The sequence below is a fragment of the Ammospiza nelsoni genome, chromosome 14 (genome assembly GCF_027579445.1).
Source record: "Ammospiza nelsoni isolate bAmmNel1 chromosome 14, bAmmNel1.pri, whole genome shotgun sequence".
NCBI classification, from domain to species: Eukaryota; Metazoa; Chordata; class Aves; order Passeriformes; family Passerellidae; genus Ammospiza; species Ammospiza nelsoni.
This window is the reverse complement of record NC_080646.1, coordinates 19283423-19427601: the sequence shown is the minus strand read 5'-3', so window position 1 is coordinate 19427601 and position 144179 is coordinate 19283423. Positions and strand designations below refer to the sequence as shown.

Here is a 144179-nt window from a genome sequence, read left to right as displayed (position 1 = left end):
GATATGATATGATATCTGGCCTGTCAAAAATATATCTTAATTAGTTAAGACAACAGGCATTTTCCAGAGCTGGCCTGTCGGATAACATATCCTGGCATAAGAGAATCTTAAGGGTGATTTCACTTACAGAGCTTTAGTGAGACTGTATTTCACCTTCTACATGCAAGCCTTTTCCTTACCTTCTTGAGGGCTGATACAGCTTATCTTCAGGTCACTGAATATCATGAGACATCATTCTTAGAGCTTTAGTAATTTTTATTGTTTAAATATTTAAACAACAAAACCTCCAGGGATGCAGAATTGCAGTGGAATACCTAGCAGAAATTTAAGGTGGAATATATGACAGAAATGGTTTAATTGTTCTTTGGTGTCCCCTCTTCCCTGCCTTCCTAGAACAGCATTATTTACTGAGATAAATCCCAATACATTTAAACATCCTATTATGATAAAACAGAGGCATCACAGCACAAAAATTTATGCTTTCTAGCACCACCAGAGCAAAAAACCAATGAAGGCAACCTTACAAACCCAGCCAAGCAAAACTGCTCAAATGGAGCAGGCACCATGAACCCTGCAGTACCTTTATTGTGCCACCACAGCCTCAGCACAGGTCACACAGAGGATGCTGATGTGCTCTCCTGTTGAAATTTCCCTTTTTGAAATTACCCTGAATGTCTGGTTTGTTGGCTTTACAATAATTGCTTTGGGGACAGTCAGAATTTATTGATTTAGTGTTCACTGTCTTATATTTATTTAGTAATGAAGGGCATATTAAAATCTGGTTTAAGGTAGCAAGACTTTTACTCACAGAGCTGCAATGCCAACAGCATTAAACACCAGGACCTGGTACCCACCAACACAGCAGAGAAATGCAATCCTCTGAAATCCAGCACAGTGCAAATCTTAATTTGTTTTGCTGGTGGGATGGAGGGTGCATGGGTGTTTCTGCTAGCTAGGGGAAAGGAACCACACAACTGGACAGCAGCCACTCCACTGCTGGGGGCAAACTAGCCCAGACAAGCTACAGCTCCAGAATGACCAGCTTTAGTATCAGGCTGCACTGTATGCTAATCACACCTATTTTGTGCACTCAGCTCATGCACACTGCAGGTGTTGTGGTGCTAATAACCCATTTGCTGCTCCTATTCCCTCTGTGCAGTAAATTGCTGACCATTACTCATTCTGTAGGTCTGTTAAAAGCAGGAGAAAAGACACACATGTGAAATGTTCAAAACCAAAGCACACAATGCTATGCAAGGCTGCTGCTTATGGACACTTGGCAGGAGTGGCTGAGTTGGTCTGGGGTTCCAGTTGTGTGTGACACAAGCCTACCTGCAGGCTGTGCTCTGGACGTCTGAGCAGCAGCAGCAGCTCTCAGAATGTCTGACTTTTGCCACGAATGAGTAGGGATTGGGTAATCAGGAAAATGGACATGAGGAATCATTTCAGCCTAAGGTGCAGAAGCTGGGAGACAATTTAATGGCAGTTCTAGCAGACTGCACGAGCTCCTTAGCCTCCACAAAGCTCACATAGCCAAGGGAAGAACAGAAACATTGCAGGTATCACAAGTTTGTGACACTAGCCTAGCTGAATCTCCTCTCTCTTACATGCACACATGGAGACAACTTCAAGGTGTGTCACATCTGAGGGGACTCAGCTTGGTGTCAGGACAGGGACTACATAGGCAGGAGCTAAAGCAACACTCCAGCAGTGCAGCCACAGATGCTCTGGAACCATCTGCAGCCTGGGATGAGCCAGCCCTACCCCTGCCAAGTCACCAGGGTGGGGGGAGCCTGTCTCTCCTGTTCCTCCCACATCCATTCAGTTTGATCTATAAGGGACTGAAGATTTGCTCCTTAGGAAGTATAAAATAAGTTTTCCCCATAACCTCTCCCATTCCTAAATGTCTTACTTTTATTTTACCAATCTTGCTTGGTAAACCTGTAAGTCTGAGGGATTTATTCTCTGCAGGTGCCAGAGCCATGAGGAAAGCAGGAATGTGCCCTGTCACCCCTTGTCCTGAAGGCCCTGCATTGCTGAGTGACAGATTCCTTCTGCATTGCTGTGGGGCACCTCACAGACAGCACCAAGTGTAATCCTACAACTGGATGGGTAATGATGTAACTATTGCAGTCATTTTTCTTTTCCTTAAGTTGTTGTTTTTTATTCTCCTTCCCTGGGAAACAGAGAGAGGTTGTTAAAAAATCTTGAGCACAGTCCCACAGTAACTGCAATGGTAACAGAGCACAGAATTCAGGCATTCACATCAGAAAATACCACAGCATACTCTGGAGGGGGTAACAGTCTATTTTTTCCTCAAGAAAATAGTTTCTATAATAAATATATCTGGACAGTTTACAAAGTCCTCAGAGGCTAACCAGTTAGCTGTAACAAGTTCTACACCTGACACATTTTTCTTCAGGGTAACTTGCTTCATTCAGAGTTTTAATGTTTAAATAAACTGCTGCCCAAATCAATAACCTACAAAATCATTCACTCTGGGAAAGTCCTTCAATCCTTCCCCCTGTTTTAAGTCAATTTATATGCTATGCCACAGCCACCTCCAGCTGCATTTCATTACCTTCCCACTCCATCTTGGAGCAGCCTCTCTGGAGTTTTGGCTACCATGTGCTCAGTGAGGAGGTCCACAATGGTTTATCTTGTGCCAGCTTGTCTCAGACAGCTGAGAAGTCCTTCTGTCTTGTCTCAGGGCTTTAGATCACTGCTGTATTCCAGCAGAGGCAGTGAAATCTGAGGCCAAACAGCTGGAATGTATCCACCAGTCTTTCCTAGTGACAGTAACTGAAGAGGTGTCATTGCTGCTGGCTTTGATAATCTTAGATAAAGCAGGTGTGGGAAGGAACAAACCTAGCCTGTACTGATCCAATCCTATCCTATTTCCTTCCCAGCACCAACTTTGTAGACAGCTGCTCTCCTACTGTGACATTTTTTAAAATATACTTAAAATGTCTATCAACAAAATAGTTCCAAATACTTCAGTGAACACAGAACTGTTAGCACTTTCAAAAACCCCGTAACTTCAGTGATATGCAGTTCTAAGCCAGAAAAATATTTAAGTAAATGTTTTAAATGAAGCTGGTGGGTATTACTGGGCTAATAGAGATGGGACCACTCATACACTTGAATCCTCTTCCATAAATGCAAAGGCTCCTTCTGTGGTCAAGGGGGCTCCCTAGAGCAGCAGCAGGTGTATATCACATCCAATTTCCTCATCCCTCCCAGCCCCACAAAAGCCAGATATCCCATCAGAAGCTTGGCCTCAGAGGACACAGAGGCTCCAGAATGTGCTTCCCCCCAGAGCACAGAAAGCTGGCAGTGGCTGTCCAGGTGAACAGCCTGGATGGGATCAGTTCCAAGCTTTGCCTTTTGCCTGCTCAGCCCCAGGCATGGAGCCTGTTTTCCAGCTGTCTGGAAGCAGCACAGGCACCAAAGGGAGAGGCAGGAGCCACAAGTGCCTGCCCTTAACGCTCTGCACAGCCTCGGGCTCCTGCTCATTTACCTGGGATTCTCAGCTGTCAATGTGAGCACTCACACAGCAGCTCTGCACCTCTTGGAGAAGACTGAACACCCTTCACAGCACAGGTTTCTGGTGGAATCTACAGAAGGAACAAGGCCTTACCACAAAACAGGAGCTAGAGAGAAGAGATCCTATTATTTTAACAGTGCTTGTTAGTGAATCATTGCAGCCATGCTACCCCTCCATCTTCTTCAAATGCAGGAAAACCTCCCTTTAAAGCCTTAACTGAAAAAGTAGGAGGAAAAATAAATTACTTGGGGAAAGTTTTTCCATGTATGCCTCCCCTTCTCTGTAGAAATAGTGTTGCATTTCTCTGTAGATGAACAGGAATCATTAAAAGGAAGGGGAACAGATTTCCCTCAGGCTCACTTCTAAATACACTGCTGGCCTGCCTTAAGTAATGGCCCTCATTTACCCAAGTGCTGAGGGCTGTTCCCCCTGATTTCAGCTGACTCCATTGAACTGCTGCATGCACTGCAAGGCCCTTACTCATCACTTACAACTTTGAGGTTCCTGCTTCTGAAAACCTGCAAAAATCCTCAAAGTTACTGGGCGATACCTTACACATGAATTTTTCAAATCTCTCTGGAAACAGAGCAATGATGGAAATACTCAGAGCCACAACATCAAATGTGCTCCTGTGAGCCCCAGATGAGCTGGGGATGGCCATCCCTGCTGCCTCTTCCATCTCCAGCAGCCTTGGAGCTGCAAACACACAGAGCTGCTCCTGCCTGTCCTGATCTCTGAGGTTGATGGGTAGGGCTGGGTTTCTTCTCTCTCTCCTTTTTCCCACCAACCCAAGATGGAGAGCAGCATGCTTCCATTCACAGAAAATTGTTGTGCGTAACTACATAAAATCAAAAAGCAAAGTTTTGGAAAAAGTACAAATTACCTGAAAAAAATGAAGCAAATAAAAAGAGAAAAACTCCCCAGGCCAAGGAAATATCCAGAAACTACTCATTTGCTGCTGGTCACTGTTCTGAGACTACAAACTCAAGAGATACAAGAAAAATGAAAAGAACAAGAGATCTTTAGGTTAGAATATTTTTTCCCCAATAAAAGCCTTCAACCCCTTTTTATTTCATTTCTACTTTGGGAGAACAAATTATCCAGACTTGATTCTGCCTGTCAATCACTGTGGGCAGGAGCCTTCCCTGGCAGCCCAGTCATTAGGAGTAGTTCATACATTCCCTCTCCTCTGCCATCTTAGAGCAGAAAAGCTCCCAGATAATGAGGTCCATACCAGGGCATGATGAGGTCACCTCAAAGTAAAATACCATAGAAGAATACTGGCCAGGAATATATCAGAAATTTTTGCTTTGCCCATGGCTGCAAAGATGGATTTTTACTGACAAAGAAGCAAATTAAAAAGCCTTTTAAAAGCCAACCTTTAAAAGCCAATTGAAAAATATTAGAACTTTCTCCATTTGGGAGGAAAAAAATCCAATAGAGCCAAACAAGGACTTTCTTATAGATTTGCCCAGATTACCAGGAAAGCTGTGGAAGAATGATTAAAGAAAACACCACAAAGACCCAGGAAGATTCTGTATCCAAAATACTGTCATCCCAGAATAAACCTGTCAGTTTGTTACATATCCAGGTGGTGTTTTCCTGTAGCTTTTAAGATATTTGACATGCAGCTCTCCCCTTGAGATGTGACACTGTGAAGATGGTGCCTTCTTACTCAACAGATCATCTCTGCATGGATTTTCAGTCTCACCTCTGCTTCCATGAGGATTTCATCTGCCTTTCAGCATTACTGTGCTGCAGATCCCCTCTGTGGGACTCTGAGGGAGCTCTCTACAGCCTCAGGTTCACTGTCACAGAGAACAACCCTGGGCTGGAGCATCTCAGAGCTGCTCAGGACCAGGTCCCTCCTCACTCAGATGCTCACAGTGGCCACAGAGCTCAAGAGCGAAGTGGCACTGCCAGGTTCAGCTGAGCAGCCCCAAGGGCTTCAAAGTGGCACCACTTCCACCTGGGCAGCCTCTGGGGAAGCCAGAGGCAGGCACAGCTGGAAATGAGAGCAGCGTTTGCACTGCTAAACTGAAAACATTTCATGTGTGAACCAAGAAACAGCTCCCTTCAGAAAGACAATTCTTCTGCAAATCCAGGATCTTATAGAAAGATTTTTTAACCAAGTTTAAGGACTCAAGTGGCAAAATACATACAAAAACTTATACAGGCAAGAATGTAGGCCTCACTGATGTTACTTTTGCAAAACTACTGTGCAGTGGGACAGTCCAAAACAGCATCACCACAGTATTTTCAGAGAGGAAGGGAAAAAACAAACAGATCTAACATTTTTGTATGGAGCTGCAGGGTTTGCTGTACCGGAGCATACAAATCACCCAGTCTCATTCCCTATTTCTGGAAGCTGCTTAGCTGGCATGGTTTGAACAGAGCCAGAAAACAAAGCAGTCCCTGGTGCTCATGGAGCCATTTGTGCCAGACCTGAGCCCTGGAGAAGAGCTGCTCTCTGACCCTTCAGGTGATCTGACAGAACCTCACGGCCTCACCTTCTGCACTCCAACTCACCATCATTTCATCTGAAACCAGGCCCAGAAAAACTCAGGAGAGACTCTTGCACTACTATTGTTGAAGGAGAGAACATGTTTTGAATCAAACAGATATTTGCACTTTTTTCTTTAAAAATATAGGATAAGGTAAGAGATCAAAACATCAACAGAACCAAGAGTTCTGCTTTTTGTCCTCTTGCTCAGCATACTTTGTAACAGCACTTTCACTTGAATTTAAAGTCTGCTCACATAATCTAACACTCACTGAAAAGCAGAGGAAGGCAGAAAGACAAGGACAGAGTGAGAGTCCATCTGAAGCCAGAGCAGTGTGAGCACACACACATGCAGCAGTCTGGATTTTCTGTCATACTTCCTACTGATCTGAACTCATCACCACCAGGCACGGATAATCAGAAAAATGTCTCTGTGCTTCCTAGTGTAGAGGGACAGTAAAAATTATTTTCTCAGGAATATAATGACCAAAAAAAAGAGAAAGGAATACAAAAATAAACTACACTGTATATTTGTTTGACATGTGCCACTTAAGATTATTGGGAGTTTTTTTAGGTTCAAGTTTGAGGAAGAGCATTTTAGGACCAATATTTCAAGAGCCACCAAGTTACTACACAGTGCTGGATTGGATTTTGGAAGTGAATGCAAAACAAAAGAACACTGAATTCAGAATAGATAGAGCACATCCCTGTTTCCTGTGTTTTGTTGTTTACTGAGAAGTGAGCAGGAAGAGAATGGCATCCTTTTACATAATTTGCAAGCCCTTTACATTTCAGCTTTTAGAAGTCCCCAGGGAGCAGACAAGCATCAGTATCCCTGCAGCCTGAGCATGCAGATCTGTACATAAGGAGCAATCTTTTCAGGTTCAGCAGGTTGTGAAGATGAAGCTCCCTTAGAATGCCTCAAATACAAGACACAAATCAGTACCTGAGCTGCAGACTCCTTGAGTGGTTCATTTCTGCCTTGATTCAGAGGATTATTAATGTGATTTGATCCTGATGCAGTTTCCAGGATGAGCAATCCAAGTCTGGCATGCCCATATGTGTGCCTGTTCATCTGTGCAAGCCACAGCCCTGACAGGAGAGCTGATGTAGGCCCAGCTAAAGAAAATGCTGAAGAAACCCAAAGAGCCCTCAAAGGCTGCACACCTGAGTTCATTTTTCATGATTTGGGGACCACATTATTCCAGCAGCTGGCAACAGAACAACTGAATATTCACAGCTGTGTAAGATCCAGATAGGAAAAACAAAAAAATCTTTTTAATATGGAAAAGTAATTTTAGAGGAGCATGTATGATTTTTCCAGTACAATGCACAAACACCATGGTGGTTTTTGACAGGGGCACTACCCAGACAGAATGAGAAGATAAAGAGACACCCAGAGAGCACAAATGTCTCTGGGGTCTGGATTTTCACATATGAGGTCACTGGGGAAACAATAGAACAGGACCCAGATCCTTGGGAATCTTCTTCAAGGGCTTTTTCCTTAGTGTTTCTAACAGGCATAATGATGGGATTCCATGCAAGAATATTTCATGGCTGGAAAGCAGCTCCCAGCAGCCTTTCCATTTCATATTGTAATGTGTCATCTGTTGAGAACAAAGAGAACCATCATGATATTAAAGCAATTTCTCTTTGACCTGTAGTGATCTCTAATTCACTGGACTCTGCAATTTGCTTTGTATTGGAGGTTAAGTACAGCTGCTGTAGCTGAGGACTGGAGGATGGCATTATGTTACTCTATTGTTTATGATTCTCTCTGCAGTGCATATATCTAATTTTTACTAGAATGTAAAGAGAATGGAAGTTCAGAATGCATATTCATACTAGGATGTTCTCATGCTCTGAAGATGGCTTTAATATAAAGCCAAAATTAATATTAGCTATTAGTAATATTAGTCTCACAATTTATTCTTGAGGAACAACATTTTCCTTTGAATAGCATAATCCTGCTAGCCAAAGATGGGTTTTTACTCCTGTTGAAACCACATTTCTACTGTGAACAATATGAATTGCACAAAAGCTTTTTGTAACACCCAAATTGTATTCAAAACATAAAACAAAGGCAACTCTGACTCTGCCACTGCATTGATGCAGTAGATACAATGGAGATGTGCATAAAACTCCATTAGAAATGTCCTCAATGGATTTCCCAAACTAATTGGTTTGTCATCTAATTGCTCTTTACAAAGTAGAGCTGACAGCACCAACAGGGGCCTCATCCTTTCATTCACTTTTTGGAAAACATGAGGAGCTCAGGTCTGGGTGTAGCAGGTTAGACAATGCAGATTGATGAGGCAGAAAAGCCTGAGAAGACAGCCTTCTTCCTGAGACAGACATGTGGAGATGTCTGTCATGGGAAAAGGCTTTCTCAGGGGATGCACAGCTCCTTGCTGCCCCACAGAAACAGCTCTGGTGGAACTAAAGTGTCTCCAATGGGAGCAGTGGGAGAGCAGATTCAACTGCAGGTGCAACTCAAAATCTCAGGATAGCCAAGAGAAAAGAGCTCCCAGAGCAACACCTGAGATCAGAACTGCTGCTCCACCACACTTTGTTGCAGGTTCAGGATATCCCCTTCAAAAGAATTCACAGCCAGACACAGATGTCAGGAGCTAAAGAGGGTCCTGGATAACACACAAGTTTTCCTGATTGTTGAATATTCCCAACTGCCCAGCAGAAACACAGCCTGTGCCATGGAGCAGCACCCTTTAGAGCACAGAAATGTGGACAGAGTCATGGAGTTCATGGCCAAACTGAAATTTAGGAATGCAGGTTTGGCAGCAGTCCTAAATCCCAAAGGCATTACTCCAGTGAGCAGTGAGTTACCCATCAGTTACTCTGCACTTTCTCAGAGTAACATTTTAAGAAGACCTGAAGATGGCTCGACCTAAGGTTGTCAGATAAGACATATTAGCAAGCAACATCTAACAACCAGGAGTGCCAGAATATCCTGAACAGAGGGATGTTGAGCCTCAGTTGTGAAGAACAGGTGAAGTGCAGCACAGCTGGGGCTCCCAGGGATGTGAATATGCAGCAAACTCCCTCTTGCAGATGTCAGCCTCGTCTGCCAACGCCACAACTGAAGGACAATTGCCTACAAAGCTCCTGGAAGGGACTTACATTATTTTAATGGCCTTTCTGCTTGCTTGTCAAACACTTTTCTTATCTCAGTTAAATGTCATTAAAAACTCATTTGTTTAGTGTTCAATTAAAAACAGAGGGGAATCAGACTAATCAGTTTGAGTTTGAATTGCATCCTTTTCTGGTTTATTTACAGAAATTAAGCCTAGACTACATCTTACAGATCTGCTTTATCCCTCTCAAAGATTTGTTTCTCTTACCCTGTGTCTAAGTGCATCTCTCTTTGTGGTAGCAAAAGCCAGCTCAGACAGCCTGGACAGAATTCTGTTGTTATCAGATTTCCAGCAGTGCAGGAGATTGCTTAACATCAACATCCTCCAAATCTCAACATTCACTTATACTTAAAACAATAGACAAGACATGCTTTTATTGATAGGCAGTTTAGCAATGCTTTTCAGAGTTCCTTTAACATCAGATTTCACCAAGAGTTCAGAATTTTTCCTACATAAAGTGGCTGCCTCACCTAAGTTTTCATGGCCTGTTTATAGGCCTGAGAAAAAGGTCTTTAAAATCAAAATGCTGATGCAACATTAACTACAGCAGGCCTCTCAAGATGATGAATTTGATAACACCTGAAATGACTGGTTTTAAGGTGTTGTTATAATGAGAAAGGAGGGTGTTTAGAGCTGCAGGTGGCATTGTTTCCAATCTAAGAACCCAACTGGGTGCAGAAAACGATGCAGCTCTTATTTTCAAATAACAAGTAAGACCATGATGTGTGCCGCTCTGAAAGGCTGTGGGCAGAGAAGCAGGAGGAAAGGGCAGTGCTGTAACAGGGATGCAGGGCTGAACATCTGATTGCAAACCCCAAATCCACACTGTGTGCCACCACCCTCACAGACAGGGCACGTGGCATGGCAGCACATCTGCCCTGGGATTTTGCTAAATATTAGAAATGTGCCACTCAAATGTTTGATCCTTGAGGTTTTCCCAGGGATCCATTTGTGTGCACCCCCATAGCAGGGGAAGAAGGGGTCTCCACAGTCCCTCCCACATTTCCCTGTAGAAATGGGCACCCCAAAGTACAACAGGAGCAGGGATACCCAGCCAGCAAAATGGACACACAAACTTCCCAAAGCTTTTTCTTTTACACACAAAGGATTAATTTCTTGAATGGAAAGCACCAACCTAATGTAAGAAAAGAAAAGGGATAAATGATTTATACACTCAGACATTTCCTTGCTTGGAGGGGATCAGGGCAGGGCTCCTTCTCTAAGAAGGATGAGGGATACAGGACACAATCTGTGTGTGTGTGTCAGGAACCCTTTTGGGGACTGCAGCAGTTTGTCAAGGTCTAGATAAGGATTCATGGATGACAGGAGATGACCAGCTGGAAAACTACTGTATGGTTAAACCTGGATGAATTTGTTAGCTAAGAAACCCCTTATTTCCCAAAAAACCCCTCATTCCATCTGTTCAAATCTTTGTTTCACATTTGTACCACCACCTCACAGTGCCAGTTTAGTGGGGCTGCTTAGGGCCTTATCAAGCTCATCATTTATCAGCATTGCCTCTCAAATCAATCAATGTAACTAAAAACAAACACAGAAACAAACCTTACCACACATTTTCCATTAATTTTTGAGGCAATCACCACTGTGGCAATGGCAATGGCTCTTGTCGTTTTTGTTCTGAAAAGCTGAATGGTTGGAGCTGAGCAGATTTTAGACACTGCATGGTAAGAAGAGAAATCTGCACTCTTTCCTCTCACTGATGGGAATTCAGCTACAGCAATCACTCAAACACAACAATGTCTGCTCAAGAGCAGTTTGACCACTGCATGAATCTTAAAATATCAAACAATATTGAAATGTTAAAAAAGTGAAATGGCATAATACTGAAAAAAATTGTTACTTTAAAGGTTATGTTGGTTTTCTTAAAATTTTCAACTGCTACATGAGGAGGAAACAAAAATCTGAAATCACTGCTTTTTATAATAATTTTTGTTCTATGTGTTGTTTGCAAATAGTTCTTTTCTAGAATTACAAACACAATATCCTACATCTGATCTTGCAAACAGGAATGTGATCTATTTAATTTAGACATTTCAACTTAGAGTTTAGCTGTCAACACCAGAAATACAGGAAAACATTCACACAATTTTGGTTTGGCTTTTTTTTAAGCTTGCATTAAATTTACATATGTGCATAATATTATAAAAAATTACTATGGAAGTAAAATAATAACACACATAATAAATATATCTGGGTTGAAGAACAAGTACCTGGGCCTCTCTAATTCTAGTATTCATTAATATTTAAATGAATAAATGGTTTAAGAGCTTAATATTCTAATATTCTCTTATTCCTGCTTTCCACATGCAGTGGAGTACAAAATGCTACCAGGCATTTCTGATTTATCCACTTGTGAAGCACGGGAAACTGCCACGCAGCAATTAATGTGAAAATAGAATCCCAGAGTGTCACATTCTGCTGCCCAGAGCTCCACAGGCATCACTCTGAGGAGTTCAGCTGGACCCAGGCACTGCCCTGTGCTGCAAACAGCAACACCACACTGCAATTCCCACTTGTTGCTGCAACACAGGAGCCAAAGTTTTGAGGGTTTTTTTTTTTCCTGTTCTAATTAACATTGCAAATCAGTGCAAAAAGAATTTGCCAGATCTCATCTGTCAAAACACTTATGGGTACCGTGTGAAGTGTGTGTTTCTACACTTCATATCAGATGCAAAAGTGTGCTGGAGGAGACCTGAAGAGCAGTTAGCTTGAGAATTCTGACACAAAAGATGAGCTCACCATTCTGTTCTTTATGAAATTGGTGAAGAGCAGCATTTCCACAAAAGCCAAGATATCCTCCTTTCCCAAGAAGCCCAAATCCTTGGACTCTTTGGATCCCACAGCATCTATCCAGATACAGGGGGAAATTGGAAAAGATGAAACCAGAGATTATTTTTATTGTTCTCCCTTTTCTCTCTCTTATCTACCAAAGGACAAATTCTGCCTTGTGAGTCTCAGGGGCAGCACAGCATTATCAATGCAGGGAAAGGAGGGTACAAAGTCAACATGAATCAAATACAACCGGTGAGCAATGAGCAGTGCTGCTGAAAGAAATCCTAACAGGCTGAATAAACACTGAACCACAGATCACTTCATTAATACTTTGCCTTGTTGCTTTTCTAACCTTTTTTTTCTTTTGATTTATATTATGTGATAGAAGCCTTTGTTGACCACCACTTCTCTCCAGCACGCTTTTAAAATGTGTTTTGTATTAATCATAATTGGGAAAACAAGGCTTTTCTCCAAGCTTTTGGGGATTTATGAAGGTTGATTTTATAGTTTTTCCTTGGAAGGGCAGGAGTGATGAACCTGTAACAGAGATTTCTTTTCTAGCTCCATTGGAGGCTGAGGATGGCAACTAACATTTTGTACAATGTTCCGTTTCCCTGCCAGTCATTCTGCAGCCTCTTCCTTTCTCCACTGCTCCTGAGCAGTAAAAAAACCCCTGAGATGAAATTGTGCAGTGAAAGATTGTTCTACAAATCCTGCAGGAAGAATGGAGCCCACTCTGGGAGCTGAGCCCACGGGGGAGGCGCTGCCATCCATTCCCCATCCCTGTGTCAGGGGGGCTGCTTTTTATTAAGGTTTTATGAAGTGAGCTTTGGCAATGTCCTTGGGATCACTGCCTTCCTGCCAGGCTGCAGAAGCAGAGCCACAAACCATAAGAGAAGCTGGGACTCTGGTACTTGCAATGCAACATTTACTTATTTGGGTGCTACATATTTCAGGGGGGAGAGGTGGGCATTGGTTAAAATGTGCTTGTAAACACGATGCTGAGAGCTGGACCTCTAGGTACAATGCATGGCCAGATAAATCTTACTCAGTATGAAAACATTTGTATTGGATACTGGCTATATATAAACCTTAAATACTCCAGCACTTTAAGAAAAATCTATATTTTATGGATTAAAATATGCATAAGTTTAAATTTATCTGTGCATTTCTTCTTTGGAAACTGTTCCTTGAGAATAACATTAATATTTATTGCATTTTCCATGTCTGAGCAATTATATGGGCATAAATTCTTCAAGAGCTGATTCTGCAGGACCTGAGTGGTTACATGGAATTCTATTTATGTCAGTGGGATTGCAGGTAGGGACCTATGCAAGATCTGTGCTTGGCCTTTCAGACAGCCCATTCCTCTAAGTTCTTCTATGGGCTTTGTTTCTGTGGGCTCTGCCATGCTTTGATACCTCTGAGAATTTATTCTCATTTTCTACAAGAAAATACAGATCTTTAAACAAAAATTGAATGAGCACATTGAATTATCAGGTTAGCTGGCATCCCTGATTTCTTCACTGAGTCCAAGGAAGGAAGCTTTCCATCAAGAGCACCCTGTCATTGCTAAACACCTGATTGTTTTCTGGAACTACAATTCAAATTCCTACTTGCAGCAAATCTATAGAGTGAAAGCCATTGAAATGCAATTAAAAATAAGATAAAAGCAAAAAAATCATGAATCCATGCTATCTGCACCCCTGAGAGAAACAGCAAATCAAATTACACTGAATGGAAAAGTAAATGATGAATCTACTAAGTGAGAATGATTCTTCACAAGAGGAACAAATTAACTTCACAGTTCCATTTCAATATGTACTGCCTGCACAACTGAAGCCCCTCTCTCCTTCTGCCTTCGGGAGAGTGTACCTTCAGCTGGCAGAGACAGAATGCTGGCCACTCACAAAGGTGACTTTTTTGGACAAACGAGGAAACTTTAATGAATTCCCCACTCTGCAGACGGCTGTAGTATATGTTAGAGCACCTGCTGCAACTCACTTCATATCACATTGCAGTTATGAAAAATAGTTTGCTATTTTGGAACCCTCTGGCAGCCAAAGTGAATCACTGAGGGCCCAAAGCTCATTTATCTTTTGTCAGAACTGAAGCCAAATGAACGCCATCTTGCCCAGCAGCTGAAGAATGGGGGAAAAACACTCTGCAAGTAAAAATAACCACAAGAGCTTGCAAGAGTTGCAAAGACAAGGAACTTCTGGCAGGTAATAAAAAGCTTTTCACAACTCACTCAAGCTTTTCAGACCAAAGTATTTCATTCAACGTCCTGGGGAAAGCAACTGAGATGGGGAAAGGAGGAGAGGGAGGAGAGGGAGGAGAGAATGACCAGTTTAGGGGTTTAGATCCAGGTGTCACACAGAAGTGAGGCAAGAATGGCCCTGACAGACCCTTCCAAAGCAGCAAAGGCAAACCTGAATGATGCTGCTTGGCAGAGCCTGTGGAAGCTGTAGGGCAGGTGGAAGTTGGGTGCTGTGTATTGTGAACATAGGGGCTAGCTGCTCTTTCAAAGAGTGCAAGGTGACAAACTCACCACATACACCCCAGTTGTTCATATGGGATCCTTCTCCATATATTTCCATTTTGGATATTTCAGTGAATAACTGAATTATTTTATTTCTTTTATTTACTGAATGGAGGCAATGTCACCTGCATTTGCCCCAGCAGATCTCTGTGGTCATTACTGACATAAAGCAAAGCCAGCTCCTCTACACTCCTGAAGTCCCGTAAAATATTGGTAGTTTTTCCTTAACAAAGCAAAGTAATAACATAGGGGAGGTAGGATCTTCTACTACATCAACTAGAAAGGTTTGGAACCTAAAAGGTTTTGCCACAAAAGCCCCTTTGCTCTTCCTGCTACGCTTGGTGGTCTAATGACAGATAGAGCTTCTGTAAATGCTGCATTTTTAGAGTGTGCAATAACCATAATATCTGAATGTGAGGAGTAGCTCAGTAGGGGTACACACTATCTTTCCTTTCTTCTTTCCCTTATGCCTGGTAAAGCACATGTTTATGAGCATGTTTGGGTTGTACATTCAAGCTTTGAAAGGAAATACTTTGTTCTGTGGCCATGAAGGATATACAGGAGTCCTTGCAGCCCTGTAAGAGGAATTTCAAGGCAGCCTATTTCAGGGGAAAAGATAAAGCCAGCCATTAGCCCCGTTTCTTGTATGTGACTGTTACACAGGGTTCATGTGTCATATTCCTCTCATGCTTCTTAAGTATCTTTTTCAGCTATTAAAGACACTATTCAGTGTTATTGGATACATAATAATAAATGAAATACACAAACTATGTAATGATCTACAGAATGAAGTTACACCTTCAAGTTCAGTAAAATCTGAACACAGTTGCTCTTTTCCCCATCATCCTTGGAGTTTATAATACAAAGAGATTAAAATAAAGCATTGCTTTGTTTTCTGCAGAATTAAATGTACCTCTGTGTAACAGGATCTCCATGACTAGATGCCCTGATACCAATGTTTACTTCATATACAAAACTAAAACATGGAACAATACAGGGAATCAAACAGAGACACGTCAATGCTTTTAGGGAGAAAAACTTTGAATCAAGATGTCAAATTATTTCATTTATTTGGTTTGCAAATCCTTTAAAACTTGTGATTTCTCTAGCTTACAAACAACCATTGACTTCCAGCCAATGAGGCTTCTCTTGATTTCCCTGGGACTCAGATCAGGGCTTTTAATTACCTTTGATTCTTTGACATTTGAAAATATGATCTTGAACTTCTTGTACTGAACTTCAACTGGAAAGCTAAGGAGTTTTAAATAATTCTCACCAATCCAATTGCTTTACTTGCATCAGTTTAAATACACCACAGACTGTTCACAAACTGAAAGAGTCTCAGAAGAACAAGAGGAAAGCAGGAAATGAGCAATGCAGCAGCATCATTTACAAACAGAACAATAACACAGCCTCCTCTTAATGACCTGAGAAAATCAACAAGAGATTCTTACACAACAGTGTCAGTGTTTATGACACTTTGAATCACTTCTTTTAAAATCTATTCTATAAAAAATCATATAAAGAATAGAAAAACTGCCATTATAGACCCCAAATCTTCTTTGAGCTGCATGTCAGCAATGACATTTGAACAGTGAAATCTTATTTCCTGGATTTAACTTCAAATTACAGGAAAAAATCACACCCATATCCAGCTAAGCAGCACTAACTTGAGAACTCAGTTCCTAAGGTAGTTTCCAACAGGTTCAAATATTCTGCTCCAACCTAGATTCCCTGTGCTCCCTCAAAGGTGAATGGAGTTACAAAATACTCAGATTACATGAAATTATTCAGGTTAATCATGACAGGAAGAGTATGAAGCTCTTAAGAGGGAGCCTGGTGAGCAAGCAACATTGTCAAATGTAAGATCCAAATGCAATTAAATGCCAAATACTCTACACTGGAAGGAATAATCTGAATCACAGCAGCATCTTACAGGCTCTGCATTACATCCTGACAGACATGTACATCTTTGTAGATAACTGAATGAAGAAACAATCCCAAACAAAAGATAATAAAAACCCTAAGATGCAAAATACATTATACAGAAAATAAATTAGGAAAGTAATTTTGATTCCATATATGCAATTCAGAAATCTAATCTCCTTTATTGGATTGAGGTTTTATGACTTTGAAAAGAAGTAGGAAAACATGATGGAGTGCTTTATGAGTGGCAAATACTAAGAATGATCAGAAGCATTGAAAAAAATCCTCACCATATATGAAGCTGAAGGAGTCAGGGGTTTAATCCTCAGACAACCTAAATGCAGGGAGATGTGACTATTGTGACCACAATAAACAGAATCTGGTGAGAAGACTTCTAGTTAGAAATACATTTCTCCAAAACAGTTGGAGGAAAATAATTTTCTTTGTGATTTACCTTTAGGTTGTAGAGCTTATTTCTCGTGATGGCCAAAAACTTCACAAAAATTCCAACAAGCTAAGATACAATGCTGGGGGAAAAGCCCTGAAGTGAGGTTTATTCAGAAGGTTTATTCAGCTGGCCTAAGACAGCCTTCAGCCAGGGGTGAGCAGGGAGCAGCTGCACCCATGGACAGTCACACACAGAGCTAAAGCAGCCACAGCATCACTGCTACAGAGTTTTCACTCATTCAACATCAGGGATTTCACAGACTACAATTCTCCATTTCTGTCTCTACCATGAGTTTCTTTCATCACTTTCCTATTCCTGCACTTCAAGCTTTTCTTCTAGCAAAACAAAACCAATACTCTAAAGAGGAAAGCTGTGAGAACAATGCCTGCCACTTTGCCTCATGCCATGCTTTGGGAAAGTTTTCAATGGAGAGCACGCAGGAACAAGTGCACCATGCAGGAAATGAAGAACTTTTAATGGTATCAAAGTGTCGGGAGGCATCTCAGAGTCTGAGGCTCCATTCAGTTGCAGTTCTCCATGCCAAGAACAGATCAATCAGATCAATCAAGGTACTCATGAGGTGAGCTGAATACTGAGAGTAACATTCTTTAAAATGCTCAGCGTGGACTGAGTCTATGCTTTTCTGTTTCAACACTTTTTGCTGCTTCACCCATGGAAATCAGGGGGTGAAGCAGCAAACCTTCCCCACAGGGGCTACAACTGGGGAGGAGAGGGTGTGCAAGAGAGACACATCCCAGTCTTCTGTTTCACAGGACAAGAGCTTTCTTTGCAGAACATCTTGATATTGGCTCTGTTCTACCCAGTGACCTTACTTAAACAGAGATCTGTCTCTGTGGGAATAGATAACATCCAAACTGACAAACAAACCCTATATTATATATAAATAATACTATACTCCCACACTAATTAAAGCTTTTTAGCTGAAATTATTATTTCTTCTTTAGCAGAGTGATTCAGGTGCTGCAGCTTGTTTTCATTTTGCTTTTTTACATGCCCTCCTATTCTGAAGCCATTCCACCACTCACCATTAAAAAAAAAGAATGGGATATGTCACTTGAAATTTTCTCTTGAAAATATTTATTCATGGAAGAAAGCAGTGCTCCTCCCCCTTCTTTAGAGCTTATAAAATTAATCTAGGAAAATCAAGCACATCAAAGCAGATCTCCCTATAAAAATATTGCAAAAAAATATTACATGGTCCCCCGGCTCTGGAAAAGCCCCAGGCAGCTACAGCAGAAAGGAGACCACACCAGTACTTGCCCTGGGAGCAAAGCCCCTGACCTTGGAACCCAGCTCATGGAAGCACCATAGCCACAGTGCATGGAATTTTGTGAACTGTGAGGAAAACTCTACCCTGTTACTCCAATACTGAAATATATCAGGGCCAGGGTGGCCTCCAGGGCAGTGGCAAAGCCTGAGAGGCACCAGACTTCAGGAGCTGCTCATTAAAGGGATGTTCTGATCAGGAGAACAATCTAAAGCTGTGTCCACTCTCCTTCCCACAAAACACAGGACATCTGGACTTTCAGAAAATTCCAGATCAGTTCTAGTTTCCTCATCAGGAAATCCAAATGCAACGGATTGCTCAAAAGCCAGAGAGCTTTCCTAGGAACAGATTGAGTTCAGTCATGCTGTTCAGAGTGGGTTTCTAGGCCCACAGGGCATTTTCAGGTGAAAGAGAAAGGTATCCTTCCATCCCCCAGTCTCCAGCAGCCTGAAGAATGCCAGTGGCATGGGAGAGACTGATCAGACACAGGGATTGAGGCACTGGGAGGATTATTCCCCTCTGCAGACACACCAAGGGATGCTTTCAAATCTGAAATTATTGTGCCTAAATCCATTTCCTACACAGCTCTAAACTGCCTCCCATGGCAAGTTTCCTTCTGCCAGCACAAAGGTGATGCTGTGTCATACCCCTGCCATAGCACACAAAATAACACTTCAGGGAAAACGCCCTCAGACAAGGACAGGCTGCTTTTGCCCTCTACCATAAGACTGGGCCTGTTTTTCAGTGGGATGCTCAAAACATTACAGACACAACAGATAAATTTTTTACCTAACATGATGTGAAATAAAAACAACAAAACAACCCAAAGAACCCCAGATCTTTAAAGGTAGGAGAAATGAGGTATGTTTGCCCTAGAGCACACAGGCAGCAAGGGAGACAGGAGAGAAAGGCTCTGCATCTCCACTTCTGACAGAAAGCACCACCTCCTTTTTCTTATAAATCCTTATCATAAAAATTTGCTGCTACCTGTATGGGTAGAGAGCCTGTTGTATGTTGTTTAAATGATCTGGCTCACACTTGTGCAGAAAAGTCTTCTCAAATAGCTTTAACTACTAAACATCTGCTGGAGGTGTTTCTTATGCCAAAAAAATGTCACATCAAGAAGGTCACTCACATTGTGCTAACACCTCAATAAGTTATTCTTTCTTTGTTTGGCTTGATGCTCTAATATTTGAAGACATTTGAAGCTTTCTACACTACTAGCAAGCAGCTTGTTCAGAATTATGGAGTGAAGGTTACATTGAAAGTGTCCTTTTCCTTTCAGATGAAGTTTGTGTGCAGTACTCCAAAGCAATCTAAGAAGCTCTGTCCTCATTAATCTAAGTTTTGAGTCTGAAAGTTCAGTATCAAAAGGCTTTGCTCCCCTGCCTGTGCTGCATAATTTCTCTCTCTCTGCTCTCCTCCTCCTCCATTTTACCTTTGTAGCTATAATAGAGAGCTTCTTAATGTTTCTGTGTTGGGCAACAACCTCAACTGTGCGCAATGAGGTACAAAAGAGAGAGCTGTCTCTTCTTACAATTGCAGCTCTTTTGTAAATTCTTCTTGTAATGGTCTGTCCTTCACCACTTTACATTACTCACCAATAGAAGAAAAACAAAGATCACAAAGCACAGGACTGTGAAACTTGCACACTTTCTATATGAAAATGGAATCCCTGCTTACAGGAATTACTCACTATTTAGATAATGCAAATGAGCTGTCACACACTGAAAGGAATTTGGCTCTCCATGTTGTAAACGTGGCTGTGTTTACAGACAGACTTTAAACTCAGCTCTGGGGACTGCACTGGGTTCTTGACAAGGTATTTTAAGAAGGGTATGAGTCAGTACACCAGAGAAATAAGAATCAGAGAGCAAGACAGATCTCTTTCTAGTAAGGCTATGGACAGCAACACTGCACATTCATCCAGCTTTGTGGATAAAAGGAGCAGAATTTAGCTAATCCTCACACACAGAAGCAGTGCTATTACAATTGCTCAGTCAGCCATTCTGGGGTGAATCTGGATCATTTGGGTTTTAAGACTATTATGATGGCTTTAAATTTCACTGAGCAGACTATTACATGTATAATTCAGAAAGACAGTGAATACTTAAATGTGGATTCCAAGTTCACTGTACAGAAGAAAACAGTGGACAGTTCACACATCTGTGGATATCATCTCTTACCAAGTATCAGGACAAAAGCAAGTATTTCCAGTAAAATATATACAGCATGTCCATACACTTTGGGAGGAATTATATCAGCACACTTCTGGGAAGAATAAATAGTCTTCATACAAGTTTGTCCCCTTCCACTCCCCTATCCTACACTGAGAAAAAAAAATAATTATCTGGCCTTTAATATACATGAAATTTAATTTCTGTATTTTACTGCACTACCGTAATATACTCATTATATTATATACTCATTATATATTATATACTCATCAGAATAGTGTTTGTTCACTATTTCTTAATCCCTTCAAATTTAACCTCCATATCTTGATTATTTCCTAATCAGTGGGCTATTGACTGCACTTTGTACTTCACTGCTTCAGAAATACAAAATTCTCATTCGCTTTTTTTTTAGAGCACAACACCAGAAAAGCAAAAGGCAAATAACTGAAGAGAAAGAAAACTTCCTAAGACACACCTATATCTCAGAGTTTTTAACCAAATACTGCACATGTAAGCAGTATTCAGGTGAAAACAGCACAGTATATTTGAAAAGAATAAAGCACAGAATAGAAAGGATAGCCTTATATTTATTTGGATTCAAAGCACTGCTTCTTGCCATCACCACAAAACTGCCTCTGTCCAGCTTACAAGTCATTTTAACAATTGGACAGCTACATTTGTGTCTTCCTGAACACTCCCTTTTGGATGTTGGTCTGCCTTCCTCACATTTGGCCTTGAAACCAGCTGGACCCTGGTAGGAAATGCCAGAGGGGTTCCTTCAGCTGATAACTGATCTCAGGCATCTGCACCCAGTGCAAAGGCCCATGTCACAGTCCTGCTTTCAGTGGAGACCAAAAGCAGTCCCCAGGGCACAGCAGAAATGCAGAACAGGCAGAACTGCTGCTCTTTGGAGCACTGACTGCAGCTGAGCCCCCAGGGATTTGCAGCTCAGCAGTTTCCTGAGCTGGAGCAGTTTCTGTGTGTTTAACATCCTTCAAGGATTTCTCTGCCACAAACTTGTGCAGGCTCCTCTAAAACAGCTCTGCTGGACTTACAGAGAAGTGCTTCACAAATAAATACAAAGCAATTTTCCAGCCAAGAATCTATGGAAAGAGGGGAGGAATGGCCTAAAGAGTACATGAGGAACCTGTAGCCTCTTGCAGATGAAATTTGTATCTGCTCATTTCGAGTTCATGTCATGCATCAGAAGTGAAGGCACAATTTTTTGCTGCTGAAACATCTGAGTGATCCACACTGACACTGGAGCAGGGAAGGTGTGAGAGATCACCACTGTATCTGGTATGGAAGAGTGTCCTGGATTGCCAAGCAAATTGTGTTCTATTTGCCATCTGTAGGGCAGCTGGCTGCTGTTCAGGGGGCAGCTTTCCTTATCTCTTCCACACCCAACCCTCTCTCAGGGGAGATACCTGCTGATAACAGCTATTGAATGTCACTGCATGGCTGATAAGAACGGCAGCATCCCACTGGGAGATGTGAGCCCAGAGGGAGAAGCCAGACATTCCTACCTGGATATAATCTGAGGTTCTGGAACACCAGCCAAGCATTCCTACCTGGATATAATCTGGAGATTCTGGAACACCAGCCAAGCATTCCTACCTGGATATAATCTGGAGATTCTGGAACACCAGCCAAGCATTCCTACCTGGATATAATCTGGAGATTCTGGAACACCAGCCGAGCATTCCTACCTGGATATAATCTGGAGATTCTGGAACACCAGCACGGCTTCTCCGCTGGATTCCCCACAGGAACAGCAGCTGCCTCTTTCCCTGGATCTTCAGAGGAAGAGACTGCACCTTTCTACAGGATCCCTGCTCCAGCAGAGCCACCCCAGACACTGCAGGAGGGCTGCAGCCACAATTCCAATGGGACTGCTGCCAGCACCCTGACCCAGAGGGTGTTAGGTTGGGTTCTGACTCTGTCAGTGTTGTTTTGGTATACTGCATTGTTTATTTTATCCTTTTATTTTCTTCCCTAATAAAGAACTGTTATTCCTGCTCCCATATTTTTGCCTGAGAGCCCCCCTTAATTTCAAATTTATAACAATTCAGAGGGAGGGGGTTTACATTTTTCCATTTCAGGGAGGCTCCTGCCTTCCTTAGCAGACACCTGGCTTTCCAAACCAAGACAAAGAGGTACAAGGGAAGAGGGAAACCTGCCATCTCCTGTGGCCTGGGAAAACAAATCCCAGGTACGTTTTGAATTTTCAGACTAGCAAAGCATTCTGACATACAGACTCACACTCTGGCAGAGGGTCAGCACCTGGGAAAAAGCCATTCAAGCAAGGGTGGGCAAACCAGTCAGTGACCATCCAGGCTCTGCAGCTGGGGCATTCTGGATGCTTGCAAAACATCTGTTTGAACCTTTAACAAGGCTGCTTTCTGCACACACTTCAGGTTATTTAATTAACCTGCACATGCCCAAATCATCAGCAGACAAGAAATTCCCTCTCCAGACCATGGGCTCAGCCAGTTGAGCTCCACCAGTGATAGCACCCTGATGTCCAGGGAAGGGGAAGCAGCTTGAAGCTCCATAAGACATTCCACAAAGAGGACGTCAATTACCCATATCCACTCTTAAATGTCCAAAGCATTAGTCCTGATCTACTGCTTTTAGGAGATACAGTTGAAGTTTAACTGATACAATTCAAAGGATTTGGTTTTTAAATCTTTCTACAAAGTCTGACCTCTTTTAATGACTCTCAATAATATTGCTTCATTTCCTGTATGTTAACACCTTTTTATTTCAAAATTGAAATAAACCACTTCTTTTAAACCACTTCTCAAAAGATTAATCATTGTTGACAGTAAATGCCAGGGCATTTTTCCCAGTCTTTTTGGTCAGACACCAAAAAAAAATTGAAAATTATTAAGATGTGTGTAGGGATCACACAGGATATAGGTTCTACATGAGACCACAAAGACTGTAATACTTTATGGTAGCAGCAACATGGGGCCACACACTGTTCTAGAAGACAGGTATCAATGTGATGTCTAAATTAATCTGCCCTTTATGCCAAACTCCTTTTGACATTGAAGAGCTCTGCATACACAAAAAGAGTAGACAGAATATAATGCAAAAATAAAGTGGCAGCATCAACTGAAGTTCCTTGTTCTCCTGAGTTTGTCAAGGCTTTGTTACTTGGCAGCTTTTCATACAATATTTATTATGGCTGCAATTTTTCCCCATTAACATGTTTTAATCTGGGAAAAATGTCACATTTTTCTATTTTAAATCTACGAAGTCTGACATTTTTTGTGAGCTCATCTTTAGTACATCGCTTTTTGTTCTAACCTCGGAGGATTGGAGAAAAGATGCTTCTCCTATCTCCTCACTTCTTTTCCCTTTGAAGTTGATACTTTCCCTGGTTTTGGGTTTGTGTGGTATACAGACTCTCACAATAGAGTGGAAGGCACAGACAGTGCTCAGGCCTTAAGCTATTATCGCTCAAACTACAAGTGGCTGCAAAAGCTCTTTGCTAATATCAAAGACAGACCAAGTCATATATCAAAGAAATGGGTCAGGGCTGACTCTTCGGGCAGCCCAGATTCTCTCTGGTGGATCAGCATTTCAAAGTAGCAGGTGCACATGTGCACAGTGTACAACAAACTGGATAATCTACTGCTTGACAGCTCAAAAACATTAGCATTCACTCAGATGGTACTTTATCACTTACTCCACCACAGATGATCAACATTGCAAGCAGCATGGGAAAAAAATCTAAACATGTCATAAGAATTCTTTTAGGATTCACCAAAAGGCACTTTCTCTGAGCCAGTATTTTTCTTTTTTTTTTTTTATAGTAGACTCCTACAAGCTGAAATTTGTATCTGCTCATCTAGAGTTCATGCCATGCATCAGAAGTGAAAGCATAATTTTTATCCTTCTACATGAACTGAATTGTTGTTATCCAGTTTTCCAGATGTGAGAATCTGTCATCTCTGTCAATGTCTGTGTATCTAAATTTGTATTTCAGCAGTCTGGCTTACAGGTCTGGAACCATGCTGTGCAACTAAAAGGAAAAGGTGTTTCTTTCCCTTCTACAAGGAATGTTGTTAGGGAACAAATTCTGTCTTTTTTTTTTTTTTTAATTATAGGTGTAATGCACCTAATGTATTTCATAGCCTTGAATTCCTACCTAATCTATTTTCTTAAAGTTCAGAAATACCAGTTTACCATTTAAATCTCTGTGGAGATCATTCATGAGATCATTTTTTCTCTGTGTAGGCAGACTTCCTCTACCCAAATCATGAAGTGTCTTTTAAAGGTAACATTTACATTCACAAATATTCCATACAAGAATCTTGTTCTGAATAAACAGATAATATTGCAAAATAAATATGGAAGTTCTGATTTCACAATCTTTAGAGTGAAAGATCTTTAACCTACATTTAATGTCTTGAGGAATTGATAAAACAGCACTATTTTACCATTAGTAGATTGGATTCAACAGGATATTTGCTGTTTTCAGCATCTTTTCCTCTTCAAACACTGTTTAATCACAGTGCAAACTCATTCACTGAGCTGCTTACACACAGTATTTAAAAAGTAAATTCAACTTAATATGCATTTTTGATTTTGCTGTAGCTCTCCCAAGGCTAACCCAGAGAGGTGAACGAACCAAAGTGAAGCTTTGCTGCCTGTGGACAGCACAGACACCCCTTGTGGGCACCCACAGACACAGGCACAAGAGCAGAGTGAGTGCCTCACAGGAGAATGCCTGAGGACTTCCAAATCCATAACCCAGCTCGAGATCCTGACTCTGTTACCAGCCAAGTCCCTTCCAGGAGCACATCTCTCCTTGTGCCTGTGGCCTCTTCCAAAGCATTGTCAGCAGCTGCATGCAAAACAGCTGAGAGACATCATTAAAAATACATGGGAATCTCTCTGCTGATGGCATGCTGAGAAACAGCCAACAATTGTGGTAGTGCAAGCTCTGCCTCACATTCAGCTGTCACCCACACTAAACAGGGGCTGGGACATGAGGAGCACTCTCACCATCTCCACCTCCCCCATATTTTCTACCCTGATGAAGTTCAGTGTCAGCCTCCAGCTGGCAGAATAGTCTATATTCACCACTGAGTGTTTCTGTCACAGCACCACAAGACAAACAAGAAGAGGTTCAGGGACAGGTTAATTCCAGTTCCTGGGAAGAGATTATATTTCAAAACCAAATGCTGGTTTTGAGCATTATCTTGAAGGATGAGGATAGGGGGGAATTATCACTACTAAGAGGGTTATACCTGGAGAAATTATGAGCTACCTTTGAATCTCTGCTAAAGAAATTTTAAATGAAGAAATGGTGAATTCATAATTACGTGAAATCTCAGTTATCCACATTCTGGCACATCTAAAGGCCTGTTGTCTTTCAGAAAAATGTGCACATGGTGCTATCTAGAATTGTAGGAGATGATATTTGGACACATAACTGAGGCCTCTCCAGCCATCCAGTTGTCACAGCACATGCCACAGTTGAGATGGCCTCCATACACAGAGCATCCCCACACAATTCCACAGATCTTCACCCCAAACACAGTAACACCAAGTCACTACAGGTGGCTTCAGGAGTCTGCCCACACAGAGTAACACCTCACCCCTGCAGAAGGCTGCCAGCATCTGCTCCTCTTGCTCTCCAGCCCAGCCTTTTACACCCCTGATGTTGATGCACTGCCCTGTGTGCCCTCTGCTCCCTTTGGTGGCTGCTCAGCGCCCCTGGGCACTCCCTGGCTCATTGCTGCCAGTGCTGCTCACAGCTGTGCCCATCCCCAAGTACCACAAACTCTGTGCCTACATCCAGTGGCTGCCATTTTACAAACATCGACATGATGAAGAAAATAAGGTGTGAAGGTATAGAACAGAGCAGCATGGAGTCTAACATTCAATCCTACCCTGCACAAGGAATTTGTTTGTCTCCTGCACCAGCCCACCAGAGTGCAAATCAGAGCTATTGGACAAGCACTGGAGTCAGCAGTTGTGGAAACTGCAGTGCCACTTGACACACAATTTTCATCTAATACATTATAAATGTTATAAATATTTTACTTTATAGGCAACACAAGGTAGCAAATATTTTACCAACTGACTGCTACAGGATTTTGCTTCAATTTATGAGGAAAAAAAATGTTGATTTTTTTAAGGAATGCCACAGTTTTGTTAACCTTTTGTAACAGTTATCCTGGCTCTTATTCCAGCAGCCCCTTCTGCCAAAGTAGGGTATTGCACAGCTTTTTGCAAATCTTAGGTCAAGCATGTACAGGAGTCATACAGACCCTTGTGCAAGTAAAGAAGGATCAGGATTTTGTTGATCAGAAAGGAACTGGAGGAATCTTTCCTCTTTCAGACCATATTCCTTTGACCTTAGCTACTCCCCTCAGCAATGTTTTAGCCCCAGAAATATCTGCGTCAACTTCAGCTGCCTTTCCTCCAGTGCCAGGCTCTCCTTAATTCTATTTCTGATTTTTTTCCCACTTTCTACATCATCAGCTCCATTTAAAGAGCACCATTGGAAGTCATTTCCCCAGTTAGGCAGTTACTGCTCCTATGGAAAGGAGAAGTTAAGGCTTCTTTACACCAGTACTGGTGGGCTCCACGCTGGTGCCAAAGCATCCCAACAGCTCTCCTGGGGACTCACAACCTGTCACTTAGATAAAATCTAATCCAAATTTTACTTCACAGTTGCACCAATACAGACAGGAAAGCCCTTACCTCAAGGGCCCACACATTTCTTTTTACAACTGCCCAATTCTTAGGAGTAGGTTTGTGCCATCCAGTGGGCAGAGAACCTGCCTGGGGTTTAAAGCAAACTTCCCAAAGTCCCACTGTGTGCTGAGAGGGTTCAATCTGTGCCTCCCCTCCCCACAGCCTCTATTATTCCATTATATAAAGGATTCAGATAGAATAGGCCTGCCTTCAAGGCCACCTGTACACAGAATATCTTACCTGGATGCTCTGGAACTGGAAACAGAGATTAACTTAATGTAACAAATGCAGATCAAGTTCTTGATAATTCACAAACAACAAGTTCCAAAAACTTCAGAACCTCGTGAAAGAATGAAGAGCTAATGCCTATGATTACTTTTTGGGAAATTGTTAATCCAATTGCACTTGGATTAACTTCTGATTCCTTCATGCCACATATATATACATATATGTGTGTGTGTGTGTGTATATGCACACATATTCTGTTGTTTTTAGGGCATGATTTGTGAACATCTCCAAGTGCCAGTACTCAAGAATGGCTCTTAAGAGGACCATCTCCCAAAGATCCCCCCAGTGTGTGGATCCTGCACAGGACCTGGCATCAGTGACTCTTGGAGAGCCTGTGAGGAGCACAGACAGGGGCAGGCACAGACCTGCCCAAGGCACGGGGAAAAGCCAACTGTGAGCAAAGAGCCTTTACTGCTCTGCAAACATCAAGTTCTCTTTATCTGTGAGACCTGCTCAGTGTCAGTAACTTGCTGAATCTTTCTCTGGCAAGAGGAGGCAGAAGATGAGGCCACGAGCTGACTTTGTGCATCACTGACTCCATCACGTGCCTGGAAACCACAGTGTGAGCTTTGGGTTGGAACTGTGCAAAAATAAGGACTTATGGCTAAAAGATAAGGCCTCATATACTCCAGCAGAGTGTCTCTGCTCTTCACCATCCAGGCTTTGAAGAAATCCCAACCCTCCTGGAATGCACTCAAGAGCAGACACAGCCACACCATCAGATGCTTCACACGCACAATTTTAAATAAATGCACAAACAGATGAAATCTGACTGTAACAAGCTACATATATTCAGATACCACATAAATATCAGCTGTTATTTTCTTATAAATGCAATTGCCAACATGTAATAAATAAAAGAACAAACCAACACTCTACCCTGCCAGGCAGGAGGGAGCCAAGACAAGAACTCATCACTACAATTTTATCCTGCTGCCACTGATGAGCTTCACTCCAACTTTGCCAGGCATAAGCTTCAGGTTTAAAGTAACAGTGACTGTGAGCTAGAATTAAAAACAAAGCCAAGAACCTTTCATTCCTGCAAAGTAACTGCACTGAGTTTGAAGTGCTCAAATGGGCAGAGTTTAGGGGTTTTAAAATAGATTTCCCATTTTCTATCTAAAAATGAAAGAAGTTTGTTTGGGTTTGTTTTTTTTTTAACTTTATCTACATCAGTTTTCAGCTTTTCTGCTCTCATGGTTACATATACATAGCAAAATATTTCTCCTGTGTGTGAGAATATTTGTGTTCCTTGACAAGAAAAACCATACAATCATTCATACCATCATTTCTTACAGTCAAGTACCAAGCTGAAAACCCAGATCCTGCCTCCAAAACATACCTGCAACTGGAAATAACCCCAAAAAGCAGTCCCAGATGTCATAACTTGGCTGCTGCTTGGAGGATTGTTAGAAGATGGAGCTGAGCTATTCTGTGATTCTCCCTTCTGCAAAACAGAGAAGGGCTTGATCACAGGGAAGTCTGTAAAAACCACTTGTTGAGCTGTTGATTTTGGTATTTTTTTTAAAAACAGAGTTCTTAAGCTAAGTGGTTGATCACTCAAAGGAAGTGTGCAGTTGTTTTGATTGATAATTGAATTTTAAATATTTATGATGGGTGAAGTGTGTATCTGGAAATGTGTGGAGGTACTGCTGTATGCTTCTCACCAGGACTCTACTGAAAATGAGATAACATCACTGGGTTTAATTTCAGGATAAGATATTATAAGAAATTTTACAGACAGAAACACTGTATGCATGTGAAATTTAAGCAGCTAAAAGCTAATTCAAGACTATTTTCAGAATATTTTGAAATTAGCTTTTTTTTTCTTAAAAACAATTTTCTGATGACTTGCTATTTGGTGTACTCTTGAATCACAACTTTTCAAATGCTTTGAGCATTCAGGAGGAATTTGCATCACCTGTGTTCCACCTGAAGTGTTCAAAGGAAGGAAAACCAAACCAAAAAGCTGGGTGGTGTTAGTGGTACCTGAAGAGAGATGATGGCCACATTGCCTCAGATTAAATTGCTAAATCTGGTTATTGCCCACCCAGACTGATCCCACATGTCTGGACCTTGCTAGAGGGCAGAGCTTGGCATTCTGGTGTTTTGGGTCCTCCTTCCTCAGCAAGGAGATTGGGGAGAGGAAGATGCCACAGAGACCAACTCCACTTTGTTCTTCTCTATTTCCTCCAAGGCAGGAGGGTGGCAGAGGTAAAAATATTCTTCTTTTGAGCTGCCATCATGAAGAACGTCCACTCAAACTCTTTTATCTTCCATCCAGCATTTTGGAGACTTTTATAGTGCCCCAGTGTGGGGTTTTTTTAGAATAGTTGGCAGATTTAGAGATCCCAGGGCGGATCCAGCACCTGGTAGATCCGGGCATGTCCAGGGGTCACAGCTTCCCTGGGGACTGTCCTGGGAAATGAGATCAGCCCTGACACCCCCTGCACTCCAGAGCTCAGCTCCTGCCTCCTGCTGGCATAGAGGCACACAGCAAATCACACCAGAGAAATTATAAAAACAAAACCCAAACCCAAAAATATACCATTGGAGCCACAGCTCTTAGGAGTCTGATTGCATTGATGAATAGTTGAAAGTAAAAAAATTAGCAATAACTATCATATATATATATTTACATTTATATATTTATATTTATATTATATAAATATACAATATACATTGTATAATATACATTACATAATATACATTATATAATATACAGTATATAATATATAATATATTTTATATATATATATATACAAACCAGATATAAATATATATATATATATATAATATATAAAAATGTATGAGATAAAATTCACAAAGAATATTACCTACCTGCACCTCATATTGTTATTGTGCTTCTTAGGGAAAAATTCACCCAATGCTTAAGGACTTTATAGAAAATCCTGTATATTATCTACACACATTTATGTTTAGTATAATGTGAGGATTTAAAAAAAAATATATAGGAGCCCAGGATTTTCCACAATCATTTGTGTTTTGTTAAATACTTATGAAGTAATCAGGAGAACTAGTCTGTAGTTTTCTGCAGCAATGTTTTCACATAAAATGAGCACATTTTGGTTCAGTCTCTCAAGACATATCTCTGGCTGTATTGGTGGGCAAGTATATTACAGATTACAGTATCATGTATTATTGATCCATTGCAAAAATTCTGTGAGTGGAATTTAAATTCTCAGATTTTTTTTATATCTTTTTTTATTTGAGACATCTTCACCAAGGCCAAAATTGTTTACCATAAGCTTCAGCCTAAGGCAAAATTGTAGACCTGAGCTAGGATCCATTAAAATACATGTTGGAGAGGCAGGTCTGGACACCCCAAGGAACAATAAGCCACTGCAGCCAGAGTATTTCTCTGTGCCCAGCGACAACTACAAAAATGCTTCAGCTTTTCCTGATGCTTGCTTATTGAAAAGTCTCAATTATTATGTCCCATACTTGGCAATATTCAGAAATTATTTTCTGCTGCCATAAGAAATATTTAGGATGAAAATATTCCGCCATTGGCACCTTTCTGTGTGGTATTAATACTAGGAATGTATTTATATTTAGGTTTCACCCACGAGAAAAAGATTCTTGTATAATTCAGTACTACACTTAGAGACGAAAAAACCTCTAGGCCACAATATGTAGTTAATATTCAGAATTAAGTCAGTTTATTATGCATCAACTGGTAGGTCAAACTCAGCTTTGTGTGCTGTAATTTATAATACAGCTTTATGCCCAAAGCAATATGGAAGCCCTGAAGCAACACAGTGAATTATTACAACTGAATCTGAACAGTGCCTCCAAAAATGTATAGGAGTTCTTCTATTTCTCTGCATGCAGGCTATAGACATGATGTCAGACAGCTCTGTGCTGCAAGGACATCTAAATAAAATAGCAGCTTCATGCCCAGAGTCAGCATTTGGCAGCCTTGGTAAGGGTAGTCCAGCTGCTTCAGCTGATTTAACTAATTCAATAAGAGTGATAGGAGGAGCTTGTAAACTGAGGACCTTTTGAACTCTCCAGGAACTAACAGATTGTTTCTCTCCTAATAGCAAATAAAATGGCACTTACCAGTTCTACCCAAGCTCAGGCTTTGTATTTGTATTTTGCGACCCAAAGACACAAACCAATATATTCATGGGAACCCTCAGGAGCTCAGCACCTTTCCTCCCTTCTCCTTGCACACTGGCTGCTGCCTGCTCCTGTGGTGAGCTGTGAATAGTCACACTGCCCTGTACACAGCAAAGAACACTGCAAATGCACACCAGGGATCAGCCAAATCAGTTACAGCCCCCTCAAGTGCTGGAGACATGAGCTGCTCACATTATCCCTCACATTTATCCACACAGCAGTCTGGAGACAGGATAACTGCAAAACACACAGTGCCTTTGCCAGCCCTGAAAACCAGGCATGGTTCTGTTTCTATAATTCTAAAACACAGCTGAGTTTAACACCTGGATCATCAGGCCAAAGGGGCACTGGAAGCGTCACTCTGAAGGGCATTTCCAGCCATGATGTTTTTCCTTGCCCACTCTCCTCCCATCACTTTGTTGAACAGGATAATCCCCCTCCCCTCAAATTCAGACACCCACGGCCGGTTGTGTTTGCAGGGACTCAATCCAGATGCTGCAGCATGTTTAGAGGACATTTGGGACACCCATGTGGCGCTGTGTCCTGTCACTGGGGCCTAGGAGAGCAGAGCTGTGCCCCTTCCTCCTGGCCAGGTGTCACTGCTGCTGGAAGAGCTGTGGGAAGTGGCTGCTCTGAGCAAGAGAAAAGAAATCCCAGGCAAATCAATTCCCCTCATAGCCAGGTGACAGGACTTCTGGGACACCTGGAGAAAGCCCCAAGAGCAGGTGCTGGCTCTGGGCACTGCCAAAGTCCTGAACTCTCAGCCACCACAGTGACCTGAGTGTCACCTTCAGAGTCAGCTTCAGTTCTACTCAGAACAGGTGCACTAACGCTGAGTTTGCCAGCTCAGGCTTGGTAGTCACTTGTGTACACTCCCTTTAATCCTCTAGTAATCTGTCACCCTGTGAGGAAATAAATTTTAAAAATAACCAAACTCTGTAATCAAACCCCATCAACACTGGCTAATTAATGCTGAGCATTTTGATGTTGCTTCTCAGCACTGTGCAGCATTTCTCTCTGAACTCACAAAGAGCCTTATTTATACATTCCTTGGAGCAGTTCTTCCCTGCTGTACCCTGTGAGTGCATTAGAATGGATTTATACATCCTCCTGACTTACACCTCTTGGAGAGAGCAGAACTGGTCCCAGGAGCTTTACGCCTCACCTAAATTAGTTCCCAATGTGAAAGAATCTGCAAATAAACTAATTAGAGATTAATTGGCTAATACATATAGATAAGTTAATTAGAGATTAATTAGTGTTTATATAGTATGGTCCTTAGAAGATGTAAATTGCCCTTAAAGTACTAAGTACCACATGTCAGTTTTTATGGCTGGCTGACAGCTCTTAGTTGCTGTTGTATCTACCAGCTCACACATCTCCACACAACTCTTTCTGTATAGTTTGTCATTATGAATTTCATCTTCTCACCTTGAAAAAGAAGTAACTGAAGAAAATTAACCAAATCAAATGATGTTGCACTATTGAAATACACACATGTCCAAAGAAGAAAAAGAAATGTCCCCTTCTGCTGTGCAGGAGGAGCAAACCAAACCTGGCAGGCCATGCTGAGCTCTAAGTTGTGTGGCTTCACAAACCCCTGGAGCAAACCAGGTCTCTCCAGAGTTTGGATCCAAATGCTTCTTCATGAACTCTTCTCCTTTAACCCATCAACCTTCCTGAGATATGGGCAGGAGCAGAATGTGCCAGTCCAATCTAAGAACATGAACTGCCTCCCTATTCTGCCTGCCTATAGTTTTCCACCTGGTTTCAACTGCTACAAATTTTATTTTCCTGGATCAATCTAACTCCATCCAAGAGCTGCTGTAATTTCTCAAACACTGTATTCTATGGAATAGAATGGACATGGACTTTGGAAAACTTACGTTGTTATATATTTCTATTTATTAAATGTATTGTGACTTTTATGAAGGTTTTCTATCTCAAGCATTTATGTTCCTAGATAATGTTGCCAGTTCTAGGATGAATTTTGAGGAATGGGGGGGATATAACTGAGCTTGAGTCAGCCTCTGAGAGAGCAAAGGTTGAACTGCAAGCTTTCCATGCTGTGGTTTCCAGGCCCTGTATGCTCCTCTGACCCTAAGCCTAGGACTGGTTTTATACATATCAGCATGGGCTGAACACAAAGCTAGTGAACATCAGCCAGTTAATGCATAATGGACATTTAGGATAACTGCTTCATTTTACAGATCACACAGGCAGAGCTTCAGTGACAGAACAAAGCTACAGGTTTCAGGTCAGTGAAACTGAGCAGACTCCAGACACCCAAACCTACAGAAATACAATTTCTATTGATCAAGCTGATACTTGTAGACCAAAAAGGACAGAACCATAACTAACCTGTTGAGAAAAAGGAAAAAAAAAAAAAACTTTTTGTAAATCTGTGTCCTAAGAAGAAAAGCTTTACAATCTTGGCTCTAATAGGTATTAATGGAGTCAGTAATGCAAAGTTAAGAACCCTTCAAAGTGAGTTTTGAGCAGAACAATTATTGCAGGACTAAACATCAGCCAGGAAAGGCTTTCCTTGCACCAGAATCCACCTAGCACCAGCTAAATGAGATGTATATGAAATCCCCTGTTGTTTTCAGCTACATGCACATATCCCACACACTAGCAAAGTAATCAGAAAAAAACTTTCATATAACTCACCTAAATTGAGCTGCTCAGTCAGGCTCCTGAACCTTCTTCTGGCTATAAACAGAGAGTTCCTGCCACAGCATGCTGCTTGTAAGCACCTCTGGGAATGATGAATTGGACCAATAATTCCTTTCAGGTGCTTTCAATTTAACAGATTTAAATAGAGTTTTATTCTGCTGGCACAGAATGGGACTTGTTATGATACTACCCACAAGACAATCTGAATAACTATAACTACCACAAGGATGCTTTTTTTTCCCTTCAGTTTTGACTGCACAAGCTAAACACCACCATTAGCAGGCAAAAACACTAACTGTGAAAAATTTGGTCAATGCAACACACAAAGTTCTGAAATTATCTTTTCCTTTGGTCTTCATAAGAAGAGTTCTACCTTATGCTACCATTCAGGGACAGATGACAGACATTTGAAAACAAAATCTCCATAATAAAAGCATTTAAAGGCTTAGGTTTGCTACAAAAATCCATATTCATCTAACAAGGCAGCACAATAAAACTAGTCAGCTAAAGAAGTTTGTTGCATACTCAAACATACAGTAAGAAAAACAGGAGAATCAAGACTTGTCCTGAACTATTCTGGATACCAAGGATTAACAACCCACACCTGGTCTAAATAATAAAAGATTTCAAACCAGAAAGGAACCACAAATGAACTCCAGGACAGGAATACCACCTCTAACACCCCTTACATACATTGAGTTACATCCATTTACCAGATGATTACAGCTAAGCCTCAGTTGTTCTCTACTGATATACAGAATGTATCAGAGTTTTCAACTAGTTTGAATTCACCTCCAACTATTTTTTAAACTTACAAGCATCTGATCTGCTTAATCATGAAGCAGCTATGGTAGGAAATTGGATGTGGAGTTGAAAATTCATTCCACTTACAAATTTCTTGCAATGCAATTTGCCAGCTTTAAACCTTCTCTGCTGTAGCGCTTCTACCACATTTAACAAGGAGTTGACAGAAATTTCAGAGCATCTGCATTTGTTCAACCACCTACAAAGGCCCAACTCTTCTTGTTGTTCAGCCATAAGTCTTTTTTTTTTCTTTTTCCACCCCCTGTGCCACTGTCCCTCCACTCTGCTGACAAAGGACATTGGCAACAAGGGGCTCCCTGACTATGGAACAGCTTCAAACAGGTAACAACAAATCCCACACGGCACAGTCTGTGACTGGGGTGAGTCTCCAGCCCCAAAACCAAGGCAGTTGTGAGGTCAGGAACATTTGGGTTTGCCTGTGAGCATGAAAGAGAAGCTGTTTATGAACCAGGATCCCTGTAAGGGTGATGCAAGCTGTGCTGGATGGGGTGGCAGGTGCAGAATTTACCAAGCAGGGACTGCTGGGTTCACCACTGCTGAGTACAATCAGAGCAGCCTTAACTCAGGCAGAGAGGGGCAGAATTTCAGAAACACAGCACCAGACTGGGCATTGAGATTGAACCACTCTGCAAAGAGCAGCAATAACTTAAAGGCAGCAGCTGAATACAAAGTTTTCAGAGTGCACACTTTAAAAATCCTGATTTCCTCCTAGCCTGCCTTTCCACCCTTCCCCCTTTCTCCTTCCACACAGAAAGTCCTGCAGATACATAAAATAAAGAGCCTGTGCTATTTCTAGTCAAGGTTAGCAAAATCCTTTTTTTTTTTTTTGTATTTTTGTCTTTAAAGAATAACTTTTAAAAAATCATTATTACCCTTACATGGATGGTGTTTTTTCAACACAAAGCCATGCTTGTAAATCACCATCCTGTTTACAGGTGCAACTCTGGCAGCTGAAACAAAAAAAACAAAAACCCAAAACCAAATAAAAAATTTTCTTATGGATTGTATTTCCCTGGCAAGGCTGTGGTTGGTACGTGTCCTTTACTGTTACCTTGGCACATGGGAAAATTATTCCTGGATCATTTCTGATTTTTCCTTTAAGTTCATTTAATTGTGAAGGTCTTCAAATCATGTTCCCCATCTGGACTGTTCCAGGCTTTTCCAGGACATTTGTAAATGCTTTCATTTCCCTTCAGTGAGTACAGCCATCTTTTTCAAGTGTAGCCTTTTCCCTGCAAGCAGGCACCACTTGCTGAGCTTTCATACCCAGAGCCTGCAACATGCAGTAGAAAATGTGCAAAGCTAGTGCAGGATGAGTAAAAGCTCTTAAGTGTATGTTGCTCATTAATTAGTCAACACAGTCTCCAGCTGCCTCTCTCATTCAAGGCTGTTTTTCTTTGCTTTTCCTTTTTTCCCACCCCCACTCCCACTCCTGGGAAAAGCAGTTCCATATATGCAGCTTGCTTTAAAGGGATTTCTGCTGTGTCTCTGATACCACCTATATCTGGTGCTCCATATAAAACCAGAGAGCACATGCTGACTCCTTTTCCTTGGAATCATTTGTAATGTTTTTACTCCCTTTTTTCTCTCTCTTTTTTTTTTTTTTTTTTTTTTTTTTTGACTGCTGAATTTACTGGTATTGCACAGGGCTGTACTTTATTATGGACAAAACATGCCTGTGAGTGGGAAACAGAATCAAGGCACTCTATAAGATAAAATCACGTTATCCACTCAGAAACATGGAGAATCAGTATTGTTATTTGTTTTACAAGGGAGTCCAAAGGCATCAATGCTAACAACCAGCTTTAGCAGCTCTGGACACTAAGCAAAAAATATTAATAGCTTTTGACTCCCAAAACTCACTGTACGTGCTAGTGAATAAATAAAGTGCATAAATGTGGAAAGTGATTTTTTCCAGGGCCAGGAAAATAATTGCACTGCAACCCAGCAAAGGAACTTGCATCCCCTGGAATTCACTCTAGGGCTGTAACCTATCATCAGGGAACTGTAACAATTGCTAACATTTCTCCAGAGCAAGCAAGAACTAAAATATTGCCATTTCTCTGAGCATAAAGGCTCATGTATTGGCATCATACATCTAGATGTATAAACATACACTGCACAGTGAAATTTCTCCTCATCTTAAATAAAATCTGAGGTTATTTTAAAGGTAGCTGAAGGCTGAAACATTTATTGGTTATTCCATTTATCTTCTTTCTCAGTTTAAAGAACACATCAGATAGAAAATAATTTGAAAGTTCACGTTGAATATTTTGCTGGGATGTCAAACATTAACACATGAGGGAAGTTTAATTGCTCTGCTTTTCAACCTAGTTCTGAAAAAGGACCAGCCAGCCTCTAAGTGTCCCATTCAGAAATGCTTTTGGATTGTTTATGTCTTCTTTCACCAAATTTCTATGAAGGACAATCTTGAGCCATCTGGTGCCTATTTAATTTTTAACCACCTCTCACTTGGAATATTTCTTTCTTTATACTTATTTTGTCTTAACAAATTGGCCATAAGCTAAACTGCACCATCTGTGACTTCCAGTAAATACAACTGTTGCTAATGAAATTACCCAGCTTCATCATTTTGATTTAAATGCATTGCCTGCTTTTTCTATGACCTTTCATTGCTTGCCATCAAATCACAGCTTTCACACATTTAGATACACACTCATGTAGGTCAGGCTTCAGGAATAAATCTTATCTGTGAATCTCAAGAAGCCTGGCCAAGCTTGCTCAGCAGGCTGGCATGAGCTACCACAGCCAGGGCCGTGCTAAGAAATCATTATGGCATTTGTGACCATGCAGCTCAGGGGCTGGGCTCAGTGTGTTCCATGCTGCAGGGCAGATCCCCTGCCATGTGACCAATTGGTCACTGCTTCTTGTTCTCCTGCCTCCCATTTGTTTGACTGACTGAATTAATGATTCTGGATGCACTAGCCCAGTCTCTTGGCCAGCCTGTCTCTTATTCAATCACAGGACAAAACTGACCAGATTGAACTGGAGGAAAGACTGGGACCATTACCTTAAAGAAAAAGAGAAGCAAACTAAGGGAATCAGTGGAAGAGTAAGGGTGGAGGAGGGGTATATCATCATACAAATTATTTATATAGCATTTTATGTATAAAAGCAACCTGGTGTGATTAATTTGAACCAGCAGATTCCATTCCCTTACTCTCACGTTGAACTGGATGGTGGAAGGCTTTTGAAAACTGCACCACAAATTACATCAGAAGGAAAAGATACAGGTGAAATTTGTTTGGTCAGAGAGTGATTTACTCAAGCAGGTATTCATTGAGTAATACAGAGATGATTCAATAGCCCTTTGCATGGATCCTACGATAGTTTTTATTCATGTGTTTGATACCAACAAAGCCTCAGTCCTTCAGAGAGATGGAGTCCCAGTGATCTGGAGAAAGGAGCAGAATCTATTTCAGAGGTCCCCAGGGTGCTCTGCTGAGGATTTGGTTCACTATGGATGCCCAAGTACCATCCTGAAATTGCCATCCCAATGAGACATAGCTATGGTTTCCAGCCCCACATCCAGAGGCAGAAACAGTATTAGGATATCTGTTTTATATATATACATATATATATTAGGATATCTGTTATTGAAAACACCAGTGGGTCAGAGCAGATCTGAGTACATCACACATCTGCTGTACCCCTCACCAACCTTCTCCTCAGAAAACCAGTAACACCTCTCCTACAGGTGATGTTCCATTGTGCTACAGTATGGCAAGACCATCCAGAGGTGAAACATGAATGCTAGAAGGATTAAGGGATGAGCAGCCAGGTTCCCAGGTCACATAAATTATTGGCTCACTGTCAAGCCACATATTTGCACCAGTTTGTGAACCCTCTGCCATGGGTGAGGAACTCATAACCTTGGTGCAATTTGCATTTTAAAATGAACCCTCATTTCCAGTCACTGTGGCAGAGAGTATAAAGTAAATCAATTTAATACTTAAAAACAACATATGAAACTGAAAGCTCAAACTAACTTCTCTTAAATAAGAAAGAGGAAAAGCCAACAGACACTTTCAAAGCTCAAAATACAGTTCATATTTAATAATTTCTCAGCAATTTAATAACTAGTCAGCATTAGAAACATAAAGGCATCAAGACAAGCTCCTCTGTACATTTATTCTCCCCATAGCAGATGCTCAGGATTATGGCAATATGCCAAGGCAGGCATTGCAAACAGCTTTAGGTATGGAAACTCATTTCACCAAACCATGCACTGCATCCTTTCTAAATGGACCCAGCTCCACTGGAATCCCACCCAGTCCTGCTCAGCACAGGGCCACCACCCCTCCAGATCCAACCCCTGAGAGCTCACAGCATCCTGCAGGTGCCACCACAGCTGAGGGGGGCTGGAGGTACCAGTGATGCCTTGTGAAGGCTGACCCAGAACAGAGACTGGACAGAGCTGAAGAATAAAGCAGGGATTTATTAAGAGGCCTCAACGGATGCGTCTTGGGCAGCAAAACCCAAAATGGACCACAGGTTATGGGGTCTCACACTTTTATAAGTTTTGCTCCATTAGCATATTGGAGCTAATTGTCCAATTACAGCTCCAGCCCATGCAGTCCCACCCTTCTTGTTTTCCCTCTTCATTCCACATTTATGCTCTTGGGCCTGCGATTTGGATCATTTGCCCTTGGTCCCCAGCTAGAGCAGGAATTGTTGTGTCTCCCTGCTCTGTGCACAGAGCTCAGCATCCCATAACATGAAGCCCAGACCCCCACACTAAAGCAGAACAGAATCTGAATAATATAAAAGCTAAACCTGAGGCATCACAAGGAGTTAGGTTTATCCAGAGCAGTATGTTTGTATCCAGATGGAAAAGGCAGGCAGAATAAGGGCAGATGGCAATTGCACTGGCACTTATTGTAAGATTTCAGAGGTAGGTACATTTTGTTAGAAAAAGGGGGTTTGTAAATATACTGGATACTTTCTTCCTGTCAAGGAAGGGAAATTACCTTTGCAAATACACTTACCAGTTTTATTTAAACTTCCAAGAAGCCTGGTAGTATCAGCCAGTCTTTGCTGCTCCTATTTCCCATTTTCAGCACAACATTCATTGTTCTATTGCTCCCAAAACAGCTGTCAGTGCAAACTACAAGTGAACACACTTTATTTGCTTACTCCACTAGCACAATCCCAGTAGCTAGATGCTCATAAAAAATTAGAAAGCTTAATAATTCATTAACCAAAAAGCACTTTTTGCTGTAGATATGACACAGTACTTTAGGAAACCAGCAAAAGAAAGGCATTCATACTTTATGCCTGGTATTAGATATTTTATATTGGGGTTGGACTGGATGATGTCCAGAAGTCCTTTCCAACCCTATCAATTCTGTGTTTCTGTGATTTTGGCAGTGCAATAAGTTTCATGATGTCTGGCAACATGAAAGTTTCTGAAGCATCAAGCTGATACATAGAAACAAGTCTGTTAAAGGAAGCAGGAAAAGAACAAAAAGAAAAATCTGTAAAAGAACAGCATTGTTCAGTGCTGAAGACTTCCAGAAGCTGGCAATACTTTTGTGTACATCCCAGAGAAACTGTTAAAATCTCCTAAAGACAAGATGCTATGTGGCTACCAGTAGATAAGCTGACTTCCTGTATATTTAAAGTAAGAACTGAGCTTAAAAAAAAAAAAAAAAAAAAAAAAAAAAGAAAAAGAAAGTGTAGACTCCAGCCAAAACCTCATATCCTCGTATATCACATATAAATCAAATGCACTCAGCAGCTCCCTTCTGCATGGAGGTGCAATATTCAAGCATTAATCACAAAAAGCCAAGCCAGGATTATAAACCAAAACTTCAGAAAGGGAAATGGTACATTTCTCATGGTAAGAAACAAAGCAAAAGGAATGTACTGCCAGAACTGACTTGTTATGAACAGACACATCTGAAACCCTCAACAGTTTGGGTTACACAAGTTCTAATCTATATCAGCATGTCAACAACTGATAACAGAAAATCAGGATATAATTCTATCTTTTCTGTTTGATGGCACTGGTTTACTGGGAGAGATAAGGGTCTGCAAAGCCCTTCCCACAGCCAAGGCAGCCACAGCTGAAGCTGCCTGATCCCATTATCCTGCAGCCAGGATGTCTCACTACACACCCCTCCAACAGGGCTGCAGCAGGATGGCATTTAAACCCTCCCAGCTACATGGATTTCTTTGGGAATGTAATTTTCTTTAATATTAGAATAAAAACACTAATCTTGTTCAGTAACTCCCAAGAGATTCAAAGCTGTCTTGTCCTGCAGCCATGAGTGATATGCATCCAGCTGAACAACAAAATACTGTGTAATCAATTGTGTTTTATCTGCACATTTGAGTATCAAACTGTTTATCATTGTGCCCAAAGGAAATAAAAAAAAAAGCTCTCTAAAAAGTACCTCAAGTAATTAGAATGATCCAGGAAGAATCAGAAACTCAAATATCCCAAAAGCAATTATGAACAGCTATTTTTATGGCAAAAGTTATTTTATGAAAGTCATTATGCAACTGTTATCACAGTTTATCAGCCTCTGATGTTCTGTGTGCCTTTGTATTTTCAGACAAGGAAAGAAGAGAGCCTAATTGGAGAGAGCTGCATCTAGAAGAACAATCCATGGTAGGAAATGTTTTGTGTGTTTTGTAACACACATTTCTCGTTGTCAACAGTATCAGTTCAAGTCCATCGGGGTAACAGGGTGCCAGGGCTGCCCACCAGGCAGCACAGCTCCTCAGAGCAGCAGCAGCTCCTTCCACAGACGCAGCCAACACAGAGCTACAAACATGTTTTACTGCAGGCACGAGAAGGCAAGGCTGCATCTTGTTTAAATTCAGGTCCACCAAATTTTTGTATTTTTTTTAAATAAAAATTTTATGCCAAATTTTGGTAGTATTATGAAATAATATTATATAGTATAAATAGATAATACAATATAAATTATTAAATTCTTTTGGTACAATATTTTAAAATGAAAAACTACTTTAAGAAGGAAGCTGAGGGGAGGATTAAGCTATGCCTTGTTATTTCAGGTATTCTTTGGAAAAAAAATTGTAGGCAGTTTCCATATGGTCTCCCATAGAGAGGTTTCTCCAGAATATAAGTTTATCCCTGAGTTTAACAGAATACACATGACCAAATACTGGTTTGGCATTGCTAAGATGACAGTTTTTAAATAGTTTTTGTGTTTCATCCCCTGCCTTTCTGTAACCTCCATGCTATGACTGTAACAGGTACCTCCAGGATAACTAATTACCCCTAAAATCAGATTTGCTCAAGGCAACACAGGCTCCAGGTCTAAGTTTCAAAAGTATCTTTGCTAGTATTTTTCCCCTTTAACTTTTAAATTTCACTCCTGTGAAATCTAAAAGTTTAAATTCTGGAACTGGACGTCCTCCTAGATACATTTTCACCACTTTATGAAAGATTGAAATGGTAGAACAGTAGCAGAGCTGGCATTTTAAAGGTCAAGCACTCTGGCCTTCCATTCAGAAGGAGAATTTCTCCCTCAAAAAACTGAGAATACACATTATTCCATTAACATCAATTGTTTTTAATAGTTCACAACCCTGATTTTAAAAGTTTTGTGTCGTGCTTTTTATTATTCTTTCCCTAATTCCTATTTATATTAATTTGCATTTTACATTTCGTGTTACTTCTAATGTTAAAGTTTTCCTTCTTAATTCTTACCTCAACCTTATGCTAACATATTGATACAGCATTGATGTTATTCCATTAACATAAATTGTTTTTAATAGTTCACAACCCTGATTTTAAAAGTTTTGTGTTCTGGTTTTATTATTCTTTCCCTAATTCCTATTTATATTAATTTGCATTTTACATTTCATATTACTTCTAATATTAAAGTTTTCCTTCTTAATTCTTACCTCAACCTTATGCTACCATATTGATGCAGTACAGATGCAATACAAGAGAGGTTTAAATTGACACTTTTAAACCACTAAGACAAATCCATTTGGATTTAAACAAAAAAATTTAAAATATTTCTATAAGTTAAAAACGTTTATGAAGTTATAAGTTAAAAAATATTTTTAATTTTAATTTTTTTTCACATGTGCTTATTAAAGATCTGTGTTGAATTGAATTTCAGCTTGGAGTTTTCCTATTAATTCAGTCCTCTGTTTTCTGCACCTTGAAAGGACAAAGTTGGCTCAGTGTTTGTCAGGGCAGACATGTAAAACACATTGGTGTGTTATGTGTTAAGTCTACGTAGCTCATGATTCCTTTAACTCAAATGAGCAAAATCCTAGGAGAACAATTAATGAAATTCAAGGTAAGAGGCACCCAACGAGCTCAGTTCCAGCAGAGCTCAGTCAGTCCAGCAGCGCCTCAGGAGGACAATCCATGTGTAAGCCTCAACCAGGAATTTCTTTTTTTCCTCCCTGCTGTCCCATAACAATGCAGGCTATGAAATAAAACTGTAGGACATGATTCTGCCCACAAAAATACCAGAGCTTATTCCTCTGGGAGCCACCAGCACCTGAGAGGCAGTTCAGCTCAGCAGGTGAGCAGAAAACCCCTCTTTGTCAGTTCTGCCCATAAACCTGACCTTAGGAATGAATCCTGAACTGATTTCATTTAGGATAATCAATTTTTTCACACTGTGAAACCACTCTAGTTCTTTTGCTGCATGAAGAAGGCATGAAAAACTCATCACATGCTCTTCACAAAGCCCATGGATCTATCCACCCTCTTTGTAAAGGGTTACAAGTGAGATTTCACAATAAACCTTCCTGTGGAACAGGGGATCCCTGTCAGGAAGGGCTGCTCCACGGAATTCCATATGGGATTCTGAGGAGGAACCCTATTTCTGACAACACACAGAGCCAGAATCTATTACCCAACTTTAGTTATTGTCCACACACTAAGAGTTCCCTGTCCATGCACTTTGTCACCTGCTTTCAGAAGAAACACACTGATAATACACATTTGACTCCTAGAAATACCCAAAAATTTATATCAAAATTTTGCCAAATGAGTAGCCCTATAATCTGCTGAAATGTCTGACCTCAGAAATATTAAGGAATATCCTTCATGCTAAGGAATTCTCAGGTTTTGTGCCTGAAAAGGCTTTAGGACAGTTACCCCAAAAGCTAAGATGAGCAGACTGAATCAGTTTGTTGGGGAGGATATCAGGCCCCCAGGATTTGCTGTTCTGATATTGTAACTTCCTAAGAAAAGCAAAAGCAATTTTTGATCTACGGTCCTAAAAAGAAATTAATTATGGTCTGGATGGAACTTAATGTGAAAATTAATTTATAATGCTTGCTGAGTAAGAGAAATATTCTAAATGTAGTTCTTATGCCCACTTTTAATGGTTTCTGTAACATTTCCATAGCTATTTCTACAAGTGAGAACTGTATTATCTGTCATCACCTCAAGGCACTAAGTACAGGCAGGGTATTAAATCTAACATGGCTTTTTCAGCCTTCTTAGTCCTTCCTGGGGAAAAAAAATATCTGTGTTTATGTTAAAGAATATTTCTAACTGTAATTTTTTTTCACATGTGCTTATTAAAGATGTGTGTTGAACTGAATTTCAACAGGCACTTGAATTTCAACAGCTAAGCCTGAAAAAACAACTTTGTACATGCAGTGAAACATTTGTAGTTTAGTCCTGTTTTCCTAACTTAGTTCTTTTTAAAAGTTATGGGTTTTTAAATTATTTAACTTGAATACATCTTCACCACTTATGGCTCTTTCACTTATAATTTCACAATATGAAAGTACAGGGAAAATTAACTATGTTTTCCTAGAAACAGTAGCAGAGCTCAAATAACATCAAAGTTGTTCTCTCATGTTCACAGGTCTGAACCAGATGCTTTTCACATTTAAATAACCTGCAAGGGTTTACAGGGGCTTGCAGATGGAAGACAAATATATTACTATACAGGAAATTAAATCCAGGTTGTTACAGGAAACAACCTTTTATTTTTATCAATATAAATTTGTATCTTTAGAAAGAAAACGGAATGCAGGGTGCCACCCAACTGTATTACTAAAATGGGTCTATTTCCTTTGTGCATCATCTTTGACTGTTCAATTCACCATGTTTATCAAAAATAAGCACAAATTTGATCCTGCTAACTTTCATACATATATGTGCAATTAATCACCTTCATCACTTCCAGAGATTCTGCAGAACAGACACTGAATGATTTCCAGATCTTCTGTTTAGAACCTTAAGGCAAATTCATCTGTTCCTCCCCAATTTTCTCTGCAAAAAATGTGGGTTTTCCTCCAGAGAAATGAATAAGACTGCATCTATATTACAGATTTGCATAAACCCCCTCAGTTCTACAGCTGTTTACTACTCCTGGTAAATATTTCTGCATTCAAAGAGAAGCAGATCTACAGGTTGAACATACCTATAACCAGCCAGATTTTAGCTTAAGAAAAATTTTCAGGAGCAACTTCTCCTTTTTTAAAGCTACTATCTCTTAGATCTTTAAATTGCCATGCAATATTCCTATTTTGGGAATACATATTTTTACTTGCAACAGAGAATTAGATCTAGTAAAACACTGTTTCTACTGTAAAAATAAAACCCACAGAACATAATCAGCAGTGTGTCTGGTGATGCTTTTTCAGAGCATCACTTACTCATTATTTTGTGTGCAGGAAGACAGTTTGATGTTTAAGTGAGACTTGACTCAGCTTTCAGAAAAATAAGCTTACAAGTACTTCATCAAGTCTTTTTAGGGATTAGTTTGTTTCAAATATATCCTTATTTGCATTTCAAGTTACCTAAAAGAAACTGCTATCAGCGTTTCAAAGTGGATAAATCCAGACACGGGTTGTGAATCAAGACATTTGATTGAGGGGAAGAAATATCCATATAATAAAAGAAAGACACAGTCACAACAACAACAACAGAGATTTGCTATGCTACAAGTTACTCTGTTCCACCAAGCATGACTCTTCTTGCCTACTGAAGGAGGTGAAAACAGGGAAATTTCCATGGGAAATTTAGGTTTTTTCCTACAAAAACTAAATGGAAAGAGGCTCAGATCCACTGTGCAACTTCAGCAAGTTTTCTTTGCCTGTGTGCATTATCCGCAAGTCCTTAAATTTGTGACAGGAGCAGAGAACAAAATGATAACTCAGGGAATAAAATTACAGTGTCCAGAAAAGAAAAAGGAAGACAGCTGGTGCCTGTAGCATCCCCTTGCCCTGTCTTCCTTTTTGAGACAATCTGGAAAGCTTGAGGAGAAAAAGATCATACACAAAAGAACAAACTTCCTGTCATGTTTCCTCCTCTGGCTTTTGCTGCTGGCTCTGTCCCCAGGAATCTGTGATGCTGTGCGAATTACACAAGGCAGCAACTCTGTGGTTTCTGTTTATTTTTCATTTTATGGGGGTCCATCTTGAGTAATGTGATCTGCAGAATCTGAGCACTGTTAAACACTGCAAGAGTTGTCCCTGCAGTTAAAAACAACAAAAGATGGGTAACTGAGGTTCTGGAAATATCATCATCCAGTAAAGTGTGTACCAGACTTTTGTCTACCCCAGCTGTCCATTCCACAACTAAAAGGAATGCCTCCACCTTGTCTAAAAGGGGTATTCCAAAAAAGGAATTCTTAACTGTGAAGGATGAGTTTCCTCATGGAAATCATTATTTCCATATTCAGTACAGTGTGAGTACTGCACAGTAAATAGGACATGAGCCTATGCAATAAGGATAAAATGAAATACTGAAAAACTGCTCATTTGTTGAGCTCTGAGTATCCTGCATAGTTAATGAAATGAGGTCTTGCAGAAAAGGTATGTAATTACAGAATTAAAATCACCTTATAAGTGCCTTTTCTCATAAGGAGGCCAACCTGAGGTTGTCTGGGAACATCTTAATTCTGACGTGTTCTAATTTGAACATTTACCTTCATGATATTAGACACAAAATTAACTTCACTGGTTGATATGAAGTGCTTTGCACAGCTAAAAACTTGCAAGTTTCAGAATGTGGGTCCATTTCAGTGGTTAACACTCATGGCCTGATGCCACTCAATAACTGGGCTGAGTCCACTAAAACACACTAAGTGGACTAAATTCACACCCACTGAGCACTCCCAGGGTGAGCATCTAAGAAGTGAAGACTCCATCTATTCAGCACTGCTGAAAAACAAAGTTTAGTTTCAAAAGAATTTATCTAGAAAAAGGGAAGTAGATCTGGCAAGAGTTTGACATTGCTGAAGGCATGCACAGGTGGATGAAACTGCAGGCCAGGTCAAAGGAAAGAAGAGATTTATGTTGTGTGCAAAGAAAAGGGCAGAAGAAAAATAGCCACTCAGGCTGGGCTGCACTGAAGTGAGTGAAACAGCTGTTCATACAGGGAAGGAATGGTCAGGTAAGACAGGTTGGAAATAATAATCATAGGGCCATCTGCTGCCCTGGGACTTTGCACCCTCAAGGTATGAAACAAATTTTGTCTTCTAGGAGCTCAAGCAGTGTAGCTGTTACAAGCCTGTCAAGTAAACAATGCCTGAACAGGGCATTAAAGTTATCTGAGTTTCCTGCAAAGTTGCTAAACTAGTTTAACTTCAAGTCAAAACTAAAGCGTGTCCTTTTAACCAGGTTTCCTATTTTAACCAAATGCTCTGTGAACACAGAAGAAATGCACTACATGAAGTGACACTACCCTTTCCTGCTTAGATGGAAGAATTAACAGCCATTTATTTTGTCACTTCCTAAGAAGGATACGTTCTCATACCAATGAGAACTTTTCATTTTACCAGAACTTTTTTCAATTATTTTAACTAAGAACTTTAAATAGCTGAAGTCCCTGGTGCAGGTGTTTCCTTGACCTCTTATCACTTGGTTTCAGACTTTAGAAATCAGTAGAAATGCCATGTTTTGAGATTAAAAACATTTTCTGAATTAATTATTGCTTTCATCCAAATCGTACAGTTTGCTGCTGTCTTAAGAAGAAAATGAATGTATCATTCCATCTCCAGAATCTCTGGAAGCTGTTTCTGAGATCACTGTTCATGACCACTTTACTGCCGAACCTGTACTGCACTGCAGGAAAATCACAGAGGAGACCTCAGAGCTGCAGTGAGACCCTGGATGGGTTACAACCTGGCCAACTGGTCCTCTGCAATAAAGCCTGTCCCAGGCTGGAGGTGACCCAAGTCTGTTTGGGTCCCCTCTCTTGCCTAAGGAGTGTGTGGAGCATCAGGAGGCTGCGAACCAGCAGACATCCTGGTACCCACAGCTCCCAGTATCACCTTTTCTCATTCTCCAGCAGGAGAGGTGAAGAGCATACAGCATCACAGGGGCACTTAGAATCATAGCAGGACAGGATTGCTCAGGTTGGAAAAGCCCCCTAAGGACATAGAGTCCAGTCATTAACTCAGCACTGCCAAACCCACCACTAAACCATGTCCCAGAGCACCACCTGGCTATCTCCCTGGCTTTAAATAACTCCAGATATGGTGACTCCAGCACCTCCCTGAGCAGCCTGTTCCAATGCTCCACTGTGGTCACCTTATTGCAAAAGTTCCACACCTTCTTGGTGATTTCTCATGGGCAGCTCCTCACAGCACTGACTCCTCCTTCTTCACAGCACAGCCAAAAACTCCAACTCTCTTCTCACCCAGCTACCCCACTCTTATTGGACACAGCTGTGCCTGTTAAGGGCAGGCCTGTTCCTAACCTTTGGTGATTAGTGCAGCTGCAGCTCCTCAGGTGTGAGATTACCTTCTGCACTATTTTCTCACATTCTATCCCCCCACACTCCACAACCCCTTCCCTGAACAAAGTGTTTATAATATCCAATCCAAACCTCCTCTGGTGCAACTTGACGCCATTTCCTCTCATTCTGTCACTTGCTACCAGGGAGAAGAGACCAACCCCCACATCACCACACCGTCCTTTCAGTAGCTGTAGAGAGGGACAAGGTTTTCTCCTTTTCTCCAGCCCAAACACTCCCAGCTCCCTCACCTGCTCCTCCTCAGCAGATTTGTGCTCCAGACCCTTCCCTTCTCTGGAATTATTCCAGCCCCTCAGCTTCCATAACTGGACACAGCACTGAGGGGTGGCCTCAGCAGTGCCCAGCCCAGGGGATGGTCACTGTCCCTGTGCTGCTGGACACGCCATGGCTGCTCCAGGCCAGGTGCCATTGGCCTCCCTGGGCACACCTGGGCTTCTGTTTGCATGCCATTACTGTCATTACTGAAATGAGCCTGGTTGTGTATTGCTCAAAAAGGGCTGCAAGGGTATTTTACATGGTCCACAAGTGCTCGAAGTAGTTCAGGTACCAAATATCTTTGCAGTGGCTCAATGGAAACCATATTTGTCAGCCTGAAGAGCACACTGCAACAGGCACAACCCTTCTCAGCTCCCCTGCAAAGGAGCCTTAGGGTGTGAGGCTGGAGGAGAACAGATTCCAGGATAAGAGTTTTTAAAAGAAAGGTGGACAGACATGACCTTGCATTTGGGTTCCCTGCTGTTTGCAGGCATCTCTTAAAAAAGACACTTTGAAAATTATGTAGCATTGTGGCATATCAAGTGCAACTGAAAAGGAAAGATCATTTATTTAATTCAGTTTATTTATTCAAGTTGATCTGCTGGGATGGGAAGAAAAGAAAGAAGGAAGTGGGAATGACCTTGCATTAGTGAAGATCACAATCTCCTGGAAAAATACCCAGGGACTTTGCTCTAAGGAAATCTGCAGCTGCCAAGTCTTGCCAATAGCTACCAATATGCCCATTTGTGAAAATAAGCCAAATCTTAGATAAATGAAAGTAGCTGGGGCAGAGAGATTCATGATGTAATCCTAATACACCAAAGCTAAGATGAAATGTCAGTATCCCACTTAGCAACCACTGCTGAAATGTGGGAGGCACAGCCCAGACACTGATTAAAAGGCAGATGTCAGATGGCTCAAAACATCCAAACCCAACACACCAGCCCAGGCCAGGCAATCAGTGCGGCTTCTGGGCTTTTTATGGAGTTGGATTTTGTTTTGGCTTCTTTTGGCCAACACCCCAGGACAGGAAACTCCCCCTCAGATCAGCTATTGCCACTGAGCTGGCTCAGACAGAGATAAAATACCCCAAGTCAGAAATAATCTCCAAATGACACAGCAGACAGGCCTTGCCTCTCTTGGAGAAACTGTGCATCCTCACTGACTGGGAAATCCATTTCAGCACTACCAGGAAAATTCCCTGCTTGGGACAGTCACACACAACCAGAGTTTATTATGAAGCCCAAACCACAGTGTATATAAATGTTTCAGCATTAACAAGGCAAACCCATGGAAATCATGTTCCTTCAGTAACATCAAATTTTGGACAATCTTCAAGCTGGAGGCTAAGCCAAAGGCAAACACATTTGCTGTGGGCATTATTTAATACAGATTTTCAGCTTTTCTTAAAAACAGAGTCTAGTAGATGTTTAATTTATTGCAGCCAAAAATCTGGAATGGATATGGCAGAAAATAGCAAAAGAAAAATCAGAAAAGAATGCCTGAAAGTCACCAAGAATATTTCCAGCCAAGATTCTCAATCATGAAGCATTAAGTTTAGGTAAGCTTTTTCTCTTATTCAGGCAATTTAATATACTGCATCACACAGTAAAGGCCTCTGGACAACCTACATGAAGAAACAGCTGGTGAGATAAGAAAATGAAGGTTTGTAAACTCCTCATATATCCTGTATATTTCCACTTGTTAACAATTTTTTCTGGACACAAACCAATGATAAAACTTCCTTAGAAAATTAGGATACTTGCTGGTTAAAAACCTGAAGCCACATAACATATTAATTTTTTTCCATTTTCCTCCATTTTTACACCACTGCTCCCTCACATTAAAGAATGACATTTAAGATATTAATCCAGTTTGAATCTAGGACAAATCAATGCTTTTAAGAACTGTATTGCTAGGAGTATTTAAAAATGTGGCCAAGTAAGGATTCAAGCTTCCTCAATTTTGATCTCTGATCATATTTTCATTCACTTTTAAAATATAAATACAGATTTATACAGAGAATTGTCAGTTTAACCAAGACCCCAAAACTCCAGGGAATACACTGCTAGATGGTAACAATATTCATGCATTACAGTGATTTTTAGGTCTATGTTCAGTCTGAGATCTTTTCATAATAAAATATCCTACAGGTAGTTTAGCTGTGAAGAGATTCCTTTAGCAATCATATTTGAGGGACCTTGCAAGTTAATGATTGTGACCAACATACACACAAAAACATCACATGAAGGTTTGACCTACAATGCAAAGTTGCATTTCAAGCAACTGTTGAAGTTTTACCGTAGAAACTTTTTGTGCCACTGCTACTCTGCAGAATTTTTATTTAAATTATCAAGCAAGAATTTTTATTTAAAATAATCATAAAATGAGTAATTCCATTTTTACACATATTTTTATATATAAAATTGGAAAAAAATTCCTACTAGGGATCTTCCCTGAAAGCAATGATATTTCAGGACTTCTAAATATTATTTTCTTGGTTAATTCTCATTTATATATTTTTATACCTGTTGATAGAGCATGCAGTCCTTACTGAACTGGATTCCTTTGCCCAAGGAAGTAGGTTCACATACACCATGAAAGAAATGCCAGACAACATTGCAAATTTGCCTTGCACATCAGAAACACCAAGAGACACTCTGCATTTTGCATTTTTCTCTCCCTTTTGGGGACAGAGGACAGGAAGAAGGAGAAGCCTCGGGACTCCTCAAAGCAGCTTCCCCTTGTGCTCCATGTCCCTTTTGGAAAAAGGAACATTTTCTAAAGCTACAAGGAGCACAAATGGAAGGACAGGTCTGTTCCTTCCCCTGACCTCTCCAGAGCCAAGTGTGCTTCCTTCATGCACATGCAGAGAAACAGATTTGACATGAGGCTCCAAACCAGGTGCAAAAGATGAGCTTGCGGAATGAGCACTAAGACACCTGGAAAACATTTTTTTTCCAGCCTTCCTTGATGTTTTCCCTGCATTGCTCCCAGCAGTAACAGAGTGCATGCATGCATTTAGCCAAGCTGCTGAAGCACTGTGTGCCCAGCTAAGGTTTCATCTTGGTGTTGCTTGATTTATTCACAGTTAGAGGATAAACAGATTACCAGCTCTGTGCTCAGGAGTCTACTTGGTCTCACATTTTTAACACCACCAACACCTTGTAATCTTTACAAGGTTATCCTCATAACTATCATCTCCAGCAAGATTTGCATCACCTAATTTACAGGGTATTGGCTGTGAAAGCAGTCAGTCCCTTCAAAAACTTCTGTGAAGGGATGGTTGTTGCTTTTTCTGTTTCTGTCTCTACTGACCAGGACAAACTGATTCCCTCTCCCTGTGGGGTGATCACTGACACTGGGGGTGGGAGAAGATGGGGGGAATGAAAGAGCAGCTCTGTAATGGGCTCCTGTGGCAGCTACAGCAACAAAATCAAGATTCATTTAGTAAAATAGCACTTACCAAAATCCTCCCTCTGGACATGGAGAACAGCTTGTGTCACTTTGCCTGCTTTGCCACCAGCATCTACACCACAGGCACCATCAGAACAGCTGAAAACAGCCCTTGTCAGCTGAACAGATACTTAGCATCTGACATATTAGTATAAAATAGCTATCAACAAAATAGCTTTTAAACAGAGAGAGTAGAAGGCTGCATTGTATCTTCAGCAGCCCTTTTTGGTGTGCATGCTGGCAAGCAGAAAAAGAGGAGAGGACAGCAGAGGAGAGGACTGATGGCAGCAACTGTGGAGCCAACTGAGCTGGATTTGCTGCTGAACATGAACAAAAGCTTCAGAGTTGCCTTTTCAGTAGAAAGCCAAACATGAATTATGGCTCAGATATGGCCACAGTACAAGTCAGCAAGGCTGGAAGTCACTGGGATCAAACATTGTATAACACCTTCCCTACCTGCAGCACCTCTAAACTCAAATAGCTGCTCAAGCAGCTGGAATATGAGCTATGCCATAGACTACCACAGCTACAAATGATACTATTTCCAAGTTATTCACCAGATTATCTAATCAGCCTAATTTATATTTCAAATATGTCTTTTGTTTTAATCAGAAATCAGACCTGTCCTTTGCCAGTTCCCACATCAGAGCATGCAAACCACTCCTATAAATCATCTTTGGCAAGTTTCCTACAACAAAAGGTGTGCTGGACAGGCAGTTGGGTGTGCTATGGCCACAGCTGATTAATCTTCATCCTACTGTCACCTCATGCTCCCCCACCCTGAAGCAGTGACATTATCTTCCAGCTTACCTTACACAACAGTTAGGAAACACTCAGCTTTGGTGCTCTTCAGCTTTGCCTTACAGTGCCTCTGAACTTATTGGAATTGTCAACACTATTGAGTATGATATTTATGGCACATTTGAAGCTTATGCAAAAAAAACCCCAATTCATGGCAAGTTCTGCCTATTTTATTATTTACATTAATGCATATTCATTTCAATTTGTACAGGAATGCATCAATTTACAGGGGCAAAATTTGTATTTCTTCGCCACAAAAGGTATAACATATTGCAAATTTTCACACTGCAAAATGCAGCATTTCTTGTGGGTAGAATCATTATGTTTTGGCTACCCTGGTGTGTCTGTATCTACTAAAAGACTTTTAGTTCACTGGCTAGATCCCTAATTTCCAGATATATTTTTTTAGTTCTGTTCTCCAGAATTAATTTTGGGGTTCTTGTACTCTGTTTCCACTAGGAGAAAATAAGAGGTAACATCTGGTATTTCTCTGATGTATGACATCATTTATAAAGAGAAAATACAATCCCTGTACTCCTGATCATGGCTGATTAGGAAAACACCCCATCAAATATCAGGGAGAACCTTTGTTTCCAGAGCATTTTAACTTGTCTTATTTAGGATAAGCCTTCAGATCCAACCATTTTAACTTGTCTTGCTTAGGACACGCTTCCAGATAGCACCTTCATATGCATGTTGAATAAGAACATGAATATCCCCAGGAGAGATTCCACCTGGCTGCCTCCTGCTGCCCCCAGGCTGCCATGTGGCTGTGCCAGTCCCACCGTCTGCAGGGCCAGGCTGTGCCTTGGACAAGAAACCTGACCCAGGTGAAGAAGTACTTTTTTAACACTTCCTTGCTTTGTTCACAAGCATAGCTGATATATGGGTCTCCTCAAGCTAGGTCTCATAAGCTCTTGGAGATTTATTTCACACCCAAGATAGCTCAGCTACCTTAGCAGGCATAAAATCAGTAGGATGGTTTTTGTGGCGGTGTTGGAAACAAAAAGTTGTAATAAAAGGCAAAATAACAAAACTCTTTACAGAGAAAAAGTGAGCTAGGTGCAAGAGGTTCTTGCTCTTGGTAAAACACCTCACAAAAGCCATTGGTTTCTTTGTTCTCTTCTTTTTCTAATAAATTGCTCAGGCAGGACTTTGGACTCCTGTCCAATTGGCCATCCTTAGGTTTGAGGTGAAGTCCCCCAGGTCCTATGAGCTGTCTTTTTTGCTAATTGAGGAAAGAAACTTCTGGGCTTTTTTCTTTTTCAAGGAGACAAAGGATAGTTTTGTCACTCCATCATCAGAGGACACATTCCTACACAGAGCTGCATGAACAGTGGTGACAGCACAACAGAGCAAACACTGAGCTCCAGCAGCAGCAGGATGATTCCTGAGGTAATCACAGTACTTACTCACATGGCACTGACTGGTACATGGGGAATTGCCAGGTATCTGCTATCAATTCCAACTGCAATGCCATGTTCTTGGTGTGTTTAGGTGTATCACTGCTCCTGACAATTGGCAAAATAGCTACTGGCTACCTGTAACAATGAGAAGGAAACCATGTCCAAAGTGGACAGCTGGAAGGAGAGAAGAGGCAAAAACTATGAGCAGAAAGCAGAATGGTGCAGCAAAAGCAGCCTGTAATGAAAGATAATTCTTTATAATCAAATAAAGTACAAAGTCCTGCTGACCCAGCTCCTACTGAACCATTAATAACAACAAAGCTGCTGTGAATTCTGAGATCCAGGTTCAGGAAGGCTTCAACTATAATGATGCAATCAGATTCCAACTCAAACATCATGCCTCACTTGGGTTCTTGCTCTTTATTGTGAAAACAACACTGAAAGTGCAGCATGAGATCTCAGACTTGGATCACCTTATGGCATCTCAAATGCTGGGGGGAACAATATGGAGGAAAAAAGAAGTTTACATTTAGTTCAACAACCTTCAAGGGCTCCAGCAGGACTGGGAGATGTTCAAGCCTAGTCAGCCATTTGAGCATATGGCTACACATCCCTTCATAATTAATGAGATCGCTGAAAGCTGCATTAAAGCTATAACACTCCTTTTTCCTCCTATCAAAACCAAAGGACATTTTTCACATCCAGCTGTAAATACACTGGGTGGGAGCCCAACATGTCACAAATGTGGAACCTGGCATTTTAGTGCCTCCCCTACAGCAGCTTGGCGTTATTCAAAATCAATAAAAATTCTGACCATGCTTTTCTCAGATAAAATATAGCAGAAAATTCAAAGGTTCTTTCTGTAACAGATTAAGCATCAGCTAATGCTGAAACCTTTTGTGAAATTTAAGTGCTGTATTTGCTTTATTGTGGCAGTGTCACTGCTCTGATATGCTTGGTGTGCATGTAGGACTTGCTGTCTTCATAAAAAGATATTGCCTTTTCCTTTCCTTTTTTTTTTTAACCTGTCAGTGTATCTTGATCACCAGAAACAGAGCAATTATTCACAAACAAAAGTGGTTTTAAAGTTCACCTCCATTCTGAATAATGAAATCTCCAAACCAGTGCACTGTCCCCATTATACAAAATTCAGCTGCCATCACTGTAGCAAATGTTCTCTTGAAATAAGGAAATTCTTGATAGGTTTTCCAAAGCTCATATTCCTACAAACCCAGTCACCATGTGCTCCTGTTTTCACAGATTTGATAGAAAATTAACCAGGATCGAATTGTTACAGTCTGCTAATTGAACTTCATGAAATAAACATGAACACTCACCAAAAACAAAGCAAACAAACCCGAATTTAATTCCTTAATCCCTCTAAATGGCAACTGATTGCTAGCTTTGCTCCTCAGGCTAGTGCAGGATCCAGCCTGGAAGATATTTTCTACAAACAGATCGTTCCATGTGGAACAATGTCTGCCTGAGACAGCTTCCACTCCTGCTGCCTATGTGCAACAGAAATGTGGACCTTCACAAAAATAACTGCTCAGCAGTTGCCTCTCTATGGTACTTAAATTTCAAGTAAATAGAACCAAGTTATCTTTTCTTCTGGTCATTTCTCAATGTTTCTAGACTTCCTTAAATGAGCCACTGTAAAAATTATGGTCTAACACAGAATACAGAAAATAAGGTTCTTGTGTGGAGGAATTTAATACCAACCCATGGAAAACTTGTTTTTAAACTAATTTTATCATCAGTATTCATTAAGAGCATCGGGCCCTCCATAGGCTTGTTTTGAGCAACAAAGTTCTTGCAAGAAAGCTAAAATTTGGTATCAGAACTTCTTTTTTAGAACTGCCAGTGCTGACAGTTCCTGCTGAAAAGGAACACGATGAAAAGCACCTTTCTTGGTGGTCAAGAGGAAAAATGCACACATACATAAAACTAGCTTCAGCAGTTGTCTCTCTACAGTACCTAAATTTCAAATAAATATGACCAGAAGAAAAGATAACTTGGTTCTTTCTCAATGTTTTTGGATTTCCTTAAATGAGCTACTGCCAAGAATTGTGGTCTAACACAACACAACACAGATAGAATACAAGGTTCTTGTGTGGAGGAATTTATTACCAAACCATGGAAAACTTGTTTTTAAAGTAATTTTATCACCATGCTGTTCATTAACAGCATCAGCCCCTCCATAGGCTTGTTTTGAGCAACGAAGTTTTGCAAGGTAGTTAAAATTTGGTATCAGAACTTCTTTCTTAGAACTGCCAGTGCTGACTTCCTGCTGAAAAGGAACACCATGGAAAACACCTTCCTTGGTGGTCAAGAGGGAAAATGCACACAGTGTACTTCAGCCCAGAACAGAACTGAACCCAGACTGACTGTTCAGACCTTCCTGCTCATAATATTCTGTTTGGATAAACAATGGCAACTGGCAGGTACCATCCATCATTTGCATTATGTTTACAGCAAATCTTAAATCATTGTCTCTTTGGAAAGGAAGGCAATTGAGATAGATCAGGAACTGTCACAAGCAGAAAGCTCTGTAATTGAGGGGTTTAGATGAAAACTTTTCAACTTAAGCAGTGGCTGGGCAGGCCATGGAGCTTTCACACATGATGATGGCTCACTAATGACATTTATCTGTAGAAACTCTGCACAGGAGAAATGCTGGGAGCTTCACTGTGAACTAGAAATAGGTCTGGGGAAAACTATGCATAATCAGAGTAGAAGCCAGCTTTCTTATATGAAATAAATAGCTCAGAAAGTGAATTTCAGCACATTGAGTGTGACTGAAGGTATAATAAACAGTGCTCACTGGTTTAGCACTGACAGCAGTGAAGACAGAAACAAGTAAAACACATGTACCTAATTTTTGGGGTTTAAAAGTTTAAGGCTTTTTTTAAACCTTGTGAAAACTCTTTGGAGGAATTTACTTATTATCACAGAGTTATTATTTTAACTAAGTTAATGTAGACCTCCAAATGCACAAAATAAAGATTTCTCATGTTAAATATAACCTAAAAACACTCCATGCTTTTATTTACTATGCTTCTAAAGTTCTTAAGAAAATTCTCCAGATAAGCATTATATCTTTTCTAAACAGAAAGAGCTAGCCATCTCCATTTCCTCTTTTAATTCTCAGACTGTTACAGAAATATCTCACAAAGAAGCAAACAAAGTTTAAGCAGTTTGCTGTCCCTACAGATGGCCAATTCAAATGCTCAAACACCCACACAGGAGAAATATAGCTCCAGCCTCTCTAGAACACTGGTGTCTTGAGAAGAATTCAGCACTGCCTCATGTTCTCCATTCCACAGTATCATTCAAAGACTGATATACTCAGCAGACAATTTTTTTTCCTAAGGCTTAATAGGAAAATGTAAGAGGAGCCGGTTGAATCTAAAATCCATCTATGAAAAAAATCTAATTTCCTGTTCCAGTAATACCTTTTTCACTTTTTCCTTCAGCACCCATTAGGACAAAACCACCAAGTTTTGGAGGTTCCATGATACAATCAAAGAAAGCAAAGTTTCAGCAGCATTTGGTTACCTGGAATGTGGAGGCTGCTGCTCTGATCCACGTGTCACTGCTCTTCGTTGAGGGAAGAGGGACAGAAGTCTCTGGTTTTGATTTCACTTCTTAACTCAACCCAAGGAACTCTTCTTCAGATCAATGTGCCAGCATACTTACCCTTTTAACTAATCCCCTTTCCCTCCCATTAACAAAATAGGAACACAATATTTCATTTATGAAAATTGAACAAGAACATTCTTTCCTAAGCTTTTGCATACATTATTTGGAAGGCTAACAACCCACTGTGTTTAATTTTTGTGCCATCCCTGAGAGATTTGGCTCAAGAGATCAAATCAGCTTTGCAAAAAATTCTTAAGTTTGAAAGTTTTGCTTTTACTAGGATTGAAAAAACAACATTTCAAAAACCAACTATTCCAATTTTTGTGTGCTGCTCTAATAGAGAAGTAGATCTGATCAAGAAGTGAGTAGGAGGTCTGGATAGCAAAGAATCATTTTGTCTTTAAACCTATTTCTTAAAAAAAAATTCCAGTTTGACATAATTCAGCTGTTAAAATTTCAGGGAATGTTTTTATTAAAATATTGAGCAGCAATTATTATTGTATTTTAAAGTGCCCCACAGGAACTCTAACTAATTGTTACAGAAGTGAGGGGCAAGGTGTATGAAGACATAGATATATTTGGCATGTTTTAGTTCACAAGCATCTGCCAAAATGAGCATGTGTAAAGGGATTAATATTTCTGATGTTTATGAAACATCAAAGGACCAGCAAACATCTATCATTCCTTGTTACTGACATATGTGCTCTGTCAATGCACAGAATCACTTGAACAGAGATTTAACAGGAGTTAACAGTATCTACATTAATTACATTTGATTACTTGACAATTTTAAACATCAAATACCAGTCATTTACAAAAGCATTGCAATCCTGCTTGCCAGATGGGAAGCCAGAGTGTTTAAGGGTGAGGCTTTAAAAAGCACATAAAAACCCTGCTGTAAGACACCCTCAAAGTCAATGTTAGCAACGGCACACCAACCCCAAAGTAGCACTGTCATCCCCAGCTCTGCCTTTCCCAGTGAAAAGCAAGTGCCTAAGTCAACCACCTGGGAAAGGAAACCTTAAATTATTGTGATCAGTGGCTCCAGCATTGCTTATCAAGTGGCTAAGATACCTTCCATATGTCTTGTTGCTGAAGTCTGCTACTCTCACAGCTTTCCAATGTTCCAAGCTCAAAATGGTTTTATGCTCCATAATACACTATTCTTGTCACAACTTCTTGGGAGGTCTCAGCCACCTCATCTTGTATGTCACTTAGCTTCTATAAGCTGACAGGATTGCAAAAGACATAAAACTCTCTTAATTTCATATTGTAACATCACTGCTCTATTCTAATACAGACTATAGGAATTAGTACTCACTAGCATGGCACCTTCACCACTCACACAAATCTTTTGGTGTTTACAAGTTTCAATACAGAAGTCATTTTCCCTATGATCCACTCTTCCAACATTTACTGTAAATTTATGAAAGAAATGTGAGACTATATTGTGCTTTCCCCTCCCCATTTTAGTCCCGAGTGAATGCTAAAAATGGGGTTTATAATTATCTTAATTATAAGGTTTTTCCCAAGCCCTTTTCACCTGTAACAGGGTAGGCCTGGTGGAACAGCTGAATAATAAATTATGCAGGCAATCACTTATGCTATGATCTCCACCTGGATGCTTAAAGAGAAGCATATTTTCTCAAGAAAGCTGGTAATAAAAGCATTCACCTGTGTTACAAGGACAATGCCATTCCTCTGTCCTGTATTGCTTTGTGTCTCACAAACTGAATCTATTCCAGGTTCCACTAAAAATGCACAATAAGTCTCTTAACTGAACTGCTAGAAGTTCAGATCCACGCTGTGCTCTCCCACCATTTCCTTTGTGTATTTATAAACATAAAATGTGAAGAGGGTTTGTTCCCAAATCCCCTCAGAAAGCCAGTGGATAGCTGCCCTGCTCCCAAGTGCACAGGTATGCTCACAGCTTGGACAGACTTCATCCTGCAAAGCTTTTATATCAATTTATCTTCACTAGGTGCACTGCTGACTGGATCCTAAATCATGGCCTGTTTACTGCCCACTGGCATCTGTTTGAGTAATGTCACTGCAAGGACTTGGAGCTTTAGCTGCCTGCTTGGTGCTCATCTGGCAGGGCCCTTTGGAAATGCCACACCTGAGTATCTGCTGCTGCACTGATCAACAGCCTGCCTGCCAACAGCCTCCCTGCTAGAACTTCACACTCCTCTCTTTGCTCCTGCCTCTGGATTTGGGGCATTTTGTGGAGTCCACTCTGCCAGAGGGAGCATTATTGATGTGCCCCAGAAGTGGTCACAGAGCTCAGTACTGTATTTGTGGGGTGCCCTGACAAAGGAGGGAATGATGGATCTGACTCCATGTTCTCAGAAGGCTAATTTATTATTTTATGATACTATATTATATTAAAGAATACTAAACTAAACTCTACTAAAGAGTACAGAAAAGATACTTACAGGCTAAAAAGATAATAATGAAAACTCATTACTCTTTCCAAAGCCTTGACACAGCTTAGCACTGATTGGCCAAAGAGTCAAAATAATTCACAGAAAACCAATGAAACAATCACCTGTTGGATAAATAATCTCCAAACACATTCCAAAGCAGCAAAAGACAGGAGAAGCAAATCAGATAATTATTGTTTTTCTTTTTCTCTGAGGCTTCTCAGCTTCCCAGGAGAAGAATCCTGGGCAAAGGGATTTTTCCAGAAAATGTGACTGTGACACTTCAGCACACAGAAAAGAACAGAACCAATGAAGCCTCTGAACCTTGTATCAGACAACACTGGAACACTTCAAAACCAGACTATTTCAGATTCCAGATGAATTTTTTTTTATTTCTTTTCTGGTACTCAATTCTTCAGTGTCAACAAAAATGGAAATACTTTAAAAAGGAGTCACTTTTCAATTAAAACTTCATTCAAATGAAAGTCACCATTTCAGCATGCAACTTGAGTTAAAAAACATGTACTAATTCTTTAGCATTTCTAACTTTAGCAATGAAACAGCAACATAAGAGCAAGAGGTAGAACATGTAACACATCTCCAGAGCAAACCTGAAGAACTCCTCCACTGACTTTTATCTATAAACAAAAAAAGGTTACCTCTAGCTAAAGCAAAGTTTTAAAGAACATCTTACAAGTCAAATATAAATGTTTCTGCTACCTAGGTTATGTTAAGGTTTTAAACTTTGTGAGTACAGATCACAGAGAGCAAGTACTGGAGTCAGAACACCATTCTCAAGTCTCTTGGCCTGTTCAGGTTTCTCCACTTTTCATTCTCCATTTTTCCTTTGTTCTAAGCTCCCAAATCCTTCAAATGTCACTAGATTAGTCAGGAATGAGCCAAAGAAATTATTAGAAGGAAACGAGAGGCCACCCAGAATTTGTTACTCAGGTTATCCCAAGTGTGTCAGCGCTACCACAGCTGGCTCAGTTTGTCTTTGTGCCAATGGAAGCCTTAATTTTTCCCCAAAAAAGGGCAGATATTAACCCAGGCACAATGTCCAGCAGAATTCTTTGAATAAAAAAGCCAAACTGGGAACTAAAATACAACCTTTGTTACTTTCTGGCTAAGCTAGATACATTAGCTGGACCACAGAGTCCCAAGGTATTTTCTCCTTCTGGCTAGGATGAGAGCAGCTGGGCAGACTCTACAAAAGGAGTAGGGCAGCAATCTCATTCCCAGTGCCTCATTTCCTTCTTTCCTGCCTTCTCCTCAGCTCTCAGCCCTGGCCTGCAAGCCCTAAATGCTCCAAGGTTAGGAAACTGTGAGTGATGGCAGGAGGATGTGAGCAGCCCTCAGAACCCAGCACAGAGCACTCTTTACCTGACAATACCAGAAATAACCTGGTTTAGAATGTCTAATTCCCCTACAATCAAGACTGTCTTTTCTCCCATATGCCCTTCCAGGAATATTTTCTCTCACTAAATATTTTTATGCTTGTAAAAAATCCAGCCAAATTATGAAACATTTAGGTAGCCTTGCTTTGCAAAGAATTGGGAAGAGATCTTTAGAAAGAAGGAACTGGAAAGGATCCTAACACCAGACAAAGAAAGAGACTTGCAACAAACAATACAGACACAAAAAGGGCAAATGAGCTTATGCATCTGAAGTTCTTGCATGCTGCAAAGGAACATCCATGACTGAGCCCTGGAAGCTCAGGGGTGTGAGAATGGTTCCCAAAACTGAACCACACAAGCTGAGTGAGGACTCTTTATCAGCAGCTCATTGTGGCAGTCTCTAAAGCAAGAAGCAGAAGTCATGACCAAAATACAGAATAATATTTTGAATCTTTAATTTTTGTTTTGTTTGCATTACTCTTAGATTTTTAGTACTATTTAAAACAGGTGCAGTATCTACTATAAAGTACTAAGAAAAAATCAGCTAAACAGCACAAAGTACACAACCCTGTTAAAGAGTCCTCTGATGGCTTCTTGGGCTGCCTTAGATCTCCCTGAATTTATCAGATACAGAGAGGGAAAATATGACACCGCCTGTTACACAGCCACCTACAGATCAATAATACCATTAACAGATTGAACACATAAGTAAAAACCACACAGAAAAGCTTTTACACTAAAACATTCCCCACTAAAGAAATCAGCACCCATGGAAATCTGCACCAATTTATTACACTGTGTACAAATAAGAAATAACATGTGAATGATTTTTGTAGTGTTTTTTCAACACTTGTAAAACTCCAGATTTGGATCTACAGCTTGAAAAGCCCCAGACAGGCTCTGATTTACTGCTCCATGCTCTGCATTGACCACATCAAGCAGGTGATTTTAAAACCCAGGCAGGAGGAGGGGGGCAGGAAAGATGCAAGACAACAGCAGTGAAATACAAAGGTCCATTCCCCCACCTTGTGGGTAACTACTGGAACAACAATTTACAGCAGCATCCCTTCATTTGCAGCCCTGCCACACTCATCTGTGCCACTCCACACGGATTTCTGCTGTGCTACAGCCAGTGTCCAAATGTAAAACATCTTTGTGATTAACTCCAAGCTGTTTTAAGTAATATGCTGTTTCCTTTTTTAAATTTCACAGCAACTTAGAGAATGATGTTTATCAGCATCAGTTACTCTAGGTTGGTGCACTCTGTTTAAGTGTGGAGAAGCTCCTAAAGAGTTAGTTGTTCAACTGTTTAAAGTTTCTCATTATATTAAACGTGCATTTTCTTTTTATTTGATTATATCCCTTTGTGCTGCTTTTAATGACAATTAACCGGAAACAATTCTACGGGATCAGTTGCCAAAGTCTTTTTGGATTCCTTATCAGCACCTTAGTGCAATGTCATAGATCTTGAGAAGTCAACAGCAAATTTCTTTCCAGCAGGGAAAGGGAAAGCACAGCCAGAGGTGAAGATGACAAACAGGAGAGGAAGGTTCATAAGCACAACCCAGCCCTCATACATCAACTCAACCAAGGGCACATTCAGGGCCACATTTATCAGTGCAGAGACCAGACCTGTACAGCTCAGTGATTTAGCTATAAAGCTTTTATTCTATGTGAGAGGAATGCATGTCACACCTGGTGGGGAGATGCTTCAAATCCCTGGAAACTCACTCCATTATTTAGTGCACAAACTGCTTCCCTACTTTTCAAGTCTTTTGTTTTGGACAAGTGTTTTGCAGACTTGGACATCTTCACTGTGCCTCTGATAAACAGCAGAGTGTAAAAACAATGTGGACACACACACAAGACCAGCACTGGAATTTGAGTGCTGTCGTTTTAGCAATAAAGTGCATTTTCAGTGCTGTATCTGCTGACTCCAGTAAAGTACCTGGGAATGGCTCTACCTCTGAATGAAATCAAATCCAATTCTTTTCCTTGTTAAAATCCAACAAAGTTACTGTTTTCAATACTGCTGTTGATCTTCACAACTAGCTATTTTCCCAATTGCTGATGTAAAAGGAATTTGTGTCAGGATGCCAAATCAGGTTTTTAATAATTTGGTTTTACCTCAGAAGGCCTAGCCATTTCATGGATTTATCATTATCCTGCTTCCACCTTCCTCCACTCCCAACCTACCATGTCAGTATTATGGGGTTCCTCCCATCCTCCTTGTTCCCCTGGCCTCTATGCCATCTAAAGATCAGGATAAACAACTAACCATCTCATTTTATAGATATTTAAATATATATTTATAAATATAAATAAATAATATAAAATGTTGTCAACCTAGAGGTTTACTTGTTGACTTACAGTGAACTGAATCAAGCTTTAAATCCACATGTTCCTTTCAACAGGTCAGTTTTTCTCCCTTTAGGAGTTACTTCTGCTTTTATGTTTCAGCTTTTCTCCCTCAGACAAATGAGGCAACCAGATTAAGCTACCACCTTAGCTGATGGCAAATATCTAGAAAAATCCAAAACAGAAGCAATTGCAGCACAGAGATAATAAATAGTGAGATCTGGAGATCTATGTATTTGCCTCACTGTTACTTAGTGAATGTGCAAATAAGATCCATAATCCAAGGGGTGGAATTGCATTAGGATCATTAGTAAACTAAACAAATATTCACATACCTGGAATCAATTTTAATTAAGACATCTATTTCTAAAATAACTTTTCCCCCCCACTTTGATCTGTCCTTCTCCTGCTATGTGGCATCACAGGTTTAACTGGGAACTGCCCTCTCCCTCCAAAGCATACCTTTGTCCAGGAAATCTTAATAAACAAGCTTAACAGCTTGTAAACAAAGCTGAATAATAAAGCTTTGATTTTTCCAATGAAACTTGAAGCTGTATGTGTTGATTCTCAAATCCCTCCATTTGTTTATATGATAAAACTTATCTGGTCAGTCCACTGGGGCATCTATTCCAAATTAAGTCTTCACACTCAGGTTTGATGAAATGCAACTTTATAAACTGTTGAAAGAATTATTTTTTCAAACAGATGTTAGCTAGTTTCAAAAGGTTTCACAAGTCACTTTACACTGTTAAAACTAAATCCTTTTCATTTTATTTTTAAATCTTCTGAGTGACCCAAGGTACCCTTATATAAATAATCTTTGTTGCCAAGCATAGCCCAAGATTAGGATACACCTACTGTAATTTCTGTGTTATTACACCACAACAAAACCTTATTTTACTGCCAGAAATGAAATAAGAACATTGGTACTTGATTGTTGAGATCAATTACTTATCCCCTCCTTCAACTTCACCATTTATCCCCTTCAAAACTATTTATTCTCTTACTGGTAAACTACTCCCTATTCTCCCTATAAAAAAACCAAACTATCTTCCAGGCTCTGCAAACTTTGAGAAAATTGTTAAATGTGATAGTGAGAGGTATGAGCTCTTTTGATGCATATACTTTAGCGCTGGAAACACAAATGGGTAATTTCAGGTAATTTTCCAAATTCTCCTGGGTAATTTTCTTTGGTGTTGGGGGAGAGGGGGCATTTTAGATTTCCTGTTGTGACAGAATCCCAGATCAGCAGAGCTTTAAGGCATCTCCTTACTGCACAGTCAGGCACAGAGAGAGCTGTCCAGGACCACATGGACTCAGGCTGCAAACATCTGCAATGATATCCCACAGTCTGAGGGGGTTTGAGAACGGTGAGATGCTATTTGTTTCTTTAAAATTCCACGTAAGTACTTGTAAGTGGTTGGTTTACTGCAATTCTCTAGAATTACAATACAGAATTGTAGAGAATACAGAATACAATACAGAAATGTAGAGAATGACTGGCAGTACTCAATGAATATAGGGTGACTTTGAAAGGAAAAAGCCTAAATAAAATCCATTAAAAATCATCATTGAAAGAGAGCCTAAAATCCCCTTGAACAGTTAACAGCAAAATGGACCAAGCTCGTGTAAGAAATTAGTAAAGAAGCTGACTGCATTTTTAAAATACAACATTTCAGCAGGTGAAAATTTACTTGTCTCCAGATTGGGCAGAAACTCAAGGAAAATTCTCAAAGTAAGATGCCCCTTAAAGCTCATGGTTAAGTGGAATTGGTAGCACTATCCTGGGAAGAAGCACACACAGCCATTATCTACTCCTAAAGTTCTCACATCATTCTCTTTTTTTGTAAAGAATTAAATGGCTCCAAATATGTAAGCACAAGGATATTAATGTGTTTTCCAATGAAACAGCTTGACTGTATTACCATTTTCCTGCTACTCTTTTTTTAAAATGGTTACTGGGTCACAGACCTACACTGAGGGAGGCTGAACTGTTCTCTGCCTTGGGGACAACTGAGCATGCCAGGGCACAGAGGGCACGGCACAAAGGACTGAGCGAGTTTCACAAGGCCTTCAGGAGGCTACAGCTGGAGCTACAGGCTGAGCAACAGTCACAAGGACTCAACATTCACCCACACCTTGTGACAAAAACACTTTTGAAGAGCTGGAGAAACCTATGATGGGCCAGAAAGCAAAGGAGTAACAAAGACAGGACCTAGGCCTGACCTAAATGCTTGGAGTTCTAATTAACACTAATTTTCTGTCTTAATATTCAGTAAAAAAATTGCCTTTGAGACAGCAAAAAGCTTCTGGGCACTCACTGACAGGAAAAAGTAGGAAGATGTCAACAGCTTGGCAACCTGGTGTGCTCAGTAATACTGAAAAACTCCACAGCTTCACAGAGGCATAAAATCCTTAAGGTATGGAAAAACATTCTGTTGCCAGATACTTAAAAAAACAAAACACAAAATCAACAACAACAACAACAAAACAAAGTAAAAAACTCCCCACAACAATACCAAAATCTTTGAAAACTCTTTTCACTTCCACCTAGTTGAAATTCATCTCTGAGGACTGGGTGAAACACACTGTTACCCTCTTACCCCAACAGACCATACAAAAATAATTTAATTCTGCACTTGTTCTTCTGCTGGACATACAGACAGAGATTAGGCAAGAGCCACTCCTTGTCCTTTAACTTCCTCAGCCAGCTCTTCAAGAACATGACCAGCTTAAGGAGAAGAACTGGCATGGAACAGGAAAAGTTCCCAAAGTCAGAGATCAAAGCTCAGGTAGAGCCAACAGCAGCTGCAGAGGATGCAGCTATGCCAAAGGCCACTTTAAAAACAAAGCAGAGTCAGAAGGAGACATGGTAAAGTAGAATGGAACACTAGAGGCAAGCCCAGGACAAGCACTGGAAGCCTATTCATCCCAAACATCCATCTTCATTTAAGAAACAAATGGAATTCCTCTCTCATGTCCTCTTGGTCCAAGAGGCAAAGAAGGTCATTCATCACTGCAGCTGGAGGTCACCTACCAGCTCAAATTCAGCTAGCAACCCAAACTGCAAAGATGCGCAGTTCAAAACAAAACCTACTGCTTCTTCAGACTATTTTAAATAGAATTTTCTTCATTGAACTTTATCACAAATAGTGAGCAAATGAAATATCTCCTGTTTACAGTTCAAGCCAGAAAGCTTGTCAAAATCATGAGGAAGTATATAAGGGAATCAAGCAGAAGACTGGAGTCAGTCAGGTGTCTTCAGAACTGCTTTAAGCTCCAATTCACCTAAAAGCAGGCCCATGATACTATCTGAACATGCACTAAGTAGACTGAAGTGACATCTATTTTCAAGTATGAATTAAAAGGCAGTACTCATCCAACTGTCCTTAAATGTCAGAACACAAGATGCAGAAACTGCTGAGCTGTAGAAAGCTCTTTTGCAGTACCTTTGTACTCTGATGGATTTCTTAGTGTCAGTGACATGAGGCAAACCAAAGCACTTGAGAAGACACAAAACTTTAAATCATAGCACAAATACTTGCATATAAAAATTTATTGTCTTTTTTTTAAACATGAACTTGATATACATACAAGCTGGATAGCTCTTTATTGTTGAGCAGAGCTTTCTAGAAAACAGGTGATAGCAAGAATTAAAGCTGTACCACATTTTTCCCCTTGTAGCAAAGTGGATTAATAGCCATGTGCATACAACAACAATCAAATCATGTGCGCAATGCTCTCTGCAAATTCTGTGTTTGGCAGCACACAAATACCTTAAACTTTCTAACTTTGGTGAGCTCATAGGTACAGGTAAAGAGTGCATTTATTCAATGCACCAGCCCTTAAGTGTAGAGTTTAAAAATCCAGGCCTGGTGCACTGTATGGATCTATAGAAAAATACTGTCATTTTAGTTCATCAAGTTTGTATCTACAGCTGTTATCTAGCACAAAAGAGAAGTAAGAAATAGAAAATATTGTTTCCAAGAAAAGGAAATTAGGAAGGTCAAATTTTCATGAGTTTTTGCAAGGACACTGAGTTTCTGATCCAACAGCAACAGCTCCCAGTTCCCTGATCACTGACCTCAAATCTGTTTGCTCCTCTAGTCCTGACTCAGTTACCTATGGATTGGCCTCCTGGTAAGAATGGAACTTGTCTCAAGGAAGTTCATGGGGTTATTCATACAATTTGTGTTTAACTGTTGTGTTAAACTGAATGCTGACAGCCTTCAGGAGGAGAAACTGCCACAAAAAGGTTGCATCAGAAGTGAGTTCTAACTCAGTGAGATGGCATTCTTCCAGTGGAGCAACTGTACAAGGAGATATGGACAGCTAACTTCTCAGATTTAAGTTTTTGACATCCAATGCTAAACCCAGTGTGCTGTTCCTCCTGGAGAGTTCTTCAGGCTACAGTGACACAACCAAAACCATAAACAGGCACATGACAGGTGAATAATATTTTCCATTTTTAAAGTGCAGATTTTCATTTACAATGTGACAACATTTCAAAGTAAACATTTCCAGGCAACCATAGCCTATTTCTTTCATATATAGAAATTATTACATTGCTTCTATGCAGTATTTTCTAATACTAAACATTCAGAGATGAAATTATATTAGCTAAATTGTGTAGAGTCATGTAAGGAGAGTGTTGTCTAAAATAGAGTTCTTAATTTGTTTCAATCACTAACAGAAGTGCTCCATCTGAAAAAACACCACAACCACTACCACTGGTCTGTAAACCATAACCTTAGAGTGCAAATAAGGTAACCATTTCATTTTAGAATCTCTGACATTAAAAGGACAGAAAATAATATTTCAGAGTGGGAAAACATTTTATCAAAAAAAAAAAAGAATTTTTAAACTGAAATGCATGTTTTAGAAACCCATTCCTCCAAATGATGCATAACTTCTAAAACTGAAGTGTTAATGGCTGCTGACTTTGAAAGGAGACCTCAGATATTTTATTTTTACTTTTTGCCCCAAGTTTCCATGTTGCTTCTAATCAATTTTAGGGAGAAAATTGCATACCAAGTGTCAAACCCGACAAATCCTGGCTATCAAGACTGCATTTAAGGTTTCCTCCACTTTAAGGATGCTCTCTTCACCAGCTTCTCCTGTTTTCGTGTTGCCAGGGCGTCCTGAATGGCACCACAAACCCTCTGCAAAACAACACAGAGAGAGCAAACAACAATGAAAGCAGGTAGCACTTTTCTTCCATAAGATGTCACTAAAAAATAATTCAACAAAGATGTAAACCCACATACACACAGGCTGGTCTAATTTAGGTACTTAACTCCTGATTCATATGCACAATATTCAAGTGATGAACAGAAATCCACAAAAAGTAAATGGGCAGTGTTGCAGGTGAGAGCAGAAAAATAGATTTTTAATGCATAGGTACCAGCATAAACATTAGCAAAGCAAAATGCAGTTAGGAAATAATCCCAAAAAAAGGTAATTAAACACAAGGAAGTCTCCTTCTAGTGTGACCTGTGTGTTCTGTGCTCCAGCTTTGGCCATGCCACTAAGACACAGAGAAACTAAAAGGATTTCAATTACTTAATGCCAAGAGTGATTTGGACAATATGCTGGAAGAGAAAGCTGAAGGAACACTTTTAGACAAGACACAGTGAAGAACTAACTTAGACTCTTCCAGTATATAAAGTGCCTCAAAATTATAGCAATTTTTTTCCTTCCCAGTCTAACCCATTATTTTAGGAGGCTCAATCAATTTAATAGCAGCAATTTGGCCCTGGTTCTGATTCCATCTGCTGACTTGCCATTTACTGCAGCTACAATTTCAAGCATGCTCCCAAGACACTGTGGACCTAATTGATTTCACATTTGGTATCAGAACACCTCCTCTCTCATCACCTGGTACAACATCACAGTCACACACATGGTTTCCTAGGTAAATTTTTCTATTCTTGAAGTACCCTGGAATTTCCCCAAACTGATGGATCACCTTAGGTAAGTTAACTACAGGATCCAACCATCCACAGAACAAAGGGTCACAAAACACTCCAGCCTCCCTGGCACTAACAGGAACATTTAGAGATAAATGGTAGAAAAAATATGTGTGGGGACAGAGGAGGGAGCAATCTAAATAAGCCTGTGCATACAAGGTCCACTTGTACTGGCTTAGGTGATCTTGAAATAATGAGGAGCTATGTGGAATCCTACAGACTATAGGAAATTTAATACAACCTAGTACTTTAGATATTGGAATTATTTTCCTTTAAAGAGCTTTAACATACAAACCCTAAGACTATGTAGCTTCAACATTAAATTATTGTTGCATAAACTCTCTTGAATGCTTTGGACTATCTGGTCTCATCATACTCTTGGTAAAGCATATTTTTCAACACAAAATTATGGTAAATGATCCTCAGGCACAGCAGCCTATTCTCTAACAAGCCTTTGGACATTACCATCTTTCCACATGCTGAGTGTTAACAATATTATAAGAAAAGAAGATTAAATTTAAAAAGAAAAGAATATACCCTTGCTGTAGCTTCATCCCAAAGCTGAACAGTCTTTACACATTCATAACCTGCACTGTCCTTTCTTTGGAACATGTTTTGTTCTTCCTGCAGAGGGGAACAAAAATGTGCTTCAGATGACTCACAAAACAAGAATGCAAAATCTCATACATAAATGGTTTGAATGCCAACTTCAGGTGAAATTTCAACATGGTCTCTGTCCAACCCAACTGTAATACTTTCAAGAAACTTTCAGCAAATCCCGTCACACAGTCTCTTAGTTAGCAGTTAGAACCATAAATAAGCTAAAAGCATGTATGGACCTCTAGTGAATATTAAATACAAAAAAATTTACATGCTATTCTTACCCAAACAGTAATTTTTAAAACATTTGCTTCATAGGAGGGATAACGTGTGAATTCTTCAAATAAGTAATCCCACTCTGTTGTTAAATGGCCTAAGATTTCCACTTCTTTCACATATATCACCCTCCTGTTCAAGAAAAAAAGGAGTTCATACTCAATTTCTCCCTCGGATTAGAAGTTTACTAGAAAAACTAAACAAAATGAAAGCATTTGTTGAAGAAGGCATTTTCTGTGCAGATTACAAGTACCCACTCAGCCACAGTGCACCCTTATTTCCTTAATGCATTCTGAGACAATCACTTGGTGTTTAAAAGGCACAGATGATCCAAGACATCACACACCATGAGCAGGCCAAGGACTGGGCTAAGGAGAGAAGTGCACATTTAGCTAAGGCTGAAAACAACTAAACTGCCCAATTATCATCCATGGCCTTGAAATCTCATCCATCTGCAGCCTGAATTCTGAACTGGGCTGGTCATTATCAGAAAAACCACACTGGGAAACCTCCATGGTCTTATTATGGATGAGCCTCTCTCATACATTCAGGCAAGGTGCAAACTGGTGACCTGTGGGTTGTGGAGATCATAATCCTTTTCATTATCTAAGCATATTTAGAAAGTTTTGAGTCCTCAAACTCAGCACTGCCAATATCTTGAATTCTAAAACCTGTCAGATTATTAAATAATAATAATTTTCATGCTGGTACAAAGACTTAAGACTTCATTTAGAATATTCTTTAATTAACAATATGATAAACATGTATTACCAAACTGTTAGCTTGACTGCAAACACTTATAACAAGCTAAGTTGAAAAATCAAAAATGAAGAGGGGAAAAAAAGACTATTTTCCCCCCACTATGATAAAAGGATCACTGATCTCAGAGTAAACCATCTTCCCAAATTAGTATCCAGCACTGACATCACAACTAAATCACACTGTCCATTAAGGAAACAAAATTAAATATTTAGAAAAAAAAATCAAAAAGAAAATAGAGAAGGAAAATATATGCAGAATATATGCAGAAAAGAGCAATCAGTTTAGACTTAGCCAGATGTCTAATCCCCAAGCTGAAATCATCTCAAGCCCTTAGAAAGCACACAAAATTCAATACCTGTTGGTAACAATAAGATTTGCTCTTCTGCCTCTTGGAATTGGACAGTGGTATCGATAAACCTCTTTTTCCAGCTTCCTGATGTGCAACTTCTGAAACAGAAACAGAAAATAATTCTGGGGCTGAACACAAACAAACAAACAAACAAAAAGCCCAAAGAAAAACAAAAAAAATCAAATAAAAAAAAAAACCACAAAACACTAAACACCAAAAACCACAAATCAAATTGGTGTCTTGAATTGAAAAGCCTTCTGAAAAGTTACCTCATTGTTAGTTCTTTAAAGGGAGGTTCTCACAGTGCTCTCAGTCCTGAAGCTGAGTCACTGAGAAGTCTGATCCATTCCACTCAAAGGTAGAACACTGACACTGCTGTATCAGACTATTTCTTCAGCTTTGATTTCCTTTCTGTGCTAGCAATTGTTTAATAATGTTCACGCTGCTACAGCCCATGCTGCAGGCTTCATTCAAGAGTGAAAACCCTGCAAAGGTCATGCATTTTTATAAAGCACATGACTCAGACCCTCAGAAACAAACTCTCAAGATACAAATGCTCAATACACCTCAAAATCAGATTTCTGAACTGAGCAGATATGACCACTCAATACCCAAAATGAAAGTGCAGATTAAATCACTCATCACATTTTGATTAGACAACCACAACTCAAGTGACAACCTACAAACACAGAAAAAGTTTTGAAATAAAAGTAGTGAAGGATAGGATCCTATGATACTCCTAGGACTTTTTTGGCATTTATTCATTGAGTTTTTTTTCAGATTTCCCATTCTGTACATACTCTTTGACTAAAGTAAAATGTTTTCTAGAGCAGGTCACCAGGATTACAACATTCCATCACCAACACAGACAGCACAGAACACAGGCTCACAGTCACCCCCATACCAAGCTCCCAATAACGCTGGATTAAACACAAGCAAGATTCACAGAGTGATACCTGAGCATGTTTGTGGGAAAGGAATACACATCAAAACATCATGCAGGAAAAGATTAAAGCACGAAATTAATAACATGCTACTAGTGGGAACCTAGCCTCAAAGTCAGCATGACAACAAATCTATATCAACTACTGGTTTTCCTAATATGCAGTAAGTCTTTTAAAAAATACACTGAAAAATAGTGTTTAATTAGCAAAAAGTAGCCAGACAATTACATAAGTATAAAGTCAATGTACATTGACTTTATTCAATACCCTCCAAGGTCAATAGCACCCTCCAAGTCAATACAAGTACCTTTTTTATGATATAAACTGTTTTAAGGGAAAATGGGCAGCTCCTGTGTAGAAAAATGGGGAAACAGAAGGAAGAATGCCTGGATGCAGAATGCAAATACTTCAGATCAACTTCTAGCAAATGGGTGCCCCAAAATTGGTTTGATATTCTTCAGAGCAAAGTAGGACGACTTTCAGTTCATTTTACAGCTCTTACTGTGGAATTCAGACTCAACAACAGTAAATTCCTCAAGGTCTCATTCCTCAAGTTTCTGACTAACTAGTAACAATAACCTAAAGAGGAAGGACTAAGAATTCAGTAGGTTTTCAGTTACTTCTTGTAAATAGCCATTTCTTTTTTATTTCCTTAGATGGACCCAAAAACCAATGAGATGACAAAGAGGCTGCACTTGACTCCACATTTGTCTGACTGTGATTAACAGATTTCACTCTATGCAGTTTCAGTAACCAAAATTGAAAGATCAGCTTACATAAGAATCAATTAAAAGAACATTTGAATTTTTTTATTTGCATTTTATTTTCATATATTCAAAAGTTCAACAAATATCTTAAAGCATCATCATACATCACAACTGACTCCAAAAAATCCTTTAATCTCAAAAGCTGATGAATATTCAAGAGCTGAAATCAACAGCATAGTGTTTTCCTAGACTTGATCTCTAGTGATGTTATGTTTTGAAACACATTTTAATCCAGCATTTTTTAGTAAGCAAAACCATAGGGTCAACCAACATCTTCTATAAAAAATATCCCTTTCTGACCATCTTAAAAATTTCTGAAACTGTACAGTGTAGATATGAAAGGAAAAAGCCTCTTCAAAACATTAGAAGAAACATGGCAGCATATGACTAAAATGAAAATATGAACTCACATTTTATACCTGAACCTTGGCTGTTTCAAAAACAAGTAAAAAATTTAAGAAATAGAAAAACCACCACCATGTGAGGACTGTAATTCAAAGGCTGCAATCCATATTCTGAATCCTTTTGTTGAATATGAAGAAATTAGACATGCCACATATTTAAACAGATTTATTCATAAGCATATTTCTCTATTCAAACTCAAAGCTTTGGAGAGAAAGCCTGTTTCTCATAACTTCAGAAACAATCCCAATAGTATTTTTAGATTTTACATGCAATATGTTACCAAAGTAAGAGCTCCCACTGAGGCCTGCGCCGAAAAGATGCTGTGTTTGTGAGCTATTCTCAATACACCTGATAGATGCCAGCACAATGGTGGTGGCATTATGTAAAAAGGAGCTTGCACTTGATGTAAATTACTCCATGATCTGCACACTCTTAAAATTTAGACATCTTAATCAAAAGCTGTTATTTTTATGAGCATACTACAGCACTTTGAAGAAGTTAACTCATTCTTCTTTTACATGGAAATGAAAGAAGCAATGCAGATTTACACAGCAGAACAGTGAGTCAAGCAGAAATAGAATCTGCAGTTTCCAGCATAGTCTATGCTCTGCCACACTGCCTCACCACCCTGCCTCAATTATTCATGAGGTGTTCTGCATTCTTTATAAAGCTCCTGCTTTAACTGGGATGTGAAACAAAGTAATGCCACGGGCATTGAATAATGCATGAGTGACATCATGGCAGCCCTGAGGAGCTGGGCCAGCACAGCCCGGCCAGCACAGGCACAGCCCCACCACACCAAGGGCTCCCAGCACCTGCTCCTGCAAAGCTCAGCTCCAACACTGCTCAGACCATGACTGGAACTCTTGAGAAGTGATTCCTTGGAAAACAATTCTGCTAGAGCTGCCCTGTTTGCCCTCTGAGTTCTGCTGTGCATTTCTGAGTAGCAAAGCCATGGTGTGCTGCCCATGGGCTGAGGCACAGCCTGCTCACATCACATCTCACTCCCAGCTTTGGGACCAACTGAGCACATCCCTACACATCCCACAGACATCACATCCAGCACTTCTGGGACAAGGAACTGCAGAAACAACTTTACACAACTCAACTCATCCACTTCACCCTCAGTTTGCACCAAAACCCTCACTTTCCTTTTAAAACCTACATTTTGCTCCTTTAAGACAAGCTCTAATGCCTACATTTCACACAAAAGTAATTAAGTAAAACATTTTTCCATCCAATCACTGGATGGTACTGAGGCATGTGATCCTTAACGTAACCTTACAAGGTTTCCACCCCATGAGTTTATATTTATTTTAAAGGGACTTATGCACTGAATGTAGTTAAAGTAGATGAGAAGGTGTGGGTCCTGGTTGAACTACTTCTAATATAGGATCAAAGCTGGATCCAAAAATAAGCAGCACTTGTACCTATTGTGATTAAATTTGTAAATGCACATAGGACTGACTCTTATTTTTTCATTAAATATCCAATTTCATGTAAAGACACTGTCCTGTCTTGCTTTACATTGCTTGCTAGCTTACATTAGAAAACAAAGCCTTCCCAACACTGACCTCTAGCACGAAAACCAAGAACAGTTAATTACACCTCTCCTGTATTCCATTAAGTGACTTGTTGAAAGAAACCAATTGTATTTAGTGAACTGTACAGAGGATCTATTCCTGGTTTGTATTCTGCTCCAATCTACACCTCTTAAGAAAGTACAAATACCAAATGTGGAGGAACTGCATAATAAATTTTCCGTGTTGACCGTGCCATCTTTTCCTTTTTGCCAGATATAAAAAGCATAGGGAGAAAAAAAAAACCAAACCAAAACATTCAAGAAGAAAAAATTTGGCCTGCTTAGTATATCACAACTTAATCTCATTTAATCCTCTAAAAAAACTCACTAAATGTTCTTTTGAATGATTTTAAATTGACCATTACATTCTAAAAGGCATTGCCAGCAAAAATGCTTCTGTTCAACATATTTTCACATATAATAGGCAAAAAATTTGCTCTGACAACAGCTTAAGCTTAGCTTGCTAATTTCTAAAATGTATTAGTAATGAAGTTTATGGCATTGCTTAGTATAGAAATACATGTATACTTATTTATATATGTGTGTGTGTGTAGATTCCTGTTAACATCTGACAGTTTGTACTTATTTTTTATGTTGAAGAGCAAAGCCCCTGAAGATTCTGTGACTAAAAGCTAGAGCGAACTAAGCTAGCTGTATGTTTAACCGAGCAAATTCATAAAGAACCAGCAGTAGTAACTTGAAGGCAGAGTGGGTCAGCAGATGTGTAGCTGTCAGGGCTATGGCACAGCACAGAAACCACAAGTACAGGTTTTCTCAGCACTTCTATAAAAAACTTGAAATTACAAACACTTTCCCAGAATTAAATTCCATTCTCTATCACTATTTTAAATTTTGCTCAAGATCTGCTCTGCCCTTCTGTCCACAGCTCCACCTCTGGAGAGCACCAATAAATAAATAAATTCAGGATCTAACCTACCGTGATCCTTTTTTCCAAGTGCCTTCTGTTGTTGCCATTCATAAGGAGCTAAGCATCCTCAGAAAAATAAATATACAGGAAACAAACCCTCCCTGTCTCTCCCATCTAATCTTACTGAAGATGGTTATTCAAGTTTGTTTTCTGAGCCTGGACAACATCAAACACCATTTTATTCAACTGCTACACAGAAAAGATTGAGAAGGGGAGAGGACATGGTAAATGCAATCATGCCCTTGATCTAAATACTTAAGGCAGATGAAAAACTGTGAGAGAAACAGACAAGAAATATGGAAAATGTTTACTCCATTATTCCAGTTCTTGCTGCATGCCAGGAGAGAAGGAGAAAGAAAATAAATGTTAGAAATAGAACAGGGAATAAGGATTAAAAGACCATGTACAAGCAACTAGCAAATATCCAAGTTAATGCAGACAGTTATTTTACTCCAACTTTTTAGCAACAGAATAAGCATTTAAAGGTAAGTATTAAGAACACAAAGTCTAAAATACAAATTAACTGATTCTGACTGTCAAGAACTTGAAAACTCATGTTGTTCATCTCCCATATGTTAGGCACATCCACATTAGAAAGCAGGCTAAATGTCCACACAGTGCCTGTAGCTATGACAGATTGCTATTATGAACAACATAAGGAAAAACCAAACAGCAGTGGTATGAAAATTCAGGCAGTTTTTTTAATTGCTGATACAACCAAACAATTCAAGGTCTATTGCTTAGTTGCTTAGTCTGTAAACCAACCTTAGCTTTATAATAAAGACAAAATCTTTCAAAAACAAAGATCTATCAAAATGGAGGAGTTTTCACATCTTTAAATCTTAATCCTTATGTAATTTTTAATCCTGCTACCTCCTTCCAGTGTATGAGAAGTGAACATAAAATGGAGAAGACCATAGAACAGCAATGCTGCAGCTTCCATCTTGCATTCAGCTTACTCCAAGCACTGGGCCTTCCCTGCTATCCAGGCTTGCTTTATGAAATTGGCTGGGGCAAATTTTTACTTCAGATCATGACTGCTACAGATTGATTGCACTTAATCCTTTATGGAGCCCTAAAATTCTCTAAAGAGAATTTTAACTGTGTTTACAATGCAGAACATACCTCAAATAAATCATAGCCCTCAGCTTCCACCCTGTTGTAGGGCCGGATGATGCCATCCTCACGGATGAGGCGTGGGGGACGCAGATTTGACACCTCCTCAGTTGATTCTGCCACCCTGCCACAGACAGTGCAACATGATTCTGGTAAGCTTAATACAAGTCTGAGTTTCACCAGTACATCTTTAGAAGTCAGCCTTTCACTTGCCACACATCCCACTTACACATCCTGGGTACCCTGCAGATGTAAATAGTAAAGACAGACTGCTAATAATAAATCAAAAGTAGCACTAGTCAATTAAACAGCTACAGAATAAGCTGGAGAAGTTGATTCCCAAATGCAGATAACTTACTAAGGGTTCTCAAGTTGATTAAAATACAAGAAGGCCCTGATGGGCACTGCTAACCAAATTTCAGACTGGGTAGTTTTACTCTGAAAATTTCAATGGTCTGTTTTGCACAGTAAATTTAACAGACGTTTCTCCTCAGTGGAAGGAGCAAAATGAAAAAATGGATTAGTTACTGTCTGCCTGAACTACCACAGTGATTAGTTACTGCCTACCTGAGCTACCACAGAGCAGCACGTTCTCTGAAGCAGCAATTTCCTCGTCATCACAAAATAGATTTGTTACAGGCCACTGGACTCCTCAACCTCACATATCATTCTGATTTTTGTATTTACAAATAGTTGTGTGGCACTACTGGAGCACTTTGCCACCTGGTATCCACCATAGGAGGAGAACTTCCCCCTGCACTGTACCTTTGAATTCCCTGGAAGGTGCTGCTTGCCATATCCACAATGCCTCCTGTTGGCCTGGCTACCACTCCTACCAGCCCCTTCCCAATGCCTTTAAAGAATCCAGCTGCACCTTCTTTTTTAGCCCCTTGGAAAGAATAGAAACAGAAAAATACATGTTTTCATGACCTACTTAATCACAGAATTAAACCATTATTGCTACAGGGGAGCTGTTTTGTGTTGGAAACAGCCCACAGGCAGTGATTGCAGAGTCCTATTGTACAAAGAGCTGTCTGTGGAAAGTCACCCACTGCCTCCTGGTCTGCCCAGACACATCTCTGTCCACTTAACACCTCACCAGCCTCTGAAGGGCCCAGAACTGAGATGTTATCAAGATTCTCCTTCTCACACTTTCCATCTGGACTATAGGCCAATAGACAAGTTTTTTCTAGGTTGACAGTAATAACAAAATGTTAATGTTCTGAAGACACTAAGATGCAGAAGTGTGATAGAAGTTAACTATTTCTATCTCAAAATTACATAGTTCTAGTGATATATAACTATGGGAGAACCAAAGGAGTGTTCAGAAAGCAGGTGAGGTCACCCACCCAAGAGACAAGGCCTACATATCTAAGTACCACACAAAAGCTGTAAAACACCACACAGCTACAGCTGACTCCCAACATTTAAATCACAGACACATGAAGATTAATAAGAGGCATTTTATCCCAGATATTTTTCATCATCTATCATCTTCATGAAGTAACAGGAACAAATACTGACTTCAGTCACAAAACTAAATTTGTTTTTGAAGATTTGTGACCTTTAGAGCCCCAAAAAAACTTTTTCCAGCTGGTGATTTTTACTTTGTTATTTTTACTATCTTTATTCTGGCTTCAGACAATGAATTGGGTACTACAGCAGGCCTAACAAAACACATCACAGAGATAACCTATTCTTAACCATACAAATGTTTAAAAGGTGGTAAAGCCAACAACAGATATAAAGACATTTGAGGAAATCATCATGTAAATTCACATTAGAATAAGAAATATAAAAATTTTGCTATGCCTTAGCATCACCATACTTGGTTTGCTATTTCTTAACATTACAAAATAAATTGTCAAGTATTGAGAAACCACTTAAGCAGTGCAATGCAGCCTTTGTGCTTACCTTCTACTGGTTTAGTGATGATGCCTGTCACACCTCCAACAACACCCTAAAACAAAGATAATTAAGTTCCCAATGAGAAACTGAAATGCTGTCAGTCCAACTGGGCAATCTATTGTCTCAAATCTTTATTTTAATAGTTTATAATGTAAAGTTCAGTATCAGAAACACTGTTTGGCTAGGGGTTTTGGCTTTGTTTTTTCTCTTACTTGATATTTTTAAGAAAACTATAACAAAGGCAAAGACTTTAAAGACAGAATTGACTGCAAGGTCAGGTAAGGGCCTGGTGCACCACATGTCACAGCTGAGATGGCCACGATGCACAGAGTCTCACCATACAATTTCAGAAAGCTTCAACCCACACAGAGTAACACCTCACCCCTGCAGAAGGCTGCCAGCATCTGCTCCTCTTGTTCTCCAGCCCAGCCTTTTACACCCCTGATGTTGATGCATTGCCCTGTGTGCCCTCTGCTCCCTTTGGTGGCTGCTCAGTGCCCTGGGCACTCCCTGGCTCATTGCTGCCAGTGCTGCTCACAGCTGTGCCCATCCCCAATTACCACAACCTTGTACCTACAAGCCCAATTACCTTAAATACCTAACACATTTGTTGAATATGAGTAACCATTTATTTATACAATACACAGCAGAAATTGGTGTTATTTCCCACCCATGATCCTAACTCCAGTTCCTCAGGTGACCAGAAACAGGACCTCAAACACTACAGCTGATGCACTACACGGAATCTCCTATAAACCCACTGCCTGTCTCTTCTGCTTAGGTAATTAACTGACAAAAAAGATCTCAAAATTCCTGCAGGTGATTTTCAAGCAAGCTGGCACATGAAACACTCATGCCCAGACCATACCCTTAACAGGCCTTTTCCTCCTTTGGCCAGGCTCTCCCCAAAGTCCTTTGGCTGCCGACCCATCTCCTCTCTCCTTTTCTGCTGAAATTCCTCATCCAGAGTGATGGCAGCCAAGCCCTTGCCAACAGTGCCAGTGATCCTGGACACCATCCCTGCTGCCCCACCTGAGGGAACACAAAGAAGGAGTTACTGTGCTTTCCCATCTTAACAGCAAACAACACACAGCCAGCAAGTTCATAGCAATTTCCCTTCCTATTCAGTTTAGATATGGTGAATTCACACAGAGCCATGCTATCCATGAGAAGATTCCAGAATGTGGTCTGATATCCATACATACAGCAACAGAGAATATTTATAGCACTTTACTACATGTTACATAGCATAATTGATGAAACAATATTTTCTCTAATTGCTGTCAAGACACAGCTAAAAATCTAAAGTAATTGTAACAGAACTCTGCTCAGGCTTTTCCAGACATTTTAGAAGCATTAAAATTATGCTTCTTATTTATTCAGAGCATGTTACCAACTTAGTTATATATGCAACGTGATGCAATGCAATGTTATGCAATGTTTCTCACATTGGTTGCTCAGTCTACAAACAGATATTCAGATGGTCTCAGGTAAATTATGTGTGAATGATCTGTACCACAAACACTGGCAACAGTATGACAACCTTAAACACTCACTAGAAAAATAATGTGGGAATTCATCAAAAAAGAACACTATGAACATACCCACTGTGTGCCCAAGAAGACTTCTAACACCAATTACAAAACCTTCAGCAAATTCTTCAGGTCCTTGAACAGCTCCCTAAAAATGAAATTAATAAGGAATAGCAGAAAACCACACAATGATGCATCTGTTTCAAGAAAAACTAGCAATTCTTTTACATTGATGCAAGTAAGGCCATCTGAATAGGTTATTCCTTTGACATTCACATTAAAAAATTACTGCTGCCTGCCTGTTCAGAGTGTGGAGTATAGTGACAATAAACTACAACCCCTACCAGTACATCATTCAATCAGCCCTTTATAAAGACCCAGTTAAAGAATCAGGAACTCCTACCTGGAATGGCTCATAGAAGAAAGCTTCAACTCCCTCAGACAGCCCTCTGATCAAACCAAATGGATTTCCAAGAACATCTAATCCAAGTACAAGAACATACATCTGTTTCAGGAACTAAACGATGAGAGGGAAGAAAAAAGGCAAACAACAAAAGCAGTGTTATGAGGTGTTGTCACACACATCAGAATCCCAGCCTGGTTCATTTTTTAATTTACTACCCAAGTAAGGTATTAGAGTGCCCAACTAAGTGTTCGGTGAAGAAAAATAAAATTTTCTTTAGGACACATACTCAAAATTGTACACAAAGACTTGACTAAACAAGCTTACTTGTTCACTGTAATGCCTAATAACTCTCATCCTCAGTTGGTCTCTCTTGTAGAACTGGTATTTAATTTCAAAGAAAGCAAGTCTGAAAGACAAGTAATGATTCATAAGTTAAAGACATCCTTCCTCATTCAAATACTTCTCTGCTTTCCTTCAGAGAATCCTGAAGACTTGCCTTAAAAAGAATCCCAAACCCCATCTTCTCTCCATTCCTCCCTTTCCCCTAAGGCTGTATAAATTTACACTAGTCAGTCAGCAAGGTTTACCATGGGTCCAATTATTAAGTGTACAGCAGACAAAGTATTAAACAAAAAAACCCCAAACAAACAACCCCAAACAAATGAATTCACTTACTTGAAAACAACATCATCCACATCTGTTAGAGTAGCTCCAATACTTTTCAACAGCAAATTCAGAGAATGGATAGCTATCATTTCTTCCCCCTTATCCGATGCTTCTCCACCAGCAGCCAGGGACAAACTCAAATGCAACTGTCCAGGCAGAGTTAGTAAAAGAAGACAAATCAAGACCACAGAAAAGCCAAACCAGAGCAGGTCATGTGGTGCACATGTAAACAAATCAGTGATGAAAACTGAGGAAAGCTATCATTTAATCTAGTGATGATTTTTCTTCCCTTGCTCCAAAAAAATCTAACTGCTTCAAGAGACACATTAAGATAATCCCATTAAATTATATTTTAATACAATTTATGATACATTATCCAGTATTTTATCTGGCTTTCAGCATTATTATACCCATTGATTCTCCCCACTTAGTTATGGTTAAAGGTCTGTTTGTACTCATGGGCAACAGAGAAAGTTTTCCAACAAAGTATTAAATTTAGAGAATGTAAAATCCCCACTAGGGATTTACTGTAATGAATTAATTGGATGATTTATTAACCAATAATGTCTCTACTGCTTACCTTAATTGGAGAAATATGGAAATGTTCAAAGAAGCTGAGCATTGACACATCTGTTAGGGAAGACTCCATCAGCTCGGTGTTAAGTGCATCCAAATCTTGCTGAATTAATTTAGACTGGTTTCAATATTTAAAAGAAAAAAAGGAAGTTAATCTCATCCATATATGTAATACAATTAATCATATTATATCTAAATATGTTTTCATATATATATATAAATAAACAGTAGAAAAAATAACCATACTTAAATACAGTTAACTAACTACTTAAATATGAGTGTACTAATGAATCCAGGGATAGCAAAGAAAACCCAAACAACCCATAACAGACACAAAATTTCTGGGTGATTTTTCCATTTTATATTATATTGATATTCACTTAAATTCCTCAATCACTTATGGTCCCATTCCAGCAAAAATCTCTTTCTCTCATACATTACCCTTTGTCTTTCAGCTTCTGGGTCTGTAGATGGAGTGAAAAGTTCACTAAGTGCTCCTAAAAATCCTTGATCAATTTTCAGTGCCATTTCCTGGATAAGAACCATGAAGTACCTAGAATGGGAAAGAAAGTGTATACCTGTACAAATTTAACTCAAATATTACATGCTTAGCCTATACAAGTTAAGTGTTGCTGTGCAAGGTCACACATATTAAGATTTACCCATATACCACACATTAAGATTTACAATTCAAAATATCAACTCTCAATTTACAGTTAGAAGTGCCTACTGGCCAGCACTGCAAAACAAAACAGACACACAACTCTGATACTGTAGTACAAGAAAGAAATAATTTTGATGACTAAAGGCTTTGCATAACAGTCCCTTCACATGGTCAGTCCTCATTTAAGTTCCTTTTTGAATTTTTTTTTATTGGAGACATCTAAAAACTCAATCTGAAGTCAAAAGTGGTTTAGATAGGAGAACAAACTTAGGAACAAAGTTCCCTTCTAAAATATATCACATCTCTAAAATTAAATTACAATTCACTGTTACACTCACTTGAATTGCAGGACTTGGCTGTATTCATTGAATCTAGTGATGATGCTGATGTCAATGAAGGGTTTTGGTTCTAAAGAGAAAAAAACACTCAAAAATAAATTGACAAGCTCCTACTTTCAAGGCTAAATAAATCTGTTATTACTATAGGCTTTCTCTTACCTGAATCCAAAGCAATGGACTTGGGAGGGGCTACAGGGTGAAATACGACAGGAAACATCGATCCTGGTAATTGATTATCCACCTAAAAAATTAATGCATAATTACAGGAATATTTTAGTGACATGATAATCAAACAGTTTTAATTTCAGAAGGTTTGAGTAACTTGTTTATAAATTGTGTTCAAGAGGAATGCCCTACTTATTAGGGTGGAAGGAGGAAAGAGCAAAAGGATTACTCTGATACCATTGTGGAATGTTACTCATTCAGTTATAAAAGGTCAGATGATTCCAAGCGCTGCACAAGGGATGCTTAGAGATGTTCACACCCACAAAGACTCCCTCACAAGGTCTGCAGCTGATGGCAAACACTGACTGTATAGTGAAAACCACCTTCAGGCCAAAGTAAAAACAAAATGAAAGATAAAAGGAAAGAGCAAACTTCCCACCAGCTGGTCAGAAAAAGCACCAGGACCCTCAGAGAAGGGCAGCAAATGGAGATGAAGATGGCAATGATGATCACTCAACATCATCTCCCTCTAGCTCTGAACACTTCTTGCCAGTACCTGCTAAAGTGCTCTACTGGCAAATTTAGCAACACTATTAGTACTGACAGGACTATGCTGACCTGCTGCAAGTGTTGCACATTAATTCAGTGTTAATATTACATGTAGATACATTACTGCATACTATTTGAGCATATTTAAATGCCTGTTCTCTACTTCCCATTAGACAGGCAGTTTTTGTACTAAGGTCTCTAAACTCTTAGATATACTCTGTAAAATAATGTTACACTTCTGTGTAAAAACTACAGTAGAATTTTGAAAAAGGTTGAGGTCTGTTTTAAAACACCAAAACACAGCTCTCTGAGGTTTTAAAACACCAAAACACAGCCCTTTAGAAATAAACTCTCCACCATAGCACCCTGCTGTACATTAGCACACAGTTATGTGGAATTCTTCCCACACTACTTCAAAATCCTGGGATGACAATTCTGAAATACTTTCCCATCACAGCACCCCTGCTACTCTGATGTAGGGATACAGGCACCACATGCATATGGATTTCGAGATACTTCTTTGTGGAATTCACATTCTCTGAAAAAATTCCTTCACCCAGGGTTTTTCTCCTGGGAAGCTGAAAGGCAGCGAGAGGCCTCAGAGAAAAGGAAAACAATTCTTATCTCATTTGGTTCCCCTGTGTTGTGCTCATATGTGGAATGTGTTTGGAGATTGTTTACCCACAGGTGATTGTTTCATTGCATTCTGCTGTGAGTTGTTTTCACCCATTAGCCAGTTGGGAACAGTGTCAGGACTCTTGAAAGAGTCACAAGTTTTCATGATTATCTCTTTAGCATTCAGTAACTATCTTTTCTGTATTTTTTAGTATAGTAGAGTATTCTTTAATATAATATAAAGTAGTAAATTAGCCTTCTGAGAACATGGAGTCAGATGCATCATTCCCTGCCTTCGTTGGGGCATCCCTGATTTTTCAATACTTCTTCACATAAATGAAGGAAATCAAAGCCTTAATATTTCTGTCTGGTTTTGAAACCAGAGGAAGGATTAAATATTAAATGGTAGGTACCTGCAGCCAGTAGAGCTGAGCCCGTAGGCTCCTTTGGTGAGGTGACTGCTTGAATTCAACCTGAATTCCTGACAGGAAGTTACGGCGGATGCTGCATCTGACGGGGAGACGCATTTCCATTGGAGACTTGCTAAAATTCACCTGCAAATATAAGGAAGCAGAGCTAAGATACAGTTTAATTTGGGAAACAATAAAATGGTACATTACTAGTTGACAGACTAGCAAATAAACCCTGTGGTTTTCCTCATTATCAGATCACAGGCTGCTGAATTTCTCCATCTAATTAACTGGACGGAAAGCAATGAAAACCACCAGTTAGTCTGACAAGGACATTACATGGCAGCTTTAGTTGTCCCAAGCAGGAACCTCTGTGTCATCTAAGTAGCTATTTCTTCATGAGTTATATATTACACTGGCATAATTAAAGATATTTATATGCAGCTGATTTACTTTCCCAACTGACATTTACCCCCTGATCCTGCAACTTTTAAGTTATGAGAAGCAGAAGCATAAAGCTCTCCTTTATTGAGAGTGCAATGCAATGACCTACAGATAAAAGATTTGATACCATATACTATAAATGCACTAATGCAATGGTCAAAATTCAAGTTTTCAAAGAGCTGAGGGTATATACATGTTTTTCAAATGAAAGGATGATATAGGAAACAAGCCTGACTATGGTACTTTAAAATGGTTGTATTGGACTTAGTCATGTGAATACACTCTTTATGCATGGAATACAGGGATGTATAATTAATGTCTGAACAAGCTCAGGTAAGTGGATTAATTTCCAGAGTCCTTGAACACTGAAGACTCCTTTACCATATCAAGTAATGGGAACTGCATCTTATTAAGAAGCTAAAACCAAAATTTCTGCAAAGAATTTAGGGTATATACTGCAAATATAGGTTCACAACTAACGTGCAGACACTGAGCAATCTTTTCTACCACACAAAAGAAAAATCCTTTAAAATTCCTACTTCATAATACAAACCTGGATGATACCTCAGTACTGCCTCAGTATCACAAGACAAAAACATTCTACTGTGTAAAATGTGTAACTACTTAAATAAAAATCCTGCCTCTTATTTCTGTTTCTCTTCATACAGCATCTATCCCAACTTAGCAAACCAGAAATCTGTTTTAACTGTTGCATTTGTTCTGCAAGCATTTAAACACTAAAACTCAATACCTACCTCAGTATTGCTGTCCAGTTTATGCCAACCAGGACCTTGGAAAGCAGTCTTGGAGAGATACTTTTGATATGCCTGTTCCAATAGGTTTATTTGTTTTTGATTAAATGGTTTCCATTTTTGCCTTGGTTTCCGTTCCCAAACAACATCAGAACTGCAACACAAATAACAAAGTTAACAATTTTAGAGTACTTATACTTTTCTTATGCATGCAAACCATGTAAAACATAATTTTCTAATTTCTCAGGCTCAAAAACCTCTGTCTTTTTTAATGTAAGCTAAAAAAGGGGGGCAGTTAAATCCTGTTAGTTCTAATTCCACTATAGGAGTAAATGCAAAATTTAATTTTAATTAAAAATGTTTCACTTAATTTAACTTGAAACATATCCCCTTCAACTCTATTGCTAAAATTATAATACACTGCCAAATTTTGATTATTCAAAGCAATATTTACACTTCCATGGGCAGTACCTAGTAATTCCTATGTAAGAGATTTCTTTTTTATTTTCATTGTTAACTAGAGAAAGTCCAAGACTATGGATTGACAAGTTTATTTCTTGGTCAGGTTGCTCCAGCTCCTCTGCTTGTCGTGCTTTGGACACCAGAGCCACATCATCTGTGAAAAGCAGCACTCGCTGTCGTCCATCCAGGAAAGACACCCAGTGAATTTGAGTGTTTGCATTGTAGGGGAACTGGCCACAGTCATCCTGTATCAAGGGGAAAAAAAAGCATATTACATGAGTAAATCCCTGCTGTTGCTCTATGTTTATAAGCAAGTTTACAGACAAACACAAACCAGAACTCAGTATTTTCCCTGTTTGTTCAATTTACTGCATTGTCCTGACTTGGTTGCACCTTGTACCCTAACACTGGAAAGAAGCTGAGATTGGGATATTTTTTTCCCACTTTTATAAACAAACATTCCAGCAATATCTGTGGTTTAGAATAATATTGGAAATCATTAGGGAACAAAAGCCTTCAGAGCAAAGCAAAAGGCTTCAAATCTTAGTACTGGCAGAAGAAGGCAATAAATCATATACCATCAAACAGTAAAACCAGGCAATTACTAAGATCTCTGCTTTTCAAAGGCAGATACTCCTTTTTTATAATTTGTAAGGTAAAACTGAGATAATTAAAGCCCTTTACTTAAAAGCCTGAAAGAATCATGAATGCAACCATAATTATATGGTAAGGAAATGGGTTTTAAACTAAACCCATTTTTTAATGTGAAAAATTTGACCCAAGGAAGTGCTTATACAGTAAAGCACACAGTAACTGGTTCTGTCTGAGTTCAGGTGTGTGAAATTAAAACCATTTCCAGTACAACTGAAACTCAAATTTGCTTTCCTATACCTTCTTTTAGCTAGCAAAACTTTTCAGTTTTGTCAACTCTGTGTTACTCAACAGAAAAACCAAGCCACCTCTGAAGAATTCATTGTAGTGTAAGGTGCAAGTGGGCAGCTAATTAAAGACAGACACACTGGACTATCAAAACATCTAAAATCTTGTTTCTTGATGGTACCTATAAGTCTCCTACAGATTGAGACAAAGTTACTGAGGAAGCTTTTTCTCACATAGTTTTAATTTTGGAATAGTCCTAAATTGGTTCAGCATTTCCTTCTCCCCTCAGAAAATTTACCTTAAGTAGGTCATGTTCACCAAAACATTGAGAGTAGCCCCAAGTCAGTTTTCTCGGTTTGGTTGGATCTGTCCAGGCAAAGAGGCATACTTGCCTTGGTTTCAACTCCATTTCCTCCTGTAATCCACTGCAGGTTAAAAGAAAAGGAGAAAATAACAGCACTCACTGGTTAAAAGCACTGATTTTAAGTGGTGCAAGCAAACCCCAGTGCTCACTACTCCACCCCTCCAGCTGCAGGTTCATCAGCTCTTGGAGATACTCATGTGACACCTTGGTGATGTTTAACCAGGATACCCCTGGTTAAATAAGCGATGATGAATTTTTCCTTTCCCATACCTCTGTTTATATCTGAGGGAATCCCATGGAGTGTGGTTCACAATCAGAGCTGGGGCAGCTCCCTCGTGGTAATCTGTGAAGCTGATCACAGTGGAATGCTCTGAGACATTCACATCTACCAGCAAGCCCCCATTCTGGAGAGGAAGTTAGACAAAGCCCAGCATTAATTCAGGTTAGAACTGATAAACATTATATCCAAAGACTTTACTGAACATGGTACCTTTATAAACACATTGCCTAATGCTAGGCTAAAGTATCAAATTAATTTAACCATGAACTGTGTGTCTCCAACATGTAATAGTTGATTAAGAAATCCTAAAACAGAATGTATTTTTTGTTACCTATTTAAACAAACTGAAGGCACCCAGACATACCCTCTGCAAAAAGCCCAGATGTCAGATACCTTTGTAACTTAATAGCAATAGAGCTGTTCAGTTTCCTATAAGCTTGTTACAAGTTAAACAACTTGACTACACAGCTATGAAAACATTAACAACACTGCAAATTTGACTCATAAATTTTTTAGTGCAACAAATCTGAATGAAGAGCAGTGTACCCATAACTTAAGGCACAAGGTTTTGATCTTGATGATTTCATTGAGTCAAGCTACCATAGGGCTAAAATGGAGAATTAACAACAGACTACACAAAGTCAGTCTCACCAATTCTTCCAGTTTCAGCAGAGTACCATTATCCTGGGCTTTAAACAGGAATGGTTTGGATGAGCTTTCATAGCCAACTACTCTTACACAAAGTTCACCAGATGAGTTTTCAGGCCAAAATGGAAGACACTGTAAGACAAGAAATACACATGACTTTAACATTTCAAAAATGGTTTAACATGGTAATCCAGCAGTAAAACAAACAGGGTTGTGTGACTGAGACTATTTCACATGCCTTAGTTCTTAGCCAAGTATCTCCTGATTAACACATCCACATCTAAACTGAAGGACTTGATTAATGTACCAGCACATGCAACCTGTACTGTTCAAGTTTCCTTGGGATGTGAAATATCCATGTCATGCCACCAGAAGAGACAGCTTCTGTAAGGGAACTCCTCTTCCCTCAAGTGACACCTAAAAACCAATTGTTTGTCTACAGTGAAATCAAAACTAAAAAACCAGGAAGCATTACCTCTGAAGCTGAAATATAATTCCATTTATTAGTTGGAAGAGAACCATTAGGACCAATTTCTCCAACTTCAAGTTCCAGAGAAGATTTGTTTGCTATTGTGTAGAATGGAGTGAAGGTAACTATCCTGGTAAGGTTGAAACTGCTCATTCTGATGCTGACTCCAACCTGTTGAACAAGGAGAATTTGAGCAAATAATCAGCAAGAAGCTAAGGAGAAAAGTCAGGATAGAAAAGCCAACAGCAGTGTAATTACAAAGTCTAACACACAACACTCCTGTTCCTTCCACCTGAAGTAAAAGCACCAACCATGCAGTAAAATCAGCAGATTATGCAACACAACTAACACAAGTGTAAACTGACAGGTTTAGCAGTAGCATTTTGCAGCTGTGGTTTTTGTGGGGAAAATCCACCAAAAATCCCTCCAGAGTAAATCCTGACAACTTAAAATTACCATTATCATCAGAACACAGTTAACGAGTACATGAAAACAAAACTCCCCACATCTCTTTACTCTGCTTAGTTGTGAAAATGCAGTCTTGGATAAGGAGTGCAGATCCAAACACTTGCTAACAATTGTGAACAATTATCTCCACCATGCACACCCATCATTGTGTTTTCAAACAGAGTACTACATGTTTGTAAAAAGTCAAGCCAAAAGAACACAGAGAGCTTCACAAATCACTGCAACAGATCTTACCAGGTAGTCCATGTTATTAGCTGGACACTTGACACATCCATAGCTTCCTACAGTATCAAGGGAAAAGCTGTTGGACCAAGTGCTGGTTGAAATACACAGCTGGATCTACACACAAAAAACAACAACATGCAAAGTAATTCAGTAAACTCATTTTCATTCTGTGGTTCATGCATTATGGACTGCAGTTATAACACATATAGCAATGTAAACACAACACTTCAGTGCTTTTAGCACCTCCCATAAATTAGGATAACCTAATAATGTAGTATCACTATTCATATTGTGATTTATTAATCTGTGATTGAGTTCTGGGAAAGATATTACAGTAGAAGGTATCAAAGCAGAGTAGTTCTCATTGACTCATGCTCATGACAGCACACATAGATGGGGAAAAAAAGTCCATCACTTTGTGGTGCTTCACAAACTTGAAGAGATGGAAGGAAATAATCAAATGAATAGTTTTTCAACCATTCCTTCAACTATTGTTAGGTAAAAAAAGTTATTTAAAAAATTCTAAATTCCAAAAAAAATCCAATTTTTTTTCCAAAATCCAAAAGTATTCAAAAAAACTTCTACTGCAGTGCTCTTCACTTGACCATGTAAACATCACACTAAAATCAAAACAAAAGGAATGTATGTAACACAAAATAGAATATTTGCAGTGTGCACTTTAAATGTCCAAGTACCAAAGAAAGTAGCAGTCAAATTAAAACCTTTAGACTTAAAAACTACATTAAAATATCCCTTTTATAACAAGTGTGTGTGTTTTCTCCCTCAGAACACGGCCTAAAGACCTAAATGAAGCATACCTTGTTCTTACTAAAAATATTTTTCTTTTTAAAAGAAAACAAAACAATATCTCTGTAGTCTGCTGGATGCTTCACATGAGTGTCTTCAGCTCGGTACTGCAGAACTCGGGAGGTCTTGTTGATAATCCAGTAGGGGCTGAACACAGACAGGACCATGTGGCCCCCGACTGGCCTGGCATGGATGTAAACATCCACGGCCAGCTCTGAGGCACTGTGGGACACGAAACGCACAGGGAAAAATTCACACATCCCATCACAGATTTTAAGATGGCCATGCCAGTCTTTGCCTTGGTATTTTAACAAGACAAGCTCCATTATTTCTCCACTGATTCTTGAATGAAAAACATCTGCAGTACTCCCTTCAGTTAATTCACCGTCTTCTGCGGTTCCCTGTAGCAAAATTAGATAAGGTAAATTAAGTTTTCAACACATAAAAGTTAGATTTTAAATGCTGGTTCAAGAACCAGTGTTTTATTCTCTTGTAAGATGTACATTTCAGATACCTCAGTAACCCATGTCTTAATCTCCAATCACTCTCACTTGAGATTGATCCTGTGAATAATTTGAGAACAACACTTTACTTGCAGAGCAGTACAGACTGCTTAATTCTGGATCTCAGGGAAGCAAACTTGCTCTAACATATTGCCTGTTTCCACTCCCTCCCTCTCTCCTCCATGATTTCCAAAGGATTTTGGCAATGATTTCTTATTCATATTCTTACAATACTGGGTGTAAGACTGCACTGGACTATGCTGCAGATACACAGCCAGGATTTTTCACACTAAAGAACCCCCAAGGCACAGACCTGCCAGTTCTGCCATGCTATCTGGTAGCACAACTTGGCTCAGGCAGTGGTATCCAACAACAACAGCTTTCCTACTTTTCACTGATAAAACATTTTTACTGATAAACACTATATTTAACTGTATGGAGTAGTATCCAGGCTTGATTAGCCCAGGGATGTGAAGACAATAAGCACAAACCCTTGTACAGGTACAGTGAATTCAGAAATAGATATGAATTATTGGTTTCTAGCTCCTCAGTCAAGGCAACACCACTCTGTTCTACATTCTGTAGTTACATTCTTCAGTTACTCCAAGTACTGAAGTACAATGGAGGTGAGGAAAACTGGGAATAGTGCCAATGTGATGTTGGAAAGAGTGAAAGAAAGATCTCAATGAATGTCACAGCCAGTTATGCAAGTAGGACAAAACAGAACAAACAAGGATGGTGGTTCTAAATGCTCACACCTCTTGTATTTACTGAAATCACTCAGATTATTGAAGAAATACTAGATACTGAAAATATTGAACAGACAGGAGGAAAAATGTCTGTGTAGCATCCTTCAAGGATTCTTCCAATTTGTGCAAGACCTCACAATAGTCACCAGTAAAGAATCAGTGTCAGAATGGAGAGAATTTTCATTTTCTACATAGAAAAAAAAAAGGCTCTAGAAATTATAGATGCTTTCTCTTATACCTCTTCTTGTGAAGCTAAAGACAGCTTCCAAATCAGATATAGAATCTCAGAAGTATGTAAAAGAAAAAGACTAATCCAGTACAGGATTCCTGATAAAGGAGCAAGGCAGAGCTGGTCAGGTACACACAAATTTTTTAAAAAATCTCCAAAACATCCAGAATGTCATATCAGCCTCATTCATTTACAACAGAAAATACAAAACCCAACATTCAGCATCTTCCACACTGCATTCACCTTCACTTCTAACTAAATGCATTCTTACCAAAACCAAGGAAGGGATTTACAAATAAAACCATGAAGTAACTTACCTCAAGTAAAAATCTCAAGGTGTATGGTAGAAGATTCCTCACAGTCAGTGTAGGGCAAAGGTGGATAATGTAGGCAGGATCCAACTCCTCTACAGAACTTGAAATAAAATTCAGTTCATCAGGTACAGCTGCTGAGCTGATTATTAGAGGCAAGAAATTGGTCTCAGTGGCTGGGCACTGTAACAAGCACTTGACTTCATCACTCCTGTGTAGCTCTTCCCTCCAGGCAATATAAGTTGTAGACTCCTTGTACTGACCCTCAAATATTCCTGTTGGTTGGACATACAGATGGCACCTGTAAGAAAACAGCAGGAATTGTACACAGTGGCTTTGCACTGACACCTAACTTCATCTATTTTAAAGTCATGGCTTTTGCAGCACACTAATTACCTAAGACAGCACTTAGGAGTTTTAGTCCAGTCAGGACGACTTTCACATGCAAATTAAGGTTTCAAAACTAATGCTGTATTTGTGCATCAGTGTGACACAGACTGGCCCTACAGAGCAGAGGAAATGTACCTGTATGAATGCAAAGGAACATGAAACTCTTCTTCTGGCTTGGATATGCCAATTGGCTTCAGCAACTTGGAGCCTTTAGCCAGCTGGTAGATGACAAATGGAATTGAGAAATGGTTCTTGATCTGGAATCAGAATTAGTAAGTTTTCATTATATTTCTATGGTACAAATTTCTACAGGAAAAAGTATCAGTAACAACAAGGAAAACCAACATTAGTAGATTTAACCAAATTCCTCTAGAAAACAAACTTGAGCTGTGTTCATACACAAGTATATGAGAAAACTCTAAGTCCCAAGAATTGAAAAACATGCTTAAAATGTCACATAGCATAAAAAGCATCCCCAAGGCTGAGGATATTAGAAAGCCAAAACAGGAAAGGGAAAACCAAAGGAAAATTCACATAACAAACAGAGCAAAATACTTAGTAAGTGGCCTTTAAGTAACATTTTGGAAAAGTACGATCTTGAAGAAATGCCTTAAGGAAGCAAAGGAAGGTGACACTGGAAGAGCAGTGCTGCCAGGGCTGGTGTCTGGGTTGGGTTTTACCTGCAGAGGGGAGCGCACAGTAATGACTTTATTTCCCTCCGTGGCGTCGATCTGCACCAGCACGGAGTCCGGGCGGTCGGCGCCGTCCCTGACGCTGTACAGGCGCCGGCCTGGCTTGGCCACGGGAATGCTCAGGGCCTCCTTGTATCCCTCCAGTTCTGATCCACAAAAACAGACAAAAGTCTTTATTAGCAACACAAATCACACTACCATTTCCTATTTGAACAGTGCTTAAGCTACTCAAAACTCAGCAACAACCAGAACCAAAGTGTTGGAATTCAGGACATCCCTCTGGCTGTCCTGGATTGCCTGAACCCCTGCCAGGGGCCTCAGAGACCTTGGCACAGAGCCTAAGATGCCTCTGCCTTTGATTATGACCCATGGAAAAAATTACCAACCTTGCATGAGGATCTGCAAGCCACGAAAGTCTTAACAGAATAATAATTAGTTTGTCACAGGGTGAAAAATAGATTTTTTGGGGTTTTTAGAATGGGGGTTCAGGGGGCAAGATGGAGGAATCTGGGCATATCCAGCCTTTCTCCTTCTTGGCCTCCATCTTCTGCTGTGATGCTGGCACTTTTGGATTGGTTTAAGGTGGAAACTCACTGTCTAACATAGAGGTGATGGGTATTGGGAAGTTATGTACACGCAGTTTACCCATATAATGGGTATTGGTCAATAATGTACACGCAGTTTTTAGTATAAAAAGATAACACTGCCCTGAGGGAAGCCAGAATGCCTCTGTCTGACCTGCTGAACAGACCTAGGCAGGCCAGAGAAAGAATTTTATAGAAAAGAAACAATTAACAACCTTGAGAAATTAGATAGAAGAGTCCTGACCTCTTCTTCGGCTGCTGGGCTGGGAAAAGAGACTTTCTGACATATCTCAGGGTCACTCTGACCAGCAGAAGTCCCAAGACACCAAAGTATCCTCTGGCAAAAACGCCTTAAATGGTACTCAAATACCACTGAAGGAAAGCTTTGGGGTCCAAATACTCCTCAACTCCACAACTTTACATTATGATTTATACACAGCATGGGAAATACTACAAACAATTATCAAAGGTATTTGTTGGCTGAGTTAATGAACACAGAACAAGCCTTGTATCACCTTCATATGGAATGTGATGGAAAGGGAAAAACTCAGATGATTACATATTAGTGGCTGTTGTAACCTGTTTTCTTAGGACTATTTCCTGGCAAAGCTAAAGCCACAGAATCATAACTGGTCTCAAGTAGCTGGGTAACTACAGAAAGCCAAATAAAAATAGTGATAGGAGAAATTAAAATCCTGTTTAACAGAAGCTGGCACACACAGGCCTATATCACAGGGGCCTCTAAGATGGTTTATTGATGACTCCACTAGAATGGCTTCCAACTCTCTCAAGGGGTCAAAAAAATATCACTCTTTTCTCTTTCTGAAAAACTGGAGCAGAGGAATTTTCCATCTTTTTAAGAAGCCCAGTACCTGTTTTGTGGTGTTTTTTTTTTAAGTGGCATCAATATTCAAAGGTAATTCCAACACAACACACTTGACTTGAATTTCTACCACATTGAATTAAACTCCCATCTTCCCATGCCCAGCCTGTGATAGCAAACAGCACTCCTTAGCATAATACCTAAATTTAAAGAGAAGACAGAGCTTTCCTGTCGGTGCAGTGCAGACAACCTTCCTCGCTGGGGGGCTTCAAAAACAGAATATTCCAGTTCCATGCTCTGGCCAGTTTCTATTTCATTCACATTTTCTTTTTCAACTGAACCCACTATCCGAAAACTGGAGCTAGGAATCACTTTGAGAGAAACACCCAGGGCATTCTTCACTATGATAGGTGCTGTCTCTTTAAAGGAATAGCCAAAGGTGGATGCAGTTGCTTCTGAAAATGCCTGTAAATAAAAACATTTACAATATGTCATACATAAATAGCCACAATAACATACCTATAAGGGCTTTAAAAGACAGTTCCTAGCAACTACCTTTTTAATGAGGAGAGGAATTATATACAGTAGATCTATGTTTTGTACAGCAATATTTCAGGCAAGTACGGTTATTTCCAGAGAATCTAATTTCCTTCTGTGATTTGCAGCAAATGTTGGTGCTACAATAAACCTTCCTGCTCCTCATGGGGAATTTTTCCAAATCTTAGGGTTTAAGAGAAACATAAGATCTGGGACACAGAAGTCACAAGGAGATGGAACATGTACAAGCTCCAAATTCAATCACAACTTGGACTTACAAACTTTTGTTTGGTTACACAGAAGCCACAGCAACTGACTGCCAATACAGACTGACAGCGTAAGTAAGCACGTAGACAACTGCTGTTCATTCAGAATTAAAAAATAAATAGTCATATGTCACATTCTGTAAAAACAGATTGATTTAGTGACCAAAATTTCCCCACCCCAGAAAAAAAAAGGAGGGAAAAGCATCCTTGACCATTCATAAGGACACCTACTACAGGGGTAAAAGGTATTTTTAACATGGGACATTCTACTCCTGCAGTTTAAAGGCCAATCCTAAAATGCACATTTTTCTTAGTATTTAATTACACAGAAAATATGGAAAGGAAGTAAATTTTTGTTTCAATATTTCAGAAGGAGTATCGTAGGAAACAGCTGTGTTTATTAAAGCATTTCACGTTCAGTTAACCTGCATGTATGACACTTCCTTAAATCCTGCATAGGCACATTTGTTGGTCTAACACAGAAGCTACTTCTTTGAAAAAATACCCCCATCTTTTTGTTGAGCCTAAAGAGCTGAGTAAAACTCCTTAGCCCTTCCAGGCAACTTTTGTCAGAGCTGCATAGAAGTCATTTGACTGGGAGCCAATATAGTTCTTAAAACAAAGATAATTCAGAATTTCCTATGGAAGCACATAACTGATTGTTATTACCTTGGCTAGGTTACTGAAAACAGCAAGACAACATTTGGATATTGTAATATTCATTGTGTCCATTGAAGAGATGTTAATTGCAGTTTGTGGCTCAGGAATAACAATGAAATCATCCCCAGGCAGCAGACTTCTCTCCTGGACAGGGTTAGTCTTCATCTGAAAGAAAAATTCCATTAGACAATTACAAACCTATAGGTTACTTTCTCCTATGTCAAAACAGGAAAAATCTACTTGACTTACACTTGACAATTGTGCAAACAAAGTGACATCTACTTTGCCTTGTAAATCTCAGATGTTTTAAGCAAAGACGGAAATTTTATACCAACACAGGATGCAAATTTGTTTCTCTTCTCTGCATGGTTACACACTTCATTGCATCCATGCACTGATAATTCACATTACACATAAACCTTAAGATCTCTAAAGAAAGATTTGTAAATTTTTTTTTCATGTAAAACTGCATAGCTCCTTCAAGCAACAGCACTCAAAAGGTCAATGTCCCATAAAACTTCAAAGAAATTTAAAAATAGCTGTCTGTACAAACCATTGCACATAATGTCAAGTATCTTTACATACCTCCAGCTTTAAATTCCATTGCTTCCTTCCTCCTTCAACTCGTTCAATAAGGGGCTCCCACACTGCATAGGTTTCATTGTAATAATGAACCTAAAGAAATATACAAAATTAAATAAGGTATCTGAATACAAAGCAATTATTATGAAAAACATTAATAAGAAAACAACAAATCTTCATTTCATGTTTTGGAGGTCAACTATTAACTTTTAATGGTTTTAAAAACTAATACACAGAAGTGTAATAAATCATATATTTTTCACAAATTACATCTTTTTCAAGAGTTCATTTTCTGGCTTGCTTTGAGAGCAACCAAGCATCCTGGTAATGCCATATCTTTTTAACACTTTCAATTAACATAATCAAGTCTCTTATCTGCCCCCACATGGTTTGAGAGAAATACTTTGAGAGCAGGAACTTCACTGCCACAAGTAGTTTTTAGTACTATGAAATAACAATTAGTTTGAGCCAACTATAATCTGAATCTGGTCCACTGGAATGACTCCTCTAACTCACAGCCAACACCAAGCTTTTAATTTGCCTCCATCACTGCAGATCTGAATGGAAGCTGTGGACTCAGGAGCTGTGGATGCTCCCTTTCAGCTATTCTGCTTGTCCCTCCTGAAACCACAGTGACCTCCCCCAGGGGTACACAATCAAGCATCCAAACTCCACCAGGATTTGCACACAGGGCAATGGAAGAAAGCTACTTGGATATCCAAGAACAGAATGAAAAATGAGGTAATTTGGTAAAATGACAAGGGGTAGTAAATGCATTGCATAAAGCAGCTGCACATCTGGCTGTATGAAATTCTAACATGCTGTCTCCATAAGAGGTTTTTACCATCTCAGAACGGAATCTCATTTTGCAAAAGGAGTGTAACTTCTACCTTACCAATAAACATAATGCTGGAGAAACAAACAAAATGGGGGGGCAAGAAGAGTTAAATGTGACTATTCAAGTAAGCCAAGCTCATTGTTCACACAGCAGAACTTCAATATGCAAAAATAATACAAAAACAGAGGACTAGATTATTTCACATTACAACTGCCTTTAAAATCCGACTTTCTGGACATCCAACTTTCTGTAAAAAGCACATTATGCTCACTTGCCTGACTAAAGAAATCCTGAGAGCATTTCAATTTAAAGCTATCATTAATTCAGCACATATAATGTATATTAAAAAGTTATTTGAACTCAGGCACTGTGCAGAAGTGTTTTAAACTAAGAGTGACCCCACATACCTCCAGTGACATATCAGCAGTGACCTCCATCAGTGAGGACCAGTTTTTAAGGACACCTGAAAATGTGGATTCCACTAACAATAAAGGGACAGTTCGATGGCCCAGGCCACATTCCAAGGTCATCTGAACTGATTTCACTACAATATCAAATTTCTCTTGCTTCAGAATTTGTTCATGGTCCCTAAAAGTTTCTGTTGCTTCTGTGGCTATGTCAACACCAAGGAACCAAGCATTGCACTCATCCACAGGCTTCACTTGCCACAAGTTCTCAGAAACTTCTGCTGCTCCTCTAGAATCCTCCTCTGTTGTTTTGGGTTTTAGGGCAGCCATAATGGTCACAACAGTATTCAAAATTATTGGTGATATCTCGAAAAAAGAAAAAAAGTCTTCAATTAAAATACAAAATCTATGACAAATAGAAATAGCAAACATGAAAAGACTTTTCAGGGATGCAACTTAATTTCCAAAGAAAAGAATCTATTCATGGACCTCCTCCTGTTTTCCTTTCCAGTAAAATATCCCAAAAATAGTGGTGGCGGCAGCAGGGGGAAGAGTTATTTTGTAACTTTGGAGGGAAGTGGTAGGAGGAATCCTAGAATCTGAAGTATTTAACTTATTCCTTTCTAGTCAAGGGACTGTCAAAATGACAAACACACAATGAGTTCTTCCAACACAGAGCAGTTTTAAAATGCATATTTCTGGCATTAGACTCATGGGGAAATAAAAAATGTAAATAACAATATGCAAACAAAATAATAATAATAATAATAATAATAATAATATAAAAACCATTTTTTAAACCCTACACAACAACAAAGCTACAGTTTGAGAAATGTACCTGTTCTTCCAAAGACAATTTTAATAATCTTACCTTAATAGTTAGTTCCTCCATTGTTACTGCCACAGTGTGTAACCCTGAAGTGTGCACCATATTTTCCATGACCAAAAAACATGGCCGTAACACCTGAGTGAAAACAATTTCATTATTAACAATTTCATTATTATTCATTATTAAAACAATTTCATTTCCTTAAATCTAACCTTTTCATAAGGTCTTGCATTTTTTTCACTCCATAGGCCAAAGGGGCACTGATCCCATGAAGCAACAACATGTCTCAGAGCAAAAACAGTCCATATACTGCAACAACCCCACATCCCAATTTGCACAAGCACCACTTTGTACTGGAAGATTAAAAGCCAGTGAAATAAAAGCTTCTGACATAATGCTTAAAAAGCAGACAAAACAAAAGCCCAACACACAGTGAAAAAATAATTTAAAAAAAAAATCTGAATCCTTAAAAAACTTAAATGTTTAAGGGAAGATAAGCACATGTGAAATGAAGCACATAGGCCACCTTTGAGGCTCCCTTGGCAGGAATGTGCCCATCAAGTTCCAGACAAAATGCTGCTCAGGGCTCTACTGCACCAAGGAAACCAACAGGCACTGAAAAACACTGCAAAAGGCCTTGGGCTTCTAAACCCCTTATACAGTTTCTTCACTAAGAAACTTTTAATGTCATTTACAAATGCACAGCACAGGTTTCAGACAGAGTTCTAAGTGCTCAAGTCCTGCACCTACTGATAAGGATTCACCTTTAAATGGCACAGGTCCCTCCTCTCTCCTGAATAATCAGTGATATGAAAACTGAGTTTTGAGTGCTATAGATATGCCAGCTAAGGGAGATGCCTGCCACCCCTTCTAATTGTTTTTTTTTCACCATGAAACACTGGTTTCCTTACCGTAGTAACATTCTTGCCTTGTTTTTCTTTGAGAAAAGCACAGGCCAACACTTTGAAGGCCATCACTTGAGCAGTCATCCTTTGTGCAAGCTTGTCTGATGTCAGAGAAAAGTCACATTGGAAGGAAACTTTTAAGGCAGGGGCATCAGCACTGGTCAAATTAGCAACAAATACAATTTCTGGATCCAGAATCACAGCTTTTACTGTCATGTTTGGCCGTACAGATATCTCTGTGAAAACAAGGTAAAAAAACACCTTGAATATAAAAACCAGAAAGAGGAAAGCCATCTACTCTGTCAGTGGCCAGTCTACATATTATTGAAGATTAAACTAATTTCTTAAGTCTGATACCAAGACAGCATCTTGAAAACTTTTGAATGAATAATTTTCAGAATGAAATCTGCAAAGGAGGGAAATGGAGGTGTGTGGAAACTGGTTTTACAGACCTGTATCTGCCTTGGATTTCCCAGCAGCAACTTGCTTTAATTGGAATTGTGCAGATCCTTCAGCTGAAGATACTGGCATTGACTTAATGAAAAAATGTGCTACTGCCAACAAAAATTCCATACTAGCACATATGTACAGCTTGTCGAGGACAGCAACAACTTCAGTTCCATTTTTATCCTGCTTGTATCTTATATCAATCATAGAAGTGTCATTTGTGTCATCTTTCTTGTCTATCATTCTGGAAAACAAGTTCAATAAGAAACATCTCAAACATCATAACACTAGATCTAGGAAAATAAAGATGCAGAAGTACTGCCATTTTTTCTCCCCATGCCCTTTATAAAGAAGAATTACTATATACACAAGCAGTGTTTCTTCTAGAAATAAAAGGGTAGAGGCTTTTCCAGCAGAAGAGTAATTTCATTTACAACTAGTTGCTACAGTTTTGAAAGTATGCATGCAGCACATGACAATCACACTGAAGTTTCAGGGCACACAATTCTCTAGATGAGGCTGGGTGTCCTCTATTCAGCTGTTCTACAGTTTATTGCAATATGCCAGCCTCCAAGATGTCTTTTTGTTTTAGATAACTTGAGAAATCAACATAAAAGAGTAGAAACTTCTTGAACATTATTAGAATTGTTCATTGCTTAAGCACACAGTATTACAGGCCACAGCTGACAGCACTACTGAGTTTTATCAATCCCATGGGAAGCAAAGTACAGAACAAGGAAAAAGCCTTCCTCATAAGCTGGAGTAGTGTCATTTCTGATGCATTCAAACCCACCTTGCAGTGACATTCTGAATTCCTTCTCTGAGATCATCCAAGGTGCATGCCTTGAGTTTGACAGTGATGTCCATGGAGCCATCTGAGAACATCTCCCCTGTGGATGCCATGAGGTGCAGCCGGAGCTCCCCGAGGCGCAGCTTGTCACTGTGCACCGAGAGCAGAGACTCCTGCACAAGGACAGAGTGCAGGGTTGGGGACCCTGAACAAAGCTGTGACACATTTGCCTTGCTGCTAGCCATGTGCATCATCATCCATGAACTGAGGGATCTGACTAGCCTGTTGCTGTCATCAGTCCTCCACTCATACAAATGAGTTCAAGAAATTCACTGAGAAAACCAAAATCCTGCTGGGCTGCAGTGAAGTTGTTTCTGGCAGCAGTTGCTCAGAATGCTTCACTGAAGGATAACCTATATCAACTCTAGATCCCTTCCCAAAGGATCCCTCCACTCTCATCACTCTAACTCATCTACAAGAACACCTCAGCAACAAGTGGGAATTATATGGCAGTGAAATTAAAATAACATCCCATTACAGTGTCCTTCCCTGTGAGGCTCACTGCACAAGAACATCTGAAAAATTATACACAAAAAACATTCACTATACACAAAGATGTATAAAGCAAGCATCTTCACATCTACACAAAGCAGACTTGATTAAGTCATAAAAACAAGACAACATTTCACATCTTTCTCTTCTGTTTTCAGCAGAGAGAGGATGCCCATGATTGCTCATACCCAGGGATATGCAAGAGGAAATTATGGGCAATATACAGCTTGGATCTGCTTACTACCTCTAGAGCAGCATGCATAGAACTAGCACTGCCTGAACTAACAATTCCTACTTTTCAAATATTCATTTTTATTTTGGCTAACTGGAACCAAAGTTTGAATGGCCAAATCAAATGCTGGGTGGTTTTGGTGGTTTAGAACTATTTTTAGTGTGACTTTCAGAAATGCACAAACCTTCTTCCTCTTGAGGACACTGCCTGCCCAGGAAAGCTCAAGGCTCCATTAGGAAAACATTACAAAGCCATTGCAGCTGATATAACTTCATTTTTCTGACCTGAGTTCTGTCCATGTGAGAAGCCCTGGCTGCCAACCCCACCTGTGTGGTAAAAGCTTTGTCACAAACCTGAGTTGTGTCACTGTTGTAGAGAGTTACAGAAAGGGACTCAAAATTGAAGTCAAATTTAAGCAATGTAGAGCACTCCACAGAAGACTGAACTGCAGAATCACATTTTTGTCCAGAATCAACAAGGGTACCTGTCAGTGAAAAGAAGACATTTTTACATTTCTTCTGAATACTGGGCTTGCTGGTTTTGGGGTTTTTTGTTGTTGGCTGCTTTATTTTTTTGTTGTTGTTGTTGATTAGTTTGGTGTTTGGGGGTTTCTAAATTAAGATCAGAAAATCACAAAAAGAGGGAAAGCTCTAAATTCAGAAAACTACTCAATTCACATTTTTAATTTTGTTCTACCCAATGCAAAATAAAATTATCTAGCGCAGAGTGGATGAGAACCTTAAAAGAAGCTCTCATAAGTTTACTGAAGTTCTTTGTTCACTTTATTGAAGAATAATATAAAGTATCAAGTCTGCTCAAGGAGTCTGCAGTACCCTTCCTTCCAGTTCCTATTCACAGCAGAGCCATTCAACTATTGGCTAAAGAGCAATTTTTTGACAGTGAAAATGTTAAGTTTGGGGAAGAAATAGATGTGGCAAAGTGTTAACAATATTTCATCCAGAGACATGCACTGTTTACACTGACTCACTAATGAGCAATTTGAATACTAATATATTCCTCAATTTTTATAATTGTGCATTAACATTCTGGGGTAGATGATTTGGCTTTTTTCTTTTTTAACCACATGCAGACAGAAGAGTGATTGATATAAACTGAACAACACCATCATATGAGAAATGAATCACAAAAAACACACCACAAAAACTTCTGACCATCAGGAGCTCACACTCCATGGAAGTGCATACATTCTTACTTATAACTTTTCATGTCTACAATATATTTGTAACAGTTAAAACAATTTGTAATGCTTCAGAAAAATATGATATTTGAATCTGCAAACAGCCCTCTGCCTACACATATTCAGCCTTTGAACTGAACATACCCTCAGTGCCACCAGATTCATGTGGAGCTTTCCCTTTTTTAGCTATCTGCATATCCTCAATATTCTCTTGCACAGTATGTGGCTGGGAAGAAGCCCCTCCAAGGTTTTCAAGTAAAATTTTCATGATAACAGTTAGATCACCTTCACTGAGTGCAATCTGTAAAGTGATAAAGCCACAAGTTCAGTTTTGGTGACAACATTTCTTCTAACACAGAATGCAAACATTGAGGAGAAACCATGGGCTGCTTCCAGCAGAAACAAATGGGACAATCACAATTATCCTGTCCAAAATAACCAAAATTATCTGCCCATTTCTCCTGTATCATTTTTTACTTGTTATAAACAGGAGTTACAAGAAGAAATAACAGTCCACACGATAAATACTTTCTAGATTTGTAAAGGATCTTTGCCTATTAAAAGAGAAACTGAGAAACATAAGTACTTCTCAACAATTCAGTAACCCAAAAACATGATCAGAAAATATTAAAGCCAAGATTTGCATTGTACACACTAAAGCAATTGCCATTCAGTAAGCCTCCAAAGATTTAATGAATAAGTATCCAGTCATAGCATTACAGAATCACAGAAAAGCAAGCAGTGCTGAGTGACAAGATGCAGTCACTTAGCCCATGGCACACAGTGTAAGAATATTTTTCCTACATTTGATTCATTTTGCTGCTACTCCTTTAAATTTCTTATTTCTCTGTGCTTCACCAGTGTGACATTTGGCCACAGCACAGATACAGAAATGAACAAGTAAAAGGGCTTAGGAACAAGGAAAAAGTGCCCCAGTTTGGTTTTACCCATTACAATCCACATGGTTAATGCAGGAAAAGAAAAATAGAGCCCTCCCTCTGCAAAGATTATTTTAATTGCTGTGTATTAGAGATAACCTTTTCATTCCTAATACATCTATTAAGCATTCAAATAACCTGAAAATGCTACAGATTAAACAATTTGAATTGTCAAGTTTTGTTTTTAAATGGCAACTCAACAAATAACCTCAAGGATTTTACTGCCTGTTGAGTCCATGGATAGCTCCAATAGACCTCCAGAACAAGAAAACCACATTTTATTCCACTTGCATGCAGCTACACCAAAACTATTCATTATACAGTATCAAAACTTTAAGAAATCTATAAACTGGATGATCCAGCTGGAAGTCTTTCAACAAACTGTAAAGGACACTAACTGAAATGAGTTTAAAAGATCCTTAACTAGACTGAGGACTATTCTGAGAATCTGCATAACTTTTGATATAATTACTCACGATATTTATTACCTGCATTGGTTTTAGGTCTCCCTTGATGCCAATTGTTGGGCATTTATGATACCATGCTGCTGCTAAGTTTCTCTGGACCAGTAAAGTCAAACTCACAGGATGCAGGATTTCAGAATCTGGTTGTGAATCTGTGGATATAATGCACCTAAAAAAAGACAATGGAAGCAACAGAGGGAAAATGTTGACTGATTGCAGAAGGCAAAATAATATCACATTAATCTAGCAAAATTACAGGCATAATTAATTCAAGAATAAGCACATAGGCACTTACACCCTTGTATGCATTCCAGATGAACTCAAGTTACCGTGCTATCATTGCTGTCTTTCCAAGGAGGTTTAGAGATTGTTGACCTGTGACTCTCTCTAAAAGCACTCCTAAACTTAGCTTGGCATGGTTTTTTGCTTAGTTTTAGCATGTTCTCATTGCCTCCATGTTCAAATATGAGAAGAATGCTGCATACAGAACATGGACACTTTTCCTTTACACTTCAACTCAGGAAACAGCTCTATATTTACCTTGATAATTTCAGGTGAGTCAGCTGCACATCCATGTTGTCAATGACTGGAGGAAGAGGAGATTCATCTGAGGACACCAGCTTGAATTCATTCTGAACTCTGATTAAGCCAAGATCAGCTACCAAAGCATTAGATGAAGCTGAAGATTCAGGGACAACTATGACTGGAGCTTTCAAGTTGATATCCATCAGGAGGCGGAAGCTCTTTTTAGCAAAGTCCTTCATGCTGGAAGCAGCCATTTCTGCTGCCTGTGCAGTGACTGCAGTCAGGGCTTCTTGTGCTGCTTGGAAATTGTTCAGGAAGTTCTATTCACAGGTAGGAAAAAAAGTAAAAGTTCCATGAAAACAAGTAAACTTCTCAAAGGCAACGTCCAGGTAAAATGTAAATTTAAAAAATTTACACCTCTGGTTTAAATATGAAATTGCTAATTCAACCACACTTGTTTCAAAAGAGAAAAATGTTAAAATCATGAATAAGCTTAAACATTATTTAACTGTGTAATTTTTAAGATATTATGAAAGCTATCAGCTCCATTCATTACTTCTGACACCATTCTCCTTGGCAATCTTCTGTAAAGCAGTGCAACTTAAATGGTAACTCTAATGCAAAATACTTCTATGTGCTTGCACATCAGCTCACCACCAGGTACAGGGCAAAATGAGCTGATTGCATTTTATCTCATTAAAAAGGACTTTTAATGTCAATAAAAGAACTTAAACTAATGTCTTACCAAGAGAGACATGAAGAACTTATGCAGGTAAATTATTTGGATGCAGCCCACTTTCAGAGACATTTTACCATCCACTCTTGACATATCAGCATAGGCCTCCCCTGCAGTGGCATCTGGATAAAGTGACATGTGAAATCTAAACACTTCATCTCCCATTATGGAGACAGCCTAGAAGATTAAGTTCACACAGTTAATACTACCAGGTATTTCTGAAACAAAAACTATTTCCCCAGAAAGATCCACAGCAACTCAGAAGCAGTACTTGGACATATGGTAGGCACAAAAGAAAACAGAATTCCCTATTTTATAGTACATGCCTCTTCTCACTTGCTTATCCATAGCCCATTTTATATTTAACCCCTGCTCCTCAGAATTAAACATACCAGTGCAAATGTAATTAAAAAGAACTAAACATTGACTGGAAGAATGTTTTGTTTCTCTGAGGGGAAGGAAATTAACCTTTACCAAGACATTTTGTTTAGTATTACATTGTACATTGCATTCTGTTACACAGCAAATTAAACTACAGTGCTGTCACTAAATCACTTGAAAAACTGGGTCTCATCAGCTGTTTACAATCTGCTCAACACATTACCTTTTTATGGATTGTTTTTGGATCAACATTTGTAATTACAATGTCCTTAAGTCTGGAGAACACTTTAATCTCTTTCGGCTTCATAGCCACAGATGCATCCATTCCTGAACGAAACAAAAGAAGGAAGGAAATAAATGCAGTTCAACAAATTTTTAAGTAAACACTTCTGCTAAAAAACAAACAATCAAACCCCCAGAATTATTTACTACTGAATATAAAGAATAATAACAGCTTTAAATCCAGCCTTTTCCTATGTAACAATGATTGCTAAGCCTGAGAGAGAAGTCAGGGCCTTACTGCACATGACAAAGTTGCCAACATAACCTGATTGTAAGAGTAGAGTACAATTCCCCAACACTATCTAGGATCTAGCTATTAAAAAATGGAAGTCTGTGTTATCTAAAACATAGTGCCTTCACTTCTTTTAATTTTACTACACTTGGAAATCATCTTTGTTTTCTGAATCAAACATTTTTTTCCTTGCAGATCATTTCATACAATCAAAATATATTTCAACAAATGTCAGAGACACCTGCAGTGCAGACACTGGCCTTTTAGAAGTGAAGGGAGGGAAACAGCCTATTTCTGGCTACAGCCAGTTTCATTTAGTATTTAAATAAAAACCACCTTACCTTGTACTCTAATGTCTGCAATTGTGCAGGTCTGATCACACACTGTAATACTGAATGCATTCAGCTTTGCAGTGAGCTTTAATTCAGAGACATCATCACAGGCTGCATCACCAGACACTGGGCAGGAAACACAAGAGACATACAAGGAGTTCAAATATTACAAGCCCACTGTTGCAACAAATATTAGACTAGTAGTTCTGTAAATATATGAACTATTCAAAAGCAGCCTGCAGTCATTCCATAAAAGATATGATAATCTTTAGTCAAAATGTGAAAAAAGTCATTTATTAAGAGTTTCCTTCAGGCACACATATTGTCACCAATCAGCAATGTCATCAAGGTATCTTATCTACTCAATAATATCTAGTTTTCATGCGTCAGTTGCTGAGTGCAGTATACACCACATTATTTGAAACACTGTCTCAGCACATGAGAAGTGCCCCTCTCTGTGTCAAGTAGCAAAGCCAATTTAGGCATATTAGCTGCAGCAACACTGCACAATCAGAAATGGAGCAGCCACTGGACTCAATCCCAATAGTTTTAGGATTAGAAAACCTTGAATTTCACAAAAACTACAAGCACAAGAATCAACAACCCAGGACCTGACAAAATATTCAGGAGCTTCCATGCAAAAACTCTTCCTATTTCAAGGTTACAAAGACCTATACCTAAAATAAATACACCACCCCTTCAGTTCAGAACTTCTCTTTGCTTCCCCAGAGCAGTATTTATTTTCAGCAATGTAAGCACTCTTTAGAGCCTTCAGATTGCAAAGCTACATGGCTGTGACACTAAACCTTTGGAAAGGCTGCACACTGCAACATCATTTATTCAACTTTCATTATGAAAATCAGACCACCACCCAGGGAAAAGTTATATTGAGTAAGGAGAATCTGTAAAATTAAGCAACAGGAAAAATGTCTGCTGGGGTTTTTTTTAATAAGATTTTCTCCCCATTTACAGTTGTGCATGCTTTGTTTTCCACCAAATAGACTGCAATGCTGTCACTGGAAATAATATCCTGTGACACTGAAGGTGAGATGCTGTTAAACAACACAAGTACAGCCTGTGTAACATGACACTACCTGGTCTAAGAGTGCTTCCTTTTTCCTGTTCTTTCATTTGAGGCTTGTGCTCTGATGATTTCTCAGTACTGGGAAGACCACTTGATGGAACACTGAAGGTGAGGAAACTCATGATGGAAAGCAAAGCCTCTGTGTGAAGCACTATATCCAAACAGGAAAAGATGACCTGGAGGAAGGCAAGGAGACAAAGTCATACTGTGGTTTAGTAGCAGTTTATACCCTAACAACTCAGAGTTGCTCTTGTAGAACCAAGGAAAAAAGCCTCTTGCTCAATTTCACAAGTATTTGAGTCTTCTATCTCCATCCTCTTCAACCTCACAAGCTCCAGAACAGATGAGGGAACTGTGGAAGGGAAGCTTACAGCAGCTACAGAGGAACTGTGCCAATCTAAAAACTGAGGCCTCATGTGGTTGTGCCTTTTCAGGACATTCTCTTGAGTTCTGCTGCATTTCCTTTCATTGCTTTGCATCCAGCACTTTGATTGACAACTTCAGAACCACGTGTGAAGATGTTTTAGGAGATTTGGTACAACAACAACAAAAAAACCCACTAGGATCCAAAATTTGCAATCAGAGCAGGGGGTATGTGAGCAGCAACTACTCCTGCCAGTGCTGCTGAGTGAAATCCAGCATCAGTCACTTATTCCACACAAGGCCCTCAAGAAGCTGCTTGACCCACCACTACTGTTTTAAAGGAAACATTTCAAAAGCACAATGACATGCTTACTCCAGAAGTCACTTGAAAAACTACTCATGAATAGCTGCTTTCAGGAGAAGTAAAAGGACTAATTGCACTCAAGACCCCTGAGAATGCTCCTTGGATATTCCAGCTCACATCTCAATTTCACTGTTACTGTTACAAGCTCAGAAACACAAGGCCCTGGTTTATCCCTGTGCCAAGTGGATCACTCCAGAAACAAAGCACATGCTAAAGGCCTCAGTTAAAATTCATAAGGCTGTGTTTCCAACTAGCAGAAAATGCATAGTTTTTAGTTTAAATAAATTATTACAATAAATACTTCAGTTTAAAAAAAAATCCATTTTTTCTACCTGGATTTGTCTTTGAAGTAGTTAAATATAAAGCAGTAGGTTTTAATTATGAGAGTCAGGGCTTTGGTTTTGGGCTGGTTTTGTTCCCTTTTTTTTCCTCTTCAATAAGACAAAAGGGAGTAACTAACGCAGCTGCTATGATTCAAAATGCTTACAAAAATAAATTAAGTACATCCAAAACTTACATTGATGTTTTGCTTAGTGCTTTGGTAAGTAGTAACAAAGTCTGGTCCATCAGGATCAGCCTAAAGAGGAAAAAACAAAAAATGGACACAGTCAATCTCTATTGAATTAGCCAATAATTAATTATAAATAATTTTATTAACTGAATTGCTTGAATTTAGCCTACACACAAGGTTTATTTCAATTGCAAAAGAAAACAAAGGAAAGTGATGAAGCCTGAACAAACAAGTTCTTCAAATAATGCACAAGCAAGATAACCAGAATGGGTTATTCACAATGCTCTGCTCAGAGACATTTCATAGCACATATTTTGTGAAAATTCAACTGGCTAGTTACAAAACTTTGTCTCATCTAGAATCTATTTAAACTAGATCAATTTATGCTTAATCCTTTGCCAGTACAAATTAATTACTTTTCATTATGTAAATGATGCCAGTCCAGATAAGAGTACTGAGGAGCCCACTGGTTCTACAACCTATCAGATTCCCAAGTGTTCATGCAATTTTTAAAGGCTTTTTAAGCTACCAACATATCACTCTCCAAATGCAGTTTTATCACCTGTAGGGTCACTTTTCACTTGCACAAAGACCATCACACCTGTTAAGTTTCACACAGGTGCTCATTTGTGCTGTACACACAGAACACAAACAAATATTTGTCTTGCCAGTGATTTCAGTAATAGCACTGACTTATGAAGCAAGAGCTATATGGAAGCAGTGGAGAATTAAATGAAATGTTAAACTGAAAAACAGGTATTTGGGAGAAGGCCTGGGTAGGTTTTAGATACAAATCTACAGGCTCAGTATGGAAGCCTTACTTTCCTTCCCATGTAATTTTACTGAAAATGTATTGAAACCTTAATATATTCCATTTTCAAAAGATGTTCATCTGTCTCACTTGAGGAATTAAGAATGCAAAGAGGATCTCCTTTTGAGTCTGCAAATAAAGAAATAAAAATGTCAAGTGTTTCCACTCAAGCTTTATTTCACCTATATGCAATGACTCCATGCTAATTCTCTATTACATACTAACTAAATACTATTCTTGCTGAAATAGTGAAAGTAAACAGCTATTTTCACTGAGAAGCTACACATGAAGCATTATTTTGTGAAATGCTGCATTCACTTCATTTTAAATTAAACTAGTAAAAATTAATTTATCTTGCTCTTGAAGCAAGACTTAAAACTGAAAGTTCTTTGCATTCCTACCTTAATGTTTTCATAATCAAAACCTTACTTTTCTACTTTGGATAAATGGCTATTTCAGTTATCACTTCACTGTCACTTTGAATTGTTACCTGACCAACCAAAGAAGCATTTCCAGTGCTACCAGAACTGGTCATAAAGCACAGAATCAGCAGCTCATCAAAACCCACTGAACAGTTGGAATACTTCTCAGGAACACTCCTGCTCAAAGTACTCAACTCACTCAAATACATTAACTCTAACTCCAGCAATAGCAGTAAAACTTGGTATCAGGCAAAACAGATTAATTCTATCTAAATTACCCTTTCCCCTCCCCTCATTATTGGTTGCTATATGTTATCCTCTGGCTATAAATCCAGTTGCACACACTCTACTGATTGTATCAGTTCCCTAGAAGACTTACCATGTATTTCAGTGCATCTCATTGTAATTTTCTTCAGATATGCTGCTGCAGCCAATTCATGATTTCTAATTTTGGTTTTGGTGCCAAGCTGTAGCACAGTTAGAATATGTAATGGATATCTCTCCTTCTGAATCTGCTTCATCAAGGTTATTACAACCTTGAATATAGAAGGGAAAGTAAGTTCAGTATTTCAGTGAAGCTGTTCAGACACAGCAGGCAGTTATAAACAGGCTAAATGTGAAACTTAATATTAATCTAGACATTTTGCATTTTTATAAATAGACCCTATAAGACCAATTTGCTAAAGATTTCCCCTGGCCCCCTGCTCTCTTCCTCTTGTTAGTTTTCTTTTAGTTGCCAAGTCAAACTGTTAAAAAGGACTTTATAGCCCACTACTTCTAAGAAACAGATGAGTACAGGGCTCAGACTGAGTAAGTTGTACAGATGGATACATACCTCTTTGATTTCAAAATTAAGTAGCATATTGATTACATCTTCATTTAATGTTATTTTTCTCTTTTCAGACAGCAATCCTTCTGAAACACTCTTATCCTGTATCAAAACTGATCTCTCCACTTCTTTCATTTTACCTGGAACATTCAATATATTGCTTAACTTTAGAAACTACCATCATTTGCTTAGCTCAAGAAACACATCCAATTCTTTCATTGATTTGGATGGATTACATTCACCTAAGATAAGCTAATAACATTTCCATAAGCAGAGCCCTTAAACTCAGAGCATGAAAGGGAAATAGAAACCTGTTCTGGCAATAAGATTACACTGACATCTCAATACCTTGCTAGTTCCTTGACAACTTAGCTAATAAAATTACCAAATTTTGTCTTGTAATGTTTCCAATTTTTTTTAAGTATCAAAGTATGAACATTGTCCTTGCAAAATTAAAGAGTTTATCGATTAGACTCAGCTTATTATCATACTCTCACATCTAAACTTCCTTTCCAGAAAATAAATACTTTTCCTTACTCCTGAAAGCAAACACACTTAGCATTCACAACAAATTCCATCTCTGACCTTCCTTTTGCAGCACTGATTTTGCACCCTTTTGAGTTTCTTCTGCTTCACCCAGGTTTTCCGTCAACACTTTGAGACAGACATTCAAATCCTCTTGACTTAACACAACCTAAAAAGTTGCAGATCACAATTGTCAGGAAAAACACATTGTTCCTTGAACTTATCACCTGCTAACAAAGCAGAACAATGTTTCCTGGCAAGAAGAATGCTTATTTACAGCTATTTTGCCAGCAGAATCATCCCTTCAATAAGAAAATTAAATTCTTTCAACCACTTATTGTAAAGGTCTGAGGAGATTAAAGGTTTTGACCCTCCAGTGCTGTATCAATATACATTGCAGCATTTAATGTACCTATCCTTTTAATACATTCTTGTCAATGACATGCCCCTCCTTGATATTTTCATTTCAGTTTCAGCCAAGATGTCCCTGGTACTTTCTTTCACAGTACATAAAATGCCACAACAAACTCAAGGGTGATGGGAAGGTAGGAAGGTGGAGTTACTAAAGCAAATGTTTGCATTAATTTAAACTCCTCTCAAGAAGATTCTGTTTCTAAAGAATAAAAGAATTCTTGCTTCACTTCAAAGAATTCTTGCTCAGAGAACTGGTCCCAAAACCATTTATGTGATCCTCTCAAACCACTGCATTCACCTAGGTGGGGATAAATCCTGTTTCTTTACTGAAATCCACTCCACACCTACTAAAAATTAGCAGCTTGTTGCCCCTTTGTGCCCAGAAACAACATTAAGGGTTGCTCTCACAGTATTATCACCACCTTCTCACAAGACTTACATTCATTGTATCCAGATACCCTGTGACCTCCAACACTGGTAACTTGTGAAACCAAGCTGCAGAGAGATTTCGTTTCACAGACAGGCTTAAATTAATAGGGTGAAGTATCTGAATATCTGGATGTGTCAAATCTGTCTCCAAAGTGATCCTTGAAACACAGAAAGGAAAAAAAGAAAACAGTTGGAAAGATGGAAGTCACAACTTAAGATTTTTTGAAAATCTTACAATCTCAAATGCAGCACCAAACACTTTCCTAAGCAGAACCAGTTTCTGATTTTGTTACTGATCTAACTGCTCTAAGATAAAAGGTATTTTAATACCAAATATTTGACACTAGCACCAATCATGGTTTCTAGGCATGAACATTCACGTTCTGCAGAGTATTAGTCACCCTACCTTGACAGTTTCAGCTTTGTCAGCTGCACATCCATTTTGTCAATGACTGGAGGGAGTGAACTGCCCTCTGAGGACACCAAGACAAACTGGTTCTGAACCTTAATCAAGCCCAGATCTATTACTATGGCATTGGGGGAAATGGAGGACTGGGGGATAACTATGACTGGTGCTTTCAAGTGAATGTCCATGGCAAGGCGGAAACTCCTCTGGGCCAGGTCCTTCACACTGGTAGCAGCCTTCTCTGCAGCCTGGACTGTGGCAGCACTCAGGGTCTCCTTGGCTGTCTGGAAGTTGTTCAAGAAGGTCTAGAAAAGCAGTTGAAGAGAATAGAGAAATGTCTGTAAATAGTTTTTATTCTAGGTTACTTTTTCATTTTCCACCATCATTCACTAATTAGTGCTGCCAGTTATGCTGCCTGCATCAATGGGAGCTGAATTTTCCACAGAAAAGACAACTGAGTGCCTTCTGCATGACCTCTAATGGAGGGTCAAAGAAGTTCTAACCAGTGCAATCCACTTATTCTAAATTCATCTCTATTTTTCCTTCTTTCTATAGCTCATTAGCTTTTAGGGACACAATTTTGAAAGCTCCTCTTGCCCTCCCTGAATAGTATTGAATTCCTATTGAAGAACCTATTGAATGAGAGAAATCCCATTGTTACTTTGTTGAAAAAGCTATCATTAGGGTACTCAGACACACTGATATTTACACTGGTTAATTTGCAGGCATCATGACACCCACCTTGCAGGAAGATTTTCCTCTAGTGTTAGCTCTGACATGTCTGCAATGAATTCAGAATTTTGCTAGGGGTGGAAAGGGCAGCAAACATAAAACCTCCATACTACCTCAACAGCACCAAGTTTTTCTCTATTTCCAAAACTGAGCGTGGGAAGTGACCCAATTGAAATTTAAATCAGTTACTAACCAAAATTTTTAATAGCACACAAGAAAAATTAAACCCATCCCTTGTCTTCCAGGAAATGAAACCTAACACTTGTACTGAGAGCACAGCCCAGAAGACTAATCTGAGAATGCTGCAGAAACACAGAAAGGGAAATAAGACTTACCAGGAGAGACATGAGAAATTTGTGAAGGTACACCAGCTGGATGCAGCCCACTTTCAAACATACAGAACCATCTACTTTTGACATGTCAGTGTAGGCTTCTCCCTCAGTAGCATGAGGATTTAATGTCAGATTGAAACTGAAAACTTCATCTCCCACTATAGACACAGCCTAGAAAGAGAAACAGCACCCACCAGCCATCAGCAGCTTCTACAGAGGTAATGACACAAAGAACTAAAGATACCATCAGCCTATCAGATTACAAGTTAGACTTCTAGTTTTTCTAATCCTTTGAGAAATCCATTCTTGTAAAATGAATTTTTTTTATCTTATTTGAAAATACTTATTCATGACAAATCAAATACTTTTAGAAGAGTGGAATGTGTATTACATTTCACTTTTATACACATCAAACTAACCAAGAATCAAGTAAAAGTTAAAATCTTGTAGTTGAGTACTTTTTTATGAAGGGTCCTTGAATCAACATCTGTGACAACTATGTCCTTAAGTCGGGCAAAGAATACAGTTTGGCTTGGCTGAAGGCAAAGAGATGAGTCAAGACCTGCAAAGTACAAAAACAGAAACAGAGGCTTGCACAGCAGAAGTAACAGTTCTTTTCAGGGTGGGGACACCAGCAGAGGAAGTGAGGAAGAGTTACTAAGTTACTTTCACTGTGTACTACAGCTTCAACCAGAACAAAATAGAAATACTTGTGATACAAATACTGTCTCAATATCAATCATCTCTGGAAATAACTGAGCTACAATTCATAGAAAAATAATCAATCCTCCACTTCTTAATAAGCAAGTTATTGAGTGAATGCATTTCAAGCTATTGAGTGAGTGCACTGAGATTTCTATCAGGAAAGATGTTACTAAACTGAACTATTTGAATCCAATATTTTGCATACATTATCTTGTGTGAATACATTATATGATTTAGAGATGGGCACAAGCAAAGACTTTATTAACTGCAGTACTAATCTTGCAAGTCACACATTCTTAAATATTCGTGAGAGTGTTAGCAACTATGAGGATGGCAGGTAAAGTCAGACAAAAGTGAAATTCCCCCAAAGAATTATTGATAGCCCTTTCAAGGGGTAAAACCAATCAAGGAAACAAAACCAAGACAAGGAACCCAAACAAACCCCTTTGGGTTAAAAACTAAAGAAAACATTTTGAAGGGGTTTTCTTATCCTACCTAATTATTTATCCTAAATAACTTTAAGGTATACCACAAAATATATTAGTACAACATGAAAAACACTTAGTGCAACATGAAAAGCCATCCATAATCAAACTCCTTCAAAGAATTATCCTAATAATTTGAGTAATAATATAGCACATCTTTCTGGCTGGAGGCCAAAAAATTACGACAGACTTGAAGGCTGACTTTGACAACAAGACAACAAGCCATTCTTGCACAGATAACAATAAATAAACAAAAAAATCAAAACAGATGCTGCCTGTTTACACCTTATTTTTTAGTCCAATGATTAGCAATTGCTTTGAAACTAAATTACCAGAGCAGTTATTTCTAATAAAGAATTTAATACCTTGTATCTTGATCTCTGCAATGTTCTTTTTTTCATCACAAATATTTAAACAGAAGGCATCCAGCTTGGCAAAAAGCTTGACGTCAAACACATCCTTATCCTTGGAAGGTTTAGACACTAGAAATAAGAGAAGGTACCTATAAGTCTTTTTATCACTTTCATCTTTACTTCTACAAAGCTCATTGTGTTTCACTGGATTTGCTTGTATGCAATATATCCTTCTAGAACCATCATTTGGATAATCACAACTGTACCTTTCTTCAATCTAGACTCATCTTCTTGCTTTTTTTCTTCTTTGGATGGTGTCTCTCCACTTCTTTCACTGCCTGATGGACTAACAGCTGTTAGAAAACTGACAGCAGACATAAGGGCCTCTGTGTGCAACAGGAGGTTCAGTGATGAAAAAGTCACCTGTTGAAAACATGAGAGTCCATAGGACCAAACAGTTATTTAAGGTGTCAGAATCAGACTGAGGTGCAAAAGTACCCAGTGTAACAGAACCATCCCTTAGAAATAGAAAAGCTGCACGTGTGGCCAGCCACAGATCATAAAGGAAAAAGCTTTCTGTAAAGCAGAATGGGGATAAGCTTAGAAAATAAGGGAACCTATCAACAACCCAGCTCTTACAGCTGAAACTGCTAACCTGTAACCTCCACAGTACAAAAAAAGTGATGCAAAATTAATTTTGTCAAACACAGCCTTAGAATTAGACTTGAATGCTCCTACAATAAAGTACTACAGCAGGTGGCTGACATGTAGATATTTAGAATATGGGTATTCCTTAAAAAAATCCACTAAGGAGTCTAAAAAGGTAAGTAAGTGCCTGCTGTGGAGTTTAATAAAGGTTGTCCACTTGAATGGGTTTGAAACTGGAAACAGAGCCCAAATGCAATCCTTCCAGGCACACAAGTCCCCCTGAAGAGCTCCAACTCCAGGTGATGTACAGAAAATTCAGTCCTCTTGACATTAGCACTAGCCCATAGTATAGAGACAGGTAACTCAGCAGCACTGGAGTATTAGAACTCTCATCTCCTGCTGCAGCTTCAGGAACTGGTTTTTGGCAAAAAGATTTCAATAATTAAAGATCTCAGATGAAATCTATAGACACCTAAAACTATTACATAACAAGTGAAATATTTCAGTCTTCATACTAAAATACGGCAGGTAAAATAATGCCATAGAGGTATAAAGAGGAGAAATAATCTATCCAAAAAACACCATCCTTTCAATATCATCTATTTCAAGAATGCCATAAGTCATTCTTTTTCTTTAGACTAAAATCTGCCTCAGAAATACACCATCAGTAAAATAAAAAAATCACAGTCAGACATGGGTTTAGACTCCTTACAAAAGACAGCCAGCAGAGTGCTGAATACATAGCACTCACAACACAGATTATTTGACATGAAAGTGAAAGACTTTGTGACTCCACTGTAGCTTCCCACACTGGGCCCCTGAATGTCATGATCCCTGATGCATGAGAAGGTGCTATTTTACAGTAGTTTGAATTTCATCCACATGAGCTACACAGACACTTTTTCAGCAGTTCAACAGACAAACATTCTGCTCTAAAGGTGGTATAAAAATTTTCAAGGACATTTTAACACCTGAAGTCTCCTGCTGGAAGGCAGGAAAACAGGAAAGCAAAACAAGTCTTATTAATTCCTCCATTCTGAGCAAGCAAACCAAAAGAAAATAAGCAATAAAATCTGTAAATACTCACTTGAATCATCTGTTCAGTGTTGTTAAAAATTGTCTGAAACTGTGGCCCATTTCTGTCAGCCTGAAAATAATGATTTGCATGATGTTTAATATTAATTTCAACCAGTCACTGCTCTCTTCAGAAGATACAAAATAATCCAACTAGCTCTGAATAGTAGCTATAGGACTATATATAGACTATATATTAAGAATATGTAGAAATGCTTTAAAAATAATTTTAAAAAGCTTTGTGTATACCTTGACATATTCCACTTTCAGCAGGTCTAAGCCAGGCTTGTCTGAGGAACTAATTAGATGAATGGGTCCTTTTTTACCTGTAAAACACCACATGAGAGAAACAAGAATTAGAATAATTTCTGTTCTTTCAGAGAACCAAAAAATTTGTGCCTTGAAGGTAGGGATTAACTTTCAGTACCATTTGCTAAAATACATTGCACCACCAAATATGAGTCACTGGTTTCTCTTTGCTAAATCCAAAATGGCAAATCCCTTCTCCACCCAAAGACTGAGCTCTAAGTCATTTATTTATCCCATAAGCATTATGGTGAGATTCCAGAGCTTACCAACTCTATCAGTGGCACAAGCACTGCAATGGACAGCTGCACATGAGCTGGGAAACTGGAACAACATTTGCATTTCAGAGAGCACAAGGCACAGGAGAGCTCCAGCTAATTGCTACACACACACAAGTCCATTTCTCTGCCCCTGCTTATTACCTCCAGTTCCATAGTAATCCAAGCTTATCTTCTTCAAGTAAGATACAGCTGCTAAATTGTAGGTTTTGACAGTAGCTTCTGTCCCAAGATGCATTACATCAAATACAAGCACTGTTTCCTCAATTGTCTTTTGTCTGGTGAGTTCTACTAAAACCTGGATGAAAAAGAAATACAGTTATGCCATATTCTCACATGCAGTATTCTCACCACTTAAACCAACAATAAAAGTGCAAGATTACTGCCCTCTCTGCTTTGTCAGAAGCACTGTTTTTATTACAGATTTAGAGTATATAATAGAAAGGAGAAGTGATTGATGGTGAAAGATGTAAATACAAAAAATATTTGGGGATTTTCTCTTTGCAAGAGACCTGCCTGGGACTGAGTTTGTTTCTCCAGTGCAAAATTCCCACTTCTGACCCCTTAATTATGAGTTGGTATGAATTTTTTCTAGTAAAAATACTCCAATAAGGAACTTTTTCCTTTTTTTTTAAATACATCTGTATGTATGCCTCATGTTTTATTTATATGCATCCCATACAGACAAGAAATATCTCATATGCATAGAAATACATATGTGTATACATGAAAGATTTTTGTTTGGTGATTATGTTTCTGCATCCCCTAATCTGGAGAATACTGGTAAAAGAATATGAGAAATTTTTTAAAGTATTCTTTAGGCAGGGGAAAACAGAATTAGAGACTTACTTCTTTAATTTCAAACTTGAGGTGAAGATCTGTCAGTTCCTCCTGAGCAGGCTCCTCTTCTCTTATTTCTTCTCCTTTAATTACTGAACTGTCAGTTGGTTCAGAGCTTTCCTCAAAATCAAAATATTCTTCTTCAGAGTCTACAGAAGCAAAATTACTTTGTAAATAAACCTTTTCCAGAAACAGGGCTAAATATCCCACTCTCTCTTTCCCATTCCAATTGCATTTTTGACAGCATGATCACTTTAAATCTAACTTGATAAAATAAACTTTAGATCTATACTGCTCTCTTACCCACTGAATGAGAAGTAAACAAAATTAAAACCCTATTAAAGACAGCACTAGAGCCTAAAGGCATCATTAGACTTTCAAGAACACATAAGAATGTAATAACAAGAGAAACTCCAGGAAATAAGTGTCCAGGTTCCACCATAGGAAATTTTTCTCTAGAACAGCCATGAAAATAAATGCTCAAATCCAGAGTCAAAACAGTAATTTCTCAGTAATGTGCTATTCCAGTTCTGCCTTTTCAGAAAAAGGAGAGCTTTGCTAATACAAAACAGTCAGGACAACCTAATGCAGTCAGTATTTACAGTACACTCATTTGAAGAGGTTGCTTATGTATAATGATTTTTTTTAAAAAGTGGGTTTGCTTTTCAGAAAAAGCAAGTTTATTCATCTGAGGTAACAGCAGCATCTTAATCAAATCTCCTTATGTATTTGAGGGTAGATATGACCCAGCCCACTCATCTCTGTTGTCCTTACATGCTTTAACATCAATAACAGCTATAATAATAACAGCTATAATATTACTATTAGTATTATATTGATAGCTAAAATATCAGCTATCCCCTGATAGCTGATATTTTAGCTATTATGGCTGCTACCTTTACAAAGACCCATCTGTAGATTCTTACCTGACACCATTTCTGCTAACAGCTGGGATGTACTAAGCAGCCCTTTGCCAACAACAGGAATTGTGGGAATAGCTGGTACCTGGAGGGAAAGAAAAGAGCAAAATAACCAACACAGTATTTTAAAGTTTATATAACTTGGTATGTTCATATTTTCTAGTGATGATGAATGTTCCACAGGGCTTTCCCCACATTCTTTGGCAAGGTCAGCTCTGCCAATACTTATATTGAAACCAGCAGAACAATGACAAAGCTCCACCATTGCTTGAGGAAGCCCAGAATGTTCTCATGGTAAATCAATAAAGACACTAATGATGTTTTTTTACTTGTTTTGGGGTTTTTTTTTAAAGTTTTTTTAGCTGTAGTCAGCTTACCTTTGTGCTTGGAACTGACACAGATGACTTCTGAGGCAGTGGAATGCTATCAATCAGATCAGAGATTGCCTTGATTTTCTGGTCAGAGAGTCTGACATGCACCAAAGGAAGTCCTCCTGACACTTTAAACCTTTTTTAAATGAAAACAACTAATTAAACTCCTACACAAACATACCAATTCTTCATTTAAATCTTAACAATATGGATACTCCTCTACAGAGATCACATCACAGTGAAGCCAGGGATTCTGCATTAAAACAGGGCTTGGACTTAAGCAATAGTTAGTAACCAGCAAAAGCTTCAGAGAATCACTACCCAAAAAAAAGATTTTGCCAACAGTAGTAACTTATTTCAGTTTCTTAGTTAATATCTTCAAATTACAGAGTGCAAATGAACAAATGAACATGGTGCAAATCACAAATGAACCCTTAGGGAAAACACAGCTTTCTTTTCCCTAAGTACAAAGTAATTCTAAATGAGTGTTTTCAACATTAATACATTACTTTGCCATCCTGGAATCTCTTTCTACCATTGATTTTGCCAACTGTACATGGATATCCATAGGCTGCAAAATATGCAAAGTTGATGGGTGTTGAAAACGAGCCTTCTTCCAGTCTTCACCTGAAAATGTCCAGTAAATTTAGATTAGAAAAACAACCCTTGCTAATTGCTTTAATTCAGGCATCATTAAAGTAATCAAATGGTATCACTAGGAGGGTAAAAAACCAGCCTAAGAAATGTAAAACAACTTAGATGAAGTATTTTAAGAGATTTTAATCCCATTTGTGAACACTACTGCCTCAGCAGCACTAAACCCAATTCTACACTAAAAGATGTATCTACATTGACCCCTAGAAAAACAAATGGATAGACAGATAAAAGATAGAAGAGCAACCTAGCATTCTTTTGATTACATAAACTTAAGTGAAGAACTAAGGCAAATTTTAGCTGTGATTTCCTGTGTATGATGGAAAATATAATAGTTCTTTTTATTTACATTCATTGCTACCATTAGTGATGCACAGGTCCAAAGAAAAAATGAGCAGAAACTAACAAATTTTTTCAAAGTTTGACACCCTACATATATTATAACGCATCTTTTCATTAACTACTGATTTTAGTTTGTCTTTTTTTCTTTAAAAAACATATTTCTTTATTACAGGTATGTAGCCTTTGACAATGTTTTGCATAAACAGCAGCTATGTGGTTTTGTTACCTGTTCTTCCAAAAAGAAGTTGCACATTTTTAATTTTCACATCAAATTTGTCATAAGCTTTGTCCATAATCTCCTCTAAAGATGAAAAGTTAGAAGCTTCACTACTGCCTTGATTTATGCTGTTCAGCTAAACACATAAAAAACAAAATAAAAGTTAAGTCTTTAAAACAGACATGTGCTATTCATTCTAGTGAAGATGAAAAGATGATTTATAGGGGTTAATAATTGACATTTGGACTCTTACAGAGAAAGATTAAATCACTTCACTTAATCTTGCTAAGTAGATGTTTTTTGTTGTTACTTCTATCAATCCACTTAATTCAAGCTATTCAAAAACCTTTTTTCACTAATCTATAGTTTTACTTACGGAATATCACTAGAATAAATATTTAATCAGTCATTAAATCAAGTTAAATGACTGCAATCTTTCCATTTTAGATAAACAAATAATTTTCAAACTTCAAGAGAAAAATTATCTTCTCTTTTATTAATAAAAGGCTGTAATTTTACAAAAAAGGAAACAAAAGTTCAGGTATTCTGCTGAAGAAATGAATGATACTAAATGACAAGGTATTACAATTATGATTGTAACATGATCATGTTTCCTGGGGAGGATTAACTAGTTCGAGTACATCAAAGATACCCTAGCAACTCTGATCAAACTGCTGACCCAAATCTGTTTGGTTAGAAATATAAGTTAAAAATATGTTGCCACAGATGATCACCCTGCCTTCCAAAAGGAAGATGCTTCCAGATGACAGCTATGTTAAAAGAGAATATTTGCTTCCCCTGAGGTTATAAGAGACATCATTTATATACCTGAAATGTACCAAAGTCCAGAATCAGCAAATCTGAATTTTCATGGTAGAAACCAGTCCGTGGAACCACCAGGTAGGAAGGTTTCAGATTAATCTTCAAGTCCAGGACTTTCCTCATTTCAATAATGTGAGCTAATCCTTAAAGGAAAAGGAAAGGCCATGGAAATGTCAATGCTATTCACAAGTGAAACATCTGTGACAGTCAGCATATAAAAAGATGTTATCTGAAAGATAAAGCCTCTTGAATCAAGACTTTCATAGCATTCTACTGATTTCTTACTAAACTCAATGCTCCTTCCCACAAAACATTCCCTAAATCTCCAAGCAATGAAGTGAGAAGTAATTAACTGTATCCCAGCTGAAATGTGGGCAGCAACTCAAGGAAAAATCCCAATCCTACTATTTGCTCACAAATCAAAACATAAGCCAAGTGTTTGGGTAATCACATGGAAACAATTTAAGGGTTTGCCTTCACTGAGATTTGTTACTATCTTACCTGTAGCAGTTCTCTCCTTGATTTCCTCCAGTTTCATTAATGTGGCTGTTGTTAATCTTTCAAGATCCATTCCCTTACTTGTCTGAAAGAATTCTACCATTGCATTTATTGTTCTCTTAAAAAAAAAAAAAAAGACAAGAATTAGCATTATATAGCATTACACAACAAAAACTCAAAATCAGATCTGGACAAAGCAAAGAGAGTAAGAGCAGAGAAAGATGACCCAGAAACACCTGAGAGTTTTGGTTACTACTCACTGCATCATATTTTACTTCCACAGGCTGTGATTCAATAGTAAGGCTCTGGTCAGCTGTGCTGTCCTCTGGGTTAATATCAAACTCAATCTTAAGCAGAGAAGATTTGCTGTCCCCTATGGAAGCCACAAGAGATGGCACAATGTTTTCTTGTCTCAGGCCTGTCACATACCAGTTTTCAAGCTTTGCTTCAACCCTAAAGAAAATGAATAGTTAAAAATATTTAATTGGGCAAAGGTTAGAATCAGTTGCAAGAGAAAAGAAAGGCAGAATATCTATGTTACATAAATAAAAAGTGTAGGAATGTTTACTAGTGTGTATGGATGTAAAAAGCAGTCACAGACCTCTTTTGGTGCAAATGGGAATTCTGTACTGAGAACTGCCCTGACAGCAGTGTTAAGTGGAGCCTGGAGGAAAACACCTTTGAAGAAAGCCACTGAACACCACCAAACCACACCAACTTCACTCATCCTTACACGTACTTGTTACATAAGAAACTGATTTTCAGGTCCTGCATCTCCACCATTAAAATCCCTGACTCTGCAAGGCAACATATTTGGCCACAATCAGTGTAATATTCCTGGCTCTGTTGAAATAACTGAACTCCATTTTTTTCAGAAACATAAAACTTATAAGACTATCTGTTCTACTGCTTCAGTCTTGACAACTAAATTTTATGTCATGTATTTATGTAAAATAATGCCAAAGCTCTTAGTTTCTGTGCAGCATTCAAGCTGCACCTTGAAAATTCCCCAGAATGGTTTTCAGCAGAAATATTTCAATTGTCAGTGGCTGAGCTGGTGATCTTATGTATGAAGCCTGAACTGAAGGAACTGCAAATGAAAGCAAAAAGTGCACAGATTCATTTTCCAGACATGGGAATCTTATTCACTGACTGTGTAATCCAATAATCCAATATTTCTGATGTGCCCTCTCCTAAAACACGGGAAGGTCTCAGTATCTTATGCTCAGGCTGATTTTCCACCTACATCACATAATTTGTCATTTCTTAGGCAGTGAGTAACACATTCACTAGCTTGGCTGGAGTGTGTTGGCCACACCATTTCACATGGCTTAGCTATCACTTTCCAAAAGTCATATTCAGCACTTCAACACTTATATTCAGGAACAAGGTTGCCATTGTTCGTGAAAACCAGCAGACAGCATTCCCTTCTTCCTCCCATTCCATATCATTCACCAAATTATATTATTTACAACAGAGCACAATTACAGAATGCCAACAAATTTACAAGGCAATGTACTACCCAAGAAAAGTTAATAAGCTGGGGAGTGGGGTGAGGAGGGGCAGAGATGGTTCTACAAAAAGAAAATACCAATCCAATTACTTAATGGCTTGTGCTCCTGGGCGCTGTGATATTTTGGTGCTCAGATCAATCATCTGCACTTTTAAAGTTTCTGCCACATTCTTGTCTTCTTTAATTGTAAGAGAAGTGCTTAACAGCTTCAGTGTCACAACATGGGCAACATACTAGTGAGAAAAATAGAGAAAAATGAAATTAATCATCTCAATAAGAAAAAAAATCAGAACTCCTCATTTTAACAAACTAAAATGTGTCTAAGTTTTTCCAGACAACTAAGATTAGAAACTCATCTCTATGCAGAAAGAAAAGTACAGATTCTTTACTTTATTCAATGTTTACCGGTCATTTCTTTAACATAAAACAGTGTAGTTCAACTAAGGCAGAGCAAATATAGTTTCACTCTTTTCAGCATTAAGGAAATTTTTTTAAACCCTGAGGCAAGCACAGCTAAACTAGATTCAGTGGAGGACTCAGTACATCAACCAAAATCATTGTAATTCCATTAAATAACTACATTTCAGAAGACACACCTTGTATGCCTTTATTGTTCTTACTGCTAAATGTCAAGTCTTGGCTTTCCCAAGAGAGGGTTCTGACTTCCCAATATATGTACCATTTTATTACTACATAAATCAGCAGCTTCAGAAGGATCAAATAATATTTCCTACCTGAATTTGAAGCCTTCACATTTCTTTAGGGTAATGAGAGAGCTGAAGGCATCTTGAATTTGTTGTGTGGTTTGTTTTTTTTAAACCATCCCATAGGTTGCTTACCTGCTTTGGTAATGAAAGGTGATGGGAGCTGTCACTATATCCAATAGCAGTATAAAGTTTAGCTTTCTCCTCTGGGGTCATTAGTTCATCAAGAGCTAAAAACCAAAAACCCACACAATTTGCACCTTAGTAAATAACCATTACCCCTTTTGTTCACATTTGCCTCCTACTACTTCAGGTGTGGTGATGCATTCCATTGATTCTTCATACTGAACTAAATTCCAGATTGCAAAATAATTCACACAACAGTCTTCATGTATGGTGGTACAGATGTAGCACAGAAATCAATATAATTTTTATTACAAAAGGATCCATAGCCCCTCATGATGAAAACAGATTTCAGGAATTTTAGTAGATCAAACTTTGGATCCAGACAGCAAATCACCAGAAACAGAGTATTCCAATTGTTGCCAATTATCACTATAGCTGTAAGTGAGATATTTTTCTCCTCACCAAGGTTCTGAAAAGCTTATGGCCAATTTGGAAGAATGCTTTATTTGCCAGCTCAATATTCAGTAAGAGGTGCCATGAAATGCACTGCTTATGCCATACTCTCTCCTGCATAGTAGGAAGCAATAATACTGTATTCTTTTTAATGTATAAGAAGATGTAAAATCTCCCTAGTGCACTACAATCTACACTTACTTTCAGGCACGAGTGGTTCTTCATCTTCTTTAATCTTAGATTCTCTTTTACCCCAGAAACCACTAAACCATCCTCCACTTTTCTTTTCTGCTTCAGTGCTCTTCTTCTTCAGTAGCTTTTGTCCTGATCTTATTGTCTACAAACCAAAAATTAAAACAAATCGGACAAAACACATAATTATTGTATTACTATTTTTCTGTAAATAACCCATGTATGTGTGCATGTTGAACATGCATTTAACTGAGGGACAGCAACACCACACCACAAGGAATTAAGAGATCTTTGACTCACCAGACAAAGCCAAAAAGAAGACCAAGATAAGGGATGTGTCTCTGTGTATCTGTGCATGCACAGACACAAGCATGCCTTATTTTTACTTTAGACAGTTTGTTCTACACATTTCACCAGCATTTAGACTACAAAGGTAGGAACCATACAAAAAGACAGTATTTAAGAGAGTACAAAAAGCATTTACATTCCTAAATCCAGTAGATTTCTTAACCTAGTAGTAACAAACCTGAGGACCAATCCTGCACCATTTAAAACTTTTGAACTTGTTTTTGAACTGGTTTCCAGCTTGGAAATCACTTTATTCATGTCCTGGAAAGATAGGAAACTTGTCTTCCAACCTACCTATCATACACATCAGCACAATGTTTTTAAAAATACTATCATGACAAAACCATCCTATTTGAAGTGCTGCAATATTACTGAACAGAAATGACTCCTTACCTCAACTTGTGCTTGTTGCCTTGCTAAGATTGTATTGAAGACATCAAGTTTTCTTTCTAGGTCCTACAAAAATGCATTATCAAATTATTTGCTGATAAAACACATTTAGGAAAGGCTCTCCACTGTAAATTTTCTACCAGCTCCTTCATATTTACATTCCAATTGATTTCTAGCTCTGCTCACTTCTATCACAGGTATATCCCACCTCCAGCTGCAAAGTTCACTAGAAGTTAAAATCGATGACAGATTGTTTTTAATGGCACTTGACTAGTATTTTATTTTGTTTTCCACAATAGGTTACACAGAACTTCAGATTAAGAAGGTATTTTCACAGACCTCTTTTGTTCTTGTAAAACCATCAACCTGGATTACTCTCAATTATATCTAAAGAATTATTTCATAGAGGGACTAAAATATAATTCCTCCAAAGAGAGAAGACTCATACCTGGATTTGCTTCTGTGTTTCTTCTGACAGTTTGCTCTGTGTGAGCTTGTTCTTGTACACATTTTTGTAACTCTTCAGAAGCTGCCTGTGCTGTTTTATGTTACTCCATGACCACATTCGAGTACGCCTTCTGATGTGAACTTCCAGAACACTGTTACCTGCATATTTCCACCTATAAGAATTTCATCTTTGTGAACAACTTCCCATTTCATTTGTGCATTACAACTTACAGGTTGCAGAGGTAGTTTATTAGTATGCAAACACTTTGGTCACCATTTGTGATTTGAGTAACTTGGCTTATAAAACTTTCAATGTTCTCAACATCACTTTTGAAAAATGTTTTTTTCATTTTTCATGCAGACCCTGAATACAGAGGGCTTACATTTAATGAGTGAAGAGCTACAAACCTTCATTATTGACTTCTGCACATTTGCAAATTTGGGCTGTTACAGCACTAAGTGAACTTAAGCACTCTGATAATCAGCATCAGTTAGTACTTTGAAAAAAGCCAACAAAAAGTGTATCAGTTCAAATCTACAGCTGGCAGATGTTTCCCTTGTATAACATTTGCCAAGCTTTTTCTTTAGCCTTTCTAAAATTACATTTTAACCTCTAGTGAGAGCATTGGCATTTTGTTCAAATTTTGGGGACTTCAGCTTAGCAAGTGAGATTTTCATCAACTCCATCTTTTATCACTTGAATCTAACGGCTAAGCAAAGCTCTGTGGAAGTTACATCAGCATGTGAGTAGTTTTAAAAGTACTTTTAATCACAAAGGAGAATGAAGAGACTGGAGAAGACTCCCAGAGAATGCATGAATGTACACAGCTTACCATTCCTTGGCATTTTTATGGAGAGGTACATTTGGCCTAAATCTTCTGTAGGGTGCATTGCGAACCATGTAATCTATGGACTCCAGCAGGTCTATCATGCTGAGGTACTAAACACAGGAAAAAGTTTCTTAGCAAGGCTCAGGTTTTGTTTGCAGGCTCCAATTGCATGGCCTTCACATTTCTCAAACTACACAGAAATTTAAGTTGATTCATTTTCATTAGTACCTGAAAGTGGACTGACTGCACCCATTCTTCTCAAAGAACACCACTTTGAAGCCCTGCTTCCCTCCAAGAACAACAGTTTGTAGTTTTACCAGCCTGCTCAGCACAACCTCCCAGGCTTTCTCAAACCAACTTTTCTGTTTGTCAATGCAGTTGCCCTCATTTTAGAGCTGCATTTACATTGGTGCACCTTACTGATACAGCTCTGAACTCCATATATATACATTTAGACATGAGTAAGAGCTAAAAAGCTCTTTAGCCAACTAACTGCAAGTTATCTCTCAATAAATGAGAACACAAAATTTCTGGGGAACCATCTAAATTACTTCCTTGATACTTCAGCAGGCTTTGTTGCCAAAGCCAGCACACTCCATTTATTCCCACCCTTGCTTGTACTTTGGCATCTCTGCAGTTCTAACTGGACTGTAATTTAATAAAGTAAGGGCTACTCATGATTGCATTCTCTAGGTGAAAAGAATGCTGCTGGAAGGGCTGAATACAGATCAGGTGGGTCTACAGGTAAGAGTGTCAGAGCATAAGAATCACCAGGAAGTGATTGTTACACAGAGGGGGAAGAGATCCCACACTTCTCCCACAGGTACTGCTAAACAGTTTAGAAATCCTACAGGCATATAAGCACACAAATCCCTAAGAATGTGTTCCAGTGAAAAAACACTATAGTTCATCAAAACTGAAATGTGTGATAAATACCAAACCCACTTGCCTGTGGCTTAGTGAATTCAATGACAATTCTCTGTACTTCTACATTACAATCAATCTTAGGAGTCTTCAGTTCTACTTCTGCATATGGGTTGATATAGAGTCTTGCAGAGGCTGACACTGGTCTGAAAACTTGAAGATTAAAAAAAAAAAAGAGATTGATTTTTTACTTAAATATAACAAGGAACAGATCAAGCACATCAACAGATAACATGCATGCTCAAGCCCCACCAGAATCAGGATGCAATTCTTACCAATGAAAATTAAGATAGTCCTGCAATAGTCAAAAAGCATACAAGCCCTAACATGTCCTATCACATTATGGTTTTTCTAAAAGGAAGATAGTATGGCCATGCCTGCAGGATCAGATCAGGCTGTTGTACACCAACGTGCTCAGAACAGTTTAGATTCACTCATTCCTAGCTCACTTACTGTACTGGTAGTCTTCAGGCTGGTGACCATGACAGGGAATTCCTTTTTTCAGCTGGTCCTGCAAAGGGATATGATTCTGTCTAACAATTGCTGAAGAGCATTACTTGTTTAGAGTTATCAAAACTTTGAGCAGACCAACTTAAGTCCACGTGTACTTTGCAGACTTTTGCAGTTGTCAATTCAAGCTGTGTATGAATTTGTGTTTTCACTTCAGACTGAGATTCAGAAAAAAAAAAGGAAAACATCCACAGACAGGCAATGCCAAATGAACTTGGCTGTTCTTAGCTGGATGGTTTTAAGCACTGCACAGTTTTGATTCCATCTTTGATGTTAGACCCAAGTTAAGTACATTAACTTGGGTTAAGTACATTATTTGTTAAGGACAAAATAAAACAAAAATAAAGGTATTCATAAAGATGAGCACAAAAGAAAAAGGGTAAGTAGTAGTACTGTACAAGGGCACATAGAGCACCTTTATAAACACAATGGTGAAAAATATATCATATCACCCTATAGGGGTTGATAACAAATGAGGTTCACAAAATAATTAACAATAGTGCAATGGATTAACAAATGACCCTGAATACAGTGACCATAAGTGTGAGGAATGGGGTAGAAATCAGTGTGGTGTAGTTTTGAATACTACAAGAGCCAGACAATATAGTAATTAATGCATTTTCTTCCACATTACCAGTATTTGTTCACGGGAGCCATGATAATACATTTTGCTGTGTATGTTCCAATAAGCACTGAGGCTGTCCAGGCACAAAAGCTGCACAGGAAAGAAAACATGCAACAAACTGCATACTCTGTATTCAACCCATCCTACAAATACAGCCTTCCATTTGTGAAAATAGAAAACATATGAAAGCAGATGAGACAGCAAATGAACCATTAGGATTGAGATGTATTTAATCTGACAATACTATTTTGAAATGATAATTGAATTGCAAGTTCTTTAAGCACACATTCATGCACATCTGTTAAACATGACCCTGGATTACAAGGGCAAGGGTGCACAAAACTGGTACTTGGCCTAATGAAGAAGCCAAGACTATTAAATCCTTCTTAGATTGTTCCTATAATTCCTTAGATCTCTGTGTACTCCTTTCTGCACAGGCTTGGGGATGGTTCAGGAGGTGGGCAGGGAGAACAGAGAAACTGCTTAGCTCCCAGAATCCCAATTACACTAGGAATTCAAATTAGATTAGGAAATGGTAATTTGACAACATGTTTGAAATCACAGCTTCCACTCAGGCTTGCTGTATAGTGCATTGAACAAGGGGCATTCACATTCAACATAAATTATTTAAACAATGGAGTTTGTTTAACTTTATGCCTTGCATAAAAAACAGTCATTTGTGCTCTACTTGTGCTTAAACTACATCAAAAATAAAGAAAAACAGGAGAATTCAAAAAGTAAACTATTTTCCAACTTCATTTAGAGCCCCAGGTTTACTAGTCTTCAAGATCACTTGCTTTCTTCACCTGTGTAGGAAAAAAAACCACAATACATTACCTTGTATATTATTTTTGCAGCTTCATTCAGAATGGAAGGTGTCCAGTTCTCGTTTGTTGTCTAAAAGTTCAAAGTGATAAAAGCAATTTTGTGCATCTTAGCTAACATATTTGTGGGTTTATCCTATGCTTCCAAGCAACAAATGCATCCAGTTTTTCTGCATACACACACATCAAGATAACATACAAAAATCTGTCAGTTTACTTTCATACTTTGATATTCAACTCCTCATCCTACCCACAAAATGCTTAACAGCTAAGGCAAAGAGAGGTTAGCTGAAATTTTCACTCCCCATTTCTCAAAATTCCTGGCAAAACACCAAACTCTTGATCACCATGATGCAATGTTTGCCCTCATTTACTATGCCTGGATATAACCTGCCCAGTTTCAAAGGTCACTCAGATCACTAGAACAAATCACCAACTCTCAGAAAGTGTTATGGTCCTCAATCCTCTTCCCTTCTGCTTGCTCATACTGCCTGTCTATCTGCATGAATAAAAGATTGTCTTCAGTTCCAGCTGTATGGACACTGTCTCTGTATTTCCTTATTATGTTTCTTTTCCTTTCTGCTACTCCAAAACAAGCAAACAACACACAAGAACAGGCAGTCACACACACATTACCAGTAAACTCAGCTCCCCCAACGTCATTCCCAAGGAAATCGGGCACTGTGGGTCTGTGATCTACAAAAATAGAAAAGTAAAAGGTATTTATTTTTCTTGCTGCAGACAAACGTAGCCTTTAAAGTCGACTGAAATCCTGAACTGTTCTGAGCAACTTCCTTTGCTTAGTTAATCCAACTGAAACATTACTGGAACCCACTAAGATAGGCCAAATTAATATGGCTGTAGTGTATAGACTCAGGACTTCAATTCAAACTGAAAATTTTCTTTTGGATTCTAACATCATCATACAGGAAAAAAAATTAAAATTAGAGTACCACATCTCAGTAATCTATATCACTTTATGATATGCACTTCTTTAACTTTAGTGTCTCTGAAAACAGTCCCAAAGAAAGGTTTGAGAAATACCCTCTTATCCAGTGCTTTTCTTTTAAACTCAATCGTTTCATAACAAACCGCTTAATCATTTTACTACAGGAAGGTAAAACTAGTAATTCCAGTTTGGTTCATATAAACAAACATTCTAGTTTTTCATTTAAGTGTTTTTAACAGTTTGCCTTCAGACCCATCTGTAAACCCTTCAGCTTCTGCCCTTCTGGACTCTGCCCAGGACACTGAAAAACTCTGTGCATCCACTGCATGCAGCAATGTGTGAGAACAGACACTGCCCACATTCGGTGAGCAAGGCAGCACTGGACAAGGGCAAAGAGAACATCTGTTCCCCATATCCATATTTCTGGCATTCAGTCATATCTGGGGCAACTTATTTGAAGTAGTGCAGAAGAAACCACAGCAACTTTTTCAAGGTGGCAAATACAGTTTCTCTATGGACAACAGAATCAGAAATGCATTGAAGTCCAATTAAAAATGAAGACAATATGTCCCAGTTACTTACATCATCTTCGTATTTAACATGAATGCCTGTGATTTTGACTTGTACATTTTTTATAACTTGAGTTGCAAGCTTTTCTAAGAAAGTATCCTTCTTCTCTTCCTTTGGTTTGTCTAGAAGAATAATTTTTAAAAAGTCATTATTTAGTGTAATAATTGCATCCTGAATTTCATTACACCAACAACTACATCAATGTAAATGTAATATTTCTTCTAAATTAACACTACAGTTTTCACTTATTTAGATTACTTTTTTTTTTTTTTCCTTTTCTGCACATCTGTATTCTGAAGATGTGATATTAGCTGCCCATGCACAACTTAAACACACGAAAGTACCTGTCTAAATTTCAGTCAAAACAGTTTGGCACACAGCAGGTTCTGGATTAATATACTCCTTCTAAGGTAAAAGGTTCTCTCTTAAAAGTACCTCAGTGAGGGGTTTCAAGAAGCAAATGAGTAAGACAGAATACTTTAACACAAAATACCCTGGAATAATACATGCAAGGAGTAATATTTACAATCCCTCATTATTTCACTCTAGTGATATGGCTCTACCATCTCAGGCTGTGTTTCAGCATTTCACCTGAAGTTTGGCTGGATCAGTGAGCTGCTTTTCCTCCAGCTGCCTTTACAGCCTGCACTGCTGCGTTCAGTACCCTCCCTACAACATGGCAATTCCAGCAAATGCCACTGATCAGCCTACCAAGCTCATACATTTTTGCTGGAAATGCTACAGATGGCTCAAGTTGAAGAAATAGTCATGGCTATAGATAAAAATAAGGACTACAGGTTTTCACTCAGCTTACTTCAACTATTTCTAACATTTTACATATGCAAAAAACGGAACAAAGCAGGTACCTAACTTTGTACATCCTGCTTAAAAAATGAGAATTTTTTTTAAAAGCTTTCAGAGGTTCAGGAAATCTGCTTAAAAATGAAGATTTCACTACTGAACATGATATAAGAGTTTCAGTCAAGAGAGCATTAGATTTCAATCAAAAAATTAGTCAGGAACTCAGAAAAAACAGAAACATTGTATCACTTTTATATGCCACACACATTTCCTCCAATTAACTGACTAAAAAAAAAAAAAGACAGAAGCCCTTATCGAAGCTTCATGATCTCCAAGTGCAAGGAACCCATGAACATTTTTGCAGCCACATGCAGCTACCAGCAGCAATGTGTGTGACACCTTGCAGAGCTTATCTTGGGTCTCCACAAGGTTTTCTCTCCAACTGCAAATCTGTGTACAGCTGCAGCTTCCTCCAAGACCAAATACACAACACAACCACATGGGACATGGCAATCCTTACACACATGCTAATGCTCAATCCTGCATGGCTTGGTGTTTGTAGACAGTGATTATCCTCTTGGGGAACAACATCAGCTTCATTCCTGTTTAAATATGTCATAGCACTACAGCAGTTATTTGGAACAGAGCTAAAAGGTGATAAAAAAAGACTGCTTACTGCTATAGCAGCAGTTTCAGGTTTTCTTTACCTATTACTGGAATCTTATAAAAATCAGACAAACAAGTGTTAAGTTGCACAAGTAGTTTTTCCAACAGTCACTGTGAAATGCCACTAGTTTACAGTTCTGCTGCAAATACTACAGCTAGCTCAAATTAAAGGAACAAGCACACCTATCCAGGTAAAGAGAAACAAGGACTCTCTTCAGCCTCACTGGCTCCAGAGAACATGAACAGCAGAAAGAGCTCTCTCCAATTTATAACCTCTCTTTCAAACAGGAGGAAAAGGTCTCACTGGATAGACAGCCAAGGCTGTTAAAAATTAATCCAAACAGAAAGCAAAAAGAAGCCTTAAAGTTAAAAGCCATAACTGTTACCCACCTTTTGAGTGATCACGACCTCTAAAGGGTCTCTTAAAATGCTTTTTGTACTTTTTACGCTTACGTCCTTTTGTAATGCAAGCAATTTTTTGGAAAAAGGATAAAATTCAAGTTAGTAAAGCAGAAATGTAAGAAAGCATAAGAAAATATGGAAGAAGGTTTAGCCTGTCTTAAAGCATAATGGCTTAGAAGGTGACATTAAAAGCTTTTCAAGAATTGCAGCTGTGGTAAGCAAACAATCAGCTACGTCACATAGCATAAAATATACATCTAGAAGAGGCTTCCACCATGCAAGGACATAATTTTCAAGTTAAGATACAGATGTATGTGGAAACCCAAAGAGCACTTTTCAACAGGATTCTCATGATAATCAACTCTAAAAGAACAAATCCAGTAACCACAAAAAAGACATACAAAAATGATGATTCTAAAAGCTGTACATGAAATGAAATTCCATTATTAACACACATTTTACAACCCACACAATCACAACCATTTCATTATTTAAATGATGCTCATGCTTCTCCACAATTCTGAAGAAAACCAGTTTGGTGAACTGCACTGTTTGTTTTCCTCCTCTGGCCATCCCAGCAAAAATAATTCAGCAATAGTGCTGCTTGTGCTTATCTTTATGGGGTTGGAGCATGGGAAGGGTGTATCCCACAAAGCAAGAAGGAAGTAAGTTTAACAGTGTACCTAACCTAACCATGGGGAACACCTTGATGTCATTTGCAAGCCTGTTCAAACAAAGGAGGGAAATTGCCTGCCAAGATTTCAACCTGTCTTGCAGGTAAGGTGGTCACAACATAAATAATAAAAGGAAAAACTAGACAAATAGAAACATTTTATTTTGCATAGTTCCTTTTAGCACTACAAGTAATCCTTTATCAAGGTTACTTTAAAAGGGCAGCTTCCCTCACTTACTAATGAATTTGCAGGTCTCAGGCTTTCAGTCCCATGTATGAAAAAACTAAGGAAACAGGATATTCCACTTCTTCACCCACATCCATTACTATGGAGAAACTGAGCACATTCCTACACTAAATGTATGTTTTTAAGCTCACTTTAAACCTGTGCTCAGACAACAGCTCAAGCAAGAAACTTTGGCCAAGTGTAAATTTCTGAAAATCAGGTTTCAGAAGTTAAAAATAAAGCATGTACAAAAAACAAAAGTTCCCCTGAACTTCAAGGGAAGCTGCTTCCTTGCCTAATTTGAGAGCAATGCAAATAAAGAGAAGCAGGGGAAAGCATGCTAATGCCTTCAACCTGCTAGAGTTCATTTTGCTCAAGACAGCCTGGACTTCCTTTATCTTAAGCCCAGACACATTAAGTAAGGGTAATTACTCTCCAAACAGCTAAAGATGGTGTTGTAAAATCATAGTAGAATATTGTCAGCATTTTGTAACATTCTTGAGCTCAACATGACTGATAGAAATCTAAGTGGACTCCTAATCTTCTGAAACAGCCACTCAATTAAAAAAGGGACTAAGTCATTTCAAGATTCTACTTGAATCCATATTCATTAAAATCTTATTTCTAGAACCACCAATGTGTGGATGTTCACCAAACAAGTATTGTTTTTTCACCTCTACCTTTGGCTGCTTTGGAGAGGGGGGAATTTAAAAACCTCAACTGCCATGCATTTATACATCATGCATGTATAAAATGTGACTAACCATGCATACCCACCAGGCTTGGTGTCCTTGTAAAGCAGACTCTCCAACCCATACAAGGAATCTTGTGAATGGGCGCCTTGCTCCCCACGGCAGCAAATAACCAAAGAAATGCATTTGGTTTAAAAGAAGGAAATCAACTCGTGATTTCATATTAAGTTCATCAAATCTGTATGACACAGCAGTATTTCCATTACAGTACCTGACAGCCCAATTCACTTCAGAATATCTACTTTCAGTGATTACCTACATAGGGAAATCATGCAATTGACACTTTTTCTCGTAACCAGCAAAAGACCTGCAGCCTCTGGTGTCCATGTATGAGGTCTGATAGATTGTAACAGCTTAGAAAAAGAAAATAGTTTCATCAGCTTGTGTCAGCAGTTTCCACTTCCCCCTCACACATCCTTACCAACACAGTGCCATGACCACTTGGCTCAGTATTTGAATAGCATCTCAAAAAAAAATATCTCTAGGCCTATTTATACTCTTAAATCTAAGGACTGAATCAAGATTCCAAACATGTTACCATAAACCAAGTATTAATCAGAAAAGAAAATACAAGTGAGAATTCATGAACCCTGACAACTTTCTGTTCAAGATATTTCCTAGCTTTCCAGCAGCTAGTGCATGCTCTTAAAAGCCTAGAGAGAGAGCTGAATTTCATAGAATTTAATGGTTCAGTAGGGCAACATGGGCTCCAAGATTTCTATATCTAGCAAAAGCAAAGGATCTGCTCATGCAGGACTTACTAAAGTCCTCTTGATTACAATATTCTAGTACAGCACCACAAACACAAATGGCTACCACTGAAATATGATCACAGGATAACAGAACTTCTCAAGTTAGAGTAGAAAATAATCCAATTTAAATGATCCTCTTGCTTTTCCTTGTCAAGGCTTAAAGTTTAAAACTGCAAAACATGACTAAATCTAACTCCCATTCTTTATATAACCAGCTTAACTACTAAAGCATCATTTTTCCATGACGATTTTTTTCAAAAGCATTACAAACACTGGATGAAGTTTTTCTTGAGAAAGAAAACTGCCAGACACACACAGACTCATTCTTAAATACATAAAGCTACAGAACTGGAATTCCTCAAGCAGCATTCATTAGGTTAAGCTCATCTTACCCTTTCATCTCTCTTTCCTTTCATGCTATTGCCACTGGTGCAAAGAGCATTGGCAGAAGCACTGCTGCTGTACAGGCTCCATGTGCTACATAACTGAGGTTAAACCTCTACCAACATTCCTTCCCCCCAGTATCAAGGGAATTGATTGGCTGCAAAATTCATTCACTTAGCCCTCACATATTTTCTGGCATATTAAAGACAAGAAAAAAGCAAAGCTCCTTTCTTCATTGCAGCCAGATTGTCAGATTGCCATTTGAAGGAAACTGCACATGTCCCTCTCAAACCAGCACAGCAGGAGAAAGGCCACAGACTATCCCACAACTGGAGAATTAAATGAGCAAAGAGATGACACCCAAACTATCTTTTTTCCAAGTGTTGAAAGCATCATCTCTTTCCCAGTAACTTTTCCATGAGTTGCAGCATTACAAGTATCACAGAAATGCATCTTTAGAAGCATTACACAAGCCAACAAATAGGTCTCAATTCAGACAAACCTTCAGTGACAAGTTTTTTTTTTCCCTCCAACTTTTTCCACCAACACAGTAGTTACCTGTCACTGGTTCTGAGCTTGGTTTCTGTCCAAACAAGCCCAACTGATACCATAATTCTATTAAAGGTATGGGTTATGACAATATAAGCAAACAGAAAAAAAAAATCACCACCACAAAACAAGTTAACAGGACTTAATTGAGAGCTTAACACTTTTTATGATCTAGAGCAAAAGTTTAAGGTTCCTAAAGGTTCCTGTTCATAATCAGTTGTTCTGTTGTGTCATAAATTATTTCCTGCTCACAAGAGTCTCATTTACCAAACCAGTCCAAACTCAGTGCATCATAAAAGCACAGCAGAAACTGGAACAAAAGCATTATCATTGCAGTAAAAGTTTAAAAGCCTTACCTTTCCCCTTAAAGGTTCCTTTCATCAAAGAATACCCTACCTGCACCTCTAAACCACACGGTTAAACATCTATCTATTATTATGGTGCTAAAGCAAGGTAACATTACCCTCACACAATGTACTTTCTATCGTTCTGTATGGTCCTGTTCCCCTAAAGCACCAAGGGAAAAAAAAATAAAAGACATACCAGATGAATAAATTCCCATTTCCCAGGGAAGCTGACTGGAGAAATGAATGGTAAACAAACAAATAACATTTCTTTCAAGCTTTAGAGTAAAAAGACATTTCAAAGCACTGTGGTAAGATTAGCTAGATGCTTGAAAAAACTAAATTTGTTAAGTCAATTAGAAACCAGGAGTTTTCTTTCACAGCACAGCTTAAGTCCTCAAATTCCAGTGGAGATTTGCATTAACTCAGTACCTTTTTCTGCTGCTTTCTGCAAGGCTTCCTCAATCCTTGCCAGTTCCTTTTGTTTATTATCCTGCAAGTATTTTTCTTCCTTCTCTGCATCATATTTAACACCTGTAAGCCAAGTTGGGAGAGCATTAATCCTAAATCTCAAGTTATATAAATGCATTATCAAGCAATGCACACCATATACAACATCATGTTGCAAAACACCTTGTTTGAGGGAAAGGCTATTCTTTTTTCATTGCTGAACACTGCAGGCAGCCTCCAAAACTGCTGGTTTTACACAATTATGCACTATTTCACAGGAAGAAATTTTCCATGGAAATTCACACTCCTAAGAGTGGTCTGTGCAATATAAGACAGATTTTTCAAGTTCTTCTATACATATATTTCATGCCCCAGGAACCTGCAAGTTTTCTCATCACACCAGAGGTTCTGATTTCAGAGAAAACTAATAAAGTTCTTTGACCCTCTTCCCTCTCCCTGCACACAATACAAATGGAATTACTACTTTGACTGTTATCATTTAGCAGCAGATAAACAGCTAAAGATCTAAACCATGCCACAAAGCTGGATTCAGGATAAGCACATTTTAGAGGAAACTTGGCTGTTGAATTGAACTTGGAATGCATACAACCAAGGATCTCCATAAAAGCAACAAGTGCTGTTTTCTCCCACCCTTCTACTAAATTGCCAGCATATGTGTAGAAACTTCCCTGAGGAGCAGAATGTAAAAATGGTGGCTCACACGAACTACTTGCTATTCTAGACTCATTTACATGGTACCCTTGGATATTTTTCTCTTCCATTATTTAACTGTTGCTGAGAAGTTGACATACTTGCTCCAGGAACTATCAGAAGATACAAGCCTTCTAGAGTTGCAACAACTGCCTCCCCATAGAGATTCTTCCAAGGAATCTTCAGAGTAAGTTTATCTAAACAAAGCAGATACAGTTACATCAAAACAAACATCTCACTCAGTTCTGTGCTTGGTCCAAAGAACACCTCCACCATTAAAGAGCACTGGTCCTCTATCTTGATAGAAGGTTAGGAGAAACCACACGGACATGAACATTTTATAAAGCCCTTGAAGTGATAAAATACATACACAGGAAACATAAGCAATGATTTTAAGCATGAAGTCACAGTCTGAGTCAGAATACTTCAAATCAAAACCTGAGATCATGACTGAAGTTCAATTCACTGGGATGAATATGATTTTACCAGGAAGGAGAAGAAAAAATACGACACATATATAAATCTCCTAAAAATGTTTCATGTGAAAAACCAATGATGAATACCAGGGAAAGAAGTTTACAAAAAAAAAAAAAAAAAATCTAAGAGTTCCAAAACCTTTGGCATATTTGTCAGTTTCTCTGTCTACACTAAACAGCTCCCTCAATCATTCCTGTCTCCAGGAAGAACCTCTCAGATGTGTTTTTCATATCAATCTGTAAAGTTACACAAACAGGGTTTGCCAGATACCATCAATGGCAGTCAAGTTGAATTTCTATGCCAGTTTCAACAGTGAGTATAATTACACTTAAGAAAGCTTGATAAAAGAAATTCAGAGGCAAGACTGACCTTACAGCCTATATTAAAATTTCCACTGCAATTGTTGTGTTGGAACCAAAACTTACCTATCTGACCAACTTTTATTCTAAAAGGTACATCCAGTTCACTCTGTAAATGACAAAAATAAAGTATTAAACAGAAGTAGTAAAAATCAAATATATTTAAATTATATTTGCAAAGTACTTTATTTACATACATAAATTAAAAGCTACTTCTTTTCTACTGGAAAATCTTAGAAGGAAAACAAGACAGCAGCAGACAGGCAAACTAGAGGAAAAAAGAACTGGACCATATCATATTCCTTTGATCCCTTCTTTTTCAAGAGTAGGCTACTTCTCTAAAAGTGGTGCTCAATACTGACCTTCTGATAATAACTTTTGCATGGAAATCTAACACACTGAAATTGTAAGGCTGTCAGAACCACCCCTTACTTTATGTTCTCAATTTGGTCTCAGCTCACTCTCAGCTCTGGTCACTCACACACGTGACTCTGCATTTTTCTACATCAGCACTGCTGGAATCTGAATCCATCCCCACAAGAAGGAAAGGTGTGTACAAAGTAACACTTCTTTCCTTTCCTATCTACTAGACATGAAGATATTTGTAGCAAGAGATTTGAAGTACCACAAAGCCATGAGGAATGGATGAAATGGACAAGCAAATTATGAAACTTTCAAATAACAAAGAGAAGTCAGTGATCAGGTCATATAAAGACCCAATGTGTTTTCAATGCACAGAAGAGTAACAGTTCTCTTTAGTAAAGTTGAAACACATTAAATTTTGGAGTAAGATTCTCCCAGTAGTAGAGATGTTCATTAGCCAAATTAAAGAACATGAAAATTAGCCAAGGCATTTGTTTTTCCAGACAAGATTATGGGAACTTAATGCAAGTTACTTCTTGTTTTTCAACCACAGCTTTTCTTTCCCTGTTCCAGTAAAATGAGCAAAATTAGAAGGAGTTAACCAAGAACTTACTTCCTATACCAGTCAAAAATAACTCAGTGCATCCGTTTGTGAGACTACAGTGAGCAACATTTTATCCTAAGCCTCAGTCTTCAGACCCATAAAAGCAATTTGAAGTTTTTAGGATACTTACCAATGCATTCTCCTTGATTTGTAAATTGTCAAGTGCCACATTACCTGTTTAGAAGAAAGGGAGAAGTACAGAATTATTTCAAGTATTACTTATGTTGGAAAAAAGAACACAACCACAATCCTACCAAGTACTTATGAATAAAACCTGAAAACCTTATTCCATTACAGAATAGCACAATAAACATGTAATTTGTAAGAGGCACTAAACATGGGTTATAGAAAAAATTTCAGTTGGAAGAGATGATAAAAACATCACCAACTTAGACGTCAACATGTTTCTACTCTATTAAATACACCCACAAGATTAGGAAGCCTTTCTTATTACTCAGTGAATGACAACTGCACTTCTAAGAATGTAGGGTAGACTTGGAAAATGGTATCTTGTTTTACATGATTTCACATCAAAGAAAAATCATGAATCACAGAGCCACAAAAACACATGCCTACTTTCACAAACACATTAACTTTTCCTGAAACAAACAACGTAATAGGATTTCTAAATGAAATACTGGCACAGAATTATACCCGAGGAAAGCCCATATAATATACCTCTTAGTGCTTTCATGTCGGATTCCTTAGAGCTATATTCCATTTGAAGTATAGGTATTAACATTGCATAAATGCTAAAATACGTACAACCATGACGAGCAAAAATAAGGTGATGACCTACCTAGGGAAGGCACCTAAACCAGCCAGCTTCCCTAGGCAGCACTTCAGCCGGTTTTCTACATGACTACAGCGCAGCGAACGGAAATGTTGTGATACATTCACCGAGAACAGCTACTCCAGGCGCCCGCACTATCCTGGCTGTTTAACACGCGTTATTTACACCGATAACTGAAATACACGGCTGCCCAAGCACCCCTGTTTAATTTACACCGATAACTGGAATACACGGCTGTCCAAGCACCCCTGTTTAACACGCATTGTTTACACCGATAACTGGAATACACGGCTGCCCAAGCACCCCTGTTTAACACGCATTGTTTACACCGATAACTGGAATACACGGCTGCCCAAGCACCCCTGTTTAACACGCATTGTTTACACCGATAACTGGAATACACGGCTGCCCAAGCACCCCATCAGCTGCCCCGGCACCCCGCGCTCCCGCCACCCGGGGCACTGCGCCATGAGCCCGCCCACAGACACAACAGCACCATCGTGCTTCCACCCAGCACCCGAGAGAAGGAATAGGAGAAAAACCAAGGGGTTTATCGCTGGTTTCCTCCCTCGAAGCGCTCCGAGACCAGCGCCGTGCGCCCCTGCCCCCGCCCCACAGACCGACGCCAGGGAAGGGGCGCCAGGGACCACGGGCACACAAGGAGCGACGGTGCTCCAAGGGAGCGGGGACTGTGCGGCCACACACCGACAGTCCGTCCGACAGTCCGTCTCGGAGGGCCGCAGCCCCGGAACTCGCCTTCTGCTCACAGGGGGCCGCCAACCCAGCGCCCGCCCCTCAGAGGGGTCGGTTCTCGCACGGCCCACACACCCCTCACAGGGTAACCGCGGCCAGCGAGACCCTATCCCCAGTGAAACCGGCGGCCCGGGAGCGGCAGAGGGAAGGGGCTCCTTACCCCCCCATATGCCCAGCTTGAGCTGAGACTTGTTCAGGTTCTCCACATAGTCTCCCAGGAAGCGGTTTAGCAGATCCGCCACCACGGATTCCAGCACCATGGCGTAGGCGGCCCCTCAGCCGCGGCCGCCGGCTGGGAGGGGAGCGGAGCGCAGGGGAGGGGGCGGCGAGCGCGGCGTGATCCAGCGCGGGCGCGCCCCCGGCAGTCAGCTGACGGGGCGGGGCGCAGCCCAGCGCCTGCCGGGGTGCGGAGGTGGGGGGCGTGGGGGAACTCGGAGCGGCGGAGCGGCTGAGCGGCTGCCGTGCCGGGCATGGACAGACCCCGGGCGGCCGTGGGGGATCCCAAACCCGCCGCCAGCGCTCGGAGCCGCGGGGCCGAAGGAGCGCGCGGAGCGGGGCGGAGTCGATGGGCGGCACACGGCGCCCCCTTGCGGCGCGGATCCGCGGCTCCCCCGGCGCTTCGCGGCGCCAGGAAACCACGTGAGGGAGGAGCGGCTGCGGGCGCCGTCCCGGCACCGGCACCGCGGCCCGGCTCCTCACCCGCAGGCACCGTCCCGGCACCGGCATCG

General features: G+C 39.2%; 1 protein-coding gene across 1 annotated transcript; it reads right to left on the bottom strand.

Annotated features, from left to right (window-relative positions):
* Positions 1 to 68033: 68033 nt before the first annotated feature.
* Positions 68034 to 143711, bottom strand: VPS13C (vacuolar protein sorting 13 homolog C). The gene is made up of 85 exons (XM_059481918.1): positions 143612 to 143711; positions 142036 to 142079; positions 141005 to 141047; positions 140204 to 140299; positions 139374 to 139475; positions 136938 to 137000; positions 135250 to 135315; positions 133405 to 133514; positions 132510 to 132569; positions 131887 to 131946; positions 131059 to 131139; positions 130368 to 130425; positions 129940 to 130067; positions 128994 to 129100; positions 128162 to 128333; positions 127717 to 127779; positions 126985 to 127120; positions 126340 to 126434; positions 125591 to 125733; positions 124248 to 124440; positions 123991 to 124105; positions 123496 to 123632; positions 122677 to 122803; positions 121964 to 122081; positions 121461 to 121590; positions 121090 to 121168; positions 120173 to 120312; positions 119468 to 119621; positions 118989 to 119065; positions 118753 to 118812; positions 117284 to 117440; positions 117030 to 117146; positions 115933 to 116036; positions 115478 to 115645; positions 114411 to 114715; positions 114015 to 114162; positions 113222 to 113330; positions 112643 to 112776; positions 112187 to 112343; positions 111435 to 111514; positions 110581 to 110640; positions 109347 to 109512; positions 108262 to 108378; positions 107630 to 107733; positions 107035 to 107202; positions 106305 to 106609; positions 105789 to 105933; positions 104507 to 104663; positions 103518 to 103648; positions 102384 to 102553; positions 101596 to 101834; positions 101150 to 101379; positions 100281 to 100373; positions 99410 to 99775; positions 98168 to 98257; positions 97592 to 97747; positions 96320 to 96584; positions 94701 to 94858; positions 94156 to 94277; positions 93637 to 93931; positions 91850 to 92239; positions 91041 to 91145; positions 90345 to 90509; positions 89873 to 90001; positions 89212 to 89345; positions 88876 to 89002; positions 87708 to 87943; positions 87240 to 87390; positions 86044 to 86184; positions 84461 to 84542; positions 84302 to 84371; positions 83741 to 83852; positions 83304 to 83417; positions 82733 to 82869; positions 82382 to 82463; positions 82055 to 82168; positions 81724 to 81799; positions 80988 to 81151; positions 80126 to 80171; positions 78977 to 79100; positions 78221 to 78335; positions 72476 to 72567; positions 71367 to 71490; positions 71020 to 71106; positions 68034 to 69675 (listed from the first exon to the last, which is right to left on the bottom strand). The coding sequence occupies exons 1-85, from the start codon at positions 143709 to 143711 to the stop codon at positions 69586 to 69588; spliced, it is 11280 nt and encodes a 3759-aa protein (XP_059337901.1). The 3' UTR covers positions 68034 to 69585.
* Positions 143712 to 144179: the final 468 nt, after the last annotated feature.

Excerpts from the sequence above, each read along its gene's own strand:
- VPS13C (XM_059481918.1), bottom strand. The coding sequence starts at position 143,711 with ATGGTGCTGGAATCCGTGGTGGCGGATCTGCTAAACCGCTTCCTGGGA. Across the intron at positions 82,464-82,732 it reads GTGGATGATGTTGTTTTCAA|ACTTGCTTTCTTTGAAATTA; the intron begins GTAAGTGAATTC and ends CTTGTCTTTCAG. Across the intron at positions 69,676-71,019 it reads GGGATGAAGCTACAGCAAGG|AGGGTTTGTGGTGCCATTCA; the intron begins GTATATTCTTTT and ends GTTGTTTTGCAG.